Source organism: Diceros bicornis, chromosome 17, assembly GCF_020826845.1.
Source record: "Diceros bicornis minor isolate mBicDic1 chromosome 17, mDicBic1.mat.cur, whole genome shotgun sequence".
Lineage (NCBI taxonomy): Eukaryota > Metazoa > Chordata > Mammalia > Perissodactyla > Rhinocerotidae > Diceros > Diceros bicornis.
Window position 1 is genome coordinate 5,422,612 of NC_080756.1, and position 103,054 is coordinate 5,525,665.

General features: G+C 37.2%; 1 protein-coding gene and 1 long non-coding RNA gene across 2 annotated transcripts; one reads left to right on the forward strand and one right to left on the reverse strand.

Moving 5' to 3' along the window:
- Window positions 1–355: 355 nt before the first annotated feature.
- On the reverse strand, window positions 356–66,773 carry LEMD3 (LEM domain containing 3). The gene is made up of 13 exons (XM_058557708.1): window positions 65,240–66,773; window positions 34,637–34,674; window positions 30,499–30,565; window positions 28,237–28,304; window positions 13,157–13,236; window positions 12,925–13,070; window positions 11,943–12,044; window positions 11,729–11,831; window positions 10,868–11,046; window positions 4,705–4,786; window positions 2,512–2,617; window positions 2,330–2,408; window positions 356–2,108 (listed from the first exon to the last, which is right to left on the reverse strand). Exons 1-13 carry the CDS (start codon window positions 66,753–66,755, stop codon window positions 1,945–1,947), a joined length of 2,730 nt encoding a protein of 909 aa, XP_058413691.1. The 5' UTR covers window positions 66,756–66,773; the 3' UTR covers window positions 356–1,944.
- A 348-nt stretch (window positions 66,774–67,121) lies between these two features.
- On the forward strand, window positions 67,122–73,294 carry LOC131415618 (uncharacterized). The gene is made up of 3 exons (XR_009222498.1): window positions 67,122–67,414; window positions 70,153–70,230; window positions 72,782–73,294. It is a non-coding gene; the product is annotated as an uncharacterized LOC131415618 (long non-coding RNA).
- The last annotated feature ends 29,760 nt before the right edge of the window (window positions 73,295–103,054 follow it).

A 103,054-nucleotide genomic window follows, 5' to 3' on the forward strand; every position in this document is an offset into this window, starting at 1 on the left:
ACTTCAGAACTTCTCAAATATCTAGTTATTATACACATTCCCATCTGTCTTGCAGGGAGGGATCTTGGTCGGCTTAACAGTTTCAGGTAAAGTAAGCTGCATAATAGTATATATTACAATAATAAATGTACAGTGTTTACAGGAAATATGTCTTAGAAGCAAGAAAAAGATGCATCTGCATCAAAAGGCGACCTTTTAAAATGCCACAACTATTTTTTACATTCACTCTTGCAACAGGTCACAAGATAGGGTCACTAAGCTCAGATAAATCACTATGATGCACATAAAATACAGAAAGATTGGTTATTTTATATATTATATATATTTATATTTTCACACTTTAGCATCTGAGACATAAACTGAGAATTAAAATTTATTCTCTTCAGATAACAAATCATTTTTTATTCTTCATAAACATGGTGCCCACAAAAGCACATAGGTAAGGCACAATAGGGTTTTCTGTTACAGAACAGTGTGCATCATGTTTACTTAACCAGAAAACGTGCATTATCTGTGCAAGTTCATGCTGCAAACCCAACACATATACAATAAAAAACAAAAAGGAAACTGAGCTTTAAACAAAATCAAAATTGGTACAATTCCAGCCGCTTCACAGATTCATTTGGACTGAATGACATATCAACAGGTTGTTAAAAAAAAAAGCCAATGTTACATTACAAGTAAACTTTGCTCACCAACTATTTTAATGTGAAATCATAAACAGTAATAAAGTAACTTTACTGAAACAAAGTAAATACCGAGGCACAAAGCAAGGCAACGGTCACTCGTGCATTTACTATATTGCAAACTGTCATGACCCAAAATTGCAAATGTAATATTTCAAATACACGTTTTGCTGCAACAATGTGCCCTGCTTTAAACTTGACACATAACAGGGGAGCTAAAATTTCAATAAATCATAAATAGATTGGGAAAATGAATTATCCCCAATGGTACTATGTCATAGCCCTAGTATTTATAATAAATACAGCTTTTCACAAAATACTTTTCCAATATCTGCCAATTGCTTCTTTATTGCTTACGTAAATTGGAATCCATTACAACTGGTATCGGAACTTTCACACAAAATCATACTCAGACATTTTAATATAAAACCTATAAAAGATATTTTAAACTTGTATCTAATACTTCCAGGTGTTTGGCTGTTTGATCTGTGTGATAGTACAGCCATATGTATATATGTGTGTGTATATATACACACACACACATGCATATATATATAATGCACACATATACACACATACATATATACACACATCAGATTATGAATAAAACAGGAAGCTTATTTTACTGCTTTAATGCAGACATCCTCACAAGACTACTTTCGCCACCACCAGCATTTATACATATATACAAAAGCCAAGTTTAAGTACATGTACATCCACTTATATGTAACCACTAAACCCAAATTAATTTTTTCAAATTCCAGCTGTAGCAAATGAATCTCCTACAAGCAAAAGAAACCTAAGGTTAAACTGGGAAATTAACAGTTTTACCACATTAGCCTGTAAGGAACTATGCAGATGACTGTATACAAAAATTCACAACATTAGTTCACAGGAAATTATGGAAATAGAGGAAGCCTCTTCACCATGCTTTTGTGTGGTTATCCGAACACTTCTTGGTGCAAAAATACAACCATCACATCTGAAAATGCTTAATAAAGTCAATGTTCCTCATGCAAAACTTTAAATGCATTGGCTTAACTGAGCTCCAAAAACTGAATGAAACAATTATTCTATCTACTCAGCATTGCTGCCTCACTGCTAAGTCCCTTTGGAACCTTAAGATTTCTGGAACGTTCAAACAGAGCTATATTCAATAAAAATATTACATACAAAAAGCATTTAAAAAGGAAGACAGGAAGCCAAACAGGAATTTTCCTATTGTAAATAACAGTCCTAGGAGTAGAAGAAAGTCTTTTCAGGAACCAACTTGAGAATTGGCTAGGCCAGTCCGAAGACGAAGATGAGACATAGAGTTCATATGTTTATTTGACGGCTTCAAGGGAGTGTTGCAAGTAAGAGCTTGGGGAAAGCGATGGTGATATCTATCTAGCCGTAAATATTTTACTGTAACCAATTTCCCTGTTGTAAGATAAAAATAATGTTTTAGATCTGTAAAAATGTGCTTAATTTTTATAGAAAACAAAATGTGGTAAAAGACATATGAACACAAAATACAAAATAATCTAAAATTATTACTCTAAAAATGCTAACCTAAAATTCTTTAATTTAAAATCTGGTATAGTTTAACAGTAAGCTATAATTTATCTTTTCAAAATGTTTATAACACTCAAATTTCTTACCATCAAACCAAGAGCCGTGCAATGCCTTAAAAGCTTTTCCAGCATATTCTGGAGACAGACATTTAACATATACACAACCCTATATTAAAAAAAAGAAAGAAAGAAAGAAATGAAAAGAACTAGTTTTTAGTTTAATAGCAACAAATCCAAAATGTAGAATTCAATAGTAAAAGTCACTTTACCTCACGTGAATTTTTGTCTACTGCAATGTGAACAATGCCATCATTATCACTGCATTTTTCTAAAATTGCTTCTTGAATTGCCAAATGCCACTGATCCCCTATTTCCCTAAAAATTAATGAAAACAAAAATCAAAAGCATATTCCTACTCAGTAAGAAGTCTTCACTGTCTCTTACAACATATATATCCTAATAGAATGGGGATAGTTTAAAAACACATAATGTTCAAATTAGCAGTAAGTAAATACTTGTTACTAGCAGTAGATAGATTAAAAAATATTAGCATTCAGAAATCCCAGCCCTTCCCTCACTTTCCAGTGTAAGACTACACAGAGCTGAGGCAATGAAGAATTAGCCCATCACAGCAAAACCAATGTGCTGTCATTTTCTTTTCTTTTTTCTTTTCTTTTTTTTTTGGTGAGGAAGATTGGCCCTGAGCTAACATCTGTTGCCAATCTTCCTCTTTTTCCTTGAGGAAGACTGGCCCTGAGCTAACATCTGTGCCCATCTTTCTCCATTTTGTATGTGGGCCGCCTGCCACAGGATGGCTTGATGAGCAGTGCATAGGTCCACGCCAGGGATCCGAATCTGCGAATCTTGGGCTGCAGAAGCAGAGCGTGTGAACCCAACCACTATGCCACCGGACCAGCCCCAATGTGCTGTCATTTTTATGTTTAAAATCCTATGTATGTACAGTCATTTCTTTTTTCTTTTTAGACAAGTGTTAATAAGCACTTTAATGAGTTGTAGTGAACTTACAAAAGTTGAATATTATTTTACTACATCTGTTGGAAATCTTCCTCTTTTTTTTGCTTGAGGAAGATTGTCCCTGAGCTAACATCTGTGCCAATCCTCCTCTATTTTGCATGTGGGATGCCTCCACGGCATGGCTGATGAGTGGAGTACCTCTGCGCCTGGGACCCAAACCCACAAACCCAGGCCGCCGAAGCAGAGTGTGAAGAACTTTAACCACTCAGCTACGGGGCCAGCCCCATATTATTTTACTTTTAATGGTATTTTCAAATTTCTAAACTTAAGGAAAATTCTTAGTAGACAGTGTAGTCTGAGCTTCTCTTTTCCAAGATAATGGAAAAGTGATACAGGACAAACATTTTGCACAGTCAACTTACTCGTGTGAGAATTTTAAGATTTCCTGCAGCAATAATGCACATTTGTCTTTACCTGTGAGATACAGATGGTGGGGCAGAGGAAAAGGCAGCTACACTTTAAATGGTAAATCTTCATGTTAGGTAATAAAATACTGGACTGGCATGGATTTCCTAATCCCTAAGGTACGAGGTAAAATTCCCAATAGAGGGACTACTATTTCTATCTCTGCAAAACGGACCGCCAGGGGTGGGGAGGGGTTGTATATACTGATAGTGCTTCCCTACATTTCCAATTTTGCTCTCACTTATTTGGAATCTCATCATATCAACTATTTCATTAAATAAATGAGTTATTAGATGGGAATTATGGGTATTTGATATGTAATACAATTTCCACTGTCAGGATATTTTCAAAAACAGAATTTGCCCTGTCATATCATTGGGCAAATAAGCAGCTGCCTTTAGGAAGCAGATTCTCAAGACTATCACAGCTGACGTAGAAGATATTTTGCATTCTAAGGCGATAACTTTTGACTGTGCTTTTTATCGGATGCATATGCTGCTGTAATTATACAGACAAAAAAGTTTCTCAAATATATATGGACATAAAAGTTTCTTGAATATCACATGGACAAGCAGACAGGATTGTAGAAGGGAAGGTGTGTACATTTTGTAGAGAATTTTTTACAAAGATTGGAAATTTAAAAATAGCAGATATTTTTATCTACATTGTCTACTGAGGCAAAGAATGTTGGCAGACATGACTTATGCCTTTAACAAAGGGTATTGTTTGTCATCATTTGTGTCATTAATTTGACTCAAGCATTTATCTTCTCTGGGGTTACACAGTGAATACAAAGGTTTATAAAAGTTTTACAAATCATTATACATCTGTGTCTTTTGGCCACACGCTTGCTTGGAATTTAACAAAACAGAAGAAAAGAGAAAAACATAACATTTCTGTAGTTAGAGATTCAGAAATAAAAGAGATTTTTCAAGTGTAGACATAGCATTATAAGAATATCATGCATTTTCAGCCAAATTTTCCAAATAAAAATTATATGTACCTCTGATCATAATACTTACATAACTGGATCAAACATATTTCGAATCTTTAGACACGGTGTCAAGCTATTTGGCGGTGAATTTCTTCTATCTAAATGAAATGCTAGAAAAACAAATTCGTTTTACTATTTGCCATTGTTCCATTTTGTTGAAAGGCATTCAGTTATTCAGTTCACTCAAAAAATACTCACTGAGTTCTTTTACTATGAGCCAGACTTCTGGTTAAGGTGAATAAGACACACTGGGACTTGGGGAGAGTCACTGCTCTCCCAGAGTTTACAGTTTAATGGGGGAGACAGATGAAAAACAGTGTCACCCAAGAAATCATAATTATGGTAAATCCTAAAAAAGATGAATACAGAAAGCTGTCAAAGTAACAAGCTGGTCTGAGAGTATCAGATAATACTTCACTGAGGAAGTGAGATTTATGCTGGGACCTAAAGAATAAATAAAAATAGGCACAATGAAGAGAGACGTAAAGGACATTTCATGCAAAGGTGATGACTTGTACACAGCCCCTGAGCTTGGTATATTCAAATGACTAACGGACAGCCCTGTGGCTAGAGTGGGGAGAATAGAAAGACAAACCTGAAGAGGGAGATGTCAGCTAATTCAGGACCATGTAGGCCACATTAAAGTATCTAGACATTACCATAAGAGCAATACAAAGCCACACAAGTGTTTGAAGGATAGGAATAATATGATGATATGTCTTTTAAATTAAAAATGTTTTAAATAGACTGTTATGTGGAGAATCAATTAGGTGGAAGCAAAAGTGAATGCAAGGAGACCAATTAGAAGGTTATTATAGTTGTCTAAGAGGGAGATGATGGCAATGTGGATAAGACAGGCCAACCAAATATGTGGAAATAAGTGGACAGACCAGGGTACATTATGGAGTAGATGTGACTCGACTTGTTTAAAGGCTGCACATGATGGGGTAAGGTAGAGATTAAGGATGACTCCCAGGTTTAATGCAGAACAAAATGAGGAGGGGTATCATTAACTAGACAGGAACACTAGAGGACAGGTCAGTTTGGGGAGAGAAGATATTGAGTTTATGCACTTGAACTGGTGGTACCTACAGCTTGGTATAAAAATCTCAAAACCAGAACAGAAGACTTAGCTCAAGATACAAATTTAGGAGTTATGAACACACATATGGTAAATGAAATCTCAACATGAGATCATCAAGGGAGACAAGCAGAACGAGAAAAGAAGATGGTCTTCAGAAACTCCAATACCTAGAGGTCCAAAAAAAGAAGAAAATACAGAAAAGAAGATTGAAGAACTGGTCAGAAGTGGAGGAAAAGCAGAAGAAAGTGGCATTGCCAAAGCCAAAGGAAGAACATTTCAAGGCAGACTCGTTGTTAACACCATTGAGTAAAATAAGGACAGAAGAGAAAATGTCCACTGAGTTTAGCAATATGGAAGTCGGAGAGCTGTTTCTTTGGAATGATAGGGATGGTAAACAGACTGGAGTCAGCTGAAAAAGTAAAGACAGTGAGTACAGTAAACTGTTTAATGCTACTTGGCTGTAAATAGGTAGAGACAGGGTGATAGCTACAGGACAATGGAGAGTCCAACAATGTGTTTTAAAGATGAGAGAGACTATAGCAAATTCAAGTGCTGATGAAAAGATCCAGTAGAGGCATGGATTTAAAACACAGTAAGGGAAGATACTTGAGAAGACTAGAGAGAACGGGATCCAGAGGGCTTAGATCCCATTCCCTCTAGAGGGAAAGGCTTGTGTCTTTGTTAAATGAGACAGCTCCTCAATTGCAATAGGATGTGAGAATGAGTGTGGATTCTGGTAATTTTATGAATTTGGTAGTGGAAATTTGAGGCAGATACAATCTGATTGCTTCTATTTGAGTCATCGACAGAGAAATAGGAGAGAGAGAAGGGCAAAGGTTTTAAAGGGGGAAGAAACCTAAAACTGTTACTGAGTAGAGTAGGAAAGTGAATGACTAGTAATATACGGTAAGAACGTGAAAGTCAGGTAGTGCTGAGGGCCTAACTGAAGGTGATTATTTATGAAGGTACCAGTCTGCCAAGTTGCATGATTTTCTCCCGCTGTGCTCAGCCACTTGCATGCAGACAGGCAATAAAAGAGTTTCATCCTTGGCTGGAATTTACCAGGATAAGATGAAGGATAGGTATTGACTTAAGGGTACTAGCAAGAGAGCGACTGGAAAGATGGATTGTGGAAACTAAGACAGACAGGAAAAGAAGTGAGGATAGGAGGAAGGCTGAAGAATTGGAGAAAGTAGATGCTTTGGAGAACTGGAGATTCCAGGAAGTTTAAAAAAGAAAAACAAATATATAAAGCAGGCAAATTGAAAGGATAAGTTTATGGCTAAAGAACAGAGTATAAAGATTTCAGAAGTATCTAGTGATAAGAAATGTCTGCAGTGTGAATGGCCAAACAGTGCCTGATATGGGGTGGAAGGGTGGTCATTGGATATGAAAATTGTTGCCAAACCCCAGATCAAGAAGGTGTGTGAACCTCCAGAACCTTCCAGACTTCTCTAGCAGTGTATAGGTTCTGTTCTTCAATGACCTTGAGATTCCAGTATTGGCCTGGGCCAGCAGGGCGAACCAGGGAAAACAGAAGAATTCATACCACATATTCTAGCCTAGATCCAAGTTTCCACAAAATAACAGATCTGGGAGAAACTATTCCTGCCCAATTCTAGTCAGAAAGTAGTCCCAAAGATCAAACTGATTTTTAAGATATATGCTTTATCTCCCTAACTAAACTGTAACCAACTCCTGGGCCAAGGAGAGATACAGTAGTTACTGAATCTGAATTCAGTAGTTACTGAATATCATTTCAAATACCTCAGGAACTACCCTTGAATCCTTTAAATGAATGCTGTTTATTCCAAATACTACATATGTCAGAAGGATAAATAATTCCCTGGCTCCCCAGCAGGGCCTGTTTGATTTTTAACTGGTGCTTTAAAATACCTTTAGAGATACTAATGTTATATATATTATTTTATTTATATTTATTTATATATTATATATAATATATATATAAAATCATCCAATTTATATTTAGCTATCTTTTAGAAATTGAACTAAAAATTCCATAAGGTCGATTATTTAACAATTACTTGGGGAAAATGCTATTAAATGACAATAGCTTTAGTGGTAGTGAATTCAAAAGACTACTATAATTACCAACTCTCCAGCCATGTACTTTTTAACTAAACCACTGCATTTATAAGGGGAGAAACATTAAGCTTGTTAATAAGTTAAACTACCTTTTTACATAACCACCACCAAAACCCACAGTATATACCCATATTTATATAGCACAACATTTGTGTTCAGATATATTTAAAGGGAAGCAAAACTTATTTTATGCATTAATATTTTAAAAAGCTAGGTCAGAGTCATTTAGTTATATTTAGACTATGCATTTAATGGCATAAAAATGTAAGTAATATTAAAACTAAATTCTCTCTATATTAGAGCTATGTTCTTAAATGAGGCAAAAGATGTACAACTATCATTAAGAAATATTCCAACAACTTATTAGCCTCCTGTAACAACTCTTATGATGATGAAATTCTTAAAAGAATTCAAATCTCTCTTGCTAGGAGCCTATAGACTTTTGTTTTATCATCACAAACCATCCAAAAACTGAACCAGTATACTTCAAGCAAATAGCTACTAGGTTCTACCTCAGGATTTTCTGCCTTCAGGCTAGAATTACCTCAGCCATTACACTTTTTCTATTTGCCAAATAAGTAATAGGTGCCTTTACTCTCAATTCCTTTCCAGGATCAGGAACCCCTAATCACTTAACTGTTCATCAAAGACTATTAAGTAAAGGAGATTGAATTTACAATTCTTTTTTTTTTTTTTGGTGAGGAAGAGTCACCCTGAGCTAACATCTGTGCCCATCTTCCTCTATTTTGTATGTGGGTCACCATCACAACATGGCTGACGAGCGGTGTAGATCTGCACCTGGGATCCGAACCCTAGAACCCAGGCCGCTGAAGCAGAATGCGCCAAAGTTAACCAGTATGCCGTGGGGCCGGTCCCTAAATTTACAATTCTTTATATAGCCAATTTAGAAATATTCAAATTAAGATAGCTCAGTACTTGGCATATAGTTTGTGAACATTTAATACACCGGAACCTGATGAAACATATAAAAAGTAGCAGGTCACTTTAAAATATGACATCAATTCATGTTGGGTTATACTACCACTATAACCAACCTAAAGTTGTATTTTATCACACTTGCAGAGTCTTTTCGTATCTAAAGAAAATGATAAAGTGAAAATAATAGTCTGAGGTTTAAAATCCTAGAGTTTATAGAGCACCCAATTTAACACAGTTAAAGTAATCACACCACTACTAATTTGTAAGAACAACATGGATCATCTAGGTCAAGAAATTGTCTTTAGATTCATCTTGAAAATCTCACATTTTACAAATAAGACAACTATAACGATAAAAAAATTCATATGGACAAAATAATGGCCTTTTCTAGAACTTCAAAGGCATCCGTGAGCAGTGATTGCTAGCTCTATGAAGCAATCAGGCTGAGACTGCACACCCATTATAATTAGGCACTAAGGTAATCAGATCCTACTGGCTTTGAATTCTCTGTCTTCAGTTTCTTGGGGCCCTTCTGCATACACCCTTTGAAGCAAACAGTTTATTGTTCAGTGTCACCTTTGGCAACATCAAAGCTTCATCTGTATGCCATGATTACAGAAGCCTTTGACAGTGAAAATTAATTAGAGAAAAAAGAGAGTGATTGGATTTTATCCTACTGTAATTTCAAAACAATTTAGTTACCTTTCCCATAAATGCTATGCTTAGCAAACACGGTAAATATCCTTTTATCCAACAAGAAGATTAAAAGAAATTCAACTCACAACTAGTCTTAAAATGCAAATTAAACTAACCATGAGATTTCATTTTGCAACTAACCATTAGGATACAAAAAAATTCAAATGAGGTAACAATTATCACTAGTAGAGGTTTGGGTACACAAGACAACCAATCACCAAACCCTCCTATATCCTTCTATATACATGTTTTTGGAACTGTGCAAGCATTAAGAAAAATATAGAAAGATACCCACAAAAGCTACTTGGCACTGGGGATATGCAGGTGGAAGGGTCTTAGAAAGAGGCAGGCCAAGCAAAAATTGGAAGAACAGTTAAAAAGTTATGATTCCACTTACATATGTTTTATGTACATACATGTATACATATAAAACAAATTATAGATGTCTTATCGTAACCAGAGGCCCTCCAGGAGCAGTTCAACTGACCCCATCTCTTATCAACAGAGTGATTAAGAAGTGTCTTTCAGAAAAACTGCAAAGTCACGTCATCAGAGCATGCGTAAAAGAAGAAATCGTGACCTGAAACGACCTCAGAACCAAAAATCCTCCTCCCCATGGAACCCAAGGACCGGGACATGACCGGAACTTGGAAGCTGGACTCTTATCAGAAGCGAGGGGTCCCTCATTCGGGAAGATCCAGTGTTAAAATTCCTTTCCCACCTCATTGAAAATGTTTAGAAACCCATGATAAATGTTTAGAACCCTGTCATAAATGTTTAAAACCTTACCATAAATGCTTGCAGCCCACCAATCAAAACCTGTCCCACCATTTCTGCGTGCCAGCCTGTATTCCCTAACCTCTTAAATTTCACCCCAAATCCTGAATCAGGGAGACAGATCTGAGGGCACATGCCCCCTGTCTCCCTGTAGATCAATCTCAGAGAATAAAAGCTGATTTCTCCCCTCAAAGGCTGATGCCATAATTAATTGGATTATTTATGCATGTCAGGCAGAGAACTCCAATTTTGTGCAGTAACATTATTTGCATTAAAAATTAGGGGAAAAGAATGCAGAGTTAGATCTATAATACTAAGTTGCTTTGTTAAGTGAAAAAGAAAAAAATCAAAGTAATGGGTACAGTATTCTATTACAGTAAAGACACACCATTTACATTTATATGAGGAGAAAAGTGGAAGGATATACAAGAAGCTAACACTGATTCCTTCTATGGGATGGAACTGGAAAGGAGCTTTGCCTTCATACATCCTTCAATTGTACTATTTTACTTTAAATACATAAGACTTTTGCAGTTGAAAAAAGTAAGAAAAAATTATGTTTATATATTTGTTCTTTAAAAATACATACCTTGACCTTGCCATACTTTAGAAGGTATTACTAATATTTTGTCACAGGATGCAGAAGGCTGGACCCACCGCCAGACTAGAAAATCTGCACCACCCATTCTTCGTGTTTCCGTGCGAACACGAGACTCGTTAGCAGCAAGGAAGTCAACAGCTCTGGCCCAGACTTTCTTCATTTTTTTCCTACCATGTGAACAAAGTGACAAAGTTACCACCATCTGGGCTTGTCATCTTTTTCAAATATTAGTAATTGAAGGTAGTGGCTACTGTTATCTCGGGCTATTCTTCTCACTGCTTACGGAGTTTTTCTGAAAGAGATTTAGAGGCCTGAACCTCACACCTCAGATGTACTGAATTTCCATCTCCAGAGGTGGACCTTAGCACTGGTTTTTTTCCCTTCAAAAAGCTCCACTGGTGATTCTGACGTGTCACTAGGGTTAAGAATGCTGCTTCAGGATACGGCTCATCTTTTATTTTCAAAAAGTTATTATTCAGTTTTTTAATTTAAAAAGCTTTGTTAACAACAAAATAAAATATTTAAAAACATTATTAGTAAAACATTACTGTTATTGTCTATCTGTTTCTTTATCAAGATAAAATTAAAGGAAATAAGGTAGAGACTGACAACACAGAATCAAAAATGTATAGGAATGAGAATGATTTAGAAATCCAGTTGTCTACTATATGACTGACAATCAGGAGAATAGAAGAGAATTTAGAAAGAAAGGAGAGTTTAAAGCACAAAAATAAAGCCTGTACAGTAAAACAGGTCTAGTTAAGAAGGGTCACAACTCTCAATATAATTTTCACGACTGCAGAAGACACAGCATTCTGGTTACTTCAACGCATAATGCTTTGAACACACCTGTCATGAGGCTGTATTAAGGAATCTCGCACATGTGGAATAGGCAAGTAAGGTTGTAAATCTTTATTTTCCTGGCAAGCTTCATTATGACTTCGTAAAACATCTGAAAATAAATCAAACAAACTTACAAATGAATCAATCCCTGGACATCATGTTGTAGTCCATCACACAATGACTATTCTAGAAATAGTGTGGATTTTTATAAATATTGTACCTATAATCTTTACCACCATATCATACATCTGCCGTGTTTCCTCTTCCTCTTTCGTCCAGCGATATTTCATGTAGCGCAGAACGATACAAACCATCACTACACCTGCAATATTTATATATTTTGTGTTTTAAAAATTATGATCAATGGCATTAATAATATTCATTGCAACTAAAGTTATTGGGCCAGTTGTTAAAAAAAAAAAAAGTATACTGGGATGAGCCTTCAAGACAGTGAGTGGGTTGAACTAGCTACATAATTAAAACTACATAGAAAAATTTAATATTAAACATTTTGCAGAGTTTCACTTACTCTAGAAAAACCATTTCTTCTATTACACTGACAACTAAACATTTAAATTACATTATTTTTTTTTAAAACAGAATAACATAACTATGTTTCACAATATTTTTGCTTGGTAGCATTAAACTACTAGAAAAGTGAGTCTCATGAGACTGTAAACATACTACAGTTTACTTTAAGAAAATTCAATTATTTTTTAAAGGATTTAGACAGAAAAAAGAAAAAATGAATATCTCCTAAATTCCTATTATCAATCAAAATAGTCACATAAAATCTAGGAATCTGAATGAAAATTTTAATTTAGGTAAATGATATCTTTAAAATTAATTTTAATGAACTTAATTTATAATATTTTATTACTTAAAAGAAAACTTTAATGTTTATATTTTCCTGTTCTATTTTCTAAAGGAGATTTCTATCTATGCCCTACACTTGCTTTTTCTGTGACATTCTCATGACAAAGTTTTATTCCCACTTCCCCTTACAGTAGTTTTCTAAGCCCTTAGATTGATACTGACAGTATAAAAAAATCTCAGTATTATTATACCTTAGTGAAGACTTTTAGATGTGATTTATAATAGCAACTATCACAGAAGTAAATTCTCAACTCTGGCATTTGGTAAAATACAGACACAAAACTTCTAGACTACAATGTATCTTCCTTCCCATCCTAACAACTTACCTAAACACACCAACAATAACCTGTGGGTGACAGTAATAAAAGCACGTCGAAAACGACACCAGAAAGACATCTGCGGTCTTGTGGATTGTAAAAACTGCACATCACTTATATTTCTCAATTCTTCCTCAGGGCCATAACCAACACATCTATTTAAAAATAGGTAAGGGAGAGTTTAGAGTCAAAATCACTTCTTATACTACAAAATGGTCAAAATGGAAATCAAATCCTTTACCTTATTCCAACATCTTTTCCATTTTCTAAAATCCACTTCAATGAGGTGTTAAATACATCTTCATATTCAGAACCTAAATCCTAATAAGAAAAATAGAAAAAATAATTATTCTTAATAATTCACGTTCACTTGACTCTATGTGTAAGCTGTCTGATAAACATACCTTATCTTTACATATTACACTTTAAACTATATAACATAATCGTATTATTCATTACAGAAAAATAAAAGGGGAAAAAAGAAAAAATGTCACCATTTCCCCACCACACTAAGATAACCAGTGTTAATATTTTCCTATGTCTTTTTTTTGTTTTTTTTATATATATATGATTTGCTTTTTAAGTATCATCATGATAAGAATGAATTAGCCACTCTTTGTTTTTATGGAACACTAGTTTTAGATGAACAAATGACAAACTATTCAGACTTCGCTGTTTCACAGACATTTTCTCGAGAATGAAGTAAGCCCATCAAATCAAGAAAAACAATTGACTGTGTAACTGATGATAAAATTCAAGCTTTTAAGTGAAAAGCAGAATTTTTAAAAACGTGCATCCATTACTATGAGCTTGACAGTTTCACAATACTTGAAAACCTTTGCAATGAGACTGGTATGATATTAACGAATGTGACTTCTGGGTACGGCATAATAAAATGCATCAACATTTGGAAGATCTGCGTAACCAGTAAACCAATATTTTCCAAATGACAAATGCATGGGTGACAGATCCATTCTAAACGAAAAATGGACCAAAGGACCTTAGAGAGAGAGAATGAAAAACTCACTGATATAGTTTCAAATTCCACATGGCAACTGATCTTTAAGAAACTACTACTTGTACCGTTTTGGTATAGTATTAAAGAAGCATACCTACAATTATCTGAAAAGGGTATTAAAATACTTTCCCCTGGGCTGGCCTGGTGGCGCAGGGGTTAAGTGCGTGCGCTCCGCTGCGGCGGCCCGCGGTTCGCACGTTCAGATCCTAGGCGCGCACCGACGCACCGCTTGTCAAGCCATGCTGTGGCGGCGTCCCATATAAAGTAGAGGAAGATGGGCACGCATGTTAGCCCCAGGGCCAGTCTTCCTCAGCAAAAAGAGGAGGATTGGCAACGAATGTTAGCTCAGGGCTAATCTTTCTTACAAAAAAAAAACTTTCCCCTGTTTTGACTACATATTTGTGTGAGGCTAGATTTTCTTGATGTACTTCAACCCAAATAACATCACAACAGATTGAATGCAGAGCAGATATGAGAATCCAGTTGTCTTTTATTACGCTAGACATTAAAGAAATTTGCAAAAATGTAAAACAATGCCACTTCTCACTAAATGTTTTTATTTTGGAAAATATAGTTATTTTTCATACAAATACATTATTTACATTAACATGTAATAAGTTCATTATTCTTATTTTAAACAAATAGGTAGATTTAAATTTTTTGTTTTAATTTCTAATGTAAATATATCTCTAAATATAAATACATATATATCTATAAATATAAGTATATATTCATAATAAAATTATTAAATATATAAATTTTAAATAAATATAAATGTATAAATTATTAAATTATATAGTATCTATTATATATTAAATATATAAGTACATATATATATATACATATATCCCACAAACAGAATCCATTTAGGGTCCTCAGTAATTTTAGGAGTGCAAAAAGGTGAAACCAAAAAGTTTAAGAACTGCTGTGCATAGGTGGATTATGTGTTTTTTAAATCAAAATATTAAAAATAAAAGTGGTATCATATTATAGATACTGTTTCTCCATTTGCTTTTTTCACAGAATGAGGTATTGTGACTGTCAATGTCAGTACACATGAAACAACCCCAATTCTGTCCAGCAAAATAGTATTCCACTCTATGGTTAGTTTATACTTTAATCAACTCCTTATTAATGAACATTTAGAGCATTTCCAATTATTTAATATACAATATAATATGTCATAAACACTCTTGAAAATTCAAAAAATATTTATTGAGGGCCTAATATGCGCCAGGCACTGTTCGAGGACCTAGAGACCTAGAGGGAGGTAGCACTAAACGAGACAATCAACATTCCCTATGCTCAGAGAGTTTATATTCTATTCCAAGTACATCTTTACGTACATTTTGAAGTGCAAAAAATGAATTTCTAAAAGTAGAAATAAGAAGCCATTTTTAAAAATTCCTCTTAAAAAACAAAAACAATTTTATAAGCAATAGCCATTGCATTTTACCAACAGATTCTTCAACGGCATTGGGAATTACAAGGTTTTCATTTGATCAGTGCCATTACTTCCTAATATGAAACTAGCCAGTTATTTTAATATATCAAATTTTAAAATGTAGTAAAAAGTTTTATGAAGCAGAACTAATCTTGTAAGGCATAATGACTTATGTATAACTACTACCAGGATTTTTCAGACGGTGAAGATAACTATAGGCTGTTATTTAAAAAAAAAAAGTGTAGGGCCAGCCCGGTGGCGCAAGCGGTTAAGTGCGCACATTCCGCTGCGGCGGCCCGGGGTTCACCGGTTCGGATCCCGGGTGCGCACCGACGCACCGCTTGTTAAGCCATGCTGTGGCGGCGTCCCATATAAAGTAGAGGAAGATGGGCATGGATGTTAGCCCAGGGCCAGTCTTCCTCAGCAAAAAAGGGGAGGATTGGCATTGGATGTTAGCTCAGGGCTGGTCCTCCTCACAAAAAAAAAAAAAAAAAAAAAAAGTGTAATAACTTCTGCATTATTTATAAATATCAAAAAGTTGTAGCCAATGTAAGTATTTAATAATTGAGAAACAGTTTATATATGAGGTCATTTTAATGGGATATTATGAATTCAGAAATGATCATGATAAGAGGTAAACAGCTATATGCTTAAAAAAGCAAAACTACAACACTCAGTTTATATATATTTATAACTATAAAAGATATGTACTCAGTAAGAACTGGAAAAGAATGAAGAAAGTTATTTTTAACTTTTAATATTGCTTTAAAATGTTATGCAACAAAATTATAAAAAAATAATTTCAGGCAATTACTGTTTTAATCCTTATAAATACACTACTAGAAATCACTTTGTGTATTACTAAAAATTAAACAGAATTCATATTCACTTGCTCTAAAATTAGAGAAGAAAAAAGCTCTGATGAAGGAGCATCAAAAGAACATATTTCTGGTTACATTGCATGAATCATGATTAGATAAAGCAAAAGCTATACAGGACTCTGAAAATGCACAAAGCAAGATTAATATGGGTTATCTATGGAGCTGGAGACACTGTGTTGATTCCTCTATGTAATGTATAGGTTTTTAAAAAGGATTTTGCACTTAGTTTCTTTCAAGAATTTATCCTTCAAAGATGCAGACATATAGCACCCTTCAAAGACATAGATATTTAAAAAATAAAATGAAATATATATGTTGTATTTACCTGTATATATATATATGCTCTTTGGCTTGCATTACTACAACATAATATGCAGAATATTATGACATTTTTGCATTACTACATAAAACTGAAAGCTAGACTATAAACGTAAGTTTCAAATAAAAATTTGTTTTTACACATTAAAAAAACAAATTTCCAAGTTTGCTAGTTGTGTATTTTAAATATAAAAATTTTAGGAGGCTAAAGGTATTATAAATAGCATTACTGCCCTCATTAATGATCCTTAAAAATGTACATAATGGTTCAAATTAACAAGGACACCTACTCTAATAAGCCAAGTACATGGAGAAACAAAGAGCTTAAAACTTCTAGTTAAAAAATAAGGGTAGGGACGGCCCCATGGCTTAGCGGTTAAGTGCGTGAGCTCCGCTGCTGGCGGCCCGGGTTCGGATCCCGGGCACGCACCGATGCACCGCTTGTCCAGCCAGGCTGAGGCCACGTCCCACATACAGCAACTAGAAGGATGTGCAGCTATGACATACAACTATCTACTGGAGCTTTGGGGGAAAAATAAATAAATAAAAATTTAAAAATAAATAAAATATTAAAAAAAAAAATAAGGGTAAGAAGAGAGTATCTTGTTATTTTCCCATTTTCTGTTTTCCTTTCCCCATATTAACATCAATTAACACCACTCAGATACCCACTCACTATCTGGAATACAATAGAAACATAGAATGTTCCTTTAGAAATACACGTTTTCAAAAAACAATTGATAATTTATTTAAAACTTCATTAAAAGGATGTTGAGGTCTTAAATAGGCCATTACTTCCACAAACATTCTACACAGTACATAGAGTTCCACAGTATTATAAAGTGGAATTTTTGTAAAAGTAACAGTTGAGTTTTTTCTGGCTTACGTTAAACAGCTCATGCTAACACTGTAGCATTCACAGCATCTACCTGATTTTAAGAGCCCAAAGTGTTTCATTATTCACTTTTTGTAGCCACCTAGAAAGCTGTAAGTAAGGCAGGGGTAGGCCAACTCTTTCCGTAAAGGGCCAGAGAGTAAATTTTTTTTTTTTGGTGAGAAAGACTGTCCCTAAGCTAACATCTGTGCCCATCTTCTTCTATTCTTTTTGTATGTGGGACACTGCCACAGCATGGCTTGATGAGTAGTGTGTAGGTCTGCACCCGGGATCTGAACCCGCAAACCCTGGGCTACCGAAGTGGAGCTCATGAACTTAACCACTATACCCCCAGGCTGGCCCAGAGAATAAATATTTTAAGCTTTGTACTCATATACATTTATGACCTCTGTTACATAGTTTTTCTTAAGCAATCTTTAAAAATGTTGTAAAACACAGCTAGCACGCCATACAAAAACAGGCCCACGGTGGGCTGGCACAGTGGCATAGCGGTTAAGTGCATGTGCTCCACTTTGGCGGCCTGGGTTTTGCAGATTCGGATCCCGGGTGCACACTGATGCACCGTTTGTCAAGCCATGCTGTGGGGGTGTCCCATATAAAGCAGAGGAAGATGGGCACGGATGTTAGCCCAAGGCCAATCTTCCTCAGCCAAAAGAGGAGGATTGGCATCGGATGTTAGCTCAAGGCTGATCTTCCTCCCGCCCCCCCCCCCCCCCCCCCCAGAAAAAACAAACAGGCCCATGGGCTGTAGTTTGCCAGCCCTTGGGGTAAGGCATTCATCATAAAACATCATAAAACGCTCATTTTCTAAGAACTGATAACAAAAATCAGGAGAAAACTAAGTTTTTAATTTTTAAAGCAGGTCTATTATTATTGTTACTTACTACTATTTACTTATAGGCAATAGTTCAGTCAACGTACTGCTGACTGCTTCATATAAATCTTTCTAAATTCAAAGCATGTTTTCCCATATCTTTAACAAATCTATTGTAACACATTATGTGCATACACACACCCATGATTCCCAATTCCAAATTTATCTTATTTTCAAAATAACTGGCTAAAATTGTGTATTTTAAAAACCATGTCGGATGCTTTGAACTTGGATTACAGTTTCAAAGTACAAAAATAATACTGTTTCATGTAAAAGACTCAGCTCATTAAATAAAACAACAAAACATTAGTAAGGAGGGAAAAAGACTGACAAGAGAGAAGTCAAGCAAATATTAAAAACCTGTGGGGGATAGTTCACAAAGTGGATAATTTACATGGTAATGATAGCTATGTGGCTTTCCAGTTAGTGAATATTCTGGTTAGCTGTGAGATGATGTATGCTATACGTCAGATGCTACCTTTTAAATTAACTAAAGTGACACACAGAAATCAATACAACAGTGAATATGATTTAATTCTTGATCTTTCACCTCCAGGAATATTGGAAAGAACACTGTCCTTACAATCAAGCAGGCCTGGGATCAGATCACGACTCCATCACTGACTACCTATATGTATAACCTTCAGTGGGGATAAGAGAAAATACGTCATTTATGCGTATGCTTCTACTTTGATCGCTTCAGATCCTAACCCCTTTTCAGGATTAGTCCCTTGCCCACTCAATAGATGAAGCTAGGGGTTACAAACCTAGTCCTTCCATCTAAGAGGCAGAACGGCATAGTGAGAAGAGCAAGTACTTGATCTTACTCCCATTTCCATCACTTACTTGCTAGATGACCTAGTCATTAAACCCCTATGAGCTTTAGTTTCGTTATCATGTGGGTCTGATACCACCTACCTTGCCGGGTCATTGTGCAATTAGAGGTAACGTAAAGAAAATACTAAGATAAATTGTACTTGATAAATTATAATTATTATGAAACTTCTCCCTCATTCCACTTCTCAGAACACTTATTTTTCCACCAAGACACAATTTTATTAACAATGATTAGCACTCCAAGCTAGGCCATGAAAGTCCATCCAACCCCATAATTTGGCACATTTACAGCTATCTTCTTTCCCATTATTTTCTTCACAAATCTTAAACATATTCACTGTGGTAAAGATTAAACAGGTTTTTAAAGTGACCTAGGAAATGAACTGCCATTCATTACATCATCCTATTGGAAAGTCATCATACAAAGCTCCCACCATTTAACTTAAAAACCAATCTATGTCAGGGGCTGGCCCCGCGGCTTAGCAATTAAGTGCGCACACTCCACTACTGGCGGCCCTGGTTCGGATCCGGGCGCGCACCGACACACGGCTTCTTCAGCCATGCTGAGGCAGCGTCCCACATACAGCAACTAGGAGGATGTGCTGGGGCTTTGGGGAGAAAAACAGAAAAAAAAAGGAGGAGGATTGGCAATAGATGTTAGCTCAGGGCCAGTCTTCCTCAGCAAAAAGAGGAAGATTGGCATGGATGTTAGCTCAGGGCTGATCTTCCTCACAAAAAAACCAAACAACAAAAAACCAATCTATGTCGTTTCATGAAAATATATAATACTATGTATTCCCTAAATGTTCCACCAGAGGGACCTCTTAACCTTTCACAAATCAAAACAAGCTTTCAACCTCAAAAATGATGAATAAAAAGCTCAAGAAAACCACTGGGGGAGTTAGAAAAACAGTATTTAAATCATTTAAATTAGTTGTTGCATTTAAATTTCTTTTGAAGGCAAAAGTGGGAGAAATAAAATAAGAATGAAATGTAAAGAATCAAATTCAAGAAAATAAAAAAATTTTTACTGAGGCTTATTTATTCACTCATTTTACTCCATCAAACCAATATTGTGCTTAAAATGCAGTAGAAGTTGGGGAAAAATTAGCTTACATGCACACCCTTAGGAGTTCTACACATTCTTGGGCTCATTGACTTCTGAATGCAAAAGCTCAATTGTGTTGCTGGTGAAACCAGAGTATAAACACACGAAACGTACAACAATAGATCTCTCTCCATAAGCAGAAAGTCTACAATATATATATTATCATCATTGTTTCATATCAGCTTTGTAGTTAGGTTCTTCCATATTTATGCTAGAACTTGGGTAAAATAAAATAAAATAGCCAATTTTGGTTAGGTTTTGCTAAAACTGTCATTCCAAATGAGAAAGTAATTTGGTAACATATGTCAAAAGCATTAACAAAAGTTCATGCTCGCTCTTTGAACAAGTAATTTCCTTTCTAGGACTATTTCCTAAGGAAATGATCAGAAAATCAAATACTATATGCAAAGATTAAGAGTGCTTTCATAATACTGAAAAACCACAAACCAAGACAATATAATCATGTAAAGAAACATTATCAAGTGATAAAAACAGTTTTCAAAAACCTGAACAATGACATGGGAAAATGCTCATAATAACTTTAAGGAAAAACTATATAAGTATTTATAATATGAAATATTTATAGCAATATTAATTTTGGGGAAAAAATACAAGAAAAGACTAGAGAAAAATGGACAAAAACGAGTGGTTAACCTTAGGTGGTGAATTTGAAATGCTTTTTCCCTTTTATTTTCCATATAAGTTAATGTTATATTGAAAAAAATAAGCAGTATTAGAAATAGTACTTAAAAGCTTTTATCTAGAGCTTAAAATTTTATTTTTTGGGAAAAATTCCTGTTTAATGTTCTTTTTTTTTTAGTAGCAGTCCAAACTGCATCTTTGGTGGTGACAAGCCATAGCAGGCTTCACAGCATTTGAAAACCTGAAAATGGGATTCCAAAAAGAAAAGCTTAACAAACACAAATACACACACACACACACACAAATCCAAACATATAAGAAGGATATTAACATGTCTCCTCTTACATTCTAATTCCACAGTGTACATTCTAACGTTACCCTGTAACACGTCACTCAGCTAATTAAGAGATGGAATTAGTTCAAAATATTTTGTAAAAATATACATTAAATTAAACTCCACTGAATTAAAAAAAAGGCAAAACAGTCAGAAACATAATTTCAGATAAAAGATATAAAAACCTTTTTGAAGACTGGAGTTCGTTAGCACTAATTTTTTTCTTTACTCAATACAGGCAGTTCTCAGCTCAGCTCCCGCCTGGGTGCTTCCAGGAACTCTTCTGCTGCCAGTCTGGAGTCCAGTCCATCCCTTGCCCCCTGCTGCTGCTTGGCTTACACTCCCACTGGTCTCAACCCCGGTTCTGTCCCTTCTTTTTACCTTATCCTCTTGCTGATCCACAGCTGCGACCAAACAGCTGCGGGAGGGGAAAGGAAGGAGCTTAACCACCCTTCCACACCAACCCTGCCTCTTCCTCAGCTCCGGCTTCACGACTGATCACTATCCTGTCCCCAAACCCTAGCCCATCCCTTTAGTCCTTCAAATATAGTAGTCAGTAGATTTTAAGAGTCTCAGGGTTCTTCTGAAATGTAAATTAATCTTGCTCCAGGAATTTATGCTCAACCATAACACGTATCTGTGCCATAACCTCTCTAAGAGATTTAGCTGGAAAAAAAAAGAGAAAGCAGGAAGGAAGCCCTGGTTGGGTCAGTTTTTCCTAACGCTAGAAGTAAAAACACTCTCAAATATCTCATAAGGAACCACTTGCTTGTTTTGGATTCCCACATGCTACGCCCTCTTCCTGGAATATTTTATTCCACATCCACTTTAGCCTCCTCAATCCAATCCCTTCTTTGCCCCGACCCCTCCAATCCACCTAGCAATTCTTCCAACTCTTAAGAGCTCCATAATCATAACCCTTCCTTACTTAAGATCTTTTTGGATCCTGATTCTTTTTTTTTTTTTTGGTGAGGAAGATCAGCCCTGAGCTAACATCTGATGCCAGTCTTCTTCTTTTTGCTGAGGAGGATTGGCCCTGGGCTAACATCCCTGCCCATCTTCCTCTACTTTATATGGGATGCCGCCACAGCATGGCTTGACAAATGGTGCGTCAGTACGCCCCTGGGATCCGACCCTGCAAACCCCAGGCCGCCAAAGCAGAGCACGTGCACTTAACCGCTACGCCACCAGGCCAGCCCCTGGATCCTGATTCTTTAGCTATCCAATCTACCAGCTATTACACTATCCAGAAATTTGTCTGTCATCAATGTTCTCATCTAGGTCAAAGCTGAAAATTAAGAAGAGAACAAGGTTGAGTGGTGAATCCTGTAGCATGTTATTAGAATCCTCTCTCCAGAATCACACTGATCTAATTAGTTAAGTAACACAGAAAGATATAAAACTTATTAGGAAGCTACTATAAGCTTCTACTAATAAGGCACTGAGCTAGGTACTTTATATACCCACTTAAGTCTCCCAACAACTCTGAAAGGTATTAGTAACAGTCCCACTTTCACAGTGAGAAATAAGTAAAGAAAAGTGAAGGGACTTCACCACAGCTTCTATGTGGCAGTGCTAGAATCTAAATCCACATCTAATTTCCATCATATTGTATTGTCTTAACATCTCTTGGGTATCTACATATACATCATGGATTAAATTAAAAACTGAGTCCACATTTCTCTTTTTTGACAAGCACATCATGGGAGATTGTCACCAAAACCTTGCTGAGAGCCTTAGAACATACTATATTATAAATTAAAAAAAAAGAGGGGGTGACAGCAGCAAGATGACAGAATAGGAAGCTCCAGTCCCTCCTTCCCCCATGGAGACACAAATTCAACAATACACAGACCAATTCCTCTCTAAGAAATCCAGAAACCAGTTACGAGGCTCCTGCACCCCCAGCAAGCACGAACGAGCCGCATGGAAGCCAGCAGGAAAATTCATAGCACTCCCACTCCAGAGCCCCTTCGCCAGGCACAGCGTGGTGCGGTGGAGAGAAAATTCCCAACTCCTGGCTTCTCCTTGAGGAGAGAAAGAGAAGACTGCAACATATGTCTACCGTTCAGACTTTTCAGGGGGCTACCAGAGGGCTTGGTTGCTGTGTTGCCTGAATCTAAGCACTGACAGGTAAAGGCACCAGGTAGGTAACAAAGGCAACCGTGTGAACTAGCACACACTCACTAGCCATCACCCCTCCCCCCAGCTCAGTGCAGAATGATGGGGAGACAACCCCCAACTCCTGGCTTCTCCCTGAGGAAGGAAAGAGTTGGAGCGCATGTCCAATGTTCCAGTTTCTCAGGGAGCGGCCCGAGGGACTGGTTTGTGTATCACCTGTCTCAGAGCACTGATGAGACCTGATGTAGTCTAGATGCCTGGGAGTTGCTGAGAAGAAAAGAGCTGGACAGTTTGCTGCTGCTCCAGAGGACTCACAGTACAGCAAAGAGACACCAGAGGGAGCAAGAGATTACAAGCTCCTGAAAAAAGAAACCTACAAAACCTCTCTAGTTGGGAATTTACACCCACAAGCCCAGAGAAGATGCATTCACAGAAAAGGTTTGAGAGGACCCCAGAATCTTCATCTGAGCTCACAGGTGAAGGTCTTCCCCCGCATGAAGGTGGTCCATAAAGACTGGAAGATGTGGTTGTGTTTTCAAATGCATAGATCCCAACATAAAATAACAAGGCACACCATGGAAACAAGGAAATATGGCCCCCACTAAAGGAACAAAAGAAATCTCCAGAAACTGACCCTAAAGAAACTGAAGTGTATGAATTACCTGACAAAAAATTCAAAATAACTGTCACAAAGATGCTCAATGAGCTCAGGAAAACAATGCATGAATAAAATGAGAATATCAATAAAGAGATAGAAAACATTGAAAAGAACCAAACAAAATGTGGAGCTGAAGAATATACAATAACTGAATTGAAAAATTCACTAGATGGGTTCAACAGCTAACTTAAGCAGAAGAAAGAATCAAGGAACTCAAAGGTAAGCCATTTGAAATTATCCAGTCAGAGAAACAAAAAGAAAAAAAATAAGGACCAAAGAACAAAGAAGAATGAAGGAAGCTTAAGGGACTTAGGGGACATCATCAACCAGACCAATATATGCATGATGAAGTCCCAGAAGGAGAAGAGAGAAAGGAACAGAAAGTTTATTTGAAGAAACAATGACAGAAAACTTCCCAAATCTTGAGAAAGAAATGGACAGACTCAAGAAGTCCACTAGCTTCTTATGGGATACAGCAAAAGCAGTACTATGAGGGAAGTTTATAGTGGTAAATGCCTACATTAAAAAAGAAGAAAGATCTCAAATAAACAACATAACTTTATGCCTCAAGGAACTAGAAAAAGAAGAACAAGCTAAGCCCAAAGTTAGCAGAAGGAAATTATAAAGATTAGAGCTGAAATATACAGAATAGAGAATAGAAAAAAATCCAAGAAACAAAGAGTTGGTTTTTTTGAAAAGATCAGCAAAATTAACAAACCCTTAGCTAAGAGAAAGAGAGAGAAGATTCAAATCAATAAAACCAGAAATGAAAGAGGAGATATTACAACTGATGTCACAGAAATACAAAGGATCATAAAAGACTACTATGAACCATTATTCGCCAACGAACTGGATAACCCCCTCCAAAAAGGATAAATTCCTAGAAGCATATAACCTATCAAGACTGAATAACCAAGACTGAAATAGAAAATCTGAACAGACAGATAACTAGTAAGGAGGTTGAATCAGTAATCAAAAACCTCCCAACAAAAAAAAAAAGTCCAGGACCCAATGGCTTCACTGGAGAATTCTACCAAATACTTAAAGAATTAACACTAATCCTCAAATTCTTTCAAAAAATTGAAGAGGAGGGAACCGTTCTACACTCATTTTATGAGGCCAGCATTACTCTGATACCACAACCAAACAAAAACAATACAAGAAATATAGACCAATATCCCTGATGAATATAGATGCAAAAAATCCTCAACAAAATACCAGCAAACCAAATTCAACAGCAAAGGATCATAAACCATGACCAAGTGGGATTTATTTCTGGATTTCAAGGATGGTCCAACAAACAAAAACCTATCAATGTGCTATATCACATTAATAGAACAAAGGATAAAAATCACATGATCACCTCAATAGATGCATAAAAAGCATTTGACCAATTCAACACCTTTTCATGATTAAAAACACTCAACAAACTAGAAATAGAAGCAATTTGTATCAACAGAATAAAGGCCATATATGAAAAACCCACAGCTAATATCATATTCAACAGTGAAAAACTGCAAATCTTTCCTTGGAGATCAGGAACAAGGCAAGGACTTCCACTGTTGTCATTTCCATTCAATACATAATACTGGAAGACCTAGCTAGAGCAATTAGGTAAGATAAGGAAATAAAGGCGTCCAAATTGGAAAGGAAGAAGTAAAATTATTTCTGTTTATAGAAGACATGATCTTATACATAGAAGACCCTACAGATTCCACAAAAAAAACCATTAGAACAAGCAAATTCAGCAATGTTACAGGATAAAAAAACAAAAACATATAAAAATTAGTTGCATTTCTATACACTAAAAAGGAACAATCAAAAAAGGAAATTAAGAAAATCCCATTTACAATAGCATTAAAAAGAATAAAATACTCAGGAATAAACTTTATTTAAGAGGCAAAAGACTTATACACTTAAAACTACAAAACATTGCTAAAAGAAATTCAAGACACAAATAAATGGAAAGGCATCCCATGTTCATGGATTGGAAGACTTAATACTGTTTAAATGTCCATACTACCCAAAGAAATCTACAGATTCAATGCAATCCCCGTCAAAATCCCAATGGCATTTTTTCAGAAATAGAAAATTAATCTTAAAATTCATATGGAAACTTTGGACTCTGAACAGCCAAAACAATTTTGAGCAAGAACAAAGCTGGAGTCCTCACATTACCTGACTTCAAAACATATCACAAAGTTACAGCAATTAAAAGAGTATGTACTGGCATAAAGACACATATAGACTAAGAGAAGAAAACAGAGAAATAAACTCACACATACATGGTCAACTGATCTTCAACAAGGGTACTAAGAACACACAATGGGAAAAGGATAGCCTGTTCAACAAATAGGGTTGAGAAAACTGGATTTTCACATGCAAATGAATGAAACTGGACCCTTGTCTTACACTATACACAGACATCAACTCAAAATGGATTAAAAACTTAAACATAAGACCTGAAACTATAAAACTCCTAGAAGAAAATACAGGGAAAAAGCTTCATGACATTGTCTTGAAAATGATTTTCTGGATATGACACCACAGGAACAGGCAACAAAAGCAAAAACAGAAAAGTGGGACTACATGAAACTAAAGAGCTTGTGCACAGCACAGGAAACAATCAACAGAGTGAAAAAGCAACCTACAGAATGGGAGAAAATATTTGCAAATCACATATCTGATAAAGGCTAATATTTGAAATAAACAAGGAACTCCTACAACTGAATAACAACAACAACAAAAAATCAAATAACCTGATTAAAAAATGGGCAAAGAACTTGAATAAACATTTCTCCAAAGAAGACATACAAATAGGTATATGAAAAGATGCTCAAGATCACTAACCATCAGGGAAATGCAAATCAAAACCACAGTGAGATATCACCTCACCTGTTAGAACCGCTATTATCAAAAAACAAAAAAGCATTTTTGAGGATGTGGAGAAAACGGAACCCTTGTAAACTGTTGTTGGGAATGTAAAATGGTACAGCTGCTATGGAAACCAGGAGGGAGGTTCCTCAAAAAATTAAAAATAGAACTATCATATGATCCAGCAATCCCACTTCTGGGTATTTATCCAAAAGAATTGAAAACAGAATCTAAGAGGTATTTTCACTCTCACGTTCACTGCAGTATTATTCACAATAGCCAAGAAGTGGAAACAATCTAAATGTCCATCAACAGATCAATGGATAAAGAAAGTGTGATACACACACAAACATACACAATGGAATATTAGTCAGCCTTAAAAAGAAGGAAATCCTGTCATATATTACAACATGGATGAACCTTGAGGACATTATGCTAAGTGAAATTAGCCAGTCACAGAAGGACAAACACCGTGTGATTCCATTTCTCTGAGGTATCTACTGTAGTCAAACTCATAGAAGCAGAAAGTGGAATGAGGGTGGCCAGGGACTGGGAGGAGGGGGGAGTGGGCAGGTGCTGTGCAATGGGTACAGCGACTCAGTCATGCAAGGTGAAAAAGTTCTAGAGATCTGCTGTACAACGGTGCACATATAGTTAATAATTCTGTACACTTAAAAATTTAATAGGATAGATCTCATGTTATGTGTTTTTTACCACAATAAAAAAAAAGAGAAATAAAGTTTGTACGATGTGACGTGTTTGCAATGAACCCATGCCAGCTCCTGTGGATCACTATTTCCATTTGCAAGTATTCACATCTTTATGGACTGACATCAAGCTCCTCATGGTTTTCAAAATGCACTTTCTTCTTTTTGGGAATCAGAATGACACTTGTCCATCTGAACCTTCTAGTACCTTTCCTTTCATCTAGAATTTCCTAAAGATTACTTATAGTGGTTTAGAAAATTCATCCACAAATTCTCTTAGTACCTTGAAATGAAATTAACCCAGGGCAGAAAATTTGAAATAAATGACCATGGTTAGATGCTTACCTTCTTTCTTACATGCTACTTACCTGTCTCAATTTCCCTCTCAATGTTTGTACCCTTTCCAAATTAATGTGCACTCTCATAGAGAATGTTCCAGAACAAACTTTAGTAATTTCACTTTATCTTGCTCACATTACACCAAACAGCAAACCCAAGCTTTTAACAGTACAATTAAAGTAATCAAATGCATGGTACTTTTGATATAAGTTGTAATGATTTACATAAACGTTAAGAATATAGCCATTAAAACCTGAATTTCACTGCTTACTTTTAGATATGCAGCTGCCTCTTGGACAGAAAGTGTTCTCTGACCAGAACTGCCACATTCATGATCTCCTGGAAAGATCAGCATATTATTAATTTTGAATCAGTACTACGTTAAACAGAAGAAAACAAATATGATTAATCAAAATATTTTACAAATTACACAATTATAGGTTATATTATTAATATCAGTAAAGAAAGAAGATGAGCAATATTACTTACATTTTCTAGAAAAAAATTCCAGTAAGTAATATAAATAAACAATTATCTTTATATAAACCACAACCTTTAAATGCATTTCAGTCTAAGTAGGAATATATCTTCCTCTTATATTCCCAACTAAGCTGTTAGCCAGGGTAGGAACATGTCACACGGATGCCTATGCACAGCTCTTGGCACACAGAAGGCCCTCCAAAGACATATTGTTTTTCAAGGGGGAAAGTTCATTGTGCTAACTTATACACCTATTACCAAAGATAATAATTCAAGGGTTCAAATAAGTTTGAATCAAAATGTGCACTTTCAGAGTACAACTAAACCCATATTTAGCAAGGGGTGTCCATGCTTTAAAAATTATTGTAACACAGATCAAGAGGGAAATTAGATAGAAGCTTCTAGCTATGATCTGGTTTCTATAAAGGGATATACTACAGACAAAAGTTTGGAAAACTACATTTTCCTTTTCTTGTAGCTGTTTATAAGAAAAGAATCCAAAGCCTTTTCTTTCAGGCTATCTGTGGTTATTAGAGATCAATTATCCTTATACTAAACTTCAATTGTAAGTTTGTCCTGCACTGTTTCTTTCAAGTAGTTTTTAAAAATCTTTTAATATGAAAGTACAACTTAAAGTAAAATTCTTGACAAATTTTTCTATTATAAAAGCAACCACGTTCCTATTTATCAGTTTTGTTCAAGCAGCCAGATTTTAATGGTCATAGTTGTAAAAAGAGAAGAAATACCTATTAGATGAACAAGTAAGTCTTCAAATTTTATAATACACCCTCAGAGTCAGATTCCATAGATCTACAGCAGAGGTCAGCAAACTACAGCCCACTGACTAAATCTGGCCTTCCGCTGGTTTTTATAAATATTATTGGAACACAGCGACACTTCACACCACAAAGTTTGCCGACCCTGCTCCAGAGGAAGGAATCTATATCTTTAAAAGCACCCCAGATTATGCTGATCCAGCACACTTCATAAAACAATGCTAGGGAGACAGCTGTAGAAGCTTGTGGTAGCAATATCAGGAACTCCTAGCTAGAGTATACACTTAACCTACTTCTGGGTGCTACAGCATACCAAATAAAAGTTACTAGCTTGCAGTGTACAAATATGACAGTATGTCAGCCAGTGCAAAGAAGGCTTGTAGTGATATACACAGAATCACGAGCCTAAAAAACCTGACCATAATTAAGGACCCAAAGGAAAAAACTGAAGATTGGTGAGAGGAGGGGGGACTGTCAGGATCCTAAATGCCTCCATTCAACCAGAGAAGTTCCACATTTACCTACTAGACTTCTACCAATGATCTGGCTTCTATAAAAGGATCAGCTACATACAAAAGTTTGGAAAACTACATTTTTTCCTTTCTTGTAACTGTTTATAAGAAGAGAATCCCAAGTCTTTTCTTTCAGGTTATATGTGAAATAAGAATATCTAAAAAAAAGTTAAAAGGCAATAAACAGATAAGCTGCTACTACAGCTTTTACACGCTAAACTTGCTACCAATTTACCTATAGTATTCTAATTGCAGATATGTTGATACCTGAGAGCTTTCAAAGACTTACTAAGAGCAGAATATGAGGAAAATGCAATGAATCAGGAGAAAAAATTCTAGAATATATTGGCTTTATCCAAGGAAATGACACCTATATAACCACCAAAGGAAAATCTGCACTTTTATATTTAATTTAGGATTTTAGCTAACACATTGCTTACCCAATTCAACTGATGTTTAAGCTTTCAGGACTTTTTGTTACTATTAATGCAATAAAGAAATCTGACTGACTTTAGAATTACACTGTATAATACCACATACAATGTTGTTCATCTAATACATATGGCAGGCAGGAAAAAGGCCTTGACTAAACATATCTATAAAAATAAAAATCCACTCCATATAGGTAATAAGAACTTCTAAAGAGAGAATATTCCATAAACATAACACCGGACTTGGGAAAAACTATTTCTACTAATATAGCATGCTACGTATGCAAATTAATTTTAAAACATTTTTAGAGACTATGAACGTTAAAACAATTACCTGCAAGCTGTGCCAATCGATCATGAAGCTTGTATAAAGTGTTCATCATGAGATTTTTTTCACTTTCCTAAAATTGAAAGAAATTATTATAAAATATCCAAGAAAAAAAAACACACACCATAATGCTATTCAAAAAGAAAAACAATGGGCCGGCCCCGTGGCTTAGCGGTTAAGTGCGTGCGCTCCACTGCTGGCGGCCCGGGTTCGGATCCTGGGCGCGCACCGACGCACCGCTTCTCCGGCCATGCTGAGGCCGCGTCCCACATGCAGCAACTAGAAGGATGTACAGCTGACATACAACTATCTACTGGGGCTTTGGTGGAAAAATAAATAAATAAATAAAATTTAAAAAAAGAAAAACAGTAAATGAATTTAAAATCATAGAAGCTACATAATCTGAAAGACAAATTCATATTTAAACAATGGCTACATATTTTGAAGAAACTTTAATTTAAGAATCTAAATTAGCCCTCTAAATATTTTACTTTCTTGATCTTGATCGGGAAATTGGCACTAAAGTTAGTGCTAAAAAGGTCTCAGACACAACAAACTCCCCCTACCACAAAAGCAATGCTCCAAATCCCCCTCCACACAATGCATGCTCATGTGTATTGTTCTTAGGAGACTGTTTTCTTCAAGGTTGCCCTTCATGTTTTGTCTTAATCTGACTTAACCACATAGTAATAAGGGAATGAGTATTGACACTTTGATTTTCCCTCAATCTTTCCGAGGTTCCCAAAGTGGCCCTGTATAAATTTACAAACCATTAAAGTGAAACAAACATTTAATGTATATCTACCAAGAGTTAAGAACTGTTCTCAGCCAATCAAGAGACCCAGTGAACAAGATGGTTCCTGTCCTCAAGGGCAAAAACATATTAAGTGTTATATTACACTTGCAAACCAAGTATAACGTAAATACAGAAGAGGGAGAGAGGGGGAGAGAGGTCCGTTTATGGAAGAGAGAATATGTGAGTTGGGCTTTACAGGAAGAATAGAATCGAGCATTCCAGGCAAAAGGAACAGCATGAGCAAAGATACGAAGGAAAAAAAGCAGTGGTTATATTTCCTACATAACCAGTAGCCTACTGTGACTCAGCAAACTACCGGAAAAGTAGTTTGGGATCAACTGCTAGAGAGCCCTAAATACCAAGACAAAGAGTTTGACTTCATGCTGAAAGTTTAGCAGGAGGAAAGTAAAACAGACTTGTGCATCAGGAATAGTACTCTGACTATACCAAAGGAGACGAGAGATGAGACTATTGCAATGTCTAAGCACCCTGCCAAGTAGTCTAAAGCAATGAGACCTCAATTTAAGAGCAATTAAATTAAGAGGGACCGACAGAAGCAATGGGGGAGGGGAGGTAAGGAGAGGGGGTAATTACAGGTTATTGCACTATTTGAAATAAACTCATGATTCATGAGGGGGCTGTGTCTTTATTATTTCTTTTCTTCCTGAAGTGTCTAACAAAACAGGATTACCGGATGAATATGACTAGGAGCAAATTCAGACAGCATATAAAAAGCAGGGAAAGTAACATTCACATGCCCAACGACATGTAACCTCATCCATTTATATTTTCATGCCATATGTTCAGGGACAGAAGAGACAAGTTTGCACACTCTGGGTGGCATGCTTCTGCCAATGCAGCTTTAATCAGTGACACTAGGAAGAAAAGAACTCATCTAAGCCTCCTCAATCCTACCAGCAGCGTCCCTGGTTTGAAGCGAGATGGCTGATGCAGGTAAGCGACATTCTCTCAGCTGATTATTTGTCTTCCAACCGTTTTGCTTCTCCCCAACCCCAATACTATCTCAACCAGATTCTGAATCGTCCTTATCTTCGCATAAGCTTAAAAATCCAAACTGCAAAAATCAGATTTCAAAAAGTAACTGCAGGGGGTGAAATCCAGGATTCTGAAAGCTATGCATTTGTGATACATTAAACCACAAAATTGTTTTAATAAATATGTTCACTATAATAGGACGAGGAGTTCCAATGATAGTGTAGCTTGTGGACTTGATACATAAAACCCAGGTAAATCTGATTAAGCTCTGGTATTCAGAGCAAAACTCAGAAGCTGAGTTTTGAAGTTTGTTTCCTCCCTTATCTGGAAAAGAGACAGATTTCCTTTTTGTTTTGTTATGTCCTGATCATGCCCATCCCCACTCCCCTTTCAAAAACTCCCCCACTCCTCTTTCAAATCCAAAAATTTGACACCTGTCCGCTGTGATTACATCTTTAATGAACATCAGAGGCTTGGGATTAAACTTCATCTTTTGATTCACAGATACTAACACTGGACTAGATAAGTAGAAGAAATAACAAAACCTAATTAGACATAACTGGATCTTATACTGAATAACATACATAATGTTACATTCCCATACAAATAATTTAAGCATCCAAAAAGCTCAACTATAATTTTTTTCAAGAATTATTTTTCCAATGGCAACTTATTCAAAATGACCATCTATATATTACAAGGGTCTCAAGTGCCATCCAAACGATCAATTAAATTATGATCTAAATAGTTTTTATGGAGTGTGTTCTTAATGTAAACAAATCAATTTTGAGAAAGAAATAGACAGGCTTTGGCTCAATTATCTTCAGCACCAGTATATGCTACACTAGAAATAATTCTGAAAAGCATGTAAATCAAATTTTAAAGTTACTTTCCTAAAGAAACATACTGGCTTATAGTTTTATTACAGCCTTCTTCCAGTCTGACTGCTTTTCAGATTGTCTCCTAACATTCAGCTTGAAATGTGCCTAACTACTGGCTTCCCTAATCACTCTAAAAACAAGTTAAAGATCTACAAATAAATCCGTATTTAAAGTTAGCCTTCAAGTAACCTTTCATTAAACAAAAATAATTTTATAATTTGCAATAGTCACCTTCTAATTGTCTGTTTTGGTAAAGCCAGATTTTCTTTTAGTAACACATACATCATTTTCTGAAGCAAAGTTCTCATTCTTTGGGGGGAGAAAATCAAACTGTAGGGTAACTCTACCGAATTTCTCCTATATCGTCACCTTTAAATATTTCCCTCTTCTATCCTCAGCCAATTTTTTCCTCAAGGATATTTTCAATGGTTTGTATCAAGTCTTTGATTAAATGATAATGGACTTTAAACACTTAGCATGGTGCCTGGCACAGAATAAGCACTTAATATAAGTGAACTGCCATTATCTTCATTACAATTATTGCTATTATTTAGAGGTTCAGAATTTCAGTTCCCCTCACAGGGAAAATTATACAGAAGAAAATAAAGTCTTGTGTTTCCCACATTCAGTGAGTATATCATACAAACATAAATAATAATGCCAGTAGCAGTGCTATACTTAATATTGTAACTGGCAGTGTAATATTGTAACTTTTTGTAAAATAAATATCACTGCAATAGAATATTACTAAAAATAATCATTACAAAGTCCCACTCTAATAATCTAAAGTAATATTCTGTGGATCTGATTACACATTATTACACATTCTTCAGCACAGTAAATAATGTTTTGTATACAGGTCTATATTACTGTCAGTTCCTATAATAAAAAAAATTAACAACTAGCTGTGTATTATAATATAAGCTCAAATATCTTAATCTTTGATGTGCCAATAATGATGGTGAGTGAAAAATATTTTCATGTGAGTAAACTTTAGGTTAAAATTAATATTACAGATCCTTCAAAAAGAAAAGGAATCATAAAGAGGTAGCCTGAGGGCTATGTTTCTTTCTAAATCCTTTGCCTCCCTGATGGTTGAACAGGCACGCCAATGAGCAAAAGCTCCAAAGAGAGACAAGGCGAGGGCAAAGAGGACAAAAACTGCTAGGGTCTCCAACAACTTAAGGAAACAGGCATATTTTTGAAGGTAAGACCAGATCCCCAGATGGTAGGCCACTGCCATTTCACTTGGCACTTGGCTTTTACCTTACAGTGATAAACAGGTCAGCTCTTAGGAGAAAAATCCGTCAGATTTAATTACACTATACCTAAGGAATACTCAAAATAAGAAAATTCATTGCTTCAGCCTAAAAGAACCTTTAAAATTACTATTTTTTAGTTGAAAGTTATCCTAATACTTTTATCATATAAAACAAGAGACAAAATATCATTATTGTGATATTTTACTTACTTGTATTTTTCCAAATGTTTCATCAAAGGGGTTTTTTACTATCAAGGAAAGAAAAAAAGAAAACTATTAGCATCATTGAAGAATGAGAATTAGAGGCTACCTAAACAAGCCCTATGAAATGTCAGCATGTACTTTGCTAAAACTGAATATAAACATGTAAACAAACTGATAATAATAAAGGTCAGAAGTAATTTTTCAGACTTACTATACTTACCATTCTCTCTTTGAATTTGTGGTTTTCTCTGTAATAACTGAGAGCAGGTGCCCTGGTGTCAGAGTGGATGGGGTCAAGTTCCAGCTCTATTATTTACTAGCAACATAACCTTGAACTAATATCTACTTAGCTACTCTAAGTTGTAGTTTCCTCTTCTATAAAGGAAGGCTGTAATAATGATACCTACCTTACACAGATGAAAGGATTAAATGAGATAAACCATATAAAATGCTTGGCATAGTATCAAACACTTAATACATGTTACCTGTTATTGTTACTGTTAATGACTGTATCATGCTTCCACCTTAACTTGGTTTCTCTTCAAAATAGAGACTAAAAGCAGTTACGACTTGAGGAAATCTGTAAGATGCTTTAAAACTGAATAATTCACTTATAATTCTGACTTCTAATGATTAAAAAAAAAAAACTTCCTAATCCTCGCTAACATCTGGAAAAGTGGCAAGAAACAAATACACAGATCAAAGTAGCGATTAAGTCTCAGAACTAAACAACTTCGTATTTCCGATAAATACTATATTATGAGGAAAAGTTTTACCACTTTCCATCCAACGTCCCTATACCCACCCCCCAAAAAAAAGATACAAACAAGTTTATGGCTGAATATGTAGCATCTCTCACGGTTGTTTTTTAGAATCTCCTCCTGATCACCTATTTTTAATTACACGCAAAAATACTCAAAGCTTTCCGATAGGTAAGGTCACAACCAGGACTGACTGAGCCTGCAAAGCAGCCACATTGGCCAGGCTTCCTTTCTGAGGTGCTTTTCTATTTTTATTTGAGAAAACAGGAAGTCCCATAGGAACCAGGAACTGCCTGATTCTAAGAAAGTTCATGTGTGAGACCAGTTTAACAAGGTACAATAAAAAAGCATACCCTGCTATCATCTAAAGGGATTTTGCTAATGGATTTTTAGACATTTTTCTTTGGAGCAACAGGGTTTTAATGCTGGAAAAGAAAAAATTTTGAAAGATAGTAGATCAAAAGTACTCAATAGGGGAAGAGGAAAAAGAAACAATATAGCTTAAAGATTAAATAAAATGTTACGAATCAGAACACACTTGGACTAAAAAGATACTTTTTAATAATAATTTTTATTAATGTAAAATTTGGACAATTTAAAATAAAGTTATATTTAGTTCAATATACTACTAAAAAATGCCTTGTCAATCTACTTAAAATAAATTGGTCAAACAATATTTTATTTGCTCTTTATAATTCTAAAAATATTAAAACACAATTCTCAAAAACAGGTTTTAATGTCTACAGAGAAAAGCCATGATAGCATTATTTTTTGACTGTAAAAAGTTATTTTTTGTCAAGATTATTAAATGGAAAACTAGCTCTTCAAGTATCTCCCTGAAGCTATGACTGTAGATTGTAGATGCTTCCCACTAGACTGAGCTACTGTGAGGGTCCGTGTGTTGTTCACATTTGTATGCCGGTGCCGAGCGTAGTACTGTACACACAGAAAGAGCTTGAGAAGTGTTGGCTGTGCTATCCAGACTACATCCACCCTTCTGTATTCTCCTGTGTGTGTTAACACTGAAGCCAAAGTGTTCAGTTCTGCAGGCAGCTGGAGAAGGGGATGTTCTTGAGCAACTGGGGAGGGAGAGTGATAGGATAACAAGGAGAAGGCCAAAGAGTAATTCTGATGAAAAACACCACTCTGCCCTTTGTATCTTTCTAGATTTCTGCCTCTTGTCTAATGGGCTAAGACACCCAAGAGTAGAACATATCTACAAAGCCAACAGCCTACTTCCCATCCTACACACCTTCTGTTAAAGAAATTTTCCTCCAATTTTCTATGCCAACTGTCATCTATTAAATTAACAGACACACCTATTAAATTAACAACAACAGAAGTAAAACGTAGCCTTGAGGTTAAGTTTTAGAAAGGACACTCCATCTAAAAACAGCAATTTTAACAAATCAAAAGCCCTCAAATTTCTAAAAGAAGCATCTTTATACATTTAACTTTTCTTCTCCCAAATCATTTCAGTATTTCTAACACCACAGCAGTATCTTTTATCTCACCCAAATTACCTTCAGTCTTTAATGGAAACAACACATATTGTTAACCCCAGTGAAAATATTCCTCCCTCGCCTGCCAAATAGGCAACTGTAGAGAAGACACCATATTCCCAAAGCATCCCACAGCAAAGAACTGCCACTTCGTTCATTCACCTCTTTTCTAGGGAAGGACCTGAGAGTAAATCATAGTTCTTATTCTTTACCCTAAAGCAATGATAATGCCAAGTTGGTATTTCAAACTTTACTCTTCTATCCCCTAGAAGGCAGACTCTTGAAGCCATTTCAGAGCTGGTATTGGCCTCCTCTATGCCCCACCCCTCCAACAGCTTCTCATTACCACTCTTTCTCCAATTCTTTTGGTTTGGCCACTTCTCCCTCAACTTTCTTGTTCAGATTCTTTCAAACCTCAAACATACAAACTTTTCTTTGTAAATGTCCTTAATATTTTGACTTCTCTTTAAACTATCCTAATGATTGTAAAAACCAAATTCCTTAAAAAATCAAATTAATTATACTATTAGACCTCTCAAAATCATCCAATGATTTCCCATCACACTTTGCTTCAAGGAACTGACTTTAATCTTGTGATAATTTCCTACTTACTTATAAACACATTGTTGACTCTCCTCCAAACCTCTTTCTCTCTCACATCAATTTCAAAAATGTTACTAGTTTTACTGATCCTTTCTGTCAAGTGTAAACTTTTTTTCATTCTCCTAGGCTGAAATCAAATTTATCAACCATTATGAATTCACACATAAAAAGGAAAAAAAATGAAGTACATCAACCTATAAATGTATTCACAAAGTACATGGTTAATGGTGACCAAATAAATTGATGTTCTCTTCAGAAAGACTCCATTTTGGTCACTCAAGGGCAGTAAAGGGAAGAAAAGTCTGTGGTGACAAAAGTCCTTTTACAACTCACAAAGAAAGATAAAGTTTATTCACTTAACAAATATTTATTGAGTACTTTGTGCTAGGCATCAGAAATGTGGCAGTGAATAAAATAAGAAATATCCCTGCCCTCAAGGAGCTTATGTTCTAGAGGGGTTAGAAGAGACTATGAACAAATACATTTTTAAAGTATATAGCATGTCAAATGGTTCTAAGTGCTTTGAAGGTAAAACAGCAGGAATGGTGCTTGACATGTGAGGGAGGGAAGCAATACTAAATAGGATGGTCAGAGAAGGCCTTACTAAGAGGATTGCATTTGTATAAAAACCTGAGAGCAGAGGGAACAAGCCATGTGGATACTTGAAGGAAGAGGATTACAGAGAGGAAGAACAAGAAGTGTACAGGCTGTGAAGGGGTAGCACGCCTATCATGTTACTCCTGGAAATGGAGCAGAGTGGATGAGACGGCAAATAGCAAGAAATGAAGTCAACCTGGTAAGATCATTTAAAGGAGTCAGTAAGTACAAATAATGTAGTACCTCGAAGACTTTTATATATTACTCTGAGCGAGAAACCTCAGAGAATTGAAAGCATGTTATCTAGCTTATGCTTTAGAAGAAAAGGCACATGTAATAAGCCGTGGGTCACTCTCTTGATTAAGTTTAAGAGGCTTAAGCATTTAGAAAATAAATGATCTGGGGGCCGGCTTGGTGCCATAATGGCTAAGTTCGTGCGCTCTGCTTCAGCAGCCTGGGGTTTGTGGGTTCAGATCCCAGATGCAGACCTATACACCACTCATCAAGCCACGCTGTGGTGGCGTCCCACATACAAAATAGAGGAAGACTGGCAGAGTTGTTAGCTCCAGGACAATCTTCTTCAAGCAAAAAACAGGATGAATGGCAAGAGATGTTAGCTCAGGGCCAATCTTCCTCACCAAAAAAAAAAAAAAAAAAAAGATTTGTTATTCACGACCCAGGAAAACTGAGGAGATAGTAAATTCAGGGTGCTTTCCTCCTGCTTTCCCTGGATCAGCACAAGTAACTTCAGTCAGCCTTGAGATTTTTCTGTTCTGAATACTTGAAACTACTATCAATTACCAGTATACAAAAATATTCTGCTGGGAGGAACTAAATAGACATTTTTCTAAAGAAGACATACAAATGGCCAACAGGTACCTGAAAAGGTGCTCAACATCACTAATCATCAGAGAAATGCAAATCAAAATCACAATGAGACATCACCTCACACTTGTTAGAATGGCTATCCTCAAAAAGATAAGATAACAAGTGTTGGTGAGGATGTGGAGAAAAGGGAACACTTTTGTACTGTTGGTGGGAATGTAAACTGGTGCAGCCACTATGGAAAACAGTGTAGAGGTTCCTCAAAAAATTAAAAACACAACTACCAAGTGGTCCAGCAACCCCACTTCTGGGTATATATCCAAAGGAAGGAAAACAGGATCTCAAAGAGATATCTGCATCCGCATGTTCACTGCAGCATTATTTACAATAGCCAAGATATAGAAACAACCGAACAGTCCATCAAAAGATGAATGGATAAAGAAGGTACAGTAGATACATACATACAATGTAATATTACACAGCCATGAGAAAGAAGGAAATCCTGCCCTTTGCAACAATATGGATGGACCTTAAAGGCATGCCAAGTGAAATAAGTCAAAGATAAATACTATATATCACTTATATGTGAAATCTAAAAAAAAAGCTAAACTTATAGAAACAGAGAGTAAAATGGTGGTTGCCAACGGCTGAGGGAAATGGGAAGATACTGGTCAAAGGGTACAAACTTCCAGTTATAAGATTAACAAGTTCTGGGTGTCTAATGTACAGCATGATGATTATTATAGCTAAAAATAGTGTATTACATACTTACAAGTTGCTAACAGACTAGATCTTAAATGTTCTCATCACAAAAAGGAAATGGTGATTACATGAAAGGATGGAGATGTTAGCTAATGCTATGGTAGTAATCATTTTGCAATACATAAATGTATCAAATCAACACGTTGCATACCTTAAACTTATACAATGTTAAATATTAAATGTATCTCAATAAAGCTGAAAAAAAAAATTTGCCAGGAAGGCTCTGAGCCTTTGATTTTTCTGGTCTTCTTCAAGCCTGAGTGTTTTTCCTTCTGCTTCATTCTGTCTTCAAGGTCCAGTTTGCAGCTCTGCTCCAATCATAAAGGATGCCTGACCACTGCAGCTCATCGTGACCTTCCTCTTCTCAGAACCCTGATGTATTTACTGTCAGTAACTTCACTACCTCAGAACACCGATGTATTTACTCTCAGTATCTTCACTACCTTATATTATAGTTTAACTATTTGTTGTTGGGTTGCTTCCTTGAGCTAACTGCAGTTTAAAAAGGTGAGATTCAAACCTATGTCTGACTCCAAAGCCTACATTCTTTTCATTAGACAAAAAACTACAGAAAAGAAAATATTTGTTCTATTTAAGAAAAGCATTCTTCTCTAGAACTTTCAGATTTAGAATCATTTAACTTATCTCCTTACGATATAATGCATGAAAAATGCTCAAAATGGGGATAAGGAGGAAAAGACACTGCTGTTGGAGAATACACTGTTGTCTCTTAGTTGAGGAAAAGGCTTCAAGACCAAGTTCTCTAATTGTAGTCCAGGAATAATTTTCCATGATATATCAAAATATAAACTGTCCCATGACCACCATGGGAAGCATTAATCACTCCCCTTCTCTCTGCTGCCATGGCACTTTGTTCATGACACTGCTATAAAACTTACCACAAGGCATCAGTTTAAAAAAAAAATCATAATTTTCTAATTTAGTACCATACCACATCTGAACAATATTTTGGCATCATCTTTCAATGTAAGATATTCACAAACATATATCAAGTGCCTACTATGTGTCGGGCATTATGCTAGATGCAGGAAATTAAAAAATGAAAACATATAAGCCCTGTCCTCAAGAAGGCCAGTCCAGAGGGCAGTAACTTTGCAGACATGCACTTTCAAAGGCAGTCTCTTATAATTCTAAAACTCGATGACCTTAAGGCTAGGTTTTAGTCTTTGGAAACTTCAAGTCATCTAGGCAGCTAAATTCAGCTGCCTAAGTGACCAATTATCTCTCTGAGTTGTACCTCTTGTAAACAGACATTCAAATTCTCAAATCCCATCTTTTAGCATTAATGGTTAAAACAGAGCATAATTATATGTGAAGAAGTGGGGGGCAAATGTTTCCAACAGCTGCAGAACACTGCACCTGTGTGGCAAACACTTCTGCATTTCACCATTAGCCAGACAGATCTAAAAATGGACAGGGTGAACAAGGCAGTACATTCTTTTGCAACAGCATGTTGCCCATTTGTTCTCTGTAAGGTCTCCAATTGTTTCACGGCTCCATTAAATACATAGTCATTCTAAAACACAGGAACAGTTCACTTCAAGTATACTTAATAAGTTACTGTGAATATTGAGATTAAATCAGCAATCAAAATAGACAAAGTTTTATGGACAAAAACTGTCTACTATAAAACTTGCCCAACCCACCAGCTGGGAGAGAATATTTGCAAAACATACATCTGACAAGGGATTGATCTCCATAATATATAAAGAACTCACACAACTGAACAACAACAAAAAAAAACAACCCGATCAAAAAATGGGCAGAGGAAATGAACAGACACTTCTCCAAAGAAGATATACAGATGGCCAATAGGCACATGAAAAGATGTTCACCATCACTAATCATCAGGCAAATGCAAATCAAAACAACACTAAGATATCACCTCACGCCCATTAGAATGGCTATAATCACCAAGACAAAAAATAACAAGTGTTGGAGAGGATGTGGAGAAACAGGAACCCTCATACACAGCTGGTGGGAATGCAAACTGGTGCAGCCTCTATGGAAAACGGTATGGAGATTCCTCAAAGAATTAGAAATAGAGATGCCCTATGACCCAGCCATCCCACTACTGGTAATCTATCCAACAAACCTGAAATCAACAATCCAAAGAGGCTTATGCACCCTTATGTTCATTGCAGCGTTATTCACCATAGCCAAGAAGTGGAAGCAACCTAAGCGTCCCTCGACTGATGATTGGATAAAGAAGATGTGGTATATATATACAATGGAATACTACTCAGCCATAAAAAAAAGACAAAATCGTCCCATTTGCAACAACATGGATGGGCCTGGAGCGTATTATGTTAAGTGACATAAGCCAGAAAGAGAAAGACAAACACTGTATGATCTCACTCATATGTGGAATATAAAACAACACATGGACAGAGAAAACTGTATTGTGGTTACCAGGGGCAAGGGGGGGTGAGGGGGTGGGCATAAGGGGTGAAGGGAGTCATATATATGGTGATGGACAAACAAAAATGTACAACCCAAAATTTCACAATGTTAAAAACTATTAAAATATCAATTAAAAAAAAACAAACAAAAAAAACCCAAAAAACTTGCCCAAGGTAAACTCTTTACCACCCTTGTTCTACTTATAAATCACCTTTTCATTTTAATCCCACCTACCTATCTGGATTTACAGAGGTACAGACCTAGATGGGGGTGATGAGTGAAAGAGAAGGGAAGGAGAGCAAAAACTCAAAAGCTTCTCCACTTCTCATATCCTATAGGGCTCCCACCTTTTCACTTGCTCTGGTTTAAGAGAGGCAACAATCTCATATTACTTCCAAATAAGCTATCCTTAAAAAATGACAGAACATACACAGTGAATTTATAAAATTAAATAAAAAGGGCTTTAAATGTGGATACCAAAGTACTATGAATATAATGAAAACTAAAATAATGTGTCCAAGGAAATAAAAGGTCAAAACCCACAATTAAATCGGCAATAGCTCTATTATTTGGTTGGTTCTTATTCTATCTCTATATGATAATAAACATTACAGTCTCTTTCAACTGTGTGGTCATTTAAAAGACTCACATTTGCTCACCATAAAAATGAAGATTTCCTAGGGGGGAAAAAATGATAACAGACTGTAATTTAAATTTTTGTCTTTATTCAAGCATTAATTTCACATTATAATTGTACTCCAAGTTTGGGATCTCTGTAACAAAAGCCAAAAGAATGACTTCTAACCATAGACCATTCAACAAGTATTTATGGAGCATAGTCTATAGACGGTGTTCTGAGGATTAGTGGAGATAAACGAATGGCTATGATACATAACAATCCATACCACCTTAGAGTTTAGTATAGAGTGCTTTAAGAATTTAGGAAAGGGCAAATAATTTCTGCCTAAAATAAACCTGAGCCTTAAAAATAAATCGAGATCAATAAAATGGAATGAACTACCGGAAAATGCCACACTGAAAAAACAAAATGCCACACTGACGAATCTTGCTGAGTAAAACATCTTGCTGAGCAAAAAAAGCCTCACAAAAGAGTATTCTATGAATCCACTTACATGAAGTTTTAGAACAGGCAAAACCAAACGATGGTGAAAACATGAGAACAGTGCTAGAGTACTGACTGGGCATGAGGAAACTGGGAGGTGAAGGTAATGTTCTGTATCTGTAGGAATTTAAGTTACGCAGCTAGATGCATTTGTCAAAACTCACCTCATGGTACATTAAAGATCTGTGGATTATGCAAATTTTACCTAAAAAAAAACAACAAACCTCACTTTAGTTAATAATATGCATAATGCATGTAAGGGTGAAATATCCTAAGTCTTCAACTTACTTTGAAATACATTTTTTAAAAAGACAGAATGATGGATGGACAGAGTGATGATAAGATATATAATAAAGCAAATACTGAAAATATTCAGTGTAGAATCTAGGTGTGGGTGTATGAGTGCTCACAGCACAATTCTTTCAATTTTCTGTTTGAAATTTTTCATAATAAAATTCTAGGAGAGGAAAAGTATAAAAAACAACAAAAAATGTGTGCTGATGGTGCTAAAATCCTATCAGAGAACCCGTAAAAGATCACTTAGATACCCAGCTACAGCATGGCTGGTGAGTGGAGTAGGTCCACGCCTGGGACCTGAACCCGTAAACTTGGGTCACCAAAGCAAAGCGAGTGGAACTTGAACCACTCAGCCACGGTGCCAGGCCCATAAAACCCTAATTTTAAAAGCTGCAGCTTATTGTACAAGAAAAAACATTTTCTTCCTTCCAATTCAATCTAAATTCTTGAAAAATTGAAAACTGACAAAGAAAAGTTCCTCTTCTTTTACAGAAAACTAAAAGTTATGGTAATGTAAAGTTTTTTTTTTGTTTTAGAAAGACTTGCTTAATATAGTCTTACTTTTTTAAATTCATATAATTTACATTTACAAATAAGATTTTAAGTTATCTTTTTTACATTTAAAATGGTGCCAGAAACTTGGCATATAGGAAAACAGCCAAAATATAGGAGCTTGTATCTAGTAATTTTCAAAAAGTAAATGTTTCACAAACACTCAAAATAATTTTCCAACATGCACACTCTATTGTTTTGGAGGTAGTTCACCTACCAATGATTTTACAAGACCAGCTTCATTTACCTAAAATAAAATTATTACTAAATTAGAAAGGTAGATCACTAGCAATTCAAGAAAATATCAAAATAATACATACTTAAAAGACTTTAATGATAGTCTATTCCTTCCAAAAATGAACTCTGATATCTTAATAGAGCATCCATAACTCAAAGAATATTTGATAAAATTATTGACTACTGAATCTGACTAGTAACTAAAATTGAAGCTCCCATTCAAAAAATGTTTAACCCAGAAGAAGACTTTTAGACTTGAAGAAAATATAAACAGCTTACTTGAAGATAAAATATAAAGCTAATAATGAATCTCTCCCCATCCCAACACATACCCACACATACCCCTAAGTCTTAGTGGCTCAAAACTCCAGAGGGAAACGATTAGGCTGCTGCCTCCATCTAATTTTGTCAGCTAAAGACACTCCTGTAGTTTACCCAATGTTGGCAGTAAAGGCAGTATAAGAACACATTCAAATAAAGACAAAGCGATATGTCTACTTAAATTATGGGAGCTTTATCTTACTACTCTGCTCAAAGTCCAAAAGTTTGAGTGATCTGCTTTTTCAGTACTTTCACAGATCTCTTCTTGAAAACTATTTTCGCACATATGCCAGTTAAAGAATTATGCTACTGCATGGTGACAAGTGAATAGAAAAATAAGAGCAAGTCGACCCACAAAGGTTAAATATAAACCTATAAATAATACCAAGCATCTGTGCAACAGATAACTTGGCACCCAAAGGAATTTATGCTAATGCAATACTGTAATTTATTAAACATGATGACAGCTCACTGTATTAAGAGATTTTAAACATTAACTGCTACACACTAGAGACTGGCTATAACACTTCCTCAAGGTTTACATTGCCAAGAATACAAGTAAAACTGTATTATAACAGGGTCTGTTCTGAAAGAATATTGCTAAATGAGAATTTGGAGATCCAAAAAGGATCTGTGATACACTGTACAACCTATCTCCAGTGCAATGTAATAAAGAAGCATGCATTTCCCATACAATTAAATACAAGAGATCTTCTACTTAGTAACATTCTCTATTACAATGCATGTATTTAACATTTTAAATGACTAGAGATAATAAATACTACCAACAGTTTAGTTTTGTGTACCACAAAGACAATATGCAAATAAGAAATTGGAAAGAGAAAAGCTGCAGAGCAATGAAAAGGTGAATAGAACTAAAAAAAAAAAGAAAATCTAAATGATAGTAGTTCTCATTCCATTCATTAATGGGGATAAGGAACAGCGCTCTGATAAAAGGGAAAAGGGCATTATAAGTATAGACAAAGCACAGAGATTGAAGTATGACCGAAATAAACATATAAACTCAATTTGGAGCTAAAAAGGAAATCACTGTCATTGACTTTATGAGCAACGTGCTTACAAGTTATATCCTGACTTTTAGCTCTGGAAGAAACCAGACAGAAATGAAGTCATTTGGGAAACAGGAATTTAAGTATGCCATCACTAGGTCAAAAACAAAACCACTGGATAAAACAAAATATAAGCAGTTACAAGATGTGGTAAACTAGGCTAAATAAGACTTTTTTTGTTGGTGAATACTATATGGAACCTTAAGAGTAAAACCCATGCTTACACACGAACACAACGGACAGAAAGTACCACATACACTGCGATCATGGCCGATTTTCACCTAATGTCTACTTCTAACTTCTACAACTTCTACTTGTAGCAGAACAAGAGAATACGAATAAAAATGCGTGAATGAATGCTAAAAAAATGACGAATGCAATTCCCCACAATCATTCTAGTGGCTGTTACGGTCAATAATCATGTGCCCTAGACAAACCGTGAGATGAGAGATAGGACAATGCTATTTCCTCAGCTGCTCTCAGTTTCCATGTGGCTCTCATACTGCGAATACTTCAAACATTATGATTTTAATGTTTAAAGATGTACTATGGTCCTTAATGCTTCATCAGGTACCAAAAAAGTCTATCCTTACACTGGAGGAAAAAAACTTGTCTTCTTGAGAGACCATATGGCAGCCTCTAAATCTAGGGGACTTTTCACTGCCAGTTTTCACCATGCTTAATTTTTGCTTCATGCTCTGACTTCAGAAACCTAACTTCGTAGACCTACTATATAGCAGAGCTGGAAATTTCAACCTGTCAATAACAAAACAGTCTTCTGAACCAAGTAAATAAAACTGATGCTTCAATACCCATTTAGTCAACATTCAAGGGATCTTAAAACACCCTGATCATGAGTATTTCCCCACATATCAGCTTTTATTTGTTAAATTCTGTTCAGAAAATATTTTTTGAGCAACCAAAAACCAGGTGCTGAAGCATACCAAGATGAAAACTCGCAGCACCTTCCCCAGGGCAGCTGACACTGCAGCAATTCTCACCACTTTGTAGGGTCAGGGACCCTTTTGAGAAATAATGAAATCTATGGACCCTCTCCCCAGAAAAATGCACACATATTCAAAAAATGTGCATATAATTTCAAGGAGTTACTGTTCACTTGCAGTCCATTTATGGCCTCTTTAAGATTCATGGACCACTGGGGTTAGGAACTCCTGGTCCAGCAGACTGCAAGACTTTTTTTTTAAAGGAGGAGGTAGGGATAATTCCAAAGGAAATTCAAAAACAAATACACAAGATGATACAAAACCATGCAGATAGTGCAGTACAGGGACAAGGACTCCACGTCAGGAGTCAGACTACCTGTATTTAAATCCTGGTTCTGCCGCTCGCTGACTTCGGACAAGTTCTTAGCCTCCCTAAGCCTCAGTTTCCTCCTCTAAAGGGAATGAGAATAACACCCAGCTCTTAGGATTGTTTTAAGAATTAAATGAAATAACGAATACAAAATTGAGCACACTACCGAGACAGAGGCACACATACAAGTAGACACCTAGATTCCCTTGAGTTGAATTGATTCCCCAAGTCTTTACAGTCCCAGTCTACACATATCCTCAGAGTAAAGGCTCAGTTTCTTAAGACTGTCTTTATGACCAAAATGGCTCAACTAAAACATCATCTTCTCTCAAATGCCATTGCCCAAAGTAGCTAATGACCTCTAAAACTTCTTTAAACTCTAAGATGATCTTATGTGCCAAAAACGTTGACTTGAAGTTTACCTGCCTTTATTCATTCAGTGTGATCTCCCTTCCCCCAGAACAAGGATTTATTAACAAAAATAGACAAAAAGCATGGCAACAACCCTGTAATGAACTGGTAGAAACAGGTCGTGTAAATTAAAGCACAGATAAATGTAGTTATTTACATTCATATGATGTCTGCTCTAGTTAGTAGACTGACTTGCCAGAATTTTGAATTACTACTTTAAGCTGTTTATTCCTTTTTTTTTTTTCAAATTGTACATCCTACTATAGGCTATTTAGTCTTGCTTTTTAAACACCAGGTGTATGGATTTTTATTTATTTAACTGCAGTACTTGTATGTTTCTTCATCACTAGCAGTTATTGATGAAACTCAGTATCCTTATTCCACATTATAATCCCTACAGAATTTATTAACCAAAAAGGAATCTTAAAGAAGATAAGAAGTGTTTGCTCAAAAAAATAAAATAAGCAACCTAAACCAACCCAACAGAATGTTATAGTCCTGTTTTTAAAAATGCATTTGGACTGATATTCTGCCTACAACAAAATTCAGGCACGAACACTAAACCACCCTAGCTTCTCTAATTTTCTAACATAAATATTACAGAATTTTTTAAAAGGTACTAAATTGTTTCAAAGTGACTGGGTGATATTTTTATCCTTTTCCTTCTTGGATGACATAGAATTAATATAATTTATAATTGTTTTATATTAATTTCAACCTAGTACAATTTTAAAAATTTGAATTACAAATTAAATTTTTTAAATTTAAATAAAATACAAATTTTTCTCTAAGTAATGCTTACTTCTGGAGGTATGTCATTTAGATGAATGAAAAGTATCTCTTCACACTGAAAGGCAGTGGGATAAAGTGAAAAAAAATCTCTGAAGCAAGAAATACTAGTTCCAACATTTATGACTTCTGATCTTAGGCAAGTCACCTCTCTGGTACCCTAGTAACCTAATATAAAATGGGATGTTTTGTGACTATGTATAGCAATATGGGGGGAAAAGAGATTAATAAATCTTAGCTTTTTCTTCTTTTCCTAATCCTAGCATGAAATAAAAAAACAGACAGCACTCAGTTTACAAAATAATACAATATACCAGTACTCCATTCCTCATTTGTCCCTGTCATGGAGCTACTGGAAAGAAATGACAGAGTTCTTAGAAAATCTGTGAGTTAGGAAGAGATAAGGGAAGACCCCCAAGGCAAGGATCTCTCCCAAAAATCTTTTATAATGCCTGAATTTTTCACTAACTGCCAAAATTTTCACTAACTTCACTAATCAGAGACAGAATCTGGCTTAACAAAGGTCTTGTATTTGAAGTACAATCACCTCTGAGATTAAAGGGTTTTTTCACCAGTTGGTAGGTTGGTCAGTCAGTCAGACATTTAAACGTTACAACCGATCCCCCGACATTCGCTATGAATGTCTTAAAAACAAATTCTAAATTATAACCAGTATAATTTCCTTATAGCAGGCTTTAAGCAACGGTTCTCCACTTTTTAAGTAAAAGGACCTCTTCATTTATATCAAGACGTTCAGATCACCACAACAGTATTTTTACTATTTACTCACTAAGACAATATGACAAAATTCTACCATGAATACAATAATTTTTTGTATTCTATTCATAGCAGTTGTATATAGCTGACAAATAATAGCGCAATACGAGAGGGGCAAACCATTTGTTAGGTCCTCAGACAACAAACACTTTGTAATGGGTACAGCTCCCAAAATGTTTTCAGCCCATAAGCTGAGAACTACTGACATAAATTCTAACTAGAAAATGCAGGCAACCCAACTACTACACATATAAGGATGAAAGATGATTTAGAGAGGGTGGGCTAAACTCTGATTCCATATTGGTTCAATCCTCACTAAAGATAACCACATTATCAAATTTTATCATAAATTAAATCAAGTAATTTTCAGTATCAGAATTCTACAATATTGTGAATTAAACTCAATCAAATGGCTTTCCCTAACATTTAGCTAAAAGGAGCTGAACTGAGGGAATAAAAGAAGTTAGGATTTGGTAAAGAGGAGGGCATGTGAAGGAACAATGCAGTACAGTACAATAGTTAGAGGATGAGCTTTCAAGAAACACTGCTAGGGTTCAACCAACAACATAACTCTGTAACTCCCCTCTCTGACCTATAACCTTGGACAAAGTGATTAACCTAATCCTCCACTACAAATGCCTCATTTGTAAAATGATGTAAAAAACGCTTAAGAAGATTAAATGTTTACACTTGCCAAGTACCCAATAAATGGACCTATTATTTATTATAGGGCATTATGCTAAGTGAAATCAGTCAGACAGAGACAGACAAGTACTGTATGATCTCACTTGTATGTGGAATTAAAAAAAAAAAAAGAACTCATAGATACAGAGAACAGATTGGTGGCTGCCAGAGGTGGGGCTGGGGTGGATGAAACGGGTGAAGGTGGTCAAAAGGTACAAATTTCCAGTTATAAGATGAGTGAGTCCTGGGGATGTAAGGTACAGCATGGCGACTATATTTAACGATACTGTATTGTATATTTGAAAGTTGCTAAGAGAGTAAATCTCAAAAATTCTATCACAAGAAAAAAAAATTGTACCTGTGTGGTGATGGATGTTAACTAAATTTATTGTGGTAATCACTTCACAATATAGCCATATATCAAATCATTATGTTGTACAGCTAAAACTAATACAATGTTATATGTCAATTATATCTCAATTTTAAAAAAGAAAAACATTTGAAGTACTGAGCACTTAAATGTTTGCCCAACATTATACTAGAACAGCAGGAAGCTTAGGCCAGTATAAGCACAGGAATTAAGAGATGGAAAAGTAGGAGAAAACATAAAAGGCCAAAAATAAACTTGCTTCCTCCTCCTCCATCTCCCACAGAACATGATCCACTACTCTGAGGACCCAAAACTTAAACCAATACTCTATTAGTGCTAAAATAGGATACGGTTTTAAATAGACTTCTATGGGCTAGCCTGGGAACTTAAACTTAAAAACAATGTACAGTCACGTGCCGCATAATAACATTTTGGTCAACAATGGACCACATATACAACGGTGGTCCCGTAAGATTAGTATCATGTAGCCTACGTGTGTAGTAGGCTATAGCATCTAGGTTTGTGTAAGTACTACAGGGGAGGGAAAACTATTCCTCTACCCTTCCAGGTTCTTCTGGGTGGTCTAAGAATTAAATTGACATGAGACAGATTAACAAGAGAAAAACAAACAAAAGTTTAACAACATGTGTACATGGGAGAAACCCAGGACAACTGAGTAACTCGCCAAAATGGCAAAAGCCCTCACCTTAAATACCATCCATAGCTAAAGACAAAAGAGGATGTTGAGGGTGGGGCGAGTCAGGAACTTCAAAGGGAAGGAAAACAATTCACAGGTAGGTGAAAAGGAGCAAAGGTTTGGAAAATAAGTGTTTGTATGGCCACACAGAAACGGAAGAACACAGAGGACAGTCCAACAAACAGGTTTTTCTAGGTTCTTCCCCATTGACCACCTAGTTCACGTGATACTAAGATAACAGCTCACTTCTCGAGTCAGGTTTATTTATCGGAATTCTTTCAGGCAGTTGAGGCGGAGTAACAAGAAAAACTTTCTGCGTCTTGTGTTTTTTAAAAAATAATCAGCCTAAAGTAATTCTAATGTTAAAGACACACTTTTTTTTTTTTTTTGTGAGGAAGATCAGCCCTGAGCTAACACCCGTGCTAATCCTCCTCTTTTTGCTGAGGAAGACCGGCTCTGAGCTAAGCTAACATCTATTGCCAATCCTCTTCTATTTTTTTTTTTCTCCCAAAGCCCCAGTAGATAGTTGTATGTCCTAGTTGCACATCCTTCTAGTTGCTGTATGTGGGACGTGGCCTCAGCATGGCTGGAGAAGCGGTGCGTCAGTGCGCACCCGGGATTCGAACCTGGGCTGCCAGTAGCGGAGCGCACGCACCCAACCGCTAAGCCACGGGGCCGGCCCAAGATACATTTTGAGGTGGCAAATTTTGTTCCCCTTCAGTACATTCTATGATGTTCACACAATGACGACATCACCTAACGACACATTTCTCAGAACATATCCCCATTGTTAAGTGACATGTGACTGCAGTTAAACATGCTCCAAGTAACAACAACTATTTTACACATGATCTGGAAGACAATCCATTCAAAAATTAAGGACTGCCCATTTTCCCTTTTGGAAGTAAACAGTTTGTCTTTGTGAGCAAACATGCTCTAGAAATCTAAATGTAATTCAAAGAAATTACTCAAATTCATTACGAGATGTTGCTAAGTATAAATCTACCATAAAATAACACCTTGTAAAGGAATTGAGATAATTTTTATTGAGATTGAGATACTGAATTGAGATCATTCAAAGATCATGATGAATAAAAGCATCCCAAAATCTTTCTCAAAGTGAGGTACTGAAACTCTTAAAATTTTTTTTACCCCAACAAAAGTTGTATTAGTCATTCTGTTTTCATTTTTCTCAACAGGAGGTGACTTTTCCCTTATCTCCTGGGACAGTCATGTGCCAGAATCAAAAGGCCATCCCTCCCTCCTACATGTCTAGTTTGAAGAGTTGTACAAAGCAGTTTACAATAGGAAATGGTGAAAAGAATATTAAGGAATATTCCTAATCACAAACATGAGTGAGAATTTAGGGGATATAACTTCCACTTTAAGCTAAGAAGCCCTTTATACCTTAAAATAGGGAGTAATTAAATCGTAAGTCACTGCAGTAAATCAAAAATACCTGAGCAGTGGCAGAACTAAATCCCACTCACCTACCTGCCCAAGGTAAGTGGCCAAGCTTTGAAACAGTACAATACAGTGAAGAGGACAAGGATTTTTAGGGTCAGACTTAGTTTTAAATACTTGCTCTGCTACAGACTATCATACCAGTTTGACCTTAGACAAATTAACATCTCTATACCACATTGTATCTGCAAAATGAGAATAATAAAACCTACAAATGGAGTTATTATAAAGATTAATTCAAACTATTATAGAGAACACAACACATGGCACATTGTAAGATTCAAATGCTAGCAGCTGTTAGATGTCATTAAACCAACAACGTTAACTCCATAACTAAGGGCAGTCTAGACCTGTGCTATCCAATACAGCAGCCACTAGCCACATGTGGCTCCTGAGCACTTGAAATGTGGCTAGTGTGAACTGAGATAATGCTGTGAGTATAAAATACACACTGGATTTTGAAGCCTTAGTACAAAATAATGTAAAATATCTCAATAATTTTTATACTGATTATATGTTGAAATGATAACATTCTAGATACAGTCATGCATCACTTAACAACAGGGATATGTTCTGAGAAACGAGTTGTTAGGCAGTTTTGTCATTGTGGGAACATCAGAGTGTACTTACACAAACCTAGACGGTATAGCCTACTACACACCTAGGCTATATAGTTCTAATCTTCTGAGACCACCCTCGTATATGCAGTCTGTCGTTGACTGAAACATTATGTGGTACAGGACTGTGTACTAGATTAAATAAAATTTATTATTAAAATTAATTTCACCTGTTTCTTCTTACATTTTAATGTGGCTACTATAAAAATTAAAATTACATGTTGCTTGTATTATATTTTTATTAGACAGTTCTAGTCTAAACAAATCACATCTTTGATACAGTTTCAAATGCAAAATGGGACAAAAACTTCATTACGTGCTTCATATGAATTATCTAAGACAGTGAACATCCAAATGCATTTTAAATTCCTTATAATATAGCAGCATGATTTTATTTATTTTTTTTTACTTTGTTCTATTTATTTCTTTTTTTTGGTGAGGGAAATGGAGGAGGTAAAAAAAGAAGTTTGGTTTCTGTTTCAACGAGCTTTCCCAAACAGTGGTGATTCATTTTCATTGCACATCATCACGGATGAACACTGTTCCCCCAGCCTTCATGACAGTTTGAATTCAAGATAACGTGTGTAATATGTGTTTTTCTAAAATTCAGCATATTCATTTGGGCATATATGGGGTGTCCCTTGTGTTCTTGTTCTCATATGAAAAATATTGGCAATTTGGCTTCAAGCACAAATAAAAAAATCATAAATACAATTTGTGTTTGATTTGGGTCGGGACTAATTACTAAGGAACCATTCAGCAATACTGGCCTCAGATATTTAAACACTCAGTGAAACTGCAATTAATTAAAGAACTGCTGATTCTAAGAATAGTGCAACCAACAAGGGAATGAGGGAAGAATTATAAGTCTAGATGCCAAGATCAGAGTAAAATATCAATAATCTCCTCACCTTTGCAGTATCTATATAGTAGAAGAAGAGGATAATAAGAATTATAAGAATAATAATAAATAAAAGTGCATACAGAACCGGGACAATATTTTTTCGTTCAATTTGCCACTTATTCCAATTCGATAAGATGCTTGTAAGGAAAATAACAACTTATGGCAGAGAAGTAGTTATACTGTCGCTGTTCAGAACTCAAGAGCAAAAGAGTGAACACCAATTAACATCCCTGGTTTAAGGTTGTCCTAAAACATGTTATTTTGTAACTTGAACATCTATGTTAAGCAGCATGATTTTAATATCCTGTTTATCAAATTCATTTCATTTTCTATCCCCCAATCTCTGGATTATCCCCATTCAATCTACTGCCTATTCATAGGGACATACCTCATCCTCCCACTTGAGCAATAACAATACTCACGTTATCTTACAAACTAGCTTAAGAACAGCACGTGACAGGCCATCCTTCTCTTTCAGCTGCATGCACTGTCTGTTCTTCAGATAATGTTAACAGAAGCTTACTCTAAGACTCACCCACATTCCTAAGAAATGTTTTTCTGTCTCAAATTCACTACTATATTTTGAATTAAAGCAATGTATCCCACCTCTCACTTTCCTATCAGCAAATCTACCTTCTAGTGGTCAACAAGGCTAAAATTTAGTTTAAAATTGTGCTTCAAAACCTATTAAATTAATATAACTGCAAAAATAAAAACATTATTTTTCAATGCCTAGCGATAAGGCACCAATTAGGTAATGTAAAAAGATGACTCCTTTTATCTGCTCAGACAGCTTGAGAGAAAGGCTTAAAAAGACTGATAAGGACTATAAATTTAACCAACTCTTCTATTACTTACGAATATTACTGACAAGACATGTTATAGTGCTCAACACGTGTTGCTTAAATTAGACTACTGTAGCTGGGAAATTCTAACCTACAGCATTAAAAATATACAGCTATATATCACTTCAAATTTCTCCAAAGCATTTCCCTAGACATTATCACCTTAGTTCCCTACAAAAGTCATTGGCTGGAAGTAAAGTTGATTTTACTATTCCCTATTTGACAGATGCAAAAACCAAGGCCTAGAGGTGAGGAGTGACTTACCTGCCCAAATAGTTAGCAGGTGAGAGAAGATACATAAGAAAACCTACTTCTGCCCAATGGTTAAGACTGTGAACCTTGAAGTCAGATCACAGGTTCAAATGCTGACTCCAAAACTTAGTAGCTGTGGGATCTTGGACAAGTCACTTACAAGTCACTTATTCCCTCTATACTTCAGTTTTCTCATGGAGGTAATATGAGCAGTTTCCCTCATGAAAATTAAAATGAAGTGCTCACACACAGAAAGTTCTCTATAAATGCTTTTATCATTTAAGGTTTCAGAATCTGAAAGAAGAGACATTTGGAGATGTCATTTTTAAAAAAAAGACTTTTTGTCATAAGCATAAGAATATTTCTAGAACATCTTGAACCATAATCATAAACACTTGAGACTGATGACATTTTCATTTTTGGCAAATTCATTCTTCATGTCTCTTCCTTTTTTTACTTTTTTAATTACTTGTAAAAACCTTCAAGATATGAAACTATTTCTTTTGTGTCTAGTACACACTGTGGTAAACTTTACCATTCTGCATACTCAAATTGCAGAAACGAATTTTTAAAGTTATGTTTTCCAAGTCACAATATACAAATCTGAAACAGTGTTGCACAGTAACCAAATCACAATTCTGGAGGCTAGCTAGTGCATAAATATTTAGAAAGAGAAGAGAAGGCCACCACAATGTGGCAGGAGGGGAGGCAGTGTGCGTGTGGGAAGAGTGTCACTCCTATAGTTCTAGAAAGCATATCCTTGGCACTCAAGGTGCTCAAGAAATGATTTATGAGTGAGTGAGTGAACGGATGAATGAATGGGAGAAACTTAACAAATGTTTCAAGTGAACTAAAACCAGAAAGCATTTGTGACACTATGGGAGATACCCTTATAAACCTAGGAAGTCATTATTAATAAGACTGACCAAGGTTCTAAGCCATAGCCCAGGGACTAAAAGAAACAGATATTCTAAGATTTCCCCTCTCCTAATTAATTTCAATGGTCTCTCTATAAGTAAGTTTAAAAAATTATACCTAGGTGAATTCCTACAGAGCAAAAGCTTCCTTTATAAGTATAAAGTACTTTCAGGAATGAGCTACAATCAGCAAATTCCTTTCGTACACATATACATATAAAAAAGGGGTCTCTAACTGCAAAACAAAATTAATGTTCTGCAATGTGTTAAAACACCCATTGCTGTTAAAGGATTTTTTTTTCTTCATGTCACATTCAGGGCAGGAGAGCAATTGTTGGTGCATACTTATCACTCAATTAGTTCAAGGACAGCTGAACTAAACTCTTGCATAGTTTTGCACCAAGCCTTATTTCTAAACATTAGCTTGCCATTTGATATCAACATAGCCGTGAAGATGAATTCAGAAGTCATCTTGCAAAAACATTTTAGGCAAAAAGCTGTGAGCATAGAGCAATAAATCTGCTACCCACACCAAATCAGTGGTATAATTTTACACTCTACATCTCTAGAAAAAAAGAAAAAAATTAAGATATCATAAAAGTAATATATGATGGCTTCCACACAATAGATCTATTTTCAGACATTATTACTCGTTAGTATAAATTTTCATAATCTTTTTAAAAAGCTAATTTCCTTAGAAATATATTTTCAAAGGAACGATGTCAAATGTCAAATTTAACTATAAAATGTTAGATAAACGAATAAATATTAAAACAAACACTTCCTTTCTGGTCAACTCTTGTTTAAAAATTATTTTTGACAGTGTTGTTAATAAAGAATATTAATTAGACCAACTTGATTTTCCTTTAAACTATCACTTGTGTGATTCAGGTTATAGCATGCATTACTAAAACAGCAAAATCCAAAGGTTACTACTCAAATATACTGCTACTGGTTTACTTCAAAATCTGTTAAAAATAGATTCTAAGTAGGAATGTCAAAATCTAAAGTTATGAGACAATAATTATTATAACCATTTCCACAATTAGTATTGGGCTGGGTTTCCAAATTAAATGGTAGCAATATTTAGTATATGATAAATTAATACATGATTAGAATAAAGATATACCATTAATAATATAATTTTCATAAAGAAGTTACTACTACATGTTTACCATATATTTTGGAGGAGATTTCTAATAGTTTAAGGTATACTTCATTTTTAAACTACTTATAAACTAGATTAAATATCTCTTTATACTCATGTTATAAATATCTCTTTGCAATGAGGTTCCTTTTATTTATATAAATATTCTCCAGATAGGTAAAGTTAACATAGAATAATTAATGAGCAAGGAGAAGTTAGTTTAAAAACTTCACAACTCTACTGAGGAATTTCATGAAAATATCTAATTTTTTAAAGCATCCCTGCAATTACAGAATGCTTCATTCCTATTAAACCAAATATAAGTATAGGGAAAATATATACAAAGTTTATTTAAAAGGAAAGACAAATGTACTATACTTACAGGTCTTTACATCTTGAAAATGAACAATGGAAAACATAAGTTTTAAAGTGGTAATGCAAATTAGAGGAACACTTTCCCCACCAGTTTTGAGACTGTGAAAATCTTTTAAAAATTAGAAAGAGTATCATGTTTTATAGTTTTACATATTATATATTCTAGTTTGTATTATACTATAGCCGATTTCCCCCCTTATACACCAATGAATTAATCTAAAACATTAAGTAGGATAAATAGTTCCACATGATTCCTAATTGTTAAGTGAGTACAAATTTGTACTTTCTTGTTGTAAAGTTGTTGTTTCACAGATTATTCCTGGCACTTCTAGGATATGATGCATTAATCTGCTTCACCCACCCATATCCTTCATAATTTTCTGGATAATAATAATAATAGTGGAGAACATATACAGAGTCCTTATGTGCTTACACCTAATAAAAGGCAATCTAGCAGAGTGGTGAAGAGCCTAAATACGGCCTCTGCACTTACTGGTGACATGACCCTGGGCAAGTTACTGAACTTCTCCTTCTCTCAGTTTCTTTATCTACAGAATGGAATAACACTTGCCTCATGAAGATTAAATGACAATTATAACTGTTAGTCAGGGCCTGGCACATAGTGCTACATAAGGGTTAGCTGCTATTACCACTAGTACTGTGTGTCACACACTGAGCCAAATACTTTACATGCACTATTTCATTTAATCCTTACTTAGCTCCATTTTACAGATGAGGATATTGAGGTTTACAGTGGTTCAGCAACTTGCCTTTAATAAAAAAGCTAAGAAGTGAAAGGGCCAATAGCCAAACCCAGGCCTGCCTCCTTAACAACCCCAATCCCGATATCCTCGCCAAGTCTCCTCAAACTAGGCTCCGGGGATACACGCATGGGGAATTCACAAGTTTTCACTTTGATGATTTTTATTTTAAATTATTCTAGAGATAAATTTCAAACGAAAGACTTTCACAAAGTAGATTTTAATTTCTTAAATCATCAAACTGGGATATGCAAACTCCTGGTGTTCCAGGAAAATTCCTCGAGGTCTAGAAAAAATTTTTTTCCTAACGAAGTAGTCAACTTCAAAAAACTTCAAATGTGAACACTCAGCTTTCATTCTTCAAGAATGAGGGTAACTATTTTTCAAAGTCCTTAGGCCTATTTCATTATAAATACCAAGTTTTGGACCTTTTGGTTAGTCTAATTACTTGATAAAGAAAAACTATTTTTTAAAAAAACTATGGTACCCTTTGTAAAGCTTGGCTCGTCTTTAAAAAGAAAACACACATTAAAAGAAGAAACAAATATTAAAAAGGTATCTGTTCCTACAGGAAACAGTACTAGTGCTCACAGTGAGCACCGGTCTCTCATCTTTAACCGTATTATGCAAGTACAACAGCCCACAGGATATTTCTACTTGAACGACTCAAAAAACAAGCCCCACATAAACTCATTTTCTCTATACCACCTTTCCCCAAACAAGATCCCTTTCAACATCTCTAATTCCTGTCCATGGTATCACTACTCTCTCAGTCATCCAGGCTCATGACCACAGAATAATCTTTGACGCTTACTTCTCCTTTATTCTCTGTCTCCAAACAGTCACCAAGCACTATTTTTCTTTCTCAAATGGATTCTCAATCCCAGACCCTACTCTGTCCCCACAGTTATCAACCTCCTTCAGGTTTTCACCACTCCATGTCTGCTTCTAGTGCCTATTACCCCACTCGTTCTATCCAATCCTGGCACTCCATCACCTGTCCTACCACCTGTTTATCCTTCTTAAAAGATCAATTTGATCATGCTAGTCCTCTACTTTAAAACCTCCATGGATTCCCATTGCTCAACTCACAGAATCAAGTCCAAATTTGGAATCAGGGCTTTTGATCACGTGAGACTGATCCAGGTCATAGTGAATTTTCCCCTTTAATAAAAGTACGGCACGTATCACATATCTTTTATGTTTCTTACCCATTTCCCGTGACTATGTTTAGTGGAGTGGAGGCTTCTGCAGGAATGAGATTTCTTTTGTATCCTTCTCAGTACTGAGTATTAAGTTAGGTACGGAGGAGGTAACCAATTACAGAGGTAGATGATGAGTTAATCAGTGCATGTATCTTGGGTACCTGATACGTGACCATGTGTTCAACAAATATGTACTGAGTAATGAATCTGTGCCAAGGATACTAATGTGACTTCCATCTACTAAGCGATCTCCATATGCCAGGCAACAACACTAAATATACATATTATTATCTCATGTAAGGCTTAAAGCCACCTTGAGGCAAGTATTATCATCTTCATTTGTAATACGAAGCAACTGAGTATCAATAAAGTCACACAGCAGGTATAAGAGAGAAAAATGAGATTCAAACTCAGAACCGACTGAAAAGCCTGTGTCCTTTACCAGTGTATTCAAGTCCTCCTATAGAAACATTACCTCAAGGAGCTGTAATCTGTCTGACACAGTGGACATACAGAATTATAATACACTGTAATAAATGCTACGAAGGATGCATAAGATCTTATTTGAGCAGAGAACGATGGGCCAAACTCTAGGGTAAAGAAGCCCGGGGGTCAGAGACGATATCCAGAGGTGACACTTTTAAAAATGAATAGCAGTTAATAGAGAGAAAGAAACATCCTTTCCAAAGAGGGGAATAATATGTGCAAAGGCATAAGGCACAAAATTTCATGATGAACAGCAATTAGTGTTTCAGCAAGTTCCAGTTTTCCAGAAAGTCAAGTGTGATAAGAGGGAGAGGTAGGAAATGAAGCTAGAAAAAGCAGGCATAGTCAGATCATGAACATTCAGCCAAGGAGTTTAGATTTTATCCAATAATTAAGGGACAGCCATTGAGTAATTTTAAGCAAGCGAGTGCATTACTGCAGTTGTGTTTTAGAAATACCGCTCTGGCACTGAAAAACGGACTGGAAGAGCTATAGCCTACAAGCAGGACACCCGTTAGAAGGCTACTGGAACAGTTCAGACAAGAGACGTAGAGCAATGGTGATGGAGAGAAAAAAACTGATTCAAAAGATATGTAGGAGGCAGAACTACAGGACTTGGTAACCAATTAGATTGAGGTTTGAGGTTTGGTAAGAAGACGAAGGAAAGGAAGCAATCTAGCTAAACTCAAAGTTTCTAGCTTGAGCTCTGGGTGGATGAAAGGACCATCAACTAAAATGGGGAAGAGGGCAGAAACAAGGTGCAAGTAAGGAAAGCTGATGAGTACAGACAGTGTTGGTACTTCTGAAAAATTGAAAAATAGAAAAACTTATCTAATAAACGAACAGCTAAGTCTAGAACTCAGGAGAGAGAATCTAAGGTGAAAAGATAAGACTGGGTGGTATCAGCCAGGAGAGTGGACGAAACTGCCTGGGGAAACGGCACAAAAGGATAGAGCCAAAGACGAGAGCTCGGGACACCAACATTTAGAACACAGGCAGACAGGAGTAAATGAACACTAGGAGAGAGTGGTGATACAGAAGTTTGGAAAGGAGAGAATTTCATGAAGAAGGGAGCTGTCAACGTATTGAATGTATCAAGGAGGTGAAGGTAAGAACTTTAAAGCCTCTCTTGGATTTGGCAATGGAGAAACTGGTGACTTGACGCAGAGGTTACACAGGAATGGATGGTAAAGAAGCTAAACCAGACGGGTTGAGTGAATGGCAGAGGAGGAAAGAGATAATTAATCTTGGCTGACAAGAGAGTAACAGCTACGGAAGAACAGAGGGTTGAAGAACAACAGTTTGGGGATGACAGAGATTTTAGAATTTTTATAGGATGAGAAAGGGACCAGTGGAGAGCGAGGCTTTTAAATTATGCCTCCTCTGTACTTAAAAACTTAGTATATGGAACGTTACCCATGGTATAACATTAAGTGAAAAAACAAGTTGCAGAATATGTACAGTATGATGTCACTTAAAATAAAACTTGACTCCTTTCTGTGGCCCTCAAGGCCTTTAGGTCCTTGATAACCTGGCCCCTGCCTAGTTCCGACTTCATCAAAGGCCCTTCTCCCCCTCATCACTAAGCCACAGTCACATCGGGATTCTATTCTGATGCTTCAACAGGCCAAGCTTGCTCTTGCCTCGGGGATTTTTCTTTCTTTCTTTTTTTTTTTTTGTGAGGAGGACTAGCCCTGAGCTAACATCCGACGCCAATCCTCTCCTGTTGTCGTGAGGAAGACTGGCCCTGGGCTAACATCCGTCCCCACCTTCCTCCACCTTATATGTGACGCCGCCACAGCATGGCCTAACAAGCGGTGCGACGGTGCGTGCCCTGGATCCGAACCTGCGAACCCTGGGCCCCCAAACCGGAGCGTGAGCACTTAACCGCTGAGCCACCAGGCCGGCCCCTGCCTGGGGGATTTTGCACTTGCTGTTACTTCTGCCTAGAATGCTCAACTCCCCGACTGTCAATGGCTAGTTCCTTTCAGATCTCAATTCAAAATCACCTCTTTAGAGAGGCCTGCCCACCTTTATGTAATATTGCATACCTCTCTACCCCAGCCCCCCAAAGTTACTACCATTACCTTGTATTAGCAACTATCACTATCTGAAATTCTTATTTGTTTACTTGTCCATCTTCCCCTTACCATGTAAGCTCCATGAGAAGAGCGATCTCATCTGCCTTGTTCACCACATATCCCTGCTGCTTAAAATAGTGCTTGGCACACAGTAGGCACTCTACTGTTGAATGAAAATGTGTACACACACACACGTATATATGAATGTAGCATTTAGAAAAACACTGAAAAACATTAAGACAGTTCTAAAAGGAGTTACTATTTGAACTTATTTACACCAGGGGTGAGTGAGACTAGGAGGAGAGGTTGACAATACCCATTCATTTTTTGCTTCATAGATTTCTATTCAAATACTCTACAAAAATCATGTCTTTTGTAATTGAAAAACAGTTTTTAATAAAGATCATATGAACCTAAGACAGTCAATCCATTCTGCCTATTTTCTTTTGGTGGGTTGTCATCATCTAATCTGATTGCAGGCTGATGCTTGAGCTGTTGTGGTAGGGCAGTTCAAAGTTAGGATCTTAAACCTTACAGCTGGAAAGAACTTAGAGATTATCTAACCAATTCCCTAGTCTCACAGATGAGAAACCAGAGACTCATAGCAACCTAACTAATAAAACTAGGATACTGATGAAAAATTTTCAAAGATAAATGATTAAGAACTATTTAAAAGGTTAATCTACTATATCTTATACATAATTTAAATAATAACTAATAAAAGCTTACTAAAGTTTACTCTTATATAAAACCTATAATCTTCTGGTGAAATTATTACTCAAAGTAAAACTATTTCCTTAAGCACACTGACCAATGAACCCTATGGTTACGCATCAGTTAATAATTATAATATGACAAAGGATCCGGAATACAGAAACACAGGGAGTGAAAATGATTCACCATTAGGTGTGCAGACTAAGTGAACCAGCAGGCACTTGTTTCCACAAAGCTATACAATAGATCAAGTCTATAATATATTTAAGGACTCATGACACTTTGATTCAAGTTTCTATATCCATCTCTACAATGTGCATTTAATGGAATTTAATTAAAAATGTTGAGTAGGTAAGAAATACATTACTAAATCATTTACAGAAACAACTATTTCTCTTCACATATATACTGTAGTTTACCAGGAATACAACAAATTTTATCTAAACTTTTGAATACCACTTTATGTTTAACAAACTATCTCATCTGATCCTCACAATAACCCCATAGACAGCAGAAATTATTATTCCCATCTAATATAAGAGAAACAGGCTCAGAGGTTAAGGAACTTGACTAAGGTCATTTTCACAAGTCCTAGACCCAGATCCTCTACCTCTAAGCCTCTGTTCTCTCCATCACCCTGGCTATCTCACATTTACCATTTATTAAAATGCAAAACACTATAATTTCCTTCCTTCCACATTGGTGGAGGTGAGGGGGGTACCAAAATCCTAGCGGTCCTGTCCTTTTCTATTCCATTTGAAATATTAGTACCGAAGAAAGCATTAGTCACTCATCTTAACAGTGAGATATGACAGTCACCTTAATTGAGAATTGTGCTCATCAATCATTCTGCATAAAATCCTATCAAATATTCAATTATTTTCTTAATCCTAATAAAATAAAAGTACTCTCTTATTTAGAAAGCTCTCTACAAACAACACCTAAAGCAATGTTAAGAACATGGGCTCTGTAGTTAAAAAAAAAATCAAAACCAAATTTTGGCCTATCACTCACTAGCTGTTCAACTGTGGGTATATTTCTCAACTTCCTTGAGTCTCACTGTCCTCATCTATGAAATGAGGATAACACTATCCGCCTCTGTGAAAGGGCCAGGTCAGAGAGCTGGTGTGTTAGAGAAACAGAGATGCAGATAAGTACTGCTGATAGGTAACATCATTTAATGTATGTAAAGTTTACCAGTTTAACTTCTGGTGTGACCTCATTCCTTTTTTCTCCCAAATATTTGGAGCAGGACACAACATATCACTCTTGCTCCCAGGGTACCAATTAAAGTGAGTGCTGGATTTCAGTCCTCTTTAACCCCTCTAATTAAGCAATACAGTAATAATCTATTATTTGACTATCTTAGAATTGGTTATATCCAAATCAAAGCTTACACTATTTTGACTCCTACTCTTTAGCTAAGTCTGCTAACTGCATCATTAGCTATTTTGAAATAAAATTAATAACAGTAAGCCAATTTTACAAATACAAATGACACAGTGAATTCACGTTGGGTGAAAAAGGTAGGAAGTTTCAGGGCAAGTGGGGAGAGGGACATATTGAGAAGTTATGTGTTCAGCAGTCCATCACCCACTAAATTTACTTTCTCTCTTTAATCTTGACAGGCATCACTCTGATCAATATCAGCATCATTTTACAGATGAGGAAAGGGAAGCTCAAACTCTCGCTCACCACCCCCACCCCCCCCCACCCCCCCCCCCGCTCATGGTGCTCTAACCACTCTAACCCACAGCAAGACTCCTGCTCAACTGAAGGCCTTTCTTCTTATAATCTCTGCCCAGAATGCTCTCCTGTCTCGCTACAAGGCTGTCTCCTTCTGCTGCAGTTCTCATCTCAAACAGTACCTACTCTTAGCATCTCTAAAGCAGTATACACCAATCACTCCATCCTTGCTTCCTTCACAGAACACAAAATGATCTGTATTCATCTTCCTCTTGTGCTGAAGGACAGAGAGACTCTGAGCCATCACTGCTGTATGCTCAGCATAAATGCTGCTGCCTTAATGAATGAATGAACACACCTGCCTAGAGCCCTCTAGCAAGTCAATGGCAGGGCCTGGAAACCAATTCAGATAAATCTGACTGCAAACTGCTGCACTGCCCAACCACTACTTGTTTCACTGGTGGGAGGTGAGGTGCTTTGGGCTGGGAAATCAATTTAGAGGTGTGCCTTCCTTTCTATATTCATTCACTTTAAAGAAATTACAGAACTACCTACATGTACACTTAACACTACAAAATATTTAACCAAAATTTCAAGAGATCTTACATTTCCTTTTAGTGTCACAAGTCAATTTGAAAAAACACTGCATTTATGTTGCCCCTTAACAATCAAAGTATTTCGAAACTGTTAATTGGCATCTGCACATCTAGTTATTTAAGGCTAAAAGAAACTTTAAGTCACACACATAAATGCATTTTACTAACAGGCTTGTAATACTTTGTTCCTTTACAAGATGTTTTCAATTTCCCAATACATCATACAGAAAAACTTTAAAAACCAGCCATGGGATCGTCCTTCTGACAATGGTAATAATGTTCTTTCTTAAGGAAAGATGACCCAAATACACTCCATCTGTTGCGTTTCACTATTCTCACAGGTCCCTGCAGACAGAAGTCACCGCATGTAAAATGCCAAGTGCGCTTAGAGAGGACCCCTCGCACCCCGCCCTTTGTTACCTTACCCGGGGGTTAATACTTACTGCTGAGTCCTCCATCCTCGGATGCTCCTGTCCCTCTCATTCCTAGGTAAGTCAGTCCCAGTATTAGAAAGAACAAGCAGGCAGCAGTCAAGAGAAACATCGACAAGTAGTGGGCACTGAAACCCCCCGTCGGGGACACCTCCTCGCGTTTAAATTGCTGGAGAAGTTCCTCCTCGGGTTCGGACAGCTTCGGTTTGCTGTAGGTGTTTTTCAGGTAGGTGTGATTCGAGCCCGTGTGATTGGAGTGATTGATCCTGAGTGAACTCGGGGCGGCCGCCGCCGCACTGGGAGGGAGGCTGTTGGAAAAAATCCTGGGGGAGTCCACGCCGAAGGCCCCCCCGCCGATATGATTATTGGTTTTGAGCAGGGAGCCCGTGGAGGAATCCAAGGTGGAGTCCACGTCCGCCAGCGGCGGGGGCAGGAGAGGGGCCAGCTTCTTGGCGTTGACACGGAATCGAGGAACGGGGCTGGCGTCCAGCGGATCACACCCTCCTCCCTGCTCCGCCGCCGCCTCCTCGAGGCTCCGGCCCCTGTCTAGACCGCCGGCGGCCGCCGCCCTGTCATTCATCGCGATTCCTCCCCCTCCCGGAGCGGAGGGCTCCGCGCGGCCGCCGGCGGCTCTGGCCGGCGGCGGGGACAGAGGCTTGCCGTGGCTCCGTCGGGGCCGGGGCCGGGACAGGGAGTCGTCCTTCAGCACCTGCCTGGCCGCGGCCACGTCGTCGTCGTCCTCCTCCTCCGAGTCCGAGTAGTTCTCCCGGCAGCTGTAGGGGAGAAGCCGGCTGCCGTTCACGGCGCGGCTCGCCCACGGCGGCTGCTCGGCCTCGGCGTCCCGGTCCCCGCCGTCCTCGCCCTCCCCGCCCTCGCCCTCCGCGGCCCCGTCCCGCCCCGCCGGGGTCTCGGGCGCCGCCGGCCTCCGCGCCCCCCACCACGAGTGGGGCTTCCTGCGCTCAGCCGGGCTGCTGCTGGTCCCCTCGCTGGCGGCCAGCGGCGCCGCCGGCGGCCGGAGCGCGCGCGGCTGGAGCGCAGCCCGGTCTCGCCTGCCGCCGCCGCCGCCGGCCTGGTCCCGGGGACTGGCCTCGGCGTCCGACTCGTCCGAGCTGAAGCCCAGCAGCACTTTGCTGCCGGCCGTGGGGGCGGCCGCGGCGGCCCCGGGCCCTCCCCCTCCCAGGGGGCTCTCGGGGCCCGAGGCCGCGGCCCGGCCCAGGCCGCCCGCAGTCCGCAGGTAGGAGAGGTCGCCCGCCCCCGGCCGGCCCCCCAGCCCCGCCGCCCCCGCCGGTCCCGCGGCGGCGCCCGTGGCGGCGGCCGTGTTATTGTTATTGCTGTTCCGCGTCTTGCTGCCGCGGCCCCCGGGCCGGTGCTGCTGCTGCTCCTCCTCGCGAAGCTTCTTCAGCTTCTTGAGGTAGACCGGGCGCGTGCTCTCCGTCACGGGGCCCGGAGACAGGCCGTAACGGCGGAGCTGCGAGAAAAGCTCCTCATCCGAGAGCTGCTGAGGCGCCGAAGCCGCTGCCGCCGCCATTTTCTCTCCAGGGTGTTTTACAAGCTCCGCGCTCCCGGAAGTGACGCGCCGCCCTAGACCCTGAACTAGACCGGCTGCGTCGCCCTCCCGGCGCCCGGCGCCTCGGCCAATGGGAGGGCGGGAGGAGCTCACCTGAGCGGGAAGCGCCACCTGAGCGGCGCGCGGCGCCCGCGGCCGGGCGGCGGTCTGCGCGCTCACCTGGGGCCGGCGCGTGCCCCCTCCGTGCTGTCGCCGTCTGCTGCGGTCTCTGCGCTGCCCTGTCCTGCCCTGCGCCTTCCCCCCGAGCTGCCTCTCGCTAAACCACACCTTGACCTCTTCTTCCCGGCCTCCTGCCACCGGGCACTGAAAGGAAATCTGCCTTGAAGTTCACGGCATTCGCTTTCTTTCCATCCAGATTCCCGCTGCCGAGGGAGCCCGGAGAGACTCAAAGAAACCCTGAGGGCCAGACTAGATTGGCAATCCCTGGCTGACTCCTGGTTCTCTCTTTTCACGTTGTCTTTCCGCTTGACTTACAAACAAAAAAAAGTGAGTTTCTCTCGCTGCTCTTTTTGAGAAGCCTCTCCACTTCCATTCCAAGAGAAAGAGACGGAGTAGATACACCAGTCCCAACACAGTTTTCTTCAAGAGGAATGGCTAGTCATTCTTTAGTTGGTTGTAAGGTATGATCATTTTTTCCCTTTTTTAAATCTGATGACCTCGATAGGTTGTCATTCTTGTAATTGAAAGAGCCTTCTCATTTGCTTCGTTCTATGAAAAAAAGACAAGCCATGCTACTTATTTCCTTCTTAGCACCTTTCCAACCTACAGTTATTTATTTAATTATTAATTGTTAATGACTTTTTATGTATTTTTTAAATGATAATATTTACTTAATTATTTATTGTCTTATTCCTTTGAACTGTCCGCTCCCTGAGCAGAGGAGCCTTGCTTCTGTTATTCCCTACTTCACTCCCACATTGCAATGAATTGCAGAGCTAGGATGGTATGAGTTGAATATTTTGACATGGGAATAGTGCAGAGGAGGAGGAGAAGCCTTCACACAAAGTCAAAAAACCGGAGACATTTGAGACCTGGATAGCCAACCCCCTCCTTTACAGAATAGGAAATGAATCCCAGAGAGGTGAAACTTGCCCAATTTGGTAAAGGTGGCTTCCCTTTTCCTCAACCCCTGGCAGAGCTGACACTTCTTCAGTACTTAAACCGTAGCAGCTACACGGTGGCACCTAGCATGATATCTGGCACATTATAATAATTTTTTGTCGAATGAATTGTTTTACCCTATTGCATTTTACACATCTGAACCAAAACAAATGTTAATCAGAAGCATAGATACCAGCTTTTCAACATCCTGAGTCCAACAGCACAGTAATACTCAGTAACTTGAATTTTCGACTTCTCGTAGCAAAAGCTTGCCATCTCAAAAAAACTTTTATGTGGAGGGTCACTTCCTTGTCCTTATCAGGAGACTTTAAAATCTACAGATGTTCCTGAATCTATGACTGTTAAGCACTTAAGACTGTTTGGCACAGTCCATTTTAGCCACTATGATGATAATGACACAGAATTTATTACCATAATTTTCTGGGTGGGAAATCAAATGATTACAAACTTACTGGACCTGTGTCTTAGTATAGCAGGGTGGTTAAGCTGTGAGCTTTGGAGTTAAACAAAACTGGATGTGGACCCAGCCCTGTCTCTTACATTTACTCTTAGTTCAATATTTGTTCCACACCCTACTGGTTCTTCAGGTAGGAATCATAGAAGTCTATTGGTTCAGCCTCTGATTTTCATGAACCTTTAAATATCTTCCTATAAGGATTGTCAGACCATTTGTCTTTCTGCCTGTGACTTTGGGCAAGGTGTTTACTCTTTCTGAGCCTTAGTTTCTGTATAAACAAAAGAGGGATGATAAACCTTCCTCAGCAGGCTATTTTAAGGGTTAAATGAGAATATGTCTGCATAATGCTTAGCACCATGCCTAACACACAATGTGCACTCACTAAATGTGGGCCAGTAGTGTAAAGCCGAGCATTGTGTGTGCTTGGTAGCGTGGCTCCTGAGAACTCCATGTAAGAGCAGTTCAAGAAAATACCCCTGTACAGAAAGATATGGAAGTGGTAAAACTTTGCCCAAGGCATTCAATAATCACATTTAATAGTTAATGAAGATGAAGGGCTTGGCCACCTTAGTCCTTGGTCATTTCAGCTCTTGGGGGCAGCAAGGTTTGGAATGACCTAGGAACTAAAGTTCTTGAGTCTCCAAGTCATATGACTTAGGGCAAATCTTAGGCTCTCAAAACCTTAACTTATTCTTTTCTAAAATGTTGATAATATTGTCTACCCTCCTTGGCACACAATTAATATCCAATAAGTATTTGTTGAGAATGATAAATGAATTTGGTATGTGAAAATGCTGTTCACATCTGTTGTTTACATGTTAGGTATTATAGCCAGATATTAATAACAATGAAAACTACAATTGATATAAAATTTACACTTTACAAAGAGCTTTTATATAAATGGCCTCCTGTTGTCTATAAGAAACTCTTCCTCCTTGAAGATATTGAGGGTGTGATTTATTGCATGGAACTGTGTGGGGTTGTAATGACCCTTGTTTGGGTGTTTGAGCAGACCCAGCACTTCCTCAGGAGAACCTTCACTGTCTCAGCTCTGTCACTGCTCACTCCCAGCATTCTCCTCATTACCAATGGATCTTATTCCTGCTTCCAGATTGGCTAACTTGAAAGCATGAGGCTCTAGATTGGCAAACTGCACCCAAATGCTTGAGAGGGAATGCAATCCCAAACTGACTCCTGCTCTAGAGCTTCCAAACATTTGACTAAGGGAAACATTTACTATGGATTTTAGAAGGATAGGCGGTTCATCTCTTCCTCTAGATGTTTTTAATTTCATCTCTGCCTTAAGCCTGCTCATCAGAGACCAGTGTACCTTGGGCCACATTCCTAACCCTGTACTTCCCCCAGTTCCCAGTAAAATACCTTTCACCATATTACCCTTCATAGTGATGACACCAGCTCGTATTGAAGGACCTTCTAAAGAATGATATGAAACCCAACATTATGTTCAAATAAAAATTTTGCTGAGGGTTCTTTCCCTTAAAAAATGTCCTTTCTGGTCTCACTATTAGAAATAGTTGCACTTTTCCAGACAACTCATTTGTTTTGGTTTTGCTTTGGTTTTGCTTTGTTTTATTTTTTATTGAGATGAAATTCACATAACATAAAATTAACCATTTAAAAGTGTACAATTAGTAGCATTTAGTATATTTACAATATTGTGCAACCATCACCTCTATCTAGTTCTAAAACATTTTCATCACTCCAAAAGGAGACTCTGTACCCATTAAGCAGACATTCCCTATTTCTCCCTCTCTCCAGCCCCTGGAAACCACTAATCTACTTTCTGTCTCCATGGATTTAACTATTCTGGATATTTCATATAAACGGAATCATACGGTATGTGACCTTTTGTGTCTGACTCCTTTCACTTAGCATAATGTTTCTGAGGTTCATCCATAATGTAGAATGTATTAGTATTTCATTTCTTTTTATGGCTGAATAACGCTTCATTGCATAGTTATACCACATTTTGTTTATCTCTTCATCTGTTGATAGATATTTTGGGTGTTTCTACCTTTTGGTTGTTGTGACTAATGCTGCTGTGAACATTGGTGTACAAGTATCTGTTTGAATACTTGTTTTCAATTATTTGGGGTATGTACCTATGAATTTCAGATTATATGGTAATTCTGTGTTTAACTTTTTGAGGAGTCACCAAACTACTAATTTGTTTTTAACCTTATGGATGGCACTGTTGGTTTGGTGACTTGCCATGTTTCCCTCTTTGAGGAGACAGCTAGGAAGTTCAGACTCAAATTTGTGGCCTAGCCATAGCAAGTGTTTAGCTCCATAGCATATATTTTATAAATTAATCTCATTGCTGACTCCATCTAAATTTTCTAACTTTATATTCATGTGCCTCATTTTTTAAAATGATTTTAATTTTATTTTATCTTCCTAATATGATATACGTCTTTTTAGCTGCCTTTTAATTATTTTGGGAATACCATATAATTCTTCTGACAATCCAAGGGGTGGGTTTTATTAGTTTTTGTGTTTTACAGATAAAGAAACCAAGGTTAGAAAAGCTACTTGATTCAAGTCTCAAAAAGAGTCAGATGGAACACCGAAACCCATGACCTCAGAGTCCAAATTCCATGTTCTTTCCACTACAGCATACTACCTCTTCAATACTTTTCTTAAATCATGCAGTAATATGTATAAAATTAAACTTTTTATTTACACATAAACTTTTTATAGACACATAAAAGTTCCCTCTTTTCTCACCCACCCTAAAGAGGAAGGAGTCTGTGATGGGGTGAGGGAGAGGACAAAAGTTTTTACAGTTATCCTGTTTCTTAGTTTTGTTGCTGCATGCAGCAACTGGAAAGAAAACTCAGAAATATAAAACTGATTACATCACAACTTTTTAGCAGATCAAAGAAATAACACAATATTATAACGATGTTATCGCTAAACTTCTCTTAAAGTGCCTCAAGGATGTGTTCACTAGTTTTGACCTACAAAGTTCCTGATATTTATTTTTCTTTTTAATTGCTCAACTTTTATTCAACACTAACACTACTTCTAAGAAAGAAGCCAGAATAAACAGGCTGAAAATGCAACATGGTCTTGAGAAATGTTGGACAAAATTCTTATCCTATGTTACTATGAGGATTAGCCAAGAATGTTTCGTAGCAAGAGCATCTGTTTTGTTTTTTTGTGTATAACTCAAACAGATGAGGAATGATCACACGATTCAAGTAAACAACATACATACGATTAATAATTATATTCTACCCTAACTATGCAAGAAGATTAATTGCTAAATCATGTACTAGAAGTTATGGAGAGCATTTCACATTAATACATAATGGACAAGGGTCTCAAGGTTAGGATATTTGAGTTCTATTCCTAGTTCTGCAATTAATTAATTGTAGTAATATTTTACATTTTTATATTGCCTCAATAATATAATTTGCCTAGTCTACAAAATCTTCTCATTATCTCCTTAGATCTTTACACTAATCCTAACAGGCAGGCATTATTGTCCTGGTTCTATAGATGAGAAAACTTAAGGCTCGAGAAGTTTCGATCATTTCTCCTTTATGAGAGCTAGTAAGGGCCGAGATCCAAAGATCACTCCTAGGTTGTCTGACCCTAAGTTCACTATTCTTTCTAGCCCATCATGATGCCTCACATGAGTAGATTGTACTGCACAGAATGAGTCATTTAACCTTTTTTCTTTAGTTTCTTCATCTCTAAAATGAGGAAGTAAGAATACTTGACCACTAATATCCCTTACGTATCCAAAACTTTCTGAAAGCACTTTCTTACAGTACTTATTATTGTACATTTTATTCTGGTTATTTATATGCTTGCCTTATTTCTCCCTCTATGTTCTTTGAGATAGCAGTCTGTGTCTGATTGAAATTTGCATCCCTTCCAGCTCCTAGCTTATTGTTGAGTGTGTTGAATGAATAGTAAAGTGACACCACGTGTCGCAAAATAGCGTTAGGAAGACTCTGAGGTGACACACAAAGAACTACATTAGGGATAGGACTCCCACAGCATTATCTATAAATAGAAGAGAAATGGGAGTCTACAAATTCATCATGAAGCTTAAGGAATATTCCTGCAAAGAGGCTCAAGGCCTCAAGGCCCAGGCTGCTCTGGAGATTTGATTTCCTTAAGCAGCAAAAGTCATTTTAATACCAATGTTCTCTTGTCCCACATCATATGAGCAGTGGTGTAGACACAGAGATCTGAACACTTCAGTTTATGATGACCCATTCTTTTCAATGCAATCCTTTCTTTAAATGTCATTTTATCTGTTATAAGAGAACTGCGTATGAAACAGGTGTAGAGAATCACCAGGTTTGTGTTTTACAAAACTTTCAGATTTTGGTTTCTGTATCCTTTGATGTTCCTTACCTGTTCTTCCCAGAAGCTTACGCATGGACAGAGGGGACAGAGAGGAGAGGGCTGCTGTGAGTTTTGGTTGATGGTATGGAAAGCTTCCTCTCCCACAACTCGTGATTGAGACTTGCTGCTGACCTCTGCTGCTTGCCTCAACAGAGAACATTTTCAGCCCATCCACTTGAGAGGAATGCTTCTGAATGGAGTGTGTTCTTTTATTGTTCCTTTGGCCCCTGAAGAACAGGTCTTCGAGGAGCAGCAGTGCTCACTGGGTTCCCCTCCCTGCTCCAGGGCCTGAAACCTCTCCAGACAAAGCTGGGGCGACCTTAGGCTCGCCTCATTTGTTCCTCTTTTCTGAGGGATCACTGCCCTTCATGCCTGATGTCCAATGTCTTAGACTGTTGTTTCAGTTGATTTTCAGTTGTTTCAGGCTAAAGCATACATTTAGACCCTGTTATTCCATTTTGACGAGAAGAAGAAATGCCAGTACAGGCAGGTTTAATATACTAATCTCTCTACATTTTTTACATGTTTGAAATTTTCCAAAATAAAAAGTTTTTTTTTTAAAAAAAGTGAAGGCTTGATGCTTGGTAGTACAGCAGGTTTTTGAAGGAAAACAGTGTTGTGTAATTGGAATTTTATTTAGTTGTATTATCTGTAAGATATAAAGATTCTCTCCTCTGACTCCCCTAAGAATTTTTCAGTAAAGTCTACATAACTAATTTTTTTGTTTCATCATACATAAAGTTAGAGAAATATCATGAACATCTTTGCCCATACTACCCCCTCAGATATCCACTATTTTGTTGTCTGAATTTTGTATTTACCATTCTCATGCATCATCTCATTCGTCTCTCTCTATATATATATATATCACACGATATATATAAAACATGTTTAAGTTATTTTAAAATTTTATATAAGTGTGTGTATATATATTTTTTTCTGCAACCTATATTTTTTCTTTTTCTTTTCTTTTTTTTTTTTTTTGGTGAGGAAGATTGGCCCTGAGCTAACATCTATTGCCAATCTTCCTTGTTTTGCTTGAGGAAGATTGTTGCTGAGCTAACATCTGTGCCATTCTTCCTCTGTATTATATGTGGGATGCTGCCACAGTGTGGCTTGATGACTGGTATGTGGGTCTGTGCATGGGATCTGAACCTGTGATCCCCGGGCCTCTGAAGCGGAGCGGACGAACTTAACCACTATGCCACCAGACTGGCCCCTGCAATTTACATTTTTGCTCAACATTTTATTTGTCAGATTCAGACATAAGTAACTCTAGTTCAATCATTTTCACTGTATCAAATCAATGAATGGTGCGTTTACTTTTTAGCTGCTCATGTTTATTTTGTCAAGTCTCTGATTAAGACTACAGGGTTTGTTCATTCATTTGTTCAACAAATATTTACTGAGTGCTTATTGTGGGCCAAACATTGTTCTAGGTGATGGGGATACTACAATAAACAAAATAGACATCATAGACCTTGCCTTTTAGCTTAAGAAGACAGACATTAAACAAAGAACATGTTGTCCATCAATTAGTGATAGGTGCTAAGAAGAAAAACAAGCAAGGTAAAATGGGAGGGAGAGTAAATGTGACAAGTGGATGATGCTGTTTTATATGGGTGGTTAGGAAGACCTTTCTGATAAAGTGACATGTAAGCAGGCGTCTGAAGGGAATGGCAGGCGCAAAAACCCAGAGTGGAAGTGTGCAAGGTGGGATCATGCCTGGAACAGGAAGGAGGCCAGTATAGCTGGTGTAGAGAGGGGGACGGGGCGTGAGCCATGGGGGATGCGGTCAGATCAGTGGTGGAGGAGGAGTGCAGATCCTGTAGGGCCTTTGGGGCCATGGTAAGGACTCTGGATTTCACCTTGAGTGAGATGAGGAGCCACTGTAGGGTTTTGAGGAGTGGAGCAACGTGATCTAATTTACTTTTAACACTGTTGTGTTGAGAGTAGACTTTAGGAGGGGGAAGGGGGAAAGGAAAGAGACAGGTTAGGAGGCTACTGCGAAAATCCGGGTGAAAAATATTATGGTTTGGAACAGAGCGGTAGTGGGAGGAAGTGAGACGCATTTGGATTCAGAATATATTTTAAATGTAGAGCTAAGCAGGATGTGCTTACAAATTGGATGTTGGATGTGAGAGAAGGGCATCAAGAATGACTCCAAGGTTTCAGGGCTCCTATCCAGAAGAAAGGAGTTGCTGTTTACTGAGATGTAGCAGTTCGGGGATACAGTAAGTTTTGGGGGGAGTCAAGAGATTCATTTGGACGTTATATTCGGGACTTCCAGGTAAAGGAGTCTGGTAAGCAGAGGTATGCATGAGTCTTTAGTTCAAGGGGGAAGCTCGGGGATGAAGTTGTAAATGTGAGTGTCAGCAGCAGATGCATGAAATTTAATGCCATGGAAATTAGCAGGATGGAAAAGAGAAAAGATATGAGAACTGAGCCCTGAAGCACCCCACATTTAGGGGAAGAGAAGATAACAAAGAACCTTAGAGAAGACTGAAAACAAACTGGCGGTGAGATAGAGGAAACTGAGAGTGATGTCTTGGAGGCTGCTGAGCCAAATTTCAGAAGATTTTCCTCATGTTTTCTCCCGTGGATAATGGGCTCTTCCCACGAAGGCCTAAGGTTGATGATTCCCCAAAGTTAAGGAATTCACATATATGCTTGTAAAGTAAAAAGTAATTTTTTAAAGCTGCATTACAAGTAGTGGGATTATGAATAATATGATATTAATTTTATTTTAATTGTTTTTAATGTTTAATCATGTTTTCAACAAAAATAAGTTTCATAAAAAGTATTTGAAGCAATGTCCCAACTTGTCATTCTCTTCTATGCTCATATTAACTCAGGTTCTCTTCTTAGCATTTTGATATTGTTACATAAAAGTCCAAGTGGTGCATTTTTTCTAAAGGAAAGAAAATAACTGATTGCTAATGTCTGCATCTTTTCAAATTCATATAAAAAGATTTAACTGTTTTTACTTAAACAAGATGCATTATTGCTATTAAAGTCTTTAGTACCAACGGGTTTTGGGTGGGGTCTGAACTACAAAATTCGTATTCAGTAAATGGAAAATTCTTTCTAGTTTAGCTCAAGTGGTTCTTTAAATACTTAACTAAGCCTTGTTGGTTTCAATTTGGTGTTTTAGGACTCCTTTAAAAGCCTTTAGCTCTTATAGGCACTGCACCTCTGCTCCTATTGGAAATGAATCATTACAAAAGCCACCAGACATGTACCTTGATGAAGACAAATGAGCAACTGAGATTTGTGTTATTCTTGAGTGTGGGCCAGCATGACAGACTTCTAAAAATGCAAAAAGCTGAGAGGGATCTTAGAAAGTATGTAGGCAAATCCTATTGTTTTTTAGGTTAAGAAAATAAGGCCTATCCAGTGATATTATTTGTCCAAAGTGTCTCAACTAGTTAGTGAGAAAATTAAGGTTACAACCCAGCTACCCTAACTTCCAGATCAGTTCTCTATGCTATGGAGCTATATTTTAAAGGAAAAAATTAGCAGGATAAGAGAAGCTTGTCTGATTGTAGCTTGATTTGGAGTCTCTGGCCTTTTTTCCTGTTTTATATCAATACTCCTTTGGCACTTCCATGATCTCACTGAACTTTAAAATAGCCCTGTCGAATAGCAGCAGATGTAAGTTGTCATCATTCTCATTTTATGTAGGTGGTGAAGTGGAGGCATAGAGTTTCATTTACTTCTCCAAGATCATAAAGCTAGTAAATGGGACAGCGCCCAGGTCTTCCGAATTCTACTAAACTTTTTTTCTACAATTAGTCAGATCAGAAGAAATATTTAAATGATCTAGCAAAATAATCTCAGCAGAAAAACAAATCGCTTTTGTATTGTGCACCAGTTGGAAGACAAAGGAGGACAAGCTGCTGATGGGAAATGTAATGGCTGAAAAAATAGTAACAACTCACAGTGTTGCCATAGTAGCAAAACTGAGCAATTACAGGCATTGATGCAAGTTTCTTTGAACAAAAAGAATCAGATTCTATGAAAGAAGATAATTTTGGGTCAGTCCTTACATAGTTTCAAAATACCAACTGCACAAGTGCAAGGATGAGTAGATTTGAATTAACATCAGTTTCTGGGTGAAGACATGGGAATTTTCGTTCACTGCAAACAGAATGGGATCCAATGTTGTGACAAGGCTGCCAAAAGAGTGAATGCAGTCCTAAGCCACCGTGATGGAAGGATGTGTGGAGTAAACTTTGCTGGTTATACCAAAGTTGGATCGCTAGTTCACATCTTGGTGCCACATTTGGAGAAGGACACTAAAAACCTAAAGTTCACATAAGAGGAGGATGACCGGAATGGACGTCTGGAAGCCATTTCCTCAGAGGAACTTTTGAGGAACTAGGATATTAATTTGAAAGTAAGGAGAATTAAAGAGTTCTTTAAATTTATTCATTCACTCAACAAATATTTATTGACTGCTTACACTATTTCAGAATAGGTAGGGCCCTTTGGGTGACTGCAAAGACTTTGGCCAGTGCCTAAGTGAGTTGGGGAGCCATGTGGAGGATTTTAGGTAGAGGAGGGACTGTGTCTCACATGGGTTTGAGGCATCACTCTGGGACTTATGTTGAGAATAGGCTGTTGGGGGTGGGGCAAGGGCGGCAGCATGGAGACAAATCAGGTTATTGCAATAATCCAGGCAAGAGCGGATATTGCTTAGACCAGGGCAGTATCAGCAGAAGAAGGAGATGAATAAATTTGGGATATATTTTGAATTTGGGATATATTTCGTATAAGTGAAAACATTTTTTAAAAAATAGGTTAAACTGAATTTAAATCTCTGTGTCTCCAGAGGATAGCACCAGGACTCATGGGTGGTGTTGGGGGGCAGATGGGAACAGGAGGAGGGAATTTGCCAGTTGGTAGATCTTTCCAATGGCAAAGAGAGGAGGTGGGTGGGGGTGGGCAGAGCTGAAACATGCCTCTCTCCCTCCAAGGTCATAGCATTTTGACTCAGTGTCACAGGGGGAGAAAAAGTTCACAACTGTCAGAAATATTATAGAATTTCAAAAAGTTCATGAAACTAGCAATATACATTGTAAAGCATAAAACTGCTATTATATTTGTTCTACCTCAGTGTAAAGACAACACATTTTTTATGACATATAGAAGGAGAAAAAAGAAAGACTATGACCTATCACTTTCTTGAGGAGTCATTTAGAATTATTACTTGCGAATTATTTGTACGACCACCACCACCTCACATTCCCCTTCATCCTGTAATCATTTTTTTGCACTCTACAATTGTGAAACATAAGAGAAGGAGTAACTAATAGGAACATGAACAGCAAGGCTAAAAATGGACAAATATTTCTACCTCAAATGGTCTGATGGGAAAATAATTGAAATTGGACATGAAAATCCTACCTATGCCGTTTGGAGAAGAAGAATTGGAATGTGGGCTGAAAGCAAGTCTAACATAAAAGCAAAGGAGAGTTCTAGCTATTAAAATTATGACAATAATGGGCTGATTTTTTGACACCTTATGAATATTCTTAGTAATTGATAGAAGTAATTTGGTATTATATTATAATCATGAGTTTATGATTTAATCAGTAATTGTAAGTTAGGCTCGTCACTGTTGTTATACATTTGTATAGAATCAGAATTATATTGTTGATATAAAAGATAGTTTATTGATTATTTATCAAGTGTCTTCTATGTGTCATGCAATGTGTCAAGGAAGTCAATCCTGAACAAGATAAACACTGTCCCCTGTCCTCAAGTAATGTATTGTCTGGCTCAGTGGTTCTCAAATATTAATGTATTAGAAAATCACCTAGAAAATCATTAAAATGCAAATGGCCAGCTCCTTCCACTCCTGCCCCTGCAGAAATGCTGATTCAGTAGATCTAGAGTGATTTCCCAGAACCTATCTCCATTTTAAACATGCTTCCCAGGAGATTCTAATGCAGGTGGTCCATGGAAAAACTTTAAGAAATCCTGGAATGTGACAGAGGAGAGAAGAGACAGTGGGTCTCTATCAGCCTCTCAGGGACAACTGGTGACTAGAATCAGGATGACTGTTTAAAAACAAGCAGGTAACCTTCGGTGAGAAAGATGATTCTTAGTAGGAAATCTTGGATGATTCTTAGAAGAAGATAACTGCCAAGTCCCAGGCTACGGTTTTTCAGAATGTCTGGCCTCGTGGGGATCGTTCACCATCAAGAGCATACTGGACCAATCGGTCAGTTTGCCACATACTCCCGACTACACTGCCTACCTTGACCTGTCATACCCACTGCCTCCAGAGGGACATACAATCAGCCTGCCCCTACCTCTTCCCTAGCTGATTTGACTAAGAGTGAATCCCCAACCAAAGTCAGCCAATCTACTGGCAGGTCAGAGAGCAAATTTTTCTCTCTTGATAATCTGAACTAAGAGACAAAGTTTTAGTCACTTGATTGTGGGTTAAACTAAAAAGTCATGAGCAGTTGATATGAGATGGTTAAACAGAACCCAGCAAGAATAGAGACCAGAATATATGTATAGAAAATAGCAATGAAATCACAAGAGAGACACAAATATGAAGGAGAACACTTGACCCTGAGAGATCGAAAGAATAACCACAGTTCCTGACTTCCCACTTCCCAGCTCCATTTCCCTCCGACCCAGTGCTAACTCCTACCTTAGTGCCTTGAGGCTTCTTTGTGTTCTTTCAATACAACTCTGGTTTTCTGAGTCAGCTGGAGTGGGTTCTGTCCACTGCAGCCAAATTGTCCCTAACTAAGATAAGCAGAGACTAGACGCTTCAGGGAAAAAGAAAAGCTACATACTCATTCATATTTGGACTGTTCATTAGAGATTTGAACTACAAGCAACATAAACAAACTCTTAAGAGAATTAAGCCATTGAAAGCCTATTGGGGGCACTTAGAATTGAGATTAGAGGACCAGATTCTGAAAGGAACAATAACCAAGGTAACACAAATTCTTTTGGACGCAGAAAGTACAGCCATTGCCTCATAACTGCAATGTGTAGTTGGCACACTACTCTGTGCAGAATGACCTCGAATTGCTCCTTTTATTCATGCCACATTTTCTCAAGATTGAAAAACTAAAGAGAAAGTGTATGACTGGCCAAAGCTGGGACACATACCTATGCCTGGTTTTATGAGAACAAGGAAAGCAAGGATTTGCTTTTGTTCCCAGAATGGGAGACAAGCACACAGGTCTTCTCCTCTGAAAACCATACACCATGGAAGAGATGTAATTTCCTAAAAGGAAATTGAGGCCTTTTGTGAGTGGGAATGAATACCAGAGATACTTTGAAACAGAGATAAGTAGCAAGAGACCACATGCTTACCCTCAGACAGAAAAAATTACAGAGAGATGATTTGGTATTCCACCTAAAAAATAATGTTCTGATGATTAGAGAAACAGAATAGCCAGGTTTGTGAAATAATGAGCTCCCTGTCACTGGAAATGTTCAAGCAAGAGTTGGATAACCATTAGTCAGTAACATTGAGGCGATTTCTAACTTGGATGACAAATGGGCTCGATGACTTGTCTGACTACTTACAATTCTTAATAGTATGTGAAAAAAAACGCATTTAACTGCCTTGGGGTAATGAGTACCATATATCTACTAAACACTTTATGAAGTAGCTTTGCCTTTTACTTGCCTTGAAGTTTTTCTTTTAAGGTTTAAACTGCTCTGCTTGTTTCCCTGTCCTTGCATCTCTCTGATTGTGGTTTCTAAGATCGCTTCACCTTGATCTAGTGGTACAATCTTGTCCTGCACTTTGGGATCAAACTTCCTAGGCACAGGGGACAAAAGGAGACACAAGAACCCCAGGATGGAGGTTTACCAACTCAACACACAGGCTGCATTGCAGCACGGCCTGTCCTGAAGTTGGTGTTCCAGTTTCCTGATTCCCTGATAGCCAAGGTAGTGCGTTGTTTCCTTGTGATAGAGACCGTGTCTGTCACATCTGTCTCCCCAAGGACGTAATTTCTTGTCCCCGAGCTGCCTGTTTATCTCCACTTCTGCTTATTACTGGTTGCTTAAGCCTTTATTGAATGTCTGTCTGCCACGTATATTAGGCAGGGTTCAATGCTGGAAAGAGATGGCATTTAAAGTATTTTAAGCAGAAAGGGACTTAATACAGAGAATTAGAGCATTACGAAATCACTGGAAGGGCTGGAAGACTGGGTTATAAGCTGAGATCCAGGAATGAGTCCCTCAACACCATGAAACTGACCTCCCAGGGGACTTACCTCCTCTGCCACAAGCAGGAAGGTAGGGAATCAGGAGTCTGCCACTAGAACTATTAAAGTTAAAAACTATCAAAAGCCGTCTATAGATTCAATGCAATCCCTATCAAGATCTCAATGGCATTTTTTACAGAAGTAGAAAAAACACTCCTAAAATTTATATGGAACCACAAAAGACTTTGAATAGCCAAAAAAAAAAAAAAAAAAAAATCCTGAGAAAGAAGAACAAAGCAGGAGGCATCACACTTCCTGGTGTGAAGCTATACTATAAAGCTATAGTCATCAAAACAGTAGGGTACTGGCATAAAAACAGACAAATAGAACAATGGAACAGAATTGAGGGCCCAGAAATAAACCCAAGCATATAGTCTCAACTAATATTTGACAAGGGAGCCAAGAATACTCAATGGAGAAAAGGCAATCTCTTCAAGAAATGATACTGGGATAATTGGATATTCACACATAAAAGAATGAAACTGGACCCATATCTTACACCATTCACAAAAATTAACTCAAAATGAATTAAAGACTTAAATGTGAGACTTAAAACCATAAAACTCCTAGAAGAAAACACAGTAACAAAGATTTTTGACATGAATCTAGGTAATAATTTTTTTGGATGTGACACCTAAAGCACAAGCAACAAAATAAAAAATAAACAAGTGGGACCACATCAAACTAAAAATCTTCTGCACAGCAAAAGAAACCATCAATAAAGTGATGGGAACTACTGAACGGGAAAAAATATTTGCAAACCATGTATCTGATAAGGGGTTAAAATCCAAAATATATAAAAATAACTCATACAACTCAATAGCAAAAAAATAATAATAATAACCCAGTTAAAAAATGGGCAAAGGACCTGAATAGACATTTCTCCAAAGAAGATATAGGAAAGGCCAACAGGCATGTTCAGCCAGTGTGAAAAGATGCTCAACATCACTAGTCATTATGGAAATGCAAATTAAAACCACAGTGAGATATCACCTCATGCCTGTTAGAGTGGCCATCATCAAAAAGACAAGTGATAATAAATGCTGATGTGGAGGTGGAGAAAAGGGAACCCTTGTGCACTGTTGGTGGGATTGTAATTTGGTACAGCCACTGTGGAAAACAGTATGGAGGATCCTCAAAAAATTAAAAATAGAACTACTATATGATCCAGCAATTCCACTTCTGAGAATATATCCAAAGGAAATGAAAATACTAACTTGAAAAGACATCTGCACCCCATGTCCATAGCGTCATTATTTACAATAGCCAAGACATGGAAACAACCTAAATGTCCATCGATGGATGAATGGGTAAAGAAGTTGCAGTATATACACGCAATGGAATATTATTCAGCCATAAAAAACAAAGAAATCCTACCATTTGTGATGACATGGATGGATCTTGAAGGCATTGTGCTCAGTGAAATAACTGCGACAGAGAAAGACAAATACTGTATGATCTCACTTGTATGTGGAATCTTAAAACAAACAAACAAACAAAAACGCACCCTAAACTCATAGAAAAAGAGACCAGACTTGTGGTTACCAGAGGCAGACGATGCAGGGAGGAGGAATTGGAGGAAGGTAGTCAAAAGGCACACACTTCTAGTTATAAGGTAAACAAGTACGGGGAGGTACTGTACAACACGACTATAGCTAACAGTGCTGTGTGATATATAGGAAAGTTGTTAAGAGAATAAGTCCTAAGAGTTCTCATCACAGGGAGAACACTTTTTTCCTTTTTTCTTTCTTTTCTTTCTATTGTATCTAAATAAGATGGATGTGAGCGGAACCTATTGTGGCGATCATTTCACAGTATATGTAAATCGAACCAAAATGCTGTACTCCTTAAACTTTTACAGTGATGTGTGTTAATTATTTCTCAATAAAATTGGGAGGAAAGATTAAAAAAAGAAACCCAAACAAAACGCCGTAGCTGCAACCCAGAGATCAGGAAGCTGACGCTACTGCCGCTGCAATTGCTTCGTGATAGCTGTGAAACTGGAGACTGGATGCTGCCCCAACCCCACGGTTCCGTGACCGTGTTTTGTCATCAGTCAGCAGCCAAAGGCAGCAGTGAGAGGGCCTCCACTTTAACTCCACCTTCTCAAATATGTGTAGGTGCATCTAACTGGTGGAATCGCATCAAATGTAGAGCTCTGGTGGCGATGCAGTCTGGGAAATTTAGTATTATAGCTTTCCATCTACTTCAGTACGGAAAGTCACACTAGAAGGAAGTGGGAATAAAGGCTGAGGGCCATGTCCAGCATATCCTGCGCACATTGTACTAGAAGTCCTAGCGGGTATATTAAAGCAAGAAAAATAAATAAAAGGCATACGGTCAGAAAGGAAGGAGTAAAACTATTCTTATCCACAGATGACATGATTTTTTACAAAGAAAATCATCAAGAAGCTACAAAAAAAAAAAAAACCTATTGAAGTATATATATATCAAAGTCCAGGATATAAGGTCAATATTAAAAGTTTCAATTGTATTTTTCCATATGAGCAATGAACAATTGGAAATTAAAATTTTTTAAATACTATTTCTAATAGCATTAGAAAACATGAAATACTCAGGGGTGAATTTTATAAAATATGTGTAAGATCTATACACTGAAAACTACAAAATATTGCAGAGAGATTGAAAGACCTAATTACACGGAGAGTTATATCATGTTCACAAATTGGAAGACTTAATATTGAGAGGTACATCCTCTCAAAGTTGACCTTTAAATTCAATGCAAGCTCAATCAAAATCCCAACAGGTTTTTAAAAATAGACATTAATAATCTAGTTTTTTATGGGCCGGCCCCGTGGCTTAGCGGTTAAGTGCGGGCGCTCCGCTGCTGGCCGCCGGGGTTCGGATCCCGGGTGCGCACGGACGCACTGCTTCTCCGGCCATGCTGAGGCCGCGTCCCACATACAGCAACTAGAAGGATGTGCAGCTATGACATACAACTATCTACTGGGGCTTTGGGGTGAAGAATAAATAAATAAAATTATAAAAAAAAATAATAATAATCTAGTTTTTAAAATTTATACGGAAATGCAAAGGACCTAGCATAGCTAAAACAATGTTGAAAACCCCCCCACAACGTTGGATGTCTTACACTACCTGATTTCAAGACATATTGTAAAGTTACAGTAATCAATACAGTGTGGTATTAGTATAAGAACAGAGATACAGATCAGTGGAACAGAGCAGTGGTTCCAGAAATAGACCCACAAATACGTGGTCAATTGATTCTTCATAAAAGTGTCTAGCTAATTCAATGGGGGAAAGAATAGTCTTTTCAACAAATGATGACAGAACAACCAGATATGCATATGGGGGAAATTAATTTGAATCCTTCCTCATGCTAAATACAAAAATGAACTCAGGGATTATAAACCCAAACATAAAAATTAAAATATAATACTTCTAGAAGAAAACATAGGAAAATATCTTCATGACTTTGACATATACAGATATTTCTTAGGGCACTACATAGTTTTTTAAGATGCAAAGGAACTTGGAGTCAGGTAGACTCTAGTTCTGCCACTGATGATATTTAAGCCTTTCCTATAATTATTTTTTTTACTCTAAATCCAAGTTTCCTTGTCAGTAAGGCTTTTTGTAAGGATTAATGAAATATTATTTGTGAAGTACTTAGCACACTACTTATTGCATAGTATAACACCCACGAAATGATAGCTATTAATATAAACAAAAGTGGTTGTCACATTTGTGGACTTTTGTAAGATTTGTCTGGATTCTAGCCCAATTCTGCAATTTTCAAGCATTCCAGGTAAATAACAGACACGTAGCAAATTTAAGCTGAGGCTTGCATTTTCTTAAGCTGGAGTTTCTAAAGTTCTGGTCATTTTTTTAAAAAGTGATAAATTGGATGTCATTAAAACTAAAAACTACTCTTCAAAAGCCATCTTTAATAAAATGAAAAGGCAAACCACAGACTGGGAGAAAATACTCATAATACATATATCTGAAGGATACACATATATATAAAGAACTTGTATCTCAAACTCGTATAATTTGATAAGAAGAAGACAAATAACCCAATTAAAAAATGGGCAAGGTATTTGAACAGACACTTTTCAAAAGAAGACAACAAATGGCCAATAAACACATGACAGATGTGCAACATCACTAGTTAGTAAAGTAATGCAAATCAAAACATAATGAAATACCACTACACACCTACTAGAATGGCTAAAACTTAAAAGAGTGACCATACCAAGTGTTGGCAAGGATGTGGAGCAGGCAATACTTTCACACATTGCTGGTGGAAATGTAAAATGGTGCACCCACTTTGGATAACAATTTGATAGTTTCTTATGAGGTTAAACATACACTTACCATATAATCTAGCAACTCTACTTCTAGATATTTGCCCAAGAGAAATGAAACATATATCCACACAAAGGCTTAAATATGAATGTTAATAACAACTTTATTCATAATGGCAAAAATTGGAGACAGAATCTATTAATAGGTGAATGTATAAACAAATGTTAGTGGAACTACTAAAATTGGAACTACTCTTTGTAATAACAAAGAATGAACTACTAATACACATAAATCTAGAGGCATTTCAAAAAAGTTTTTTTTTAAGGTGCTAGCACAAAAGAGTATATACCATACGATTCCATTTATTTGAAATTTTAACACAGGAAAAATTAATCCATAGTGACAGAAAGCAGAATAATGTTTGTCTTTGGTAGGAGGTGGAGAGAGACAGAGAGCAAAGGGACATGAGTGAATTTTGGGGGATGATGAAGATTTTATTTTGACTGAGGTAGTAGTCACATGGGTACACTTTTGTTAAAACTCCTCTAATAGTACACTTAAATGGGTGTATTTTATTATATGTAAATTATGCATCAATAAAGTTGATTTAAACTGTAAAATCCCAAAATATATTGTATATGTATCTCTGATAATGAAACTAATTCCCACTTTATACTCCCCCTCAGGAGCATATAACCATATCTTTTTTTTTCCTAGACTGATAACACTGGAGATGATAAATGTTTTTAAATTTTCTTCCATTTGCCATGCAAAAAGAGGTACCTAATTGACTTGCATTGCAGATTTTAATGACTTGTCTGAAATGCTAACTTTTAAGTGGGCAAACAAAGGAAGAGAAACCAATATATAAGACTGAGAAGGAAAATGAGAGAGGTCAGAAGAAAACCTGTTTTCACAGGTCTAAATGAAGTAACCTTTCCAACTCCTCTAGGGTCTCTCTCTCTCTCTCTGTTCACCGTATTACTGTCTCTCTCCTCCCCCTGAGTCAAAACTTCAGGAGCTATTTTTGGTTTCTCCCTACCCACCATCATAATCATTTACAGGTCAATTGCTAAGTCCTTTGTAATAGTTCTTGCATCAGCGTTTCCCTCCTCTCCATCCCTTGTGCCACTTTAGTTCATTTGACCTCTTCCAGCTCTAAGTATACCAGCTAACTCCTTGCCTTTAGGTTCTCCTTCCAATCCAACTTACTCTCTGCTGTGTGGTTAATTTTCTTGAAGCATATCTCTATGTTGGTGCTCACAGGATCTAAAACAAACAAGAAACAACAATAAAAAAAAAATTTCAGTGGGCTGCTCGTTATATAAACTCCCAATACCAGCATCAAGCTACTCCAGAACTGGGCTACAATCTGCATTCCTAGACTTACGTTCCAATATTTTCTTACATCTACTCAGGCTGTACAGTGTAGTGGATGAAAGCTATTATTATTATCTCTGTATTAACAACAGCGACTTGGAGAGCAAAATATTTCTAAATAAGCTGTCAGCAGAGGACAACCTCTACGCTTCATTAAATATTCAGAAAGACCTCTATTCATATACTACAGCTGTTTCTGTGGTCTGGTTTTCTCGCAAAGTACGTTTCCTTCGGGTCTACCACCGTAAAAATGGTGTATGCCTTCTCTTGTGTTATTCAGAGACATATTTAGCTAGTCCACTCTCCAAGCAAAGATTCGTATATGGAAAATAGCTTTTTGTAGTTGAATAGGTCTTTATTTTACATAGTCTGTTTAAGAAAGCTTGATCATGCTTTCAGAATAATTTTTTTCTTTATCCTAAATTACACAATCTTTATTAAATTCAACATATATTTATTGAGTACCAACTCTGTGAAATATGCTGTGCTAATAAGGGCCTACAGAAAATTAAAAGATGAGTAGGGCAAAGCTCTTTAAACATCTTACAATCTGGTATAATGTCAAAATAATAAATCCTGAAAATCTTTAATTTAAAGCAAAAATATTCCCATTACTACTAGAGGCATACAAAATGCTGTAGTGGCTTAAAGGAAGGACAAGTCATATCTGGTGTGTGACAAGGGTGGTTTTTGAGAAAGTCTTAAGGATAGGTAGGATTTTGACAGACAGAGATGGTTCAAGAAAGCTTTCTAGGCAGAAGGAATATCAAAGATAAAACCAAAGAGTTCAGAAAGTGTTTGAGGTTTTCAAGGAGGAACCAGTGTGCCAGGTTGACTGATGCATAGCATCCATATAGGGAGTAGTTGGCGATATAGGTTAGACCTATGTAGGTAGAAAGCCTGGAGTGGTCGGCTGAGGGGTTTAGACTTATGTTCAAAGCAAGGAGTCTGTCAGGTAGTATATAATAAATGCATGATTGGAATGATGTCTGAGGAGGATTAACCTGTAAGGGTAGCAGAAGGAAGAAGAAATTGAAAAATAAGAAGGAAAACTAGGAGACTAACTCAATCCTAAATGAAGAGTAGTTAATTGGGATGAGAGAGTCATAAAGAGGAGGGTAAATAGAAGCAGCATTTTAAAGAGATTTTACAGGGCTTAGCAATGTATTCAAGTTAAAGGAGAAGGAAGAAGACTAACATTGACTGTGTAGCTACATACTACAGGCACTAGGCTCAATTATCTTGCTGAGGGATGTGGGCAAGATAAGAACAGCAAAGATGTCTCCAAGGTTTCCAGATTAGATAACAGGAATAATGCTTGTTCCATTAACAGAAATTGGGAAATTAGGAGATAATTTAATTTGAATGTATTGAGCTTGATGTTCTGGTGGAAGATTTAGGTGGTGATCTATAATAGAAATTGAAAATAAACAAGAGAGCCCAGGAGCAGGTAGGTAGGTAGGTAACATAGGTTTGGAAATCATCCAGGTAGTAGTGTTGGTGAAAGCTGCAGATAGGATCACCAAAGAGAGCTTGTAGAGAGAGAAGGGCTCTGTGCCGGACAAAGTAGTATTGATCATCCTCATCTCATTGCAAACACCACTGAAGGACTAGTATGTGCCAAGCATCATGCCAAACACTTTCTATGCATTAGCTCATTTAATTATCACAGTAAAGCTATCTGTGAGAGTTATCATTATGATTAATTATTATAACCCAATGTAAAATATTAATTTTCTAGAAGTAGAATCCCAGATGATTTCGAGATGTCAGGTAGTGAGGAGGGGGCCATAGAAGGGATAAGGAAAGAGCACCAAAGTTTGATGCCTTCTTCAGAGAATGCTGATTCACTCGAGCTGTTGATTAGGAAAATAGAAATTTAATGTGTGTTTAAAAGTTTTGAAGGGATTTGGTATGCCTTCTAGTTATTGGAAGGAAAAAAATGGAATGTAAAAAACAAGTGACTATGAAAGTATAATAGTTATGAACCTTCATAATCTAACAACATAGCTTCAAAATATGTATTTTTAAACTGTTAGAGAGATACTTACAAATCAACAATCATAGTGAAAGCTATTATAAATGGACATATCATGTAAACAAAAATAAACAAGGATTTAAATAATATGATTTAAAAGTGTATATATATATATGTATACACAAACACACATATGAGTATATGGTAAGTATTCTTTTCAAATGACTATGGAATATTATTAAATAAATGGATTTTGGATCAGAGAACAAAGATGATTTCAACAAAATCCAAACAACAGGACTCACAATGTCACACTTTCTTTTTATTTTTTTAAAGATTTTATTTATTTATTTATTTTCCCCCCCGAAAGCCCCAGTAGATAGTTGTATGTCATAGCTGCACATCCTTCTAGTTGCTGTATGTGGGACACGACCTCAGCATGGCCAGAGAAGCAGTGTGTCGGTGCGCGCCCAGGATCCGAACCTGGGCCGCCAGCAGCGGAGTGTGCGCACTTAACCGCTAAGCCACGGGGCCAGCCCACACACTTTCCAATCATGTTGTAATAAAAATAGAGTAACAACAAAAGGATAAGCAAACTTTTTTTAAATAACTCTTGATTAAAGAGGAAATTAAAACTGAAATTACAGACAGTAGTCCCCAAACTGGTCTACAGATTCAACTTAATCACTATCAAAATCCCAGCATGCTTTTTTGCAAAAATTCATAAACTGATATTAAAATTCACATGGAAATGCAAGGGACCTACAGTAGCCAAAACAATATGAAAAAGCATAACAAAGCTGAAGACTCACATTTCCCCATCTCAAAACTTACTACAAAGCTACAGTAATCAAGGTGGTATGGTGCTGGCATAAGGATAGTGATATAGACCATGGGAATAGAATTGAGAGTCCAGAAATAAACCCAAACATCTATGGCCAATTGATTTCCAACAAGAGTGTCCAAACCATTTAATGGGGAAAGAACAGTCTCTTCAACAAATGGTGCTGGGACAACAGAATATCCTTATGCAAGAGAATGAAGTTGGATCCCTACCTCACAACATACATAAGAAATTAACTAAAAATGGATCAAAGACTTAAATGTAAGTGCTAAACTATAAAACTCATAAAAAACCAAAGGTATAAATCATCATGACTTTGGATTAAGCAGTGAGTTCTTAGAGAAGACATCAAAAGCACAAACAACAAAAGAGAAAAATAGATAGATTGGACTTCCGCAAAATTAAAACCTTTGTGCTTCAAAAGAAACTATCAAGAAAGTAAAACGACAAGCCACAGAATGGTAGAAATTATATCTCATAAGGATCTAGTATCATATGACACATACACATTGCTGGTGGGAATATAAAATGATACAGTCACTTTGGAAAACAGTTTGATAGTACTTCAAAAGTTAAACATAGGATACTAGTGCAATCAATCAAAACCCTAATATTTCTTTATAGAACTTGACAAGCTAATTCTAAATATCCCCTTAATTATTGATAAAGTGTAGGTTGGAGGAAGCGGCTTATATGTGTGTCAGCCAGACACAGTACTAAGCATACTTGCCCAACCAACAGAGGCACATCTGGATAACTGAGGCCTCCTCACAGTGGACCTAATGCTGTAGAACACCTATGGCATAGTGGAGCCGACCACAGTGTCTGTTTCCTGTAAAGAAACGGCTCCTACAAGGAAAAAAGGGACAACTGAACTGTTTGCCCATTTCCTACCCTAAACTCACTAAGCAGAGAAGTCATTCTGTCTTCCTTGGGGAAGTTTGAGACAGGAGCTGTGCAAAGAGACCGAGAGTGTTTAAGGAAAATCTTACTCGTGAAAATCAGAGGAGTGTGGAAGACACATTTTCCAACTAACGACGAGATGGGAGGATATAAAGATGTTGCAGGATACACACTGCCAAGGTACTTTCCAACAGGATTTTACCAAATAATTTGTAGTCCTGCCAAAGAGATGTGAGAGGGGCCCGTTCATGTTACCTTTGACATGATGTGCCAGCCACTGCTAGTTGCCTATGAAATTTCCCTCCCCTCCCCCCACTATTTTCTTGTAACACATTAGGATTTGGGGGTGGCAATGTGCCCTGCTTAAAAATTTCAGCCTCCCTTACAACCGAGGATGGCTATGTCATACACTTCTTACCAATGAGATGAGAAACAGAAGTCAGCCAGTGATTCCTAGAAAGTTTTGCTTTCTTGATTTAAATGCCATTCCTTTTTATTCCTGCCTGGAACACAGAAGTAATATCTGAAGCTGAAACATCTCTCTTGTAACCAGAATGAAAGCCACATGCCAAGAATGATGAAACAGAAATATAAAAATTCCTTGAAAACATTTTTGAGCAGCCACATCAGCCCTGCTATGTCTTTTCTATGGATCATGCTATTTATCAACACAATGAGACAACACTTTTTCTATTTACGATTTCAGCTTTGAATTATATTTGTCTTACGTATCTGTCTGGTTTGTATTTGCAAATTATTTTACTCTACTCTTTTATTTTAGATGTCTTTCTTTTAAGTAACTGGATTTTATTTTCCATTCCAATCTGGGTCTTTGACTTTTTACTAAGAGAATTAAACTCCTTTACATTTACAATTATAATTCTTGCATTTATGTATTTGGTTGCAAGATGTTGAAATTCATCTTTAATTAGCTTAGGCAGAGCGGAAATTCACTGGCTCCTGCAACCAGAAAGGGCAAGAGCGCTGCTAGAGACCCAGTGAGCCAGACTTGGTACTACCAAGATTCTCCTGCTCTGCCTCTCTGCTTTGCTTCTTCTGACTACTTTTGTCCACACACATCACTCCATGCATCTTCCTAGCTTTAGCTCCAAAGTGAAAAAACCTTTTCACACAGGTCCTGTTGAACAAACCCTGGAGGAAAAGTATGATGCTCACAGTTTGTGCCGAATGACTACATGCCTCTGTGCTGGATCAGTTCAGGGCGCTGGGTAGGGAGTGGGTGGGATGATGAGGTTCCAGGATTGACCAAGCTCAAGTCAGATATTGTCTCCCAGATAATCCAGACCAGGTAAGTAAGGTCATGTAAAACAATGTTATCCCCATTTGGAGTCTGTGGTTAGAGAGGGGATGGGAGCGTGGGGTGCTTTTCTCAGAGAAATGCAGGAGTACTGGGCAGAAAAAGAGGTAAATGACCCTTTTAATTGTTACAGAAATAAAATGTCTTAGTTTCTGCTTCCTGGGTGTTAATCCCTTTCCTCTCTTTGGATATGGACTGCTAGTTTGTTCTTATTCTCTTCGATAATTAAGAAGGGAAGCATCCTGTTTCAATTAAACCATTTTAGACTTTTACCATCTAATTATTAAAATTGAGAGCAACATAAGAACTTTACTCCCTTTAGGATGTGAAACCCAGGACTCTGGTGTCCTTCAGCGAAGCTTCTCCTTTCTCTCCTGTGTGTGTGTGTTGTTTTTTTTTTCTTTTTCATCTCAACTGTAGTCATAAACTGGAGCGTTGTCTTTGCATTAAATAGTATAAATCATCTGTTTCACATAACTGTATTTCAAATTTGCACACTATTTGTCTAAATTCGAATTATCTCTATGTATTTAGCTTATAGATTGCTCCAATCCTTTCAACCACCCCTTTTGTTTTCTTGAATCTAGATTTTGATTAATATGTTGGGGTTCTGAAGCATGCCTTTAGGACATTTATTTGGGAAGACAATCTAGTTTCTGAGTCCTTGGATGCCTAAAAATGTCATTCTATGGCTTTCCTGCCTGATAATGAATGGCCTGGGCAGCTCACCATGGGTGGAACATCAGTGCCTTTAGTTACTAAGTCATGGTCACTGTGGCAACAGGTAATGGGCAAGAACAAGGTTCTTACATTTCAATCCTACTTCACAGAGAGATAGGCAGGATTATTTTGTTTCTTAACAGAATCTGACTATGTCTTTTATTTTACTATATGTTCATAGAAGATTTTCCTCATTAATACATTTTCCTGGTTAGTCAGGAGGAAATTTTGAAGAGATTTTTCATTGTCCTTCATCACCATTTTAGGCAGAAGGTGAGATTAGCTCTGTCATCCTACAGCCGGCTGTTTCAGCTTCTGGGTATGAGCAAAGGAGACAGACGTCGAGGATTCCTCGGCTTCAAGTCTGGCGAACGGGCTGTGGCGCAGGTTTCCTCACTGACGAGAGAGTCCAGACTAGTGTTCAGACAAGAGCACCCCGGGCACGGCTATCCATAGAGGCACCCTGGGTAGGAGGGGAAATGAAGTTGCGTAAGGTAGATATTCGGAAAGAACAGGGAAAAGCAAAAAATTGAATTTATTATTTGGACAAATAGTAGGTTCAGTAGGAGTGAAAGAATGGGTTAATTAGAATATCAGGATGCTGTGATCAGAGAGGGAAATGTCAGAATTGGAAATCTCACTGCTTCTTAGTTGCTCATTTCCCTTAATTCAGTGTTTCTGTTTTATCCTACATTCAAATTTTATTGAACCCCTCAGTCATTATCGTTTTGATGCCATTAGTCCATTATTGGGTTGTCTTTCTTTCTATTGTATAATTTTTAAATCATTTTGTCTCTGGCTCATACAAATGTTGTATTGCTTATTTTCCATAAGCTAGATTCCTAGGCAGGTTTCCGTAAAGTGAACGGAAGCCTCTTTATGAGGCTAAGAGTCAGGGATGAGATACCCGTTTTCCCCTCTAAGGATAATGCCACCTCTGTTTCAGCCATCCGCTCTGGTTTTTAAATTTTCATTCTCAGTGTAACCAATATGCCAAAACTTTTGTAATTATGCATATGCAGGGAGAACAATGTGTACGTCTGTTCTGAAGCGGAGAAGAATTAAAAGGATAGACCAATGTTAACTCTACTTGGTAAACACATGCTTGGTATGCCTGCCACAGAGCATTCAGACTGATGAAGAAGCTTTTCATGATCCCCTGATTAGATAACTGAGCTTTATAGTTTATGATGTTCTACTACATTCCCTGCAAAAGATTTCATGGGCTGCTTAACTGTGTGACAAACCCCAGACTCAAACTCTGGTGTTTTAATTCCACGTTGTGTTCTTTCCGTTAGTCCAAATTGCATCTTTATTTGTGTCTTGTGTGCCCTCTGAGACTGTAACTTCCTTGAGGACAGGGACTCAGTAAGTATTTGTGGATTAAATCTGTCTGAATCTACGTGTTTAAAAGGGCTCGTATAGAAAGAGGTTGTGACATGAAGAATTAATTCTATTGCTAGAATATAATTCCTATTCCTTTATATTTAAGCACATTTTTATTTTATTAATTAAATATAATGGAATTTAAATTAAGTATAAATATTTATATTTATATAATATTAATTGTAGTGTTAATTTTGAAACTAACTGGAAATAAAGGAAGGAAAACTTAAATTGGAATTACACCTGTGGTTCAATACATTCAATCAGAAAAATACAAATATACCGGCAAATCAATCCTCCTATTGGAAGTGATGTATGTAGTCATTGTCATTTACTACTCTTGCTTTCCAATTTCACCTCAATTTGAACCTCATACATCCACACATAAATTACAAAATTGGGAACTTTCTCTAAGAATGGTTTTATGTCTTATTCTCACTTAAAAATTGCATCATGAGCATTCCTCAGGTTAGTCAATATAGTTACAAATGACTAACTGCATAATATTCCATATTTCCCCTATTGTTGAACATGCACCTTGTTTCAAATGTTTTTGAATATGATTTAAAGAAAAAACATTTGTTCTAGTTTCATAAATTAAAAATAGTGTCTCAGTCTTGTTTTCATTTGCATTTCTTCATTTAAAATGAGACGATTTTTTAAACGTACGTTTATTGCCCTCTGCATTCTTCCTGGGAGTATCTATTTATGTCCTTTGCCCCCCTTTCTCAGGATGCTATTTTTTACTAATTTGATAGAGCTCTTTTTCAGTACAAAGATGATCTCTTCTCTCTCTGTCACCTTTGTCACAGGTATTTTTCTCAGTTTGTCATTTGTCTTTTACTTTGGATATATGGAAATTTTACATCGTCAAATTTATTAATCTTATTCTTTGTGATGTATTCTTTTGCTTGGTTAGCCTTTTCCTCTTTAAAAATTATTTCTTTGGACTGAGATAATGACCGATAACTGGGCTTCTGTATCGGTTTCCTATCTCAGCTGTAACAAATTGTCTCACAATTAATAGCTTAAAACAATACAAATTTATTATCTTAAAGTTCTGGGAGTCAGAAGTCCAAACGGATCTCACTGGATTCAAGCTGGAGTATCGGCAGGGCAGTGTTCCATCTGGAGGCCCTAGAGGAGAAACCATTTCCTTGCCTCTTCTAGCTCCTAGAGGCTGCCTGCATTCTTTGGCCTACGGGCCTTTCCTATCTTCAAAGCACATCACTCTAATCTCTGCTTCTGTTGTCACATCTCCTTCTCTAACTCTGACTCTCCTGCCTCCCTCTTTTACTTACAAGGACACTTTGATCACATTGGGCCCCCCTGGATAATCCAGGATAATCTCACCATCTCAAGATCCTTAACTTAATCACATTTGCCAAGTCCTTTCTGCCTTTTGGGCAATGTTTCTGGGGTTTAGGTTCCAAACCCCTAAGGTTCTGGGGATTAGGACATGGGCATCTTCGGGGGCCGCTATTCTGCCTACCACAGCTCTTACCACCCTGTTCTAGCCTCCTGCCAACATGGTCCAGCGTAGAACCCCACCTGGGTACTGCCCTTCCTCTCCTTCAAGAGGTATTTTCCAGGCATTTTTTTCCAGGTTGACATTACTTTTTGTTCGAGAACCATTATATCATCCCCTTTCCTTTTTGAATCACCCATAGAATCTTAAACTAACTCGTTGACCATGATGATTTTCTCCACAGCCCAAAGAGCAGAATCTGTAACCAAATTCCCCATCTTTATAGCCTGTTTTACTTTAGACTTACCATTTGGCTGAATTCCATGAACTATTTTGAATATCTACAGCTAATTTATTTGTGAAGCTGAATATCTGTGAAATATCACACTGTCTCTTATATTTATGGCAACTTCCAATTTGCATCACACTTAAAGCATAAAACCTCATTTTTAGAGGAGTCCATCATATTCCCAAATTCATGATTTAAGAAGTAAGTACCTATTCATGGGAATGAATATTTACTTTTTCACTCACCAACACTCTGCTTAGTGTTGGGGATATAAACAAAAATAGGACATCATCTTTGCTGTCAAGGTCAAGGGCAAAACATAGTTCCAATCATCTTTGTCATATTTTTTTAATCAAAAATAAAACAGAAGTTCATGTATTTCTTTTTTCTTGACATGTAAACTTATTGAGAAAACTCCATGTGTTATGTATGTATTGGCATATGTGTGTTTATATATGCACTATATAGTCTGAAAAGAGAATATGGTAGAGTGAGTAAGACATGGGTTTAAATCTTGTTTTTACCACTTATTTGCTCCATTATCTTGTATGAGTAATTTAACTTCTATGAGCCCTTAGTTTACATATTTGTAAAATGTGGGTGAGGGTACCCACCTTACCAGAACTCTTTTACAAATAAAGATTAAATGAGATAACATATGTAAAGAACTTAGAATAGCCTGGTGCATAGTCAATCCTCAAATGTGTGGGTGGAGTCAGAATGCAGAGTGATCCAGAGCACACACTCTGGAGCCAGAATACTTGGTTTAAAATCCCAGCTCTATCATTTACTAGATATGTAAGCTTAACTGTAAAGCAGGGATAATAATAATTATTATTTTTAGGGTCATCACAAAGATTATGTGAGTTATATACTCTAACACATGTAGAATGCTTAGAAGAGTGTCTGTCACCTATAAATACCATATAATTGTTGGCTATAATTATATATCTCCCTAAATTTATAGTTCCTCAAAATAGGGTCTTACAGTTATATTAGTTATGTTAACTATATTCACTAAACTTATAGTTTCTCAACATAAGGTATTTCAGCTTCTATTACAGTGTGATAGAAGGAAGAGACCAGTGTCCTGGATTGACCCACACTTTTAAGCAAGGCTGAACAAGGCACTGCTCCTGTGAGCTGGTGTCTTCCTGTGAAATGGCAGCACTAGTCTCTACCTAACTCAGGACTCTTTTATTATCAATATATTAAGAAATATAAGATCACGGATGATCTGGGCTCAAATGCTGATTGCTGGATATTTTACCTTGGGCAAATCACTTAACTTCTTTCTTTCTCTTCATCGTATACAAATTTTTTTAATGGAGAAAAATTATTTCTATGGTCTACACCATAGTTCTTCCCAAGTTGAGGGAGAGCAGTTTTGATTTAGGAAAATATCTTAAAAATGAATTGAAAGTGCAAGTGGGGCCTAAGAACATGTCTTGAAAGGGGCACATTTAACTAAACTGTGCTTAATGGAGAAATAATCAGAAATTAGGGATGAGGGAGAACTTGGGAGGAGGAGGAGAGGAAAAGGGTGAGAGAACATGGCAGGAGCCTGGGGCTCGTGGAGAGAGCTGGCCAGTGGGAGATTTAGGGTGAATAAATAGGGCACTTTCAGGAAAGGGGATAGCTAATATTTAGTTCTGTGTTTGCATTTAACTCTTTTTCCTTCCCCGAGATTTCCCTGAAGTCTGACACGTCTGTACTTATATGTAAGTGTGTGAGTGGGGAATAAAGAGCCAGCAATGGGAAGTGAGGCCATCCCACATTCATTTCTTCCTGATACTTGCGTGGAGGTGACAGCTTCATGTGAGAGTGGCAATAGATTGGAAATTGCACGTGGCAACCAGGAGCCAAATGCACGGAGGTCCAGAGAAGTGTCTCTTCTATAGCATGTTAGAGGGGAGTGACCTTAAAAGGAGAGAGACTGAGAAAAAAATTACAAATATCTATTTCCTAGTGTTGTGGTAAAGATTAACTGTGAAATATCTCATATATAGGGTTTCCCATATAGGTTTTTTTTTTTTTTTTTTGCTCTTAACTGATTCAACAAATGTGTACAGTGTCAAATAAGTGCCAGGCACTGTCCTAGGTCCTGGGGAGAGAGCGGTGAACAAAACAGGCAAACTCTCTGCTCACAGAACTTAATTTTGGGGAGTGTGGAGGTGAGGAGATGAGAGAGGGGATTAAGTGCAAAAGGAGAAGATACATCTGATGGCGATAAATGCTACAGATCAAAATAAAGCAGGAAGGGAGGTAGGAAGGGTCCGAGCAGGGTGAGGGAGGGTATGGTTTTAAATACGGGCACAGGAAACCCTCACTGCAAAGAAGAATTGAGCGAAGACCTGAAGGAAGGGAGGGAGCAAGCCTTGTGGCTGTCTAGGAGAAAAACATCTCAGGAAGAGGAGGTAGTAGACGCACAGGCTTTGAGTTGGGAGTGCAACTGACGTGAGCAGTGTGAGCAACCGAAAGCTTCTCCTGAGAGGGAAGGGAATGAATTATATGTCTCTATTTACACTTTAAGAGGATCCCTGGCTTGAAAGCATATGCCATCCAGTTACATTCGATGTATCTTTTAAACTACTTTAAAATCTCCCTTGAAACAGTCAGAGTATAAATTAAAACAAATAAAAGTGTGTTAGTGTTCATGAAAGTAGGTGGCACATGATGATTGCTAAATAAATGTTACTGCATTACCGTGTGTAAGTGCTTTGCATAGTTTCATAAAAATATAAGATAAATTTATAACAGAAAATGCTGTATGTTTAAGGTGGTATATTTGGCAAAATTCTGTTTAATATTCTCCTTCAGTTTCCGATGGAAATTTATTGACTGATACTTAGTGAATTAGAGAAGAATATGCATAGATATATTTTTTCTGACTTCTGAATATGAGAATAATGGCTTAAGGCTTATCTACAAAACCTTGCGTGAGATTGGAAATAACACCTATCTGTGATAAACTGTATGAAACTCTTGTATAGGTGATAAATAACAATAGAAAGGATGGAAGTTAGATGACAAAATCTTTTCTATACTGGGCTAGATGCCATTTATAGCAATTCTCTGTGAAATGTTTTATTGTCATGTAAAATATATGCCATTTTCAATCTGGCAGTTTTCAAATTGCTTTTCTTTTTTGCAAAAGAAAAGAAAAATATTCTGTTAATAGGGCCGGCTCCGTGGCTTAGCGGTTGAGTGCGCGCGCTCTGATGCTGGCGGCCCGGGTTCGGATCCCGGGTGCGCCCCAGGGCACCGCTTCTCCGTCCAACGCGAGGCCGGGTCCCACGTACAGCAACTGGAAGGATGTGAACCTATGACATGCGGCTGTCTACTGGGGCTTTGGGGGGAAAAAATGAATAAATAAAATCTTTAAATTGATATCTTTAAAAAAAAATATTCTGTTAATAATGGAAAACATTCTTCTCTGTTCTGGAGTATTTGAAAAAATAGCTATAAAATGTGAATTGCAATATGTACAGTGTTTCAAATATGTAGTAACTCAGGAAACTCTATAAAACTGAAATCTACCCACAGCTTTCCAGAACCTAATATCCACATTCACCAAGGGAATTATTAACCTTCTCTAATACTTCTAGGTATCATTATTTCAAAAATGTAGTATTATAGGGGCCGACCCTGTGGCATAGTGGCTAACTTCAGCATGTTCTACTTCAGTGGCCCAGATTTGTGGGTTTGGAACCCGCGTGTGGATCTACAACACTCATCAGCCACGCTGTGCTGGTGACCCACATGTAAAGTAGAGGAAGATTGGCATGGATCTTAGCTTAGGGCTAAACTTCCTCAAGCAAGGACATAAAAAAAAAACGAGGAAGATTGGCAAAAGAGGTTAGCTCAGGGCTAATCCTCCTCATCAAAAATAGTAATAATAATAGTGTGGTATTATAATCATTATAAGAGAAATTAGAGTAATAGAAAAAAGAAAGCATACATCTCTATAGTATGAGGCTGGTAATACAAACTCACAGAAAAAGCTATTTTTGTTTCAAAATGGGTAGCTGAAACTGTGAAGTGTATATTCAATCTCCACAGAAAAAATAAAGCTTTGTTTTAGAATATATTTCTCCTCTTTCAATTTTTAATATTTTGTTATGAAAAATGTCAAGCATATACAGAAATAGAATAGTATAATGAACTGCCATATATCTATCACACAGCTTCAACAATTATCTCTGCTAATATTCCTTGTCCTGAAGTCAATTTTCTTTGATGTTAATAAAGCTTCTCTGGCTTTCTTATGAATAGTGTTTACTTGGTATATATTTTTTCCATCCTTTTACTTTTAATCTATCTGAGTCTTCATATTTAAAATACTTGTTTTTTTGTAGATAACATTGTCTTCCTTTTTAAAATCAAATCTGACCATCTCTGCTATTTAAGTGGAGTATTTAGACATTTATAGTTAATGTAATTAAAGAAACGGTAGTGTTGTCTACCATTTTGCTATTCATTTTCTATTTGTTAGATCTGTTCCATGTTCTTTTTTTTTTTTTTTTTGGTGAGGAAGATTGGCCCTGAGCTAACATCTGCCAATCCTCCTCTTTTTGCTGAGGAAGACTGGCCCTGGGCTAACATCCGTGCCCATCCTCCTCTACCTTATATGGGACGCCGCCACAGCATGACTTCGCAAGCAATGTGTTGGTGAGTGCCCAGGATCCGGACCGGCGAACCCCAGGCCGCCACTGCGGAGTGCGTGCATTTAACTGCTTGTGCCACTGGGCCAACCCCTGTTCCATGTTCTTTTTTTCCCATCTTGTACGTTGAGTATTTTTTAATATTCTATTTTACCTCTATTATTAGTTTATTAACTGTACCTCTGTTTTATTTTTCAGTTCTTTTTTCCAGGATTTACAACATTCATCTTTAACTTAGTACAGTCTACATTCAAATAATATTGTACCACTTCACATATAATGAAGAACCTTATAACAGTATACTTCTGTTTCCTCCCTCTCATTCTTCGTGCTATCATTGTCATACCTTTTAGTTTTACATTTTATAAACTTCACAATACATTGTTACTATTTTTGCTGTTTTTCTTTTTTGTGAGGAAGATCAGCCCTGAGCTAACATCTGATGCCAAGCCTCCTCTTTTTTGTGAGGAAGATTGGCCCTGGGCTAACATCCGTGCCCATCTTCTTCCACTTTATATGGGACGCCACCACAGCATGGCTCCACAAGTGGTGTGTCGGTGCGCGCCTGGGATGCGAACCGGCGAACCCCGGGCTGCCGCAGCAGAGCACGCGCACTCAACCACTTGTGCCACCAGGCTGGCCTTGACTATTTTTGCTTTAAAGAGTCAATTATTTTTAAGAGAATTTTAAAAGGAGAAAAGATTATTTTATATTTATCCACGTATTTAGCTTTTCTGATTTCTATCTGGTATAATCTTCCTTTCATATTTCTTATAACGCAGACCTTCTGGTGACAAATTCTTTTCACTTTTGTTTTAAAAATTTTCATTTCATTTTAATTTATTGAAGGACATTTTCAATGAATATAGAATTCCATGTTGACGTTTTTTTTCTTTCAGTGCTGTGAAATCCATTTTCCTCTAGCTTGAATTGTTTCAAAGAGAAATCTTAAGCTTATTCCTCTCTAAGTAATGTGTCTTTTACTCTCTGCCTGCTTTAAAGGTTTTTCTCTATACCACTTGTTTTCAGCCATTTGAGTAAGATAGATGTGCTTTGGTGTAGTTTTCTGTGTGTTTATCTTTCTTGGAGTTTGTTGAGCTTCTTGTATCTATGAGTTTATAGTTTCATCTGATTTGGAAATATTTCAGACATTCTTTTTCAAATATTTTTTTCTTCCTCCTCTTCCTCTCTCTTTCTGGAACTCCAATCACAGATATGTAACTCTGTAAATATGTAAATTTACATATCTTTACATAAATATGTAAAGTTACATAAATTTAGATATGCAAATACAGATATGTAGATCACTGAGGCTCTATTTTTTCAATCTTTTTTTCTTCTCTGTGCTTCAGTTTGGATAATTTCTAATGCTATGTCTTCAAGTTTATTGATCTTTTTCTCTGTAATATCTAATCTACTCTTAAGTCCATTTGGTGAATTTTTCATTTCAGATAGTGCACTTTGCAATGTAAACGTTCTGATTGTATTCTTTTTATAGCTGCCATCTCTCTCCTCATTGTATTCATGTTTTCTTTAAACCCTTGAGCATACTTAAAGTAGGTGCTTAAAAGTCTTTATCTGTGAATTTCATCATTTCTTGATATTTTTCTACTGATTCATTTGTCTTCTAGTTTATGTGTTATCTTTTCCTGCTTCTTCACATGCCTAGTAATTTTTTATTGGATGATGGACATGGTGAATTTTAGATTTTAAATGTCTGGATTTTTAAATTTTTCTTTAAAGAGTGTTGCATCTTGTTCTGAAGTTAACTTACTTGTAGATTAGCTTGATCCTTTTGAATCTTGTTTTTAAGTTTTGTTAGGGTGGATCTAGGGTAGTCTTTACTTTAGAGCTAGTTAAGGATTTAATCCTACTATCAAAGGATTATCCTTCTGGGATCTCTACCAAGTGCCTGAGGTGTTCAATGAGCTCTCTTCACTTTAGCTGGTTGAAACTCAAATGTCTCCCTGCTCTGCATGAGCTCTGGGAATTTTCCAGCTTATAGCCCCCTAGTAGTTCTTTAACCAGCCTTGCAAAGTTTCCTCCTATGAATTTTCAGCTTAGTATTCAGAAACACACTCAAGGGAACTTCTATGAAGACTTCTTGAGCTCTTTTTTTTTTTTTTAACATAATCTCTCCTCTATGTCCTTTGCTCCACAAATTCCAGCTGCCTCAGCCTCCCCAATCTCTGTCTCCTCAGAGACTACCTTGCTCTACTCAGATTCCCTCTCCCTACTCCATAGTCAGGAAAATGCCTTCAGGAAAAAAAGCCAGAGTGATAATTGGGATTAAATAATTTGTTTCCTTTCTTTTAGGGTTTACAAACTTGCATTTCCTATTGTCCAAGGTCTTAAAACAGACATTTCTTACATTTTGTCCAATTTTCTAGTTGTTTGTAATGGGAAGACAAGTCCAATACCAGTTACTCCAACATAGCTAGCAGAGAAGTGTCAGTTTCAATAATTACCTACTTATGGCCAATCTTATTTCATCTATAACTCCACCTCCACTCCTACGCCTCCTAGATATGTCATAGAAACTACCAATTATAAATTGATGGTGGACGGGATGATTGCAAACCCAATTATGAGTGACTGAAAAAGAGTACCAATTGAAGGTTGACTGTGCACCACAGATGCTAGAATGTACAGTGTGGGTATCAGTAACTTCATCGTGCTTTCAAATCCATGGTTCAGCTTATAGTCAATAAAGGTACATTTTGCTTTTGTTTTTAAATCATTTCAATTCACATTCAATTCCATTGTCAATTATTGTGAAGCAAATTTACTAACGTGACATTTA

What these genes read in the sequence shown, in the direction of transcription:
- LEMD3 (XM_058557708.1), bottom strand. Translation starts at nt 66,755, where the DNA reads ATGGCGGCGGCAGCGGCTTCGGCGCCTCAGCAGCTCTCGGATGAGGAG. An exon ending in GTTATTGTTGGTGTGTTTAG is followed by an intron (nt 12,045 to 12,924) that starts GTAAGTTGTTAG and finishes TAAATATTGCAG; the next exon opens with GTGTAGTGATGGTTTGTATC. An exon ending in TAAAGTATGGCAAGGTCAAG is followed by an intron (nt 4,787 to 10,867) that starts GTATGTATTTTT and finishes TTGTTTTTCTAG; the next exon opens with CATTTCATTTAGATAGAAGA.